Source organism: Rousettus aegyptiacus, unplaced genomic scaffold (assembly GCF_014176215.1).
Source record: "Rousettus aegyptiacus isolate mRouAeg1 unplaced genomic scaffold, mRouAeg1.p scaffold_m13_p_6, whole genome shotgun sequence".
In the NCBI taxonomy this organism is placed as follows: Eukaryota; Metazoa; Chordata; class Mammalia; order Chiroptera; family Pteropodidae; genus Rousettus; species Rousettus aegyptiacus.
In genome coordinates, this window is record NW_023416309.1 from 101,185,518 (window position 1) to 101,318,235 (window position 132,718).

At 49.5% G+C, this 132,718-nt stretch overlaps 6 protein-coding genes, 1 long non-coding RNA gene and 1 pseudogene across 22 annotated transcripts; 6 read left to right on the top strand and 2 right to left on the bottom strand.

The window, feature by feature from the left end:
• Positions 1-10,759: 10,759 nt before the first annotated feature.
• Positions 10,760-29,788, bottom strand: DCAKD (dephospho-CoA kinase domain containing). Of its 2 annotated transcripts, none has more exons than XM_016139800.2 (5): positions 29,678-29,788; positions 19,233-19,452; positions 18,616-18,819; positions 15,032-15,119; positions 10,760-11,969 (listed from the first exon to the last, which is right to left on the bottom strand). In XM_016139800.2, the coding sequence occupies exons 2-5, from the start codon at positions 19,342-19,344 to the stop codon at positions 11,678-11,680; spliced, it is 696 nt and encodes a 231-aa protein (XP_015995286.1). In that variant the 5' UTR covers positions 19,345-19,452; positions 29,678-29,788; the 3' UTR covers positions 10,760-11,677. The 2 variants fall into 2 exon arrangements, with proteins under 2 accessions (XP_015995286.1, XP_015995287.1); XM_016139801.2 differs by having other exon boundaries at positions 29,640-29,709.
• A 7,034-nt stretch (positions 29,789-36,822) lies between these two features.
• On the top strand, positions 36,823-63,839 carry NMT1 (N-myristoyltransferase 1). The gene is made up of 12 exons (XM_016139786.2): positions 36,823-36,984; positions 46,722-46,830; positions 49,268-49,412; positions 54,342-54,460; positions 55,054-55,145; positions 56,017-56,133; positions 56,924-57,094; positions 58,168-58,276; positions 60,618-60,788; positions 61,422-61,589; positions 62,605-62,742; positions 63,469-63,839. The coding sequence occupies exons 1-12, from the start codon at positions 36,854-36,856 to the stop codon at positions 63,487-63,489; spliced, it is 1,491 nt and encodes a 496-aa protein (XP_015995272.2). The 5' UTR covers positions 36,823-36,853; the 3' UTR covers positions 63,490-63,839.
• On the top strand, positions 57,737-57,855 carry LOC118604611 (annotated as a pseudogene).
• Positions 63,840-64,000: 161 nt separating the features above from the next.
• On the bottom strand, positions 64,001-93,484 carry PLCD3 (phospholipase C delta 3). 4 transcript variants are annotated; one of them, XM_036223617.1, is made up of 16 exons: positions 86,752-87,833; positions 76,258-76,419; positions 75,933-76,161; positions 75,477-75,606; positions 74,371-74,599; positions 73,846-74,047; positions 73,543-73,687; positions 72,791-72,943; positions 71,534-71,674; positions 71,267-71,417; positions 70,389-70,505; positions 69,594-69,760; positions 69,301-69,436; positions 69,043-69,192; positions 68,744-68,844; positions 64,001-66,861 (listed from the first exon to the last, which is right to left on the bottom strand). In XM_036223617.1, exons 1-15 carry the CDS (start codon positions 86,915-86,917, stop codon positions 68,756-68,758), a joined length of 2,367 nt encoding a protein of 788 aa, XP_036079510.1. In that variant the 5' UTR covers positions 86,918-87,833; the 3' UTR covers positions 64,001-66,861; positions 68,744-68,755. The 4 variants fall into 4 exon arrangements, with proteins under 4 accessions (XP_036079510.1, XP_036079509.1, XP_015995270.2 ...); XM_036223616.1 differs by lacking the exon at positions 64,001-66,861 and adding an exon at positions 68,182-68,366; XM_016139784.2 differs by lacking the exons at positions 64,001-66,861; positions 86,752-87,833 and adding an exon at positions 93,359-93,484 and having other exon boundaries at positions 68,373-68,844.
• On the top strand, positions 87,876-94,123 carry ACBD4 (acyl-CoA binding domain containing 4). 11 transcript variants are annotated; one of them, XM_016139795.2, is made up of 10 exons: positions 87,877-87,986; positions 88,337-88,459; positions 88,712-88,832; positions 88,903-88,987; positions 89,245-89,365; positions 89,608-89,694; positions 89,998-90,068; positions 90,157-90,235; positions 90,846-90,985; positions 93,376-94,123. In XM_016139795.2, exons 2-10 carry the CDS (start codon positions 88,372-88,374, stop codon positions 93,499-93,501), a joined length of 918 nt encoding a protein of 305 aa, XP_015995281.1. In that variant the 5' UTR covers positions 87,877-87,986; positions 88,337-88,371; the 3' UTR covers positions 93,502-94,123. The 11 variants fall into 11 exon arrangements, with proteins under 11 accessions (XP_015995274.1, XP_036079514.1, XP_015995285.2 ...); XM_036223623.1 differs by having other exon boundaries at positions 87,878-87,986; positions 88,337-88,465; positions 91,515-94,123; XM_016139793.2 differs by having other exon boundaries at positions 87,878-87,986; positions 88,337-88,465.
• Positions 94,124-97,988: 3,865 nt separating this feature from the next.
• HEXIM1 (HEXIM P-TEFb complex subunit 1) lies at positions 97,989-101,569 on the top strand. The gene has a single exon (XM_016139787.2). It carries the CDS (start codon positions 98,707-98,709, stop codon positions 99,778-99,780), a length of 1,074 nt encoding a protein of 357 aa, XP_015995273.1. The 5' UTR covers positions 97,989-98,706; the 3' UTR covers positions 99,781-101,569.
• A 5,575-nt stretch (positions 101,570-107,144) lies between these two features.
• Positions 107,145-111,608, top strand: HEXIM2 (HEXIM P-TEFb complex subunit 2). 2 transcript variants are annotated; one of them, XM_036223572.1, is made up of 3 exons: positions 107,145-107,310; positions 108,089-108,193; positions 110,603-111,608. In XM_036223572.1, the coding sequence occupies exon 3, from the start codon at positions 110,681-110,683 to the stop codon at positions 111,395-111,397; it is 717 nt and encodes a 238-aa protein (XP_036079465.1). In that variant the 5' UTR covers positions 107,145-107,310; positions 108,089-108,193; positions 110,603-110,680; the 3' UTR covers positions 111,398-111,608. The 2 variants fall into 2 exon arrangements, with proteins under 2 accessions (XP_036079465.1, XP_036079464.1); XM_036223571.1 differs by having other exon boundaries at positions 108,092-108,193.
• Positions 111,609-114,303: 2,695 nt separating this feature from the next.
• Positions 114,304-115,876, top strand: LOC118603985. Its single transcript, XR_004951566.1, has 2 exons — positions 114,304-114,568; positions 115,580-115,876. It is a non-coding gene; the product is annotated as an uncharacterized LOC118603985 (long non-coding RNA).
• Positions 115,877-132,718: the final 16,842 nt, after the last annotated feature.

Consider the following 132,718-nt stretch of genomic DNA (forward strand, 5'->3'; position numbering starts at 1 on the left):
TTTGGGAAGGGGGGCGGGGGGGGGGCAGCCAGGCAGGGGAAGCGCTTTGACCACAGGGCCCGGAGTTGCGGGGGTGGGAGAAACCACAGAGCAGGCAGCTGCTGGAGGAGCTAAGCCTGGCCGCTATGGTCAGTGTCCTGTTTCCACACGGCCAGTGCCTTCTCGGCCTTGGGCACTCTGGGCCCCGAGAATCAAGGTGAGACACTAAGGGGACCTAGTCCCCTCCCTGCACCTCTCAGGCAATCAGCACTTGCTCTGTGCTCCCTGCCTTCAGCTGGGCTGGTGCTAGATGCGCTGTTCTGAAACCGACTGGCTGGCCGAGAGTGACCCCTCTCTCAACCCCACAGAACCCCCTCCTCAAGGGAGAGCTCAGAAGGAGACTTGGCCATGGGCAAGCTTGTGCCTTCCTTACCAGTGGCACCAACTACTGGGCGTCCCGGCCCCGGGCCCTCCCAAACCCACCCCTGTGGCCCCAGCGCCCTTCCTGGCACAGCTGGCCTGGTCAGCAGCTGCAGGGGTGAGTCACAGCTCTCATTAGACCTTAATTAATCAATTGAGTTAATCAGACAGCTGGGATGTGCTGTGGTTGCAGATGGGGGCAGGAGAGAGAGAGAGCCAAACCACGAAGGGCCGGGTCAGATGAGCTGGGGCTGCCAGGGCCAAGGTTGGCGGCAGAGCTTGTCGGCGTGGCAAGCGGGGAGCGTGCTGGCCAAGTCCACACCTGGAAAGGAGCTCCCTGGAAAGGAGCATGAACGGGCTCAGCAAAGTCCCATGATGGGCCACTCTGACAGGTGCCCTTTGCTGAGTGCCAGAGACAGAGCCTGGGGAAGGAGAAATCAGGACCTCCTCCACCCCCTGCTTCCTCTCTCGTTTTTTATCTGGTCACATGTGTCTCTCAAAGCTGTTTGAAATCCCTACTTGAATGGAGTAAGGAAAGGAAAGAAAGAAAAAAAAAATCAGAAAAAGGTAGGTCCTCACATTCCCAGTGCTCCCAGCCTGATGAGGGATGTCTCCTGGGGATGCAGACAGAGCTCCAGGCTGAGAGAGAGAGACGCTCATCTCTCCAGTTGAGCCATGCAGGCTCTGGGCATCTGGACTCCGGGGGCGGGGCGGGGGGGGGAGAGGGAGGGGCCGGGGGACTAGAGCCAAGTTGGGCAGGAGTCCAGGAAGAATATTGGGAGGAAGGGAGCACTTGAGCGGAGTTTATATTGTGATTTGCAAAATGTCGTTTCATCTGTTTTTCTCTCACATCCAACTTTGGAATTACCTTGGGGAGAGGTGAACGGGACAGGAAGTGTGATGGTGGGAAATGGGTTTAGAGAGGACTCATGGAACCTCTCCCCTCGACCCCAGACCCTGCCTTCCAGGGGCTTACAGTTTCCATAGTGCAACAAGCTAAACACAGTCTCCAGTGACCCAAAGCCCGAGGCTGTGAGAGACGAGGGTCCAGGGCCTGTGACGTGCACGGAACTGTGGGAGATGGATTCGAGGACAGCAGGCCTTTCTGATAAGGCTGCGAAAGTGTTCACAGAAGAGATGGCATGTGAGCCAGGCCTTGCAGATGGGTGGGGTTTTGATAAGTAGAAGTGGGCATGGAGAAGAAGGATGATCAGGAGGAGAAAACTCTCTGGGCAAAGAAAGGCAGGGAGTGTGGACAGCATACGGCGCAGTTAGTCCCACAAGTTGGGCTGGAAGCAAGGTTTCTGTGTGTCAGCATGAGAGGGCTTTATGGCAGAGGGCTCTTTGGCATCACCAAGGAGTCTGAAACTGAATTTGGTAGGCACTGGGAGTCACTGCAAATCTCTAACTGGGAAGAATGGGCTTAAAGCAGTTTTAGAGACAGGATGTTTGTGAAGGTCATTCTATGTAGGATAGAACCAGGATGGAAAACACCTGAAACAGAGAGCGAGCAAGAGAGAGAGCGAGAGCGAGAGAGAGAGAGAGAGAGAGAGAGAGAGAGAGAGAGAGAGAAGGAATGTGCGTGTATGTGTGTATAGATGTGGGTATGCATATTTGTATTTGTGTATCTATATATGTGTGTATTTGTGAGTGTGTGTGTCTAGCACAGTGATTCTTACTCTTTTAGGAGTCACAGATGCCTCTAGGCCTTGACAAAACCTTAGATCCTTAGCTTAGAAAAACACAAATACCCCAGGTTTTGCCTTCAACAATGGGAGCCATGTTCACAGATCTCCCGAAGCCCATTTGCTGGACCTCCTAGGGTTTCAAGTAAAATCCCAGCTCTTCCCCTTGGTCTGTAAAAGCTACAACCGAGGTCTCACTGTGGCTCTCAGGACCCAAAAGGTGTGCTGAAGGTACCTGGTACTGGGCAGCCTGGCACCTCTCCCCACACCTGTCCCCTGGCAGGACAATTCTGCATCCAGGACAGGGAGGACCGGTATAATAGGATTTGGGGCCCCTTGTGCACAGGAGCAGCCGGCCCAGACTGGCGAGCTGCAGGCTGCTAGGCTCCCTTCCCCGGCGCTCCGCTCAGCATCAGCAGAAAATGTCAGGCGAGACCCGACACCCGGGAGGGCTGCCTCCGGGTCAGCACTGAGCACCTTTCACATCGCCCTGAAATAGCCCTGTTCACTCCTTCCCACAAACTCCAGTGTTGAGAGCAGCTGAGAAGCAAGACCCAGGTGTCCTGGCTCCACACCAGGCAGGTCCACTTAGGCTGTTCTGGCTTTGCTGTGTGGTTCCTAGGGAATCACATCCTGCCCGGGGCCTCAGCTCCCACCCTCTCCCACCAGCAGGACCCTGCGCCTCCCAGGAATAAGGTGGCCCCTGCGGACCGTGAGAACCAGCAGGCAGTAGCCACCGAGGAAAGGGCAGCCGTGGAGAAGGCTTGCCTGCCTTGCCTCCCCCCTCGCTTTGCCTTCTATACATGCGTGCTCACAGCTTCCAAAGCATGCGTTCTTTGTGTAAGAAACCTCCCACCCCAGCTGAAGTGGGGGTCATCATGACCATCTCTGTTTGATAGATGGTGGAACTCAGAGAGGGGCCTTGCCTCAGATCCCACAGCCAGAAGAAAGCAGAGGCACTGGGAATGAAAAGAATTTCCAAGTCCAGCTGACAGGCTCTTCCCTCCACTCATGGCTGCTGCAGATGCCGAGGGTACCAGAAAGGGGAGCGCAGTATCCACCCCAGCCCCAGTCCTGCCCCGGAGAAATAGGGACATACAGTGGTCTACTAAGAGAAGACCACCGCCATCAGTCTGTCTCCCTAGAGAGCCTCCTGGGGGCCATTGTAGGGCCCTCGAATCCATAAAATTCACCCTCCACACAAAGGGGTGCTCTGCCTTGCATTCCCCAGGGGCACAGTTTGCCCTCTGCTTCCAGAGGCCCCTCCCCACTGTCACAGAGGCAGAAGCACCTTACCCTGTGGGCTTCTTATTCTAGAAGGTCCAGTATGGTAGGCACTCACCACACATGGTATCTGAATACTTGGAATGTGGCCAGTGCCATATGTTGAAAGGATATTTCAGATATATTGATTAAATTTAAAACATGATTTAATTTCCCCTTTCTTTGTACTTTTTGAACATGGCTCCTAGAACATTTAAAAGCACATGTGTGGCTTGCACTGTATTTCTTCTGTCGAACAGTGCTGCTCTAGATAGCAACAGCCCCTCGCCCCTATACAGCGTTTGGTGTAATGTCATTAAAAACTCTGTGAGACGATATTGAATGTCAACTGTAATTGAATTTTTTTAATTAAAAAATAAAACTGTGAGATGAGAAAAGTGGGGGTTAACTGCCTCAATTTTACAGATAAGGAAGATGAGACTGGGGGCGGGGATCAAATGACATGGCCAAGGTCATATAGCCAGGAAGGGGTGGAGGCAAGGTACCAGGGGTGGAGGCCAGGTTTTCCTGACTGTAGAACTGAGACCACTTTACAAGACAATCCAGAGACACCCCTCTCTCCACACTGGTGCTGACCCTCCCTGAGCCACTCACTTCCCCTAGCCCCTGAGGAAGCCCCTCTCCCCATCACGGCACTCTGGGAACCTCCCGCCAGAAACATCCCCCTGACAACCCCATTAAGACTAATGCCTCTTGGCCCTCGACTGGAGCCAGAGTCTAATCAAAGCTGGTGCCTCGGCCCTGTCATTAAAAGCATGCTCCTGTGTATCTGCTGCCATTCACATAAGTGCCCCAGGGCTAAAGAAGCTTTGGCCTCTGCTCTCTGGGACACACCCGCTTCCCCTCTCACTCTGATCCTCAGCTGCCCCCCACCTGTGTTCCACCCCTTCCGCCTCCTCCTTGCAGAGAAGCATATTCAATGAGGCAAGGGGACTGTTTCTTTAATTTCCCCCCCCCTGTCGGTCCCTGGAACGTGATAAAAATACCCAGCATTGATCTTTTTTTCTTCCCCTTCTGCCCGGGTAATGTTTACCCAGGTGTCAATCAGGAGAAGAATTTGGCTTCCTAATTTCTCTTCTCTTCCCTGGGGGCTTCGTGTCTCCCCGCCTCACATGGACACTGAGCTAGAATCAAGGTTACTAATAATCCCCCAGCACACACAGACACTGAGAGCACATATATTAAAGTCACATATTGATTTATATTTTCGGGTCCCTCTGCCTTTCTGCCCAGTCTCAGCCTTTCTCTCTGCCAAGGAGAAAAAAGAATTACACAGCTATATTTATCATCAAGATGTTTAGTGTAAAGAGCATTGTATCCGAAGGTAATTCCCAGCCCCCACCCTCTTTGAGGGTATTTAAAAAAAAATACTGTGGCATTGCCTGTCCATAAGCATTTATCTTTTGTTGTCCATTCTTTAACTTTTCCCTGAGGGAAGTGGTGAGAGATTTAAGGTAGAATGTTGGAAGGACTTCCTGACTTAACAAATGGTGGCTGCCATTCCCAAGGAGGCTGGTAGGGTTGTCTTGCCAACAGATAATCCTGTTGCTGGTGAGAGTAAGGGTGGGTAGGAAACTGTGCAAAAGGTGGGGCAATGGATTCATTAACTTCTAGAGGTCACCCATTGGTCCGACTAACACCTCATAATTAGTGACTCGCTCATTATGGTCCCATTCCACAGATGGGAAAATCAGGAGACTGAGGAGTGAATTTACTTTTCGCTGGGGCTCTGGATTCTACCTTGCCGCCCCACTTGGACTCTGAGCTTGATGGGAAAATAGCTTTCCTCCAGGACTGGTGGCTCCAGCCCTGAGGAGTGGGGGTGAGGCATGGGTCTCTGGCTGTGAGGAGGTGACAGCGGTGGAAGCCAGGAGGAGGACAGAGTGTCTGCAGATTCTCATTCTTTAAGGCGAGATGGGGGAAGGAAGTGCTCCCAGAGCTCTAAGCTCAGAACACCTGTCACTCTGTCTGGTGGGGCTGCCATTTAAAAATGCCAAACTATTTGACTCTAGTTCCCTCAAGAGTCTCTTGGAATGTAAGCAATGCTGAGCATGGAAACTCACAGGCAAACTCACCACCATCTTCTTAATGTCCGTTGGCGAGTTTCCTTAGCGTTCACGTAGGTCATCTCATTTATTGTTCACAAATGCTCTGGCAGGTAAGAGGGTGTCAGTCCCATTTTTTTTTCAGTCCCATTTTATATGTGGGAAAACTGAGGTTCAGTAACTTGGCCAGCATCATAAGGCCAGGACAAGGCAAGCCTCAATGACAGTCCAGTTTCCTGATTCCTCTCTGCAGGGCTCACCTCCTCATCCCTGCCACAGGACCCTCCAGCCTCCTTCCCTGGCCCTGTCTGGGGTCATGGCTCTGCTCAGCTCCCGGCCCAGCTAACTCTCTCCGTCCTTGGTACCACAGTTCCTCTCCTGGTTGTGCTCAGATGTACACGGGCTGGGGGTCGAAACTTCCTTTGGTGGAGCCTGACCCCATCTCACTCCCCGCCCAGCCTCTGCCAGGGACTCTGGGGGGCCGGCCGTCCCCTGCTTTCTTTCCCTTTAGTATTTTCCGGTAGCTTGACTGAGCTGCTTCCATCCAGTGTCCCTCACTTCATTCTGGAACCTATTTTACCCTGTGGCAGGGGCTGAGAACTAAGCTCGATGGAGTGCCTCTGTGTGCCAGCCCAGTGCAGGGTGCTGTCCTTCTAGTTGTTGACCCCACAACAACCCTGCAAGGTCAAGGTTGAGTCCATGTTACAGAGGGACAAACCCAGACTCAGGGAGCACAAGTAATGTCTCCTAGGTCACCCAGAGGGTAAGAGGCATTGCTGGGAGTGGTTTAAGTCTGTGTTAACCCAAAATTCTGGCTTTGAAGTTCAATCTTGAGCTCACCGCTACTGTCAGGCTGTCCCCATGAGACAGGCCACGGGAGGGCGGGGGCCAGACAGTGCAGGGCGCAGCAGGAATCAGCAAAGAGTACCCTCCTGGGGAACTTTCCCCATTGAAAATCTGCTCCCCTCGCGGCCACGGGTGATGTATGGCTGGAGCTGATGAGAAACGTGCGGCGGGATGGAGGCGGGCGGCGCAGGCGGCGCGGGCTGCCGGGGCTGCGCGGGAGGCCAGGCGGGGGCAGCGCGGCATTGAGATTATGCAGGGCGGGGGCGGCGCAGGCCCTGACACGGGCCAGGTAATTGATCTGGAGGTGCCAATTTGCAGCAACTAAATATTTGGCTTCTGCCTCTGCCCGCTCCGCACTCTGCTCAAACAAACTTCAATTAAAAGCGAAACGCGAGGGGAACGGGTGGGGACGGCGCGCCCGGGTCCCCGCGGCCAGATCAATGGCGTGGAGCTAGCCGGCTGCGGAGCCTCGCGGACGCAGGCGGGAAGTGGGGGGCGGGGGGCGCGGTGCAGACTCTCTCTTCTGGATCACCAATCACCGGGAGAGGTAGCACAGTAGGGGGGACCCATGGAGGCAGGGCTTCGGGCTGGAGCGGTGGCCGAACCTGAGCTCGGCAGAGTGGAGGGCACCCACTATATGCCCTGTGGGGGACACAAACAGGGCGAGCCCGGCACCCTTCCTCTGGACCGCCAAGCATGTGTACTCCGGCTGGGAGCCGGGGGAAGGAGGAGCCCTCTCCCAATGCACCCACCACAAGAACTTTGACAATGGCCTTGCCGGTCAACAGCACCCACTGAGCGGTTTTCCTGAGCACCGCAGAGTGCTTGGGGCACTGGGCGCTGAGGTCCATCTCGTCCTCTCCCTCGTCAGCCTATCTGTTGGGTCGGTGAATCCAAATCAGACCCCACCACTAGAGGGCGCTTAAGGAGAGGGTTTGGGATTGGGGTAGGGGGAAGAGCAGTAAGATCCTGGGAACTGGGGAGAAGTCCTGGGGACAAGGCTGCAGCCTAGAGCAGGGGAAGGAATCATTGGGTCACAGTTGCCTCTTTTTGCGGTTCAAAACAAAGACAGCAAGAGTAGTCATTCACTGGGTGGAGTTAGTCCATAGAGAAGTTTCTGTCCCTGAAGGATCTTCTAGTACTTTGTGAGAGAGACCCCAGGGCTGGGAAGGGGAGCTAATCATTGGTGCTGGAAAGCTGGGGCATCTCAGGGTCTGCTGATGGGCAGCCTGGGGGGTAGTTAAGACAGTTATAGGAGAGATGTGATGAGGGATGGAGTGGGGATAGGGGTGGTAAAGAGGCATCCAGGTCCACTGGTATGGGTAGATGCAGACAGACAGAAAGTGAAGGGGAGTCGAGGTCCTTTCCTCTAAGTGAAAGTTTCCTGAGGGCCAGAGGAAAAAAGTAAGGATGAGGGCCTGGGAAGGTAAACGAACCGGTTATTGTCCCCTCCCACATTTCTGTGCCCTACCTTCTGGGGCAGAAGGATAGCTTCTAGATTTATCCTTTTACCAAGTGAGGCTGCTGCTGGTTCACTGAGCTGCAGGCTGAAGCCCCTTTCCTCCTCTCTTCCCCTTTAAACCCTCTCTCCCTGGGCCCCCAAGGAACCCCTCGGTCCAAGGCTGGGTGTGGAAACACAGGTCCTGGCCATGTAGACCAAGGCTTCTAGGTATTCACATGGCCCTGCAGGGCTCTGCTGGACCAAAGAGGCCTGGGTGCCATCCCCATTCCCAAACACAGAGCTCTGGGGAAAATTGGTCTCACCATCCTCGCTTGTCCCCCTTCTACTCCAAGCAGTTGTCTCTTCCCCCAGAACTTTCCTCATCAGCCCTCGGTTCTCTCTTTGTGGCTTCGGGCACCACTCCATCACCACAGGGGAGTTGGGTCCAGAAGCCTCTCCATCCACTGCTGCTCTCCTACCCAGGCCCTCCAAGGAGCTGCCGCATTCCCTGCCCCAAGCCCCTTCCCAGCCTGTGAGCTGGACACCTGCTCCTTCACATTCCCTCCCTCCCTTCTGCCCTCTCCGTGGGCGCTGAGCTGTGGAGCAGAATGATTTCCTGTAATTGGCCAGCAATCCGGCTGCCTGACTTGTTCTATCGACATGCTGGTTAGCTGGAAATTGCATTGGAATCTGAACGATGGGGAGGAGAGGGGAGGGGAGGGAAGGGAAGGGGATGAGAGGGTGAGGAGCAAAAAGAGAGAAGGTTCTTTGGGCCCCAGCTCGGTACAGCCTCAGCTCTGTGGGTGGGAGAGAGGAGCCAACAGCCACCTTCCTTTTTCTGGAAAGGAGCCGAAAGCAAGCCACAGGACCTCACCATCTCCTTTATTCTGCTCATCTTTCATCGTCTCCGGGGGTCTCCCCTGCCTACCCCTATGTGCCTCCATGGCCTCAGGTCATTACTGTCACCCCATTCCCTCTCCTGCTCCTAGGACTGGTTCCTCCTGACCTAAAGTGTCTTAGCAAGAACTAGGGGTGCTCGACAGACATGGCTATCCCTTTCATCCAACTTCTAGCCATGGAGTGTCCCAGACCTTTCCCTGTCCCTCCCTCCACCCTCCCCAAGGAAAGAGAGCATCAGAACATTGGAAGAAGTGTTCAGTTAACTCCTAAAGAGCCAAGGTGTAATTACCGGGACAGTGCAGACAGTGGGAGGAGCAGTGTACTGGAATTCCAGAAACTTGGCCATTGTGCCTGCAGGTTTTTGTGCCCATTGGGGTCAAACTCTGAACCTCTGTGAAATTCTAGCCCTGCCTCCTTCACTCCTCCACAGTTGGGAGATTTCAAGGAGATAACCGCAGGAACTGTTTTGTAAACTGTAAAGCCCTGCGAATTACCCTAAGGCTAGCAGGCCTGGAGAGGAGGTCTGCCTGTCCCCTTCAACCCCTGCCATGAGAAAGGCACCTCTACTACCCTTGCTGGTGTCTTCATTGCTCCACGCCAGGATGGTAAGGTCCCAAGACCAGGCAATGATGCGCAGGGCCCCACTGCAAGCCTGGAGGGTAGGAGTCTCGGGTTCTGTGCCTTCCGCCCTAGTGAGGGGTGGGATGGGGACACAATCCTACGCCCAGAGGCTCCAGCAAAGTGGGCTTGGGCGAGCAACACAACTTTTTATTTAGCGCCCAGGGCCAGGCAGCACGCCTCCGCCTCCGCCTCCGCCGCCTCTGGGCCTGCTCTCCTTCCACAGCTGTCTAGTCGGGAATCAGAGGCCTACAGCGGCCTAGAGGGAGGCAGGAACGCCACCGGGAGTTAGTAACCGTTCAGCAAACGTCCGCCAAGGAGGCCCTACCCCAACCCGGGCAGGTGCTGCCATCTGCTGGCCAGAGGGGAGGCCGCCTGCTCGCACGCGAAGGTCGGGCTTCCAGTGGCCTCCCACTGCTCCCAGGGCTTCAGAGCACCCCTCCGTAAAGTAGGCCTTTCAAGCCACCTCGGGTCACCAGGCCTGGAAAATGGAGGCGGTGAGGACCCAGGTTTGAGGAAGAGGAGTGGGAGCTGGAGCTGGACCAGGACCAGGGTGTGAGGAGAGGATCCCGTTTACGCTACACTTCCAGGCTGGCCATCCTCTGACATTCTTGCAACAAACTCTGCAGACTGAGTCAGGGAAGAAAATGATTCTTTAGAACTTTATAGTTTGCACCGTCATCATTTATTGGGTCCTTTGATGTAAGAATCATGACGCCTACCGGATAGAAGAAACTGGAGCCAGAGGCCAAGTAAGTAGGAAACAAGGCCAGGTAGAAATCCCAGGTCTGCTCCTCCCCAAGGCAGCTCAGGGGTACAGTGCGCAGAGTTCTGAAGCCTGGCTCCCTATTTCTGGGCCTGGAGTCAGACTCAGTGTTATAGGGAGTCATGCATCTAGCAGTGTCCAGCACTCGCGGGCATTCATGAAGTCATTTTTCTCAATGATTGGGTACTGTGAATGGTCCATACCTTTCTTCTTTTTGCTCCTCCTGCCAGATCCCACCAAACCCAGGAAGTAGCTGCCTTCTGCCTTTTCTCATCCTGCCCTAGCCCCTACCCCAAAGCTCACTACCTCCTGGTCCAGCCTTTGCCCCTGTGGGTTTGCAGTGAGTTAATGAGCTGGTCTCCGGGGAATGGAACAGCTCTGGGAAAGGGGGCACTAAATATGGCCACCCCAGCATTCACATTTGTCACACTCATTTCTGGCCTTAATAGGCTGCTGGGCGCAGGATCAGCACATCAGCAGGTCTGCCAGCCCTGGCAAGGGAAAGATGATGTCCACACTGGTCTAATTGGGTTAGGGAAGGAAGATGGAGTAAGTAGGTGCGATGCTGCCCTCTCGCTTCCACCCACTTCTCACGAGGGTGTACCTGGACCTAGCTGGACTCCTCCTGAGGCCCCAGGAGAAGTCAGAGGGCTACTGATCTTCTGGGGCCCAGACATCAGTGTGGGAGGAGGCCAAATGTAACCCAAATGGTATAAGCCAAGTCTAGGAACCTCCATCGGTCCATGTGCTAAGGGAACAATGGCAGTACAGGAAATTTCAGATCAACACACTTTATTAAGCACCATCACAAGGCAGGCTGTGCACCAGCCAACATGGAGATGAATAAGACAGTCCCTGCCCTCAAAGGACTTAGAGTCTAAGTAGGAGAAACCAACCAGCTTCGGGCTGATTACTGTGGATGCAGGTAAAGCATGGGGGTGGTGGCATCCGAGAGCACCTAACCCAGCCTGGGGCTTCGGACAGTACCTAAGCTGGGAGTCAGTCAGTCACAGAGGGGAAAAAAAAAGTATACTAGGTCGGGGAACAGCACGGTGAAGGCACAGAGGCGAGAAACAGGCTGGTGCACGTGCACTACCGAGAGTTCAGGACTAGGGGTACATAGAATGGAAAGGAGAGTGGTGGGATGTGGTGAGCAGGGCGGGGGGAGTACTGGAGAAATGCCAACGTGGGATGCTGAGTCATCCCAGAGAAGGCCCAGCCTCAGCCGGCTACTGCATTACCCACGGGTCCAAAGCCATTTGCCATGGTCCATGAAGGAGGTTTTGGCCATGATGGGGCATGTGCTCAGAGAGGGTCCAAGCCCAGGGAACCTCCCAGCTTTCAACACTGGTGAGGCCCACGGAACAGCGTTCCTCACCTCCACCCACGGTAATGTGTAACAGTCTCCTCCTGCCGTTTACATAGCCCATCATGGACATGGTCCTATAGGTAGTTCCAGAGAAAGGGGCCCTGAGGACAGTGGGAGGGAATATCTACTGACAGAAGACTACTTCTCTGCCTCAGGATGCACCCCAAAGAAGGGTTGGCCCAGTGCAGGGCTCTAGCCCAGACTGAGAGAGAGGGAGGGACAGAAAGAGGGGGAGGGACACGAGGGGGAGGAAACAATGTGTTCATTACCTAGCTTCAGCCTCTGAGGAGATAGAGGCCTGGGGCTTCCTGCCTTGGGTGCCCACTAGGGGGAAGGCAGGAGGTAGCGAGTGAGCAGGTAGAAGAGGCTGGCAATGCCAGCCAGACCTGTGAGGACCCCGAGCCTCAGCGGCAGGTACTCCAGGGAGCGCTCCAGCTCAGAGTGCAGGAGGATGACTTGACGTTTGGTGATGCTCCACTCCCCCGAGTTGTCTAGAACATGGCGGGCCATGCGGGCCTTGTCCTTCAAGGGCAGCTGGGCATTAATCCGGGCCTCCGCGTCCTCACGGTTCAGGTTGTTCCGCCGCATCAGCCGTGTCAGCTGTGTGTCTCGGTCACTAAGGACAGGGCAAAGGGCTACTCAGGAACTGTAGGCCCCTGCCTCCCTCCCACCAGCAAGTTATAGGGCGGGCAGCCCTCTCCTTTGACTCTATTTAGGGTCCCACAGCTGGGGAGGTGTCCTGGAAGTTCAATGGCTCCGCCCACCTCACCCCACTCTGTGAAGACCCTGGTGGCAAGATGGGCTACCTAAGCCCCTTGATATAAATAAACAATAGGGAAAGGCTGCATGAGCTTTTCTCCCATCTGGGGTATCTCTGCTTTGCCACTAGGCTGAGAGGGGAAGATATGATCACTTGGAATCAGCTACAGCCTGGATCCCTGGATGGGTGACCTTTACTGAAAGTCCTGTGCCTTCGAGCTAAATGCTTCCTGCGCTTACCCTGGGGGCCTGGGGGGCCTGAGTCTGCTGCATCAACAAGAGCTTCCTGGGCCACCTCACAGACCTCTTTCTTTGCCACTCCACCGCCACCCATGCACATTTAGAGCAAAAGGACCATGCTGAGATGGTGGCTACAATGTTTGATGCCATCATATGAGCAAGGACTTGAGAATCAGATCCCCTCAGTCCTCGAGGCACTGCGGATTATACCAAACAACCCCTCTTCTCCCAACTCCAAAGATAATTGAAAGGTTACCTCTCTGACCCATCTGATATTACCACCTGGGTCCTTCTTCAGGAAACCCCATCCTGCAGCTACTCACGAACTGCCCAGCTGTCCTTTGGAGTGAGGTCGCCTCTAATACCCCCCTAGCTCCATGCCCGCCTAAGCCCCTCAATGGGAACAAGGGAAAAGGGCTGCAGCAGCTGCTGTCTGTCACCTGGGGCCTCTCCGCTTTGCTGCCAGGCCTGAGGCTTCCCAGTTATAAGATGGGACGATTCGATCACTACCGCTTGGTCCTCTCTTAGGTGTGGCCTAGACTGGAGTGCCTCCTGGGATGTGAAGACAGATCTTCCAAGGACAGACATAACCTGAATGCTAGCCAGTTCAGTTCTAAATCCATTCATAAAAGAATGCTGCAGAAAATAATTAATGGCTGGATGATCAAGGGAGACCTCATAGGAGGGATAGCATTAGTAATGGCCTTGAAAAGTAAATAGGACTTCTGATTTTCTTTGTTATGGGGACAACATACTGTACTGTTAAGGTCATGGGGCCAATCCCTACCTGGCTGAGAACAAAAACTATATTCAATCTTAGGGATCTAGCAAGTCTGGGGCTAAGAAAATTGGGGTGAAGGAATGGAGATGGCTAGGGCCACCTGAATGCACATCCTTCCGAAGGTGTGGCCTGTTCCAGAGGACCTTCTGGAATGTGAAGGCAGAACTCTCTGCCAGTCCATCCTAGGGCTCAGAAATAGTCCCATGTAGTTAAAGATAGATGCTATTTGTGGCAATGGGGTTTTTACCAAACACTTATTTCACAACTGGCACATCCCTCAAAAATATGAATTACCATGTTCTGGTATAGGCGCGCTTTGGTTCATACCCCACAGCATTTCAAATACATGAGGGATAGTGTGACAAGTAAAGGAATCCATGAGGAAATCCTTATTTTTATAAAGTGTAGATCGCTTTTATAAAAAGCAAATCATCACTCATTCACACCTCTAGCATCTGAGTCACGCACTGCCCCCCCCCATGCGCTGAAAGTGGTGCATGAACAGCACTCGGGACTCTGGGAAAGGGTCCTCTGGCTGGTGAGTGGGGCTGGAGGAGCTCCTGAAGAACTGGCAGAACATACGAAGCCCCGCTTATTTGCCAGGGGCCATAGCTATCTCTCTCTGCTCTTAGCAAACAGACCAACCTCAAAGGAAAGTGCAGGAAGAGGAATGTGGCAAGGGAAGGTGTGGAGTTATCTGGTACCTGTAGATGCAACCAGGTCCTCTTCCGTTTTCTCACCTACGCTCAAGATAAATCCCCACTTTTTTTGGTGATCCCTTAGTACGAAGTTCCAACTGTATTAAGACTCCAAGGCAAAGAGAATTCCAAGTCTTCATGGAGTCTGCTTGGCCTCATTTGATAGTCTTTCACAAACAGGTAACAAAGAACCTGGAGAGGTTGCAGGTTTACACGGGGAGACATGGGCCCACGCTGGACCTATGAGGCCGCCTGAGTCCCTACGCCAGGCTCAGAGGACTCAGACTGAGTTTTAAGTGCCGGCCCACAGTGGGGAGCTGGTGGGGAGGGCAAGGAGATGCTTAGGGCACTGGGCGCTCCCAGCACCGCCTCCAGTGTGCCAGGAACCTCCCACGCGTTAGTCTCTTGAGAGCCGCCCTGTGCCCAAAATACCCACAGAGCCAAGTGCCCACCTGAGTCTGCTGTGCGTGTGGGCGGCTTCCAGGAAGTGTCTGGGGGGCAGACGCTCATCTATTCTCTCGCCCCACTAGGACTGTGACTCATTTTCTCTGACAGTTTGATCCTCCTCTGTTTGCCAAACCTACATTCTGCTATGTTTCACATCCTGAGGGAGCCTGAGAACAAAGAGCTCCTTCCTTAGCTGGGCTCTGACAGTTCCCTCCCTGCAACTTTTTGTCCACAGGTGTTGCCAACGGGAGACACTGGACAAATTCTGTAAACCACCCCCCGCCCTCCCATCAAGTTTCTTCTTCTCTATAACTCATTAGTATCAACTAATGCCCTAACGACCTCATGTTAAAAGATAAATTAAGTGAAGTAATAAGTATAGGAGCTGTTTGGAAAGTTGAGAAGTGCTGGGGGAAGGAAAAGAGAGCCAGTGAATAACAAACAAGGTAGCCTAGAGCAGCGCCTGGCATTGGGCTGAAGTGCCCCCAACAGCCAGCAGGGGGAGCCCTTCTCAAGCACTAGAGAAGCCTAGGGGCCCATCCCCTCTTGTACCTACCTGGGGCATATCTGGGTTAAACACAGAGGTTGGTTTCTATAGGCTCTGGGCACTGCTGCCCAATTCCCCTGTGCCTCCTAGCCACCCTGTGGGGAAACGGTACAGTGATATGGGCCATTCCTCAGGTACATGCCTGACTCCATGGGTCCTCCTTTCCAGCCTCAGTCGGGCCAGGCCGGGCCAGGCCACACACTCACCAGTATACCACCACTGTGTGCTTCATGTACTTGAGCAGTTTCTTGGTCTCAAACAGCAGGGGGATATCCAGAATCACATAGCGGTATCCTGGGGAAAAGCCGGGAAAGCCACAAGGTCAATTCTATAAGCACACGCCAAGGGTTAACTATGTGTTAGGCCGGGAGACAGAGCTGAAGCCACTGGCTCCTACCACTGAGAACTCCTCAGCAGAGGGGAAGACACTCCAAGGATGGGCATAACGTGAACACTAGCCAGTTCCAATGCCATTCAGAACAGGATGCTGCATAAAGTCATTTTTGAATGAATGAGCGGGTAAGACTTTGTAGAGGGATGGCATTTGGACTGGCCTTGCAAAGCGGGCAGGACTTCTGTTACTTGAAAATGAGTGGGTGGAAGTGAGGGTTGCATGACTGTGGAACAGCAAAGCACAAGGAGCTCTGAAGTCCCACTGATCTGGTTTAAGTGGAGGCCTTGAGCAACGTGAGGTGAAAATGATGAGATGGTCAGCGCAAGCACAAAGCCTTCAGTTCACCTTGAACCCAAAAGAGTTATTTCGGAGCAGGGAAATGAAACAGCCCGGATTGTAGAAGACTGGGAAGAGTTTCCAGGGTAACTGGGCTCTCACTGCCCTACTTCATCCACCTTTGTTCTAAAACAAAACAAACACACAAAACAAAACAAAACAAAAACTCTTGCCTAAGAGCCGGGTCCAAGCCTAGCTCCCTGCCAAAGCGGAGTTTTGCATCGCTTTCTCCACCAACTCTCCGTGAGACTTATGTGGGGGCGGCAGCAGCAGCCCCAACAGGAAAGAGGCTGCCCCTCAGGACCAGAGGCAGACCCCCTAGAGCCTGAAACTGCAGGGACAGGTCTGGAGAAGCTGGGGTGTTTATGACTAATACTAAATTACTAAATAACATTGGCTGGCCCTTCCACTACAAGCCAAGGCCACTAAAGGGTGGCACCTTCACCCACTGTGAGCTAGCACATCCCCGGGCTGCCTGTCCAGAAACACTGTGGGTACCACACTCCAAGTTCTCTTTATGCCAGTGACCCCTGTCTAGGTACAATGAAGCTAGCAGGGGTCCAGGAGCAGGGAGAAGGGATGGGCACTGCTTCTGCCCAGAGACCTCCGTCTGGCTTACATGGCGTCCCGCAGCAAACGCTTCCAACCACCGAACAGACACACGTCATACCAATTCCAAGGGTGTCATGGGGAAACTGGTGTTCCAGGTGATACAGGGAGCAAGCGGCTGAGTTTTCCTGTACCCCAAGATCTGCTGCTCAGGAAGCCTTCAGTTGAATGAGGGGTTAAGAAATTGGGTTCTGATGACATGCCTGGGTTTGTAGTCCCCCACCTGCCTACCACGTGACTTCGGGCCCCTTAATAAATCTCATCTGTGTGAACGAGTGAAAAGACTACCTACTTCACAGGGAGATGAGATGGGGAGGATTAAATGAGCGAAGTCATGCAGGCGCCCCCTCACCCAGACCCTCACCAAGTGCCCTCCATAAATGACGCTTGTTATTGTTATTAGTGTTCCCTGAGGAGGGAGGCGGGCAGTGGTGGCTCCTTCGCTCCCCTCCCAACTCAGAACAGGAGCCAAGACCAGATCCTCTCTGGACCCCTTATCACTCTTTCCTGCTCCGCTCCCATCCTTTCTTCTCCGCTCACTGTCCTTTCTCCTCAGCCCCTCTCGGGAGCTTGTGGCCAGCTCTTTGGTTCACCAGCAAAGGGCTATTCAGCTGTCACATCCCTCCTGCTTGATAAGCTCTGCAAACTATCCTGACTCTATTAAGACATCCGTCTGCCTACACAGAGACCTCCCCAACAGCTGGTGATCTTATCTGACGTTTGATTATACCAACTCTGACAGTTGTATTTGTTACAGTCATCAGGGAAAAACTGGGACTGTGGAAGCCACAGCTGTTGTCCTCATTTTTCACCTTATCGAGCTGAAAAGAGCTTTCTGGCTTTTATTTAAGTGGTGGTGGTTGGGGAGAGGGGAGGCTGGGTGGATGACACCGCGGGAGAACTTTGGAGTGAGTGACATTATCCAACGCTTAATTTCAGAAGGGGAAAGCCAATGTTGCCTCAAAGCCCTGCAGATGTACTTGCAACTGGCCTGGGAGCACATGCAAAAGGGCAGAAATGAAAGGCAGAAGGCTTTGCTCCTCGATGGGGGAGTAGGAAGGGGTCCTGGCAGAGACACGAGAGTCAGCGCAAAGGCAGAAAAAGTCCACAGATACTCTTTGAGGGAGGAGGAAGAGAGGGAGGCCTGTGGCAAGGTCCTGAGATCCAAAGCAAAAGCTGGTCCAGCAAGGATACGTGGATCCAGCTCCCCACCCTGGCCAGAGCTGGGAGGAGGGGAAGGAGGGGTTAACATCATGGTCATCTCTTTCTTTCTGAAGGAAGGTACTGGCCAGAGTGGGATGGGGGTAGGGAGAGGTCCCCCTTTGTACATGAGAACTTGACACCTCAGAGAATATGGAGTTTGGTCAAGATCACAGTGCAAAAGCCAGAAGAAAACCTAGAATGCTCCCCCATACCCTCCAGGAAGCAAAGTCTCAGCATCGCGACTGACAGTGGGGAGACAAGCAGCCAGGCCTTCAGCTCTGAGGCCCAGGCTGGAGGCCACATATACCAAGGGCTGCAGGGGCCCTAGGCCAGCCTCTCGTCTGATCCCAAGCCACTGTTCTCTCCTCTCCCACTTCTCCTGGTGAGTGACCCCCATCGTGGACAGTAAGTATTAGGTCACTCCTGCCTGACACTGTCCTGAAGAGCAGGGCTTGAACTGTGGCCTATGGCTTGGGAAAGATTGCTGTCAGCTGCAACAGAAGGTTCTGGCCAACTGACCAGAGACCTCAGCTTTCCAAACACTCTCCCTCCTTTCAGTCCTGGCATAGCACCTGGCTGTCCCTGCGCATGCCAGGGTCTCTCCACTGAGCCCTAGACCCGAAGGATTATCCTTCACTTAGAACCCTTCTGTCACCTGCCCTGGCCATCCTTGACCCTCCACAACTTCCTGTCTGCAAACTTACTTTCCCAGGCAGCTTGACCAGCACCAAATCTGACTCTGATCGCATCTTTCTTTGTGTGGTGGTGGACAGTTACTGACGTGGACTCTTAGTCCCCACCGAAAGCTCTGCAAGGCTGGCATTACCATCCTCACTATGCAGATGAGGAAACAGGCGGAGGGGTTGGCTCACTTGACAAAGTCTTACAGCTGGAAACTGTGAGGGCCAGGACTTAAACTTAGGTCTTATGACCCCATTATTCATCAGCTATTATTACTCCCATCCCTACTAGAGAAATCAACTTACTTCCTGGGGATCATGGCTCAAAAGCCTCAAGTATCTCTTCTCATTAAACTGTCAATCTCCTTAAGAGTTGAGGGACATGTGCTTCTTTCCTCTGGGGCTGGTACAGGGCTCTGCATGGGGGAGGGGTTGCCAATAAACAGTGTGAACTCAACAGCCTGGGTATCCAGCTCCCCGCCACCCTGGCCAACCTTTCTGCAGTGAAGGCCCCTGGCCCTATAGGAAGGGGGCTTCGCCCACCCCTGTCCCAAGCCCTGGGCCTCACCCCGGAGGAAGTACTTGAAAGTCTCCTTCATCATTTCCTTGCGGATCTCAGGGTGGGTGATGGTGTTGAGCAGATGCCGCCGATCAGGCTGATTAAAGATCAGGTCTCCCAGGACCTTGCGATTGATGTCGCCATTCTCCAGCAAGACCTCAGTGCCAAAGGCCTCCACGATGCGCTGGTGGGCAGGGTATCCTGGCTGGACGACTGTGGAATGAGGAAGAGGCTGGGTTACTCTCCGGGGCCTCCAGACCAGCCAGACGACCCCAAGTGACTTGAGGCAACATGATGGGGGAATCCACGGCTGCTTCTTCCAGCCGAAGCACAAAGGATACAAGGGGAAGGCAGGCAGTTAGGAGAGCAGAGTGCGCCAAATGCCTCGTGTTGGTCATGGGTGAGGTGAGGGTGAGGGGAGACTTCAAATGAGAGGAAGGAGTAAAGAGGGGAGGAGAGGACAAGCATGGGGCACAGAGCAGGACATCAGACAGGGCAGACAGGATAGGATAGCCTTCCCCTCCTCTGAGGCCTTGAAAGGCCATATCAAAAGGTGGGGCAACGTGACAAAAGGAAGCCCAGGGGAGCTGCCCCGTACAATCCCACGACCCGCGCCCCCAACGCACCGTGCCGGGCAATGACGTCGACATCGATCACGGCGCAGCCCAGCTGCTGGAACACCTGGATCACTGAGCTCTTGCCCGAGGCGATCCCTCCTGTCAGGCCCACCAGGAACATCTTCCCAGGAGAAGGGCGGTGAGTATGACTAGACCCAGAAGTCGTGAACCCCGGAGCAGGGCGAGCTCAGCGGACTGCGATGGGCCACCACAGGAACGCCGGAGGAACCTGCGTGTCAGACGAGAGCAGGCCTGGTCAGTGCTGGGAGAGGGAGACGCAGCCTGGCCCGGCCAGCCGAGTCCTGAGCCTGGGGAGTTCTGGGTCCATCCTGAAACAGAAAATCCTTTCGGGAAAGGCCTCCAGTATTCTTCTAAAAACACTCATAAAGAAGGCAAATGAACACAGTTTAAATTTAGCCGAGTGTTGAGCAGGCAGAACGAGGTCAGGGGCTAGTAAGGAAAGAGTGCTTTCTGGAGGTGGCAGTCCTCGAGGCTGGCACACTTCCAGGAGGAAGGGGACACATGTCCCTCTGTGGTTAACCTTCCAGATGCCCACGGAAGCACCCCCCACCCACTGCCTCCACTTTCTAGTCTGGGACACTGAGGCTCATGGGAAGCAATGGTCTGCCTGCCCCGCTCCCGACACCAGCCCAAGGGCCGCCTGGGTGGTTATTCTAGACCAAAGCGAGTAATCCCTCCTCATCAACCAAGTGGCTCAGACAGGAACCTCAGTGGCAAGCGGTGGCTCAGGGGCCACTAAGCCTGAGGTGTAGAGTATGGATCTTGCCAAGAATGAGGAACCTTACGTACGACAAGCTTGCAGGGGAGGTGACTTTGAGTTTGGTGTTGATTTGTGGCTCAGACTGAGCAGCAGCTGTACAGCAGTACAGACCTCTTCAAATCCAGTTCCCTACATGCTGTGCAACCATGGGCAAGTCACTTGCCTCTCTGAACCTCAGCTTTCTCATCCATAAACTGGGAACGACAGAACTTGCCTCAAAAGGCTGGTATGCAGACTGAATGGGGAAATGCACATAAAGCCCTTGGTGCACTGCCTGAAATGTGGTTAATGGTCAGTAAAGGAAGTGAAGATGGTGATGTGGGGCGGAAGGTAGGGATTACAGTCGGATTATAAGGCACAGGAAGAAAAAAACACCTTCATGAAGTCACATCCCCGTTCCCGCCACCTCAGACTATCTCACAATGGTTTTCAAGTCATGTTGCATTATCTGGAGTAAATGGGGTTACCATGTCCTGAACTTTGTTCGCAGACTGGAGGAAATTAAGGCAAAGGTCAGGTCTCTCCATCCTTCCTGCCTTCAGCGTCAAATCACATCTCCAGGACCTTGGAATCTATCAAGGGACTTTTTGTTGTTGTTAAACAGCAGATGTACTGTCCCAATTACACTTTGCTTGAACCTATACTGAAGAGTTTGCTCCCCTGAGGACACACCAAATGACGGGGAGGCATCTGCTCTGATGTGGGCTGAGTGGATGGGTGGCTCAGAGCAGCAAGGAGACCAACTCAGGGGACCAACTCAGAAGTTTCAATTTGCCCAGGCTCATTCTCACCCACGGAAGCTAGGGGTGGAGAGAGGAAACGAGCCACCAGCGCTGTCATCCAAATGGAGAGACCTAACTAAATTATCAACCATTTACACAGCATTTCTTCTCCAGCTCTCTGACACTGGAGTCATCCCTAGGTGGTCTCCCTCCAACTTACAGCATTTTTATCCCAACTTTGTCCTTTGTCCCTGAAGCAATGAGTCTGCTTCTCTTCTGCTGAAGACCCATCTGGAACGATGGGAGTAGGACTTGAGAATAGGCCACGACCAAGAGAAGAGCAAGGGCTTGCTCTCCACAGAGCCCCGACCTCCCCACGTTAAAATCAAGCCATCGTCACCTATCACCCAACTTGGCCAGAGTTGGTTGAAAGGGCCTGGAAGCTCATGTAGCTAAGATGATCTCATTCCCTGTCCAACTACAGGGCCTCCTAAGACCTACTGAGTCAGAATCCTGGAGATGGAGGTGCCTAGGCAGTTCAGCTGTGCAACAGGGCTCAGAATCAACACCAACTCTTCGTTTACAGTAGAAGAAATGGAAGATCAGAGAGAGGAAGAGCTATTGGTGGAGCCTGGATGAAATATAGGGCTCCTAACTCTGAGTCTATACCCCTGCTTCATTGTACTCAGGTAATGAAAATTAATTTACCTTTAGGCTAAGACAAAGGACGATAAATCCGCCTGCAGGCAAATCAATTCAGAGCTAAAGAAAAATGATATTTTGATGCTCATACTGGCGTTTTCCCTTGGCAGAATAAGGGTGAGGTCTTATAGATAGCAACCAGGGCACAGATGTAAATTCCAGGCTCAGCTCTGTCCCAGGCTCCCAAGGTAACCTAATGAATCTCTTTCCTTCTCTGTGCCTTGGATGACCATCTGCGGAAACAAACCAACAGCTGCTTGGCCACCATCAGGAAGGCCAAGGGGATGAAGGAACACAGGTCCAGGGAGGCCCCAGGCCCCCGGCTTAAAGGGGATGGACAAATAACAGCTGTTCCCATCCAGCAAGCCCCTCCATAACTCATTCTTTTACTAACCGCTGACTGAGCTCCTCTGGGCTTTGCAGCATGATTCTGGGGACTTTTGGGGCAACCAAAGAAAAACAGGTCTTGCCTCTCAGGAAAACTGGAGACAGACAGCAAATGAAACCTGCTGACGGGTGTGCGAGAGTAGTCACATGGTACTCGCCCTGGGCGTGTGTGTGTGTGTGTGTGTGTGTACCCACTCACAGGTCTGCTCACAAATATACCCAGGGAGGGAGGTGCAGCAAGCAAGAGGCCACTGTCCCCTTAAGGCTTAGCAAGAAGGAAACAAAGGCTTAGATTCCAAGCTGCCTCTAAGTCCCACCCAAGCCTGTCCCACAGCTCCTCCCCTAGGCACCTAGGGAGAAGTGACCACCTTTGATAACCTGTGTTCATGACCTTCTTCCTGCTATGGCTCAAAAATCATCATTCTCCAGAACCTGCTCCAGTTTCCCCTCATTCCACTGCCATTTACACAGAGGCAGTGGGACCCTCACAGCAACTCTTAAATCTGGCTCTGATCTGAATTCCCTGCTAAACTCTTGGAAAGGTACAGGAACCAAAGCTCCACCCCAGGGCACTGAAACTGAATCTAGAATGGGACCTAGCGCCCCAGGTAGCCGGGCACCAGACCACTGCTAACACGGAAGGTTGTAGGCTGGAAGCAGCGAGGCCTGGGTCCCAGTCTCTGAACTCTGCCACAAGATAATCTATGTGACTGCGGGAAGCCTTCTCACCATCCCGGCCCAGGATGGTGAGTTTGGGGTGAGCTGAGCCTGCCCCTCTGAGCCTTGGTCTCCACGCCTGCGAGTGCGTGGGCTGGACCTCCAGTGCTAACACCAACATCGGATCCCCGGGGAGGCTCTGAGTCACACTGATGCTTTCTCCCTCCGAAAACGCTCTTTCCAGAGCTGTCAGCCAATAAATGCTAACCGGGGTAATCAAAGAATGACATGACCTTTGGTGGCCTGGGAATCTTTCTGCTCGACACCCAAAGCTGTTTGGAGCTGGCCTTGCTGGGAGCGGAAGGACAACACTGAATCTCATAGTGACAGAGAAAAGCTTATGCCCAGTGTAAGAGGAATGAAAGCTGGACCGAGGAAGTCATCCCGGGCCTGGAATTCATCGGCCAAGGTGGGCCTCCAATCCCGGGGGAGCCACATCCAATCTTTTCCCTCGTTCTCCATGTCTATGGAGGCAGCAGGGTATAAAAAAAAAAAAAAAAAAAAGAGGTAAGGATTAGTCAGAGAGGTGGTGTCTGCAGCCTGTGAAGTGAGGATCCAGTCCTACTGTGCTCCATACATGGTGGGCCCTCTCACTGAGCCTCTCCAAACTGCCTTTCAGTTTTTACCTCTGGGGCCCCAATACCCTGGAGACAAAGAAAATCTTTTCAGGGAAGAAGTCTTAGAATCTCCTCTGGCAGTGTTTCTCAGGGAAAAATAAGAGTGAGCTGCTACATGAGCCTCCAGACAAAAAGCCCCACTGCCCCAGGCTGTCTGTGAAGTTCTAACTCCACTAGGCCCACCCTGCTCATCTAAACCACTGGCACCCTGTGCCCAGACCACTGCAGTAGCCTTGTGACCTGATCCTCCAGTCTCTGCCTTGCTTCTCCCCAAGAAGCCAGGGTCATGGCTTAAAGGACATCTGATCATGTCACTCACCTCCTGAAAACCTGCCCATTGTCGACCCCTCCACCCCCTCACCCACTCCTTGTCCAAGCCTTGCTCATCACACATCTGCCTTCTGACCCTGAACATGCAGGCTCCTTCCTCCCTGAGAGCCTCCATGTATGCTATTCCCTCGGTCCACCACACGCACCATCTGGCTAACTTCTCTTCATTTATTCCACATTCATTCCTTCGACTAGTCAAGCACCAGGCACTGTTCAAAACAAGAGTGCCTGCCCCTCCTGAAGCCTATACTCTACCAAAGGAGGGGGGGTGTGGGTAGGGATGTTACCAACAAGCTCTCAGTAAGTGTGGTGGTGCTGAGTGGGGGTGGGTATCAAGAGCCACGCGGGTCGTTTTAAAGAAGAAACCAGGTAGGTCTCTGAGCGAGGGACCTGCGAGCAGCAAGGGAGCAAGTGACAGCTCCTCTCGGAGCAGCCTCTTCTACCCCTCAACTCAAATCAGGCCCCCAGCATCTCTCACTCTGCTTCCTAGCCTTCCCCTGTATCCGTCATACTTCGTACTTTTATATTTGTGATTATTTTCAATGTTAGATAAAATAAGCCCCATGAGTCCAGGAACCACGTCCAGGTTGCACCCCTCTGTCTCCAGCATCTAGCACAGTGTCCAATGTCTGTCACTTACCAGGTGAGTGATACTGGTCAAATTACTTAACCTTTCTTTAATCCAGTTTCTTCATCTGTAAAATGGAGCTTATGGTACCTACTCGGTTGCTGTGCAGAGTAAATCAGTTAATACGTGTAAAGTATTTAGCACAGTGCCTGGTACAACTAAGCATTCAACCAATGTTCCCTCTTATTCATCAGAAAGTGTGTGACAACTATTTATAGAATGAATGACTGAATGACTCTAGGATCAGGGAAGGGCAGGGGAGGGAAAATACTTGGGGTCACATCCCTTTTTTTTGGTTAGTGGCAAGCAGTAGGCTGGAACCAATCTCCCGGTCTATTCCTTTTTCTATTAGAATATGCTGCTTGCTGCTGGTAAACCCCTCCTGGGAAAAAATGGAAACAAACAAAACACCCTATGGGTTAAACGGAGTAAGAAACTGATATTTGAATGGACCTCCCTTGAGAGCGCTCAGGACTATAGTTAGAAGTGAGTCCTATTGCCTTGCATCACCCAATCAACAGCGCCAAACCTACTTTTCCCAGGGCAGGACCTGGCTCCCTCAATAGCTCGCAGCTTTCTTTCCTCCTCCTTTTGCAGACTCTCACGATTTCATACTGGGTATGCCTGACCGGTCAGGCGCTTCTCCTTTGAATTGCTCTCCAAAGGGGATGTATCCATTTTGTGCCAATGATCAATATAATCGTTCACGAATACGAGTCATTCCCTGTCTTGGGATCCAATTATTTTCTTGTAGAAGCAGTGGCTGCAAAAATATATTGCTTTACAGTTAACTAGCAAGTGCTATTTTTACCTATGGTTTCACCACTTCTAATCTTTCATTATTGGCGAGAGGTTGCTGTTTAAACCTGCATCCAAGTTCCCTCGTCTGCTGGTTCTATTAAATCACCACCTCCTCCAGGCTGCCAATTACCTGAAGAAAGCCACAAGAAGGTGTTGGTGGTCAGTCTTCCTTTCCCTTCTCTTTGCCAACACCAAGAAAAGGGAGGAAACAGGTCTCTCGAGCACTCTCCAAGCACAAACCATCACTCCAGGATGCTTATATGGGTGGGGCAAGGAGGTTGTTTGGACTGGACTACTATGCTGGCATTTATGCAGAAAATGGATCACAGGGAATGTCCACTCTTGGGGGCTTTGAAGTCATAGGGGCCTTGGCTGAGATCTCAGCTCTGTCCCTGGGCAATATGCCAGCATCGTGGGCTTGTTTTCTTGTGTACAGAATGGGATTAATAATGACTATTAACATGGGGTTTGTAAGGATGAAAGGAGGTAACATATGTGAGGGTCACCTCATCTTGCCCAACTTGGTGTGTGACTTGTCAATCGCTGCATTCTATTTCACTTCCCTAAGGGCTTCTCCATCCTTTCGGTTGCTCAGGCCAAAAACCTGGGTGTCCTCCTGGCTCCTCTTTCACAACGTTCATCCAATCCGGCAGCGCCCCCTGCCAGCTCTGCCCCTCACCTTTACAACCAGGCCAGACATGCCCGCGTCATTCACCACTGTCCTCTCATTCCTGGATTACTGCAGCAGCCTGAGTGATTTCCTTGCCGCCACCTTTCCGCCTCAACAGTCAGTTCGTAACACAGCAGCTAAGCTAGTGTGACCGTTTAAAAATGCAAGTCCGATCATGTCACCACTCTGCCCAACACCCTCCAATGGCTCCCACCTCCGAGTACAAGCCAAGTCCTTATAGAGTCCTGCATGGGCTTCGTGGCAGATGTGGGCATTTCCTGCCACTCGCCCCTTTCATGGTACCCTCTCTGACACACTGGCCACCTTCCTACCCTTTGCCCATGCTAAGCACTAACTTGGGTCTGTGGACATGCTATTCCTTCCACATGGAAATCTCTTTCCCCCAGAGGGCTGCATGGCTCACTCCCTTCTCTCCCCCATGGTCACCCTATCAGAGACTGTCCTGAACATATAAAATAGCACCTCCATTTCACTATTTTTTGTTCCACTTTTCTTCACAGCACTTATCAATTTATCACCATCCAACCTATTGAATTTTTACATTTATGGTAATCTGCCTCTCTCTCTAGAATCTGGGCACAGCTGCATCCAAGGTGCTTACAATTGGGCCTGAAAGTCGAAGGCTCTCAAAAGATATACTTGTTGAACGAATATATAAACCAAGCAGCAAAATGTCCAGCTCACGGGTAAGCAGGAACTCAACATTAACTATTTTAAAATAAGAACATATCTGTTCCAGAAAACCTACTACGAGAATTGCAAAACCTTTCCACATTACTTCCCACTCCCAGTTTCCTGGGCTGACAATATATCGGGCTCACAGATGAGGAAGGAAACTGAGGCAGAGTGCCTAGCAAGGTCAATTTCCCAGCAGGCAAGAACTAGAGTATAAGCGCAGCTACCCACCATCTGAATGCTCCCCATGTGTCAGGGACATTCTTGATCCTAACGTGATCAGCACAACCCAATAAAGTCCGTTCTTTGATTTATTCCCACTCTAAAGGTGAGGAAATGGAAGTTAAAAAAAAAAGTTAGGTATTTGCCCACAGTAGTTTCACATGGTCTTTACACTGGAGAATGAAAAGTCCTATGTGAAGGAGGCATAAAGATTTTCCAAGGAGCACAAAGTCACAGTTTAAGAAGGAATAAATTTTTAACTCAATTCTCTGGCTTCTTCCTATGGGAACGGATTGGCCATGGAATTTTGCTGTAGGTTCTCCTTTCCCAGGTTCCCTTCACACTTACCCACCTCCCACATTTCAAAGAAAGGCATAACTACCCACCCATGCCAAATTTTACTAAGATGCATTGTCCCACAGTGCAAAATACTCCACAAGCCACCACAATGGGGCAATTCAAAGTATCAGTATTCATGCTTAGAATGTGACTGCCTATAGTGGACAGTCTATAACAAATCCTCCTGCTGAGTGCAGTGGTTTCCAAACTTTTGCTTTAAATAAAGTTAAAGGAGGTCCTAGAAGAACTATCACTTGACAGGTTATTAATAATTGATTTTAATGATATATCATTGTGAGTTTTGGGCCTATAACTCAGAAGGTATTCATACTGACACAAAAAAATGCATTCAATTCTTGTGTATTTATTTACACAAACCAACTTTTTCAATGTTTACAGCCATGACGGAAAAAAGTTCTGCTCATTCTAGCAAACATACATGGATACATACAGGAATTAAAAGAAAAAGTTTCACTCAGCTTATTAAGAGAAGCACTTCAAATAAAACTTTTCAGGTTTAACAATGATTAAAATTAGTAATATGTTTTGATCAGTTGTGTATTTTACAATTGTAAAAATTCAATCCAAAAGAAAATGTTTACTATTATGACCACAACGCAACTTTAGAAAATGTTTTAATTTTAAATTTTGTAGGTATTTTTGTTGCAGAAGATGACAAACCAAAGGCTTTCAAGCATAAAACCTATTATATTAGAAAAAAAATCTGTGGAGGAAATAAAGTGGAAATATGAGTTCAAGAAGGAAAAAGGAATGATGTAAACTTCAACTGCTAAAACCTGATTTTTTTTCCAAAAGATGAGAGAAATCAAATCCATGGTATTTACTCCATTGTCTATTTAAATTCTTGATTATTTTTTAAATGTCAATATTTACAATAAACTAGAAATCATACCTTTTACAACTATAAAGCTTTCGGAGAAAAATTTTAGCTACTTCAGTGTGAGTTTTCAAACCAAAGCTAAGCTCACTGCCTGCCTGCCTTCAGCTAGCATCCCTAACCTTTTCTCCTTAAGGCACAAATAGATATGTGGGACCCTTTAAACATATTTTCCAGGTCAGACTCAGACTGCTTGAGCTAGATAGAAGAGGCTTGTTGGGAATTTAGGGCCCTGCTAAGAAAAAACCACCCCAACTGGCCTGTTCACTTTCTATTCATCAGCCAGCTCTCTAGCATTTTATCGCTTCCCCAAAGGCCAAGGAATTAATCTTATTTATTCGAGTAAAATTGGCTTCCCCACTCCATATTCAAAGCCTTCCATTTCCTCAACTTTAAAATTAGGACTTAATGTCAAAGTTATTTCGGGTGATAATTTCCCCCTAATAATGTAGGAAGGAAGCAAGAGAACTAAAGGAGGCAAGCTATACTCAGAGACTGCAATATGCTGAGCGAGCCTGCAGCCTGGCCACGAGGACACCTGTAGAACAAAGGAAGCTTTCCGCCGGGATTACGAACGACCCATTTCCCACACCTGTAAAGAGGAAACAGGAAAACAGAGCCTTTAAGTGGCTGCCCTACACAAAATAGAATCTTTCATTCCCTATGCCTAAAACCGTAAGAACCTATGGACTAAAGGCTGAGAACCGCCAGCAGGCCTTTCCGGCTAAATACTCTTCCTTCTTCACAGCATGCCCATATCAAAGGAAATGGGTAAACAAAGGCTTTAAATGGTAACTCCCGGGAACTAAAGAATGATATAGAAATTGAATTTTCTGAAAACTCAGGGTCTTTCACAATACCCTTACTCCTTCTCTCAGTCCTCTTTACTGTCTTATTGTCCCCATCTCTCTTAGGCTCTCTCTGCCTCTGAGAGGAGATCGCACTGTCTGCGGAGTGTTACCCCTTTTCTGATAAACTTTCCTTTTGACTCTAACTTTGGTGTATGTGTTGAATCCTACACTGTCCGCCAAAGGACCGACCCTCTTCTCTCAAAGCAGGGCTTGGTCTCCCCTAACTTGGGGAAATTTGCCCTGTCTTGCATCAGTTAAGAGAGTGAGAAAAATCTCTGAAAACATTCATAAACAAACCCAACGCCAAAGGTGCTAATGCCTCCACCTGGGAAGCTGGGAAAAGAGAAGGGGTCTCTCCGCCCTCTTCACTAGCCGCCATGGCCTGGAGGCGCGGAGGGGGTGGGGGTGGGGGTGGGGATGGTTCTTCACTAAAACTTTACAACCGGTCTAGCCTCCTGGGGCAGAGAAAAGCCGAGGGGAGCCTGTGTGAAAAGTGAAGATGATCACTCAGCGAAACAACTGCCCAGCACTTTCCATCCACCCCGTGAAATAAATATCATTCCTATTTTTCCTAAGAGCAAACTTGAGAGTCGGAATGGTACCAAAGTCATACAACTGGAAATGGCAGAGGTGGATTCAAAAACCAAACTTAGGTCTGACCACAAATTTCTAAAGTGTAGTGGCTTTGTACTGAACCTGGGTTTGAATGCACAATGTCCGCCGCTTTCCAGCTGTAACCCTTTCTCCACAGCTGTAAAACAAGGAAAACACCACCTGACTTAGGAGGGTTGTCCTCAAGACCAATCCTATAACAGCGTTTGATCCAGGAGCTGAAACATAGTGTGTGCTCAATAAATTGTAACCAACGCTTGGAAAAAAGGCGCGTACTCCACGCCCCACCACGCAGCACGACTGGTGCCCCAGGCGGTGGTTCTGTGCGCCCTGAGCCCAGCCCAGCGCAGGGACACAGAACCGTGAGGATGCACCTAGTTCTCTAGGCCTGGTGGCCCCAAAACTGCAAAAAACAAAGCAGCCCTCCGGGGACCGCCGCCTACCTCCTCCCCGGGGCCCGGCCGCGCGGCGCGATACCTACCCGGGCCTCTGACCCGGCCTCGGCCGCGCTGCTCGCCCAATCTCAGAGGCGCTTACTGGACGGCTGCGGCGGGCAGGCGGGGCTTCAGGAGCGCGCGCAGGCGAACCGGACGTCCCGTCAGAGGAAGGGGCGGGCCCGGGGGCGGGGAAAGAGCGCTGGCCGGGGTGGGGACCGCAGGCAGTTTCTGTGCTCGGAGCCAGCGACTTCCCACGCTGGGGGTGAAAACTTGGAAAGTTTTAGGTCCAAATTCAGGCCTGGCCATCACTAGCGATGCAGCCTCTGGCAATGGTAAGTAGCTACGGGGTTAACTGAGCACCCTCTACCGCGCAGGTCCTAAGAGCATTCTGTAGGAACTGTCTCACTGAATCTTCACAGCCCTTGAGTTGGATACTGTCACCATCCCCAGTTTACACAGAGGAAACCGATATTTAGAGATTAATCAGTTCACCCTCTCTTACAAAGGCAGTGGCTGAAGAGCTCATATTCTGTTTATACAAGCTTAGCAAGTCATTCAGCCTCTCAGCCTGTCTCTTCTACTGAAGTGCAAATAATCGCTACTCTTGGCTCTTGTTGAAATAATTGGAAATACAGTAGTCCCCATTTATCCACAGTTTCACTTTCATGGTTTCAGTTACCCATGGTTAACCTCAGTCTGAAAAAATTTAATGGAAAATTCCAGAAACAAAGTTTTAAACTGCATGCCTTTCTGAATAGCATGACAAAATCTCGCTGCCATATTGCTCCCTCCCACCCAAGTTGTGAATCATCCTTTTGTACAATGTATCCACAATACCCACCCGTAAGTCACTTAGTAGCTTAGCAGCTGTCCCAGTTATCATATCAGCTGTCACAATACCATGATGCTTGCGTTTAAGTAACCTTATTTTATTTAATAATGGCCCCAAAGCACAAGAGTAGTGATGCTGGCAATTCAGATATGCCAAAGATAAGCCATAAAATGCTTCTTTTAAGTGAAAAGTTATGTATGTATAGGAAAAAACAATACATGTAGGGTTTGGTGCTATCTGAGGTTTCAGGCATCCACTGGGGAATCTTGGGAAGTATTCCCTGTGGATAAGGGGAGAGTATTGTACATAAGCATCTAATGCTGCCTCACATACAGTCAGTGGTTCTTAATTAACTCCTGCTCTGACTCTCTTCCCTCTTCTACTCTGCTTTAAGGTAAGAATCCAATCTATCCTCACCACTAGTATTCCCATTGGCATAGTAGGGATCCAATACATTGAGGAATGAAGTAATTCAACACCTTTCTCTGATCACTCCAGAACCTTTCTCCTTTACATCAACAGCACTGACAGCCATCACCCAATAAATAGGATTGTATCTCACGATCAAAAGGGCCATTTGGTCCAAACACCCTTCCAGCATTTGAATCTCCTCCACATTGTCTCTCCTGTCTATACTTAGAAATGTCTGGTGTCAGGGAACTCACTGTCTTTTGAGACAGCTTCATGCTGTCTTTGAAGTCCAGTCCTGGCAGAAAGTTCTTTCTTAGATAATCTCTCTCCAAGTTCTAATCCATGAAGTCACACACAACTATCTTGATATCTGTTCCACAGAGCCAGATCTAATAGCCCAGTCCCCTTCTTGGATTAACTGGCAGATAACCTAGGTTTGTGGTTCCCAATCTTTTCCCTACACCTGACACATCAGAGGGATACCCAGATTCCCATCAGTAACCATGGCTGGCCATGGCAGTGATGCCTGCCCCACCCCCCCAAATGAGCAGGTATTTCCTGGGGCATATTGTTAGGAAACTCCTGAAGATGATCCTGCTTTTCCCAGATACTGCATCACAGTATTGTGAGCTATTGGTGTACAATGAGGGCCTAGTCTTCTAAGTAGGTGTCCTAGTGGTCCAATCTGCCAACAGCAGCGGCATCTCCTTTCTGGGACAGTCCCAGAGGGAAGGCTGAAGGGCTGCTGCAGGGGCTTCGACCCAGGCACCTCTTTAGAACTGAAGTTCCACCTTTGCAGCTGTGAGGTGATGCCATCAAGGGCTTTCTCAGTTCGCACGCATATCCTCCATTATTCAAGATGGCAATAATTAACTTGGAGCTAGCTCTAGCTGCTTATATAATCTCACTTCATCTTGACAATGACCTGCATCTCAGCTACCTCTGTGTCCTTAAAATCTAGAATGATGCCTAGAATACAGTGCTACTCCAAGTTGTGTAATGAACAACCCTTTGAGTCTGGTAGAGATGACTTTTTTGACTCCTCGGTCTTAAAATTAAACTTACTTTCTGTATGTTTATTTTAAATAAATATTAATGTGCAATTAAATTTATACCATACCTCACAAATACCATTAATATTTATCCTCTATTAAACAGCTTCTTAAAAAAACACAAAAATTCCCATAGGTTGTCACCAGCTAGAAGATAAAGTCTAAACTCCTTAGCCTGAAACTTAAGGCCTTCTGTGACCGAGCATCTGATCAACCCTCCAGATATGTCTCACCGTATATTTCACCATATGTTCCTCTTTGGGAAAAGCAAAAAAGGATGGCAATTTAGTTACTGCACCAGACTTGTGTTAAAACACCAAGTTCGAGTCTGAACTCATATTAAGTAGCGGTGAAACTTTGGGAAAATCATTTAACTTCCTGTTTTCTCGTAAAACAGGAATAACCCTCTGTGCTCATTGCACAGGGTTAAACGACACAGTTGATGGCAGGGATCAAACATCATGTTTGCATATTTTGTGGGCAATAAAGCATTGTACAAAACAGGGGTCTCTACACTGTGTTCCTGCCTCCACCCCTTGCTTGTTAATGTCTACACCCTGAAAGCCTTATCCCTTCTTTCTCACCATTCACTTGTTTACTCACTCATACATTAAATAATCAAAAAAAAAAAATATATATATATATATATATATTGAGGGCCTACTGTGTACCGGCTCAAGGGATACAGAGGGGAAGAAAATCTAATCTGTTCTTCGCCCTCCTAGAACACAGGGTCTTGTGGGGGGAAATGGTTGCAAATCATAACACAAACAAAAGTAAAACTGTGGCTGTGACTCAAGCTTAGGAGTGGGTCAATAGGGCCCTCAGAAACTATAATGGCGGCGAGGGAGGTCCAAGATTTAAGCTGCCTCTGAGGCCAAGTTCAAAGTATGCTTTCTCCAGGAAGCCTTTTCTAACAATGCTGCCCCAGAGAGCTGCACATGCCCCTCACCGTGCCCTCAACTTCTGTTAACTTAGCTAGCTCATTTCATGATGCCAAGTCAGGCGCTGTTATTTTGTTTCCAAGTGAGTCTAGTTTTCCTGATTTCACTGTAAGTGCCTTCTGGGCAGGAAATACCTGGTATACCCTTTCTTAAATCCCACAGTGCCAAGCAGAAGACTGAGTCCACTGTGCTTCAGGCTCATGTGTTAGGGGATGTCATAGGAAGGAAGGAAAGCGAACTCAAGGGGAGACAAGAAGCTGCCAAAGACCAGTTCCCTGTCCTTGCTTTCACAATCGAGCCCTCCAGCCCCATTCTTCCCAGGAGAAAAACTCTCTTCCCTTGGACAACCAGTCTGCTCCCTAGAGTATGATCTTTCTCCAACAAAAATTTGATCCTCTCTCTCCCTAGCTAACAATCCTTTAGTGGCTCCTGAGTCTTCCAGATAAACCCCAAACTCCTCAGCATGGCCTCCACATCCCTTCATGATCTGACTCATGAATGCCTCTCCAGCCTTAACTTCCAAAATGCTCCTCACATTCTAAGCTCCAGTCACATCATTCTCACTGTAGTACCTCAAAAGTGCCCTATTCTCAGGTAGCTGGACTTTCATACCTTCAACCTACAATGTCCACCCCAGTTTGTCTGCTTTCCCTATGAAAACTCAGCTCAACTGTCTATTCCTTTAGGACCCCTTTCTCTAGGTTAAGAGTCCCCCCCTCTAGGCTTCTGGTACATCTTGTGTTCCCCACTCTCTTATGCATTGTTCTGTAACTGTCAGTCTGTGTACCTACCAACTCAAGTAATAAGCCCAGGTGGGGACTGTGCTGTTCTATCCCTGATTCTCTAGTTCCTGCCATAGAGCCTGACATTTCATGAATGCCGCAAGGTATTGAATATGTGAACCTGACTTTTGCCTTCTTAAACCCATTAGAGAAAAGGGTATCTCTAATACGCTGGGAGTACAGCAAGGGCTTTGATCTGTGAGACATTATGAGAGCTTTTCTTTGATTATCACAGTAGTAATGCTGACTTCCTGGGAAGGGAAATAATAATTTATTAGGTATTGACTGTCCCAGACACTTCAGTTTCACATACATTGTCTCATTCACAGATGAGGACATTGAGGCTCAGAGAGGTTAAATGACTTGCCTAAGGTCATTCATTTAGCAAGGGCAGAGCCAGGATTTAGAACCCAGGGAGTCAGACCCTGAAGCCTGTTCTCTTAACCACTATATTCTACTGTCCCCAGTAACAACTGCGAAGGCACAATGGAGGTACCTATCCTAGGAGCAAATTCCAGAATCTACAAAACTTCACAAGTACATCCCTCAGTCACTTTACGGGCTCTGCTGTATCTGACTACCTTCATATAATACTCCTGCCATAATGGGTAGCCAGCAGAGCTCAATGGGAGAATCCTGCTATTCGGTGTGATGAGGTGCTCAGAAAGCTGGGAATGTTTACATTGGGGAAAAAATAAAAGAAGTTTAGGGAACTATATATTAATTGTAGAATATGTAACAACTATTTAGAAAGACACAGGATTACATGTTTCTTCATAACCCCATTACGCAGGACTTGGCCAACTTTCCAATGGCACTTGTCTGAAAGTGGAAAGCTATATCTCTTATGGTAGAGGAGGAAATAATAAATACAAGAATTCTTAGAACTCCAAGAAAGCATCCATAGACCCAATTTAGGAAACTCTAATATTGCAGTTCTTTGGGTGATCATTCTGTACCAATGTGACTGTAAACTTAAAAGTAAACTCAAGCACCAAAATCACATGTGGCGATATTCAGTTATCAAGGGGTCATTTTTAAAAAGTGTCACATAATCACTTCTCAGACTTTTGGCTAAGATCAAGTATAAAAAGTGTCACATAAACTCAATTTCTTTGTAAAAACATAAAATTTAAATTTTATTATAGAGAAATCATGGATCTTACAAAATCTAAGTGAGAATTCTGACTTGAAAAATCCTAAGACAGAAGAGCCTTTCAGTTCCTAACTTTGAAATTCTCAGAGTTGCTAGATTCCAGAACTTTGGATTTGTACTTGCATCCTGAATTTGGTCATGACAGTCATATTGCCTGCCTATTTCCCTGAAAAGGGTCTAAACAAAAGCTGCCCAGTTTGAAGTAAAATGCAAGGCAGAATGTCTTACTTAAGCTTTGAACTGCAAAAAAGTGGGGTCCACAGAAACCAGTACCTTCGTTCCCTAAAGCATGTCTCATTAGCCTTCATTAAACCTCTGTGTATCTGTGAGAAAAGAAAGTACAGGTTAGAAATTAGAATATCAGATGTGGGTTCTGGTTCTGCAACTAGGTATCATTGTGATTTTTTTTCCAAGCACAATTTTCTTCAAGTCCCCTTCCCAATCTACTTCACAAGGTGACACGAACTACAACAGATAAAACACTTAGAAGAGTTAAATTCATGTAACACATGTAAAGCTTTATTATTATTTCGGACCTCCTTTCACCAGCAGCTGCATATAAGGCATTCTGCTGACTGCAGTCTGGTCCTGGAGAGGAGTAAAGGTGATGGCTCTCAGTCTGAGCTGGTGTCTTTGACTAGTTTCCAAAGTCAAATATGAATGATTGGGGAGTATTTGCTGATTTGGACAAATCTTGGATTTTCTATCAAGAAAACTAAGAGTTGACTACAGTTAACTCTGTTTTACTTGGCTTGTTTCCCTAAGTCAGAGGGGAACTGTTTTTTCCCCTGTCGAGAGTCTCCCAAAGGCTAAGATCATTTCCCTTTTTGGCCAACTGGCTCTCTGATGTAAGAAGCTTGTTCTTCCCTCACCACCCACCACCACCCAACCTGAATGGGAAATCTTTCCAAATGGGAACCATGTTTTTGGATTCTCTCCTCAAAACTCAGGTGTGATTATTCAGTCACAGGGGTGAGACCCAAGGTATTGAAGCATTTAGTCAAGGCAAAAATAGATTAAGATGTTAAAATTACCTTCAATAACTGATTTCCTTGGGTAGATGTATCAGACAATGGGACTTTCGCAGTGGTAAAGGATTCAGAGGCCCTAAGGATTCAGACTTGTATATTGATTTTGCCACTTATTAGCTATGTGACAGTGCAATTTACCAACCAATCTGGCCCACATTTCTTCGTCCATAAAAAACGGGAATAGCACCCACATTCTAGGCTTGTTGAGAGGATTAAATGAGATGCTCGAAAAGCCTTACCACAGACTCTGGTATATAAGTGCTCAATAAAGAGTAATTGCTTGGGCTGCTGTGGAGAATGAAAGCCGTACTGGGTGCGGAAGAGCTTCGTGGAGGCGGGTACCTGCCAGCCCATAAGCCGAAAGGCCTAACGGAGCAGTCAGATCTTCTGGCTCAGAACCGGTGCTCCTCACAGCACAATCCCGACCACAGGGGCCGCCGAGTACGGAGTGATGAAAGGTGGCCAGGCGTCAACCTGGCTTCTTAAAGGAATGCCCCTCTAAGAAGGTCCGACGTATTCGGGCTCCCGGTGGCTCACACCCGCGGGCCTCAGGCTCTACTTACCCAGGAATGGTAACGGTCCTTAACGGCAGCCAATAACGGCTCACCTGTGGCCCAAGCACTAGCAAGGGCAGGCTGAGGTCAAATCTTGGATTTTGTAGCCTCCACACCCAAAACCCTAAACTTACATCGAACTACAATTCCCAGCATGCTACCCGGTCCGCCGGCTCGAGAAGCGTCAGCCCCGCCAACTTTGAGCCCGTTTTCGCTCAAAACGCTGCCGAACGCTCGGGGCTTGGGAGTAGTGGCGGCCCCCAACCTAAGACAGCCTCCCCTCATGATTTCTGGGTATTGTAGTCCACCTTGTTCCGGTTTCCCAGGAACGAGCCACGCCTAGTGACGGCTCCCTTCGCCACAAAAACTACAAAACCCAGAATATAGCGCAAGTTCTCCTCGTCCAATAGGAACCCCCCCATGTAGCGAGGCGCGGAGGCCGGCTCTCGTAACTCAAGATGGCGGATGAGAGTGAGACAGCAGTGAAGTCGCCGGCACCTCCGCGGCCGCACATGATGGAAGGGAACGGAAACGGCCATGAGCACTGCAGCGATTGCGAGAACGAGGAGGACAACAGCTACAACCGGGGGTAACAAGATCCTCGGAGTCCAATTCCCATCCAGTCTCCTACAACCTGGGTCTCTGGGGTGCGGGGAAGTCACCGGGAGCTTAGTGTAACCCCACCCCCAAATTCTTATTGGCTGAGACATTGGAGTCCTGCCTGGCGATTGGTTGCTTTCTTTGTCATTTACCGGGGTGGGTGCTCAGTATATTAAGGGCCGGAGACATTCAGTACTTTTATTATAAAGTTCTTCTGTGTAACGTTCCACACTCGTGTGCTTCAGCCGCTTCCGGGGAAATAGCCTGTTGGACAGTGGTTTTCGATGGCACAACACGGCCAATATGACACTAAAGTTCAAAGGGGACGTCGTTAGTGGTGGTGTATGAACAACGTGATTAGCAATAAACGAATGATAAAACATTTCGCGGCAGTTCACCTTCAATGAGGAAATTCACCAGGCTATACGAACCATAATTATGTTGTAAAATGTCACTACCAGACAATCTCAAAATATAAACACCTTATAAACCCTATGTAATTACTGCATAATGTTTTGATGTATATGGTGTCTATTGCTCCAAATAATCCATACGTTTCCTGAACAATATATAATTAGGTCTTCCAGCATCTTTGCTCTTTTAACTTTGCAAAGTAGTCTCAAGCTTCCAAGATGTTGAGTGATGGTTCTTCTTGGACAGTGTTTGGAAGTGGGTTTAATATTGCATGTCCTGTACTTTTGGATCTTGCCTACTAGTAAGTATTGTTCCTCAGGCAAAGGAAATGCATCAGGCATTTGAATGTTGAGTTCTATTTCCAAATCAGTTTTCATTCTTGTAAGCCTATCATTCCTCTTTCTTCACAGTGTTACAGTGGCTGACACTCTCCCTATCTGTATCTGTAAAGGAAAGTCATGAGAGTCTGTTTTGGATATATAACTTTGGCTGAGCCTGTGATCTGATATTTTATAGTCATCTTGATCTTGTCATTTGCAGTATTGATGATAATCCTGGAGATAAAGGTAAAAGGTTGAAGTCTTTGGATAAACTTTAAAATAAATTCTGCTACCTCGTAGAGATGGGAGAGTATAAGAGCATTTAAATGGTTTGTAATCTGCCTGTGATGAATCTTTAGGTTAAAAGATTTAGCTTTTATGTTCTTCGATCAGCATTGAAAATGACAAATATAAAGGAAAAGGAAGCTTGTCAGATTGGGGTGTATAAAATTGTATTCTTTTGCCATCACTCACAACAGATCTAATGTAATGAAAGCCGCATTTTGAAGTTTCAGATTCCAAAAAATGAAAGTGCTAAGAGGAAACAGGAGAAACAGGAAGAAGGAAAAGTGCAGACCTACTGAGTAGAGATCCCAATCATAGATGAGAGTTGTTGAATTAGAAGTCATTTCAGAAGTGAAAGTATAGCTGCTTCTTTGCTCTCTGTGTAGTTACTTTTCTTTTTCTCTGCTAAAATGTTGCCCTGACCTGAGTCTATAGAGGTCTTTAATTGGTTTTGTTCCCTATAATCTGTGAATCATGTTGCAAAACTGCTTGGCAGAAAGTTCTATGTTTTATTTATAGTACAACAAAATGGTAACTTTACAAAAAACTTTGATTTCTTTTGGTGGTTGTTTTTGTTCATGGTTATGGTCCAGGTGAACAAATTAAGTTTATTCGCATCCTGAATCTAGAGATCTTTATAATAAATAAATTAGTAGGTGGCTGGTGAAAAACGGAGAACCCAGTCTGGGGGGCTGAGTCTAGTTCTGGTATTTTGATTCTGAGGTAGAGTCAACATTTTAGCATTAATTGTCAGAGGAAGTGGATTTGGGCAGAATCTGTATGGCACAGTGGGGAAAGCATAGACTGGAATTATTCAAGCCTGAGTTTAAAGCCTGATTCTGATGCTTAATATTGTCTTGTGACACTGGGATAGTTACTTTATCTCCAGTTGTAGGGATTGAATAAGATGACATCTGGAGTTCTGTCTTCTTTCTCTCTCCTTCAAATCTTCTATGTCCTCCTTACCCCAGCTTGCTTCCCTGCCCTTATCATATACCATGTTTTTTGTAGCTTTTATCATAACAGTCAAATGACATGTGTCCAGTCCCTGCCTCACTTGACTGTAAGGTAAGGTGCCCGAGAAAGGGTTCATGTCTTTTGAGATGCCTTGCACTTAGCATTAATGAATATTTGCTGTATGAGTGAATGGTTAAAGGTCTTAGCCCAATGTTAGTGGAGTTTCATTTCTCTTCACTGAGGGGAAGGATGTCAGGTTTTTCTTAAATATATATTTTCTTTCCCCCAAATAAATCACAATGTAAGCTTTGCTATAGTTTTTGTGAAATACATACATAAATCAAGGATCCTCCAATTTTCTATGGAAGCTTTCCACTGCTTTTTGGCTTCTTGAAAATTTTCTTGTCTTTACTTATATTTAGAATGTTTTTGAAGTGATGTAAGGAGAATGGTTCCTTTTAATGATAATGATTCTAAAGTATAATATGCAATTAGTTTATGATAGTTCAAACTAACCCTTCTGTCAGACCTTTCAAGATGGGCTCACAGTGCTTTACACTAATGAAATGAGCTACATTCATGCGCTGGAATCATAGGAAGTACAGTTCTGCTAGTTTCTTATGTTTCTTTGTATATAAGTTTAGTTCTTGACTTGTTATATGTTTCTTCCATAATTAAACATTTGGTGAGTATAAATTTTACATGTGCATATAAACACATGCGTAGATGCATACGTTCATAGTATATGTATATGTGTGTGTATATATGTGTGTGTGTGTTCCTATCAGCTATTTTTTAAAATAATAGCTACTTAACAGAGGAAAGGAAGGCAACATTTTTACCCCAGTTAATTGCATGACATAAGTTACCCTGAGGAATTGAGAGGAGAGTCACACTAAGATATCTTTGTGCTGCATCTCCCTGCAGTTCATGATTCATCAATATGGTTTAATTTGCTTGTTTTTAGTGAAAGGCTTTCCCCAGAAATATCACTACAGAATAAATCTTATTAGCTGGCTGATTTTAATTTTGGGATACCAAGCAAGTAAAGTAGAGGGAAAAAATTTAGACTTTTGTTCCTAGGATTCTTTCGGAATTTATTTTGCAATGTCATCGATACCACTGAGATGCTGGTAAGCCCTTGGTCAAGACCCTTTTGATAAGGAATGTCTCTTTTCTGTCCTGTTTTCTTACTCTGTGGGGACAGGTTAAGATGGGTTTCTATAAGTTTTCCCCTCTTATTAATAATGAGATATTATCCATTATGAAAAATCTTTTTGAAAGGAACTCCATAGGCTATCCTTACTTGCTTTTGTATTCTTCACATTCTCCAAGAATGGTTCTTTCCATATTTACTTGGTGGTTTATAGCTGCATCTAGCTCTTGGAAAGAAGAAATCTTTTTAGTTCTTAATTTCTCCCTCCAGCTTTTGGTTTTACAAAACTAGATCAAAGCAGAAATGAAAAGAGAAACCTCATCACTGATATCAAATAAGTGTTCTAATTTTATTTCCCAATTAAATGGCAATTAAAAAGAAACTAATCAAGAGCTGCTTCAAAGAGAAGAGACTGGAAAGCAGAAGAAACGAAAAGTAAATGAGAGCCTATTTCAGGGAGACTGCTGCTCATGGCAAACCAGTTTTGCTGATTTTTCACATTGTTTAATGTGCTCACTCAAAGATTTCCTGGGTTTAAGTCTGCAGTTAACTCTTTCGCTGTAGAGTTTGTAGATTTGGGGACCATAGATTTTGTAGATTTCATAACTTTAGGATGATGCTTCTTGAATGCTTCCTCTTTAACCTTGTATTTGAAATCTCTACCCTGCAAACCTCTCTTCGAGTTCCTCAAGGAAGGTACTCTTTGGATTGTTGCAGTTCAGGCACACAAAACATGGTGTTTTCTATTGAGAGCACCAAAAAAAAAAGGGAGGGGGGAAGAAAGGAAGGAAAAAACAAATTCTTTGACAGAATCAGTCCTTGCTTCAAAATTTTTTCTACCCCTGTTAACTTTGAGAGGCAGCTGAGGAGGATTCACTGTTAAGTGTTCAATAAATGTTATCTCTGGCTATTACCATGTGTTGGGCACGGTGCTAAGCCCTTTTGCATGGATTATCTCAGCTTGACTTCACTTGTAACTGATTTAGCTTTTGTAATGAGGCTTGGGATTTGCATCTCCACCTCTCTTTTTGACACCCTGAAGGACACATTCTAAACTTACTGGATTTTTCTTTTCCCTACTGCATTGACTTCTACATCCTGACTCTGTGAGAGTGTGAGTCCAGTTTTTGGATTCATTTAGTAACCCATGGCCTTTCCCTAACTAGGAATCCAGTTGGTGATGGAGGTGACTGGCCTTTTTAAACTCTCCTTGATAGACCAGTATCTTTCTAGAGGTCATTCTAGTGTGTGAAATTGCTGCTAGCATTGAGTCATTGCTCAGAAAATTGCCGAAAAAGGTCTCTGAACAGCATTTGATTTGACTTTGGGGTAGCCCACCAAACCAACGTATAGGATGTGGAATTTACATCTCTGTCTCATTACCATTTCAAACTATTGAGTATATCAGAGCTTTTATGACCCCTAAAAAACGAGTTTTCCTTCATGACAGAAATTGGCTTGTTCACTCTCAAAACTGGCTGACTATCTCAGGGAGGGCAGAGGGGGAACGTAAAAGCAGTCTTTTGTAATTCCTTCCCACAACCTGCTGTCCTTTTCACAGGCCTCCTAGGGTATCTTTTTGTCTGTACTAAAGTGTTTTCATTTTTTCTGTCATTTAGGATTTGCAAGCAGTTTTTTATGTAAATAACTGATTGGTGGAAATTTGCAGTTTGGGGTATTGCATTAAGTGATCCTGCAGGTACAGCAGTACAGAGGATTGGCAGCTAATACTGATTCATGCCATGTGGTTTCTACCTGGGCACCCTTGTAAATGCCATGTCATTCACCCCTCTTTGGGCCTTCCGAGTACTAATAGGATTGCTGGTGAATGTTTCATAAATCATGAATAAATTGATCTGCACAAGGATATTAGAGACTAGGATTGATTTACTAAGTTTCTCTGGAAATTTTGAATTTTAGCCCAAATAGTTAACTTTCAGTTTTTAGAGGTGGAAAACAGTGACCAAAAGTGGTAAATTTTATTTTCTGAACTCTTTTTTTCCGTTGATCTTATAATTAAAACTAAACCTGTAGTCTGTGTTTAAGACATGGGAATCATTTGTAGTTACACTGGAGCTTTTTGTTGTTGTCACTCTTAAAGGAATACGTCCTAAGGAGGGAGAAGACAACAAATAATAAAGTTGGTAATTTAAAATCTTAACCAGTGGCCTTACGGAGCACAGCATGCGCTCTGCATGCATAGACTATTAGCACAGCTGTCCTATGGAAATATTGCTGAAGATATTTTCTGACCCTCTGCGGGCTCTAGCTTTTCGGAGTTTTATTTTAGTCTATTATGCCCGGGAAGCATCAGTCAAGCACATATTCGTTGAACTCTTCACTGTGTGCTCAGCACAACTGTGTGCTGTGGGAAACAGCTGTTTAAGATGTGGTCCCTATACTTAGGAAATTCTTAATGTCATTGGGAAGCCAGGAAGCAGCACATTATTATATATAAAGCATTACATTGTTTGGGAGATCATAATTTTAGACATCAGGAGAGCCAAAATGGGCAGAGGAGGGAGGCTTTCTGGATAGAACATGGCTAACTCTCAACATTGCCTTTAACACCTGCTCCTCTGATACAGAAAAATTTATTTTAAGGCCCAGTGTGCTGAAACCGTTCTTTTGGCTTTAGAGATTCTCGGGTAATTCTCAACAGGGAATGAGACTCTAGTGTCGGGGGAGGAATGGGCCAAGTCTTTGGAGATTGGTGGCTCGTCGCAGGGTACTCGTTGGTTAGTTGATCCACTCTGCCTTATGTCTGGGCCTTGGTTTCTGCTTCTGGGAACAACCGGTTAAGCTTTAGCCTGCTAGCCCAGAGATTCCGTCCAGCTCTGGTCATTTAGCGCGCACAATAACAGCTTTCTGTTCCTCAGCCACACACCTTTGAGTGAATTTTGTCATCCAGTGGAACTGAGAGGAGGCCCCCACCTAGACCCTCCTCAGCGGTGGCTCACGTCATTTGGAAGTTTGCTGCTCCCGTCGCTCATCTCTCAGCTCGCCCTTTCCTCCCGCCCACCCATGTTCTCTGACTCTGCATTCTGTTTCTAGATATAAGTCCTGGGGTTCATTTTGCATTTCCTCCCCTTGCCCTGACTTTCTACCAGAGCATCCATAAGATTTCTTGCATGTTTGGAATTAGAATATTTTGGCCTTTGTTTAAAAAATGACATTTCTTGATTGCTTTTCTTTCCTGTTTCTGGGTCTGTCATTCCGCTAATTCATCCCATGTTTGCTAGGTTGTTCATTAATGACGTGGGTTGATCAACTTTACTTTAGAATATAAAATTCAATTTTTTTTAATGTGAACTCCCATTCCATTGCAGGCCCACACCGCAGTCCCCTCCCAAGAAAGAAGGCAAATTTCACTAATTCTCTGCTCATTATTTTGGCATGAAATGAACCAGATTTGGATTTTGGCTTGCTGTATTCCAAGGTTCTGATCAGTCTCTTTGGAGTATATTATGGTGACTGGCAGGCTTAGAGAACTCGAGAGATTTCTCTTTCAATTTGCAGAATCCCAGCACTATCCGGGACACCTACCCAGTGGGTGTGGACTTCAGGTTCCTTTTAAAACAGTGCTAAAGTCTTAGAGAAAGACTAGCCCTGGCTTCTCTGGGGTCCTCTGGTTTGGTTCTCCCCGCATCTAAATGGAAGTCATTCTTCTGTGAAATAGTATTGGCTTCCTAGGGTGCTTCTTGGAGACCTGCTCTCAAGGCCTCTGAACTTGCTTCTCATGAACAGTTGTAATCACTTGGAAAGCTGATCCTAATGGGTGGGCTCCTTGGAAGTCTCTTCTCTGAGTCAGTTGTCTTCCTGTTTGGGGTGTTGACTTGTAAGAAAGACCATGTCTTCTCTTGGATGTGGCTCAATACCTGGTGGCTCAGTAAAAATGACTTTTTTTTAAGCTCCCCTTTGTTCTTCAGCTGTCTCTGTGTGCTCGATGTACAAGTTGAAACAGGATTGTTGCTCAGTAGCTACATGTGCAAATTCAAGCCGATACGAGGAAAATGAAATTAGCTCTGCGGTTTTAGTTTGCGTCTTGGAGTTTGCCAGGCACTTGCATTAATCATAAAACAGAACAGAAGTTCAGCCCAAGGTCCTTCTACAAAAATGGAGTCCTTGAAGAGAAGACTACACAGAAGTGTCTCCACTGAGTAGTAAGAGCAAAGACAGGAGGTAGTTTTTTAGTGATTTTGCATACTTATAAAGATGTCTAAAGTTGGAGGAAGTAATTTCTTCTGTTAGGTAAAATTATATTTAGTAAGTAACCAATTGGTTAATATGTAACAATTCTTTACCATGGCTTAAAAATTTTTTTTTTTCCTGTAGAATTGTATAAACAATTCTTTTGGTAATTCTTATACAGGGACCAGAGAATTCATTCCATAAGCTGAAATGAATAAGGATTTATGAATTGTATCAACAGCGGAGCACTGGTCGTCTCCTAATATCAGCTAGTTTTTAAACCTTATGATGCTGCGTATAATCCTCAGACTGGAGTGAGACTATCTGGAATAAGAAACCCACATAGAGTTGTCATAGGCTGCAAATGGGCCTGCACGTGGTAACAAAATTGAGTTATTAAGAGAAAAAAATTATCTTCTAGCCATAAATGACTTTATGGTTCCGGTTCTTTACCATGGCTTTGGTGATTTTGCTGAGCATCAGTTTTAAGGCGTTTACCTTATTCCCCCTCTGAATGTTACTGGTCATCTTTCCATATTACGCCTTCTGTGTCTCATTAATATGATACCTAGGGGTTGTACTTGCATCTGGACTTCATGACCTTACGTTTGGACTAAAGTGACCTCCAGCCTTGACTGGACCTCCCTGACTTCACAGTCTCTGCGTGAGGAGCCTGATGAGAGAACTAGCCAGATGGATGCAGGCATAGCTGGATGGATGAGCTAGATGGGAACTGAGTGTCATGGGCCTAGGGAAAAGTCAGGCTTAATCCCTTCCAGGCTAAGAAGCTGTTGTCACTTTCAAGCATGGGAGGGACATGAAGAAAGTCATTTTCACAGAGGTGAGTTCCATAGCTGTATAGAGTTCAAGATGTTGCAGAATGATTGTGAAGTCAGGAAGATCCAGTACAGGCTAGAGGTAACTTTAGTCCATGTGCAAGGTCACAAAGTCTGGATGTGAATGCCCCTACCAGGACCAGGAGGAGATTAGTCTGAAGATATTCTATAGCAGAAAATGGCAGCACGTGGTTACAGATTGCCTCCTCCCGACACATACCACTTGCTATGAAAGAATTGATATTCATAATAACCCCAGCACATTTAAGACCTTGAAGGCTTTCTGAATTATAAAATAAAGTTTAAGTGATATTTGCCATAACGGTATGGAAAATGTATTTGACTGTTTTATTTTTTGAAAATTGGTTATCTCGAATATACAACTAAAACAATACCCTGAGTTTAGCCAATCCTGCAGATTAGGGTTTACTGTACTCTCAGATTGGACTCCTAATTTTGACTTTTTAATGGAAGAATTCCAGGGAGTATAGCAGAGTGATATCAGGCATTGCTCCCAGGCCGACAATGCCAGTATCAATTTAGACATGGCAGAAACCAGCAACAATTACAAAAGCAGGCTGCAAGGTGAAATTCATCATTAAAATGAAGGAAACCCGGAATCAGACTGTTATCCTAAAATCAACAATTGGGAGGAAACATTTGTGAGCTAATGAATGGAAAATGTCAAACCCAGTATGATATATGATTTGTGTCTCAATAAAGATATTGAGAGACAATACAGAAAATGATGAGAGATTGTAGAAATGTGGCTAAGAAACTTTTTGCTGCATTCATTGGGTGTGTCATGCAGAGGGAAAGCGGCTCGTGGAAGTCCCTGTTACCACGTTCACACTCACACACACACACACATTTCGTGTAATCTCTTAGTTTCAGGAGTGCCTGGATGTTTCACCTTTGTACTGGGTGTTGCCTGTGGTGAGCACCCAGTCTGAGCCTATGACAGCAGTCCTCGATCCTGCAGGACCGATTTTGGCATTTCCCATGATTGACTATTTTGGATATAGAGCACAGCAACGTTAAACTGCCTTTTTTCATCCTTCCTTCTTCCCTTTCCAATACTGCCTTGTGTTTTAGAGTCAGCTGGAGAAATTCATTAAAACCTAATAATGCATTGGGAGGGTGGGAGTGGGGGTGAGGAAGGGTTGCCATAAAGACCATTTTGGGTTGTCCTTTTAAATTCAGGGTGCTAAGCATGTATTGGTGGTATGAATGCCCTGTTATTAATTATCGTTTGCCTTTGGTGCCAGCAACCTGGCAATCTAAAGAAAATAATGTAAAATAAAAGCAAGAATAGAAAAGTTCCTTTCAAACAAGTAGGGCATTCCTTGCCCAGCACTCCCTCCCTGGGAGCTGGTGGGAGTTGGGAGAGCTGTGTTTTCTGGTGTCTTCTAAATGCCCCTTCTGGGAACCTGGATTCTCTAGTCTGCTTCTGAAGCCAGCAGGCTTGATTAAGGGAAGGTCTGGCTCCACAGAAGGCCCTTTGTCCGTGTAGCCCAAAACAGATGATATTTTAAAAACCCTGCATCAGTATTTGCTTGTCTTACAGTGGTTTGAGTCCAGCCAATGACACTGGAGCCAAAAAGAAGAAAAAGAAACAAAAAAAGAAGAAAGAGAAAGGCAGCGAGACAGATTCAGCCCAGGATCAGCCTGTGAAGGTAACAATGAGGCTCTGTTTTCTTGTGACCAAGAGTCACTTTTTCAGATGAGAGAGTTTTGGGATCCATGTATAGCAACAATTTAGATCAACAGTCTCCACTGCTGTTACTTCAAGATGGAGGAGTTGGATCCCTGGGCTGCCCTCTGCTGCCCTAGAGTGGATGAATCTGCTATCAAGCTGTAAAAGACACAGCTGGTTAGGCACTGGTGTCCCCTCAGAGTGCACAGGTACCTAACTAAGTGCGATGCTGTGCGCGGTGCCAGATACTTTGTTGTGCCAGCCGCCGTTGCCTAGAGCAGCAGTTCTCAGCCTTTTCCATCTTAAGTCTCCACCACTGTGGGAATATAAGCCCCGTTCTTTTTAAGGCAGACCTTTATATATCGCAAACATTCTCTTAATGCTGCAGTCATTGAAATGAAAACTCTTTGAGTCCCAGAGTCAGTTTCTGAGTTCCACTAGTTGAGAACAACTGGCCTAAAGCTTAGGACCTGGGACTGACACACTGACCTGAAACCCAGAGTGTGGGTAAGGTTGGTTTTGTTTCGTACATAAAACAACATTTAAAAAAAGAAAAACCTTTTATCTCAGTAATGTGCTATCCTCTTTAAAGTAGGCCCTGGGGAAGCTCAAAACATATCCATAATTCCTTTTTTAGAATTGCCTCCAAAACAGCTTATAAGCCTCGCAGAAATCCGGTGTCAGTCTACCCATACTTTGCTGTATGCTTCAAATGGTATGCTCCAACTTGAATCTTCTGTCTTATTGAGAAATGACTTCAAGTAATGTTTTACTATTTTCAATATCAAGCTCACTATAAAAAAAAAACAAACACATCATTAGTGACCACCATGTTGGCTAGGTTCTTGCCAGGCACTTCATTTAAATTAACCCCAAACCCTTTACATCCTTACAGGGTAGGTAGGGGTCTTCCCATTTTAAAGATGAGAGAGTTGGCTTACTTTAGTCTTTCAATCAGGAATTTTAGCCCAAGCTCATGCTTTGGCTTTGAGGATTTTTGTTTGTTTCATTGTCTGTCTGGGGGTGAGTATTTGCGCTCAAGCCTATATCAAAATGGTTCTCTCTGAAATTAGAAAATTTTAACGAAAAACCATTTACATAGCCCTTCCGTTTTCCTCAATGAGAGTGATGCTGTTTATTGAAGAGAATTTAGAAAAAACCAGCAAGAGGAAGAAAACTAATACTAGAATCACTTACAGTCCTACCTCCCAGGAATAAGCAATGTGAACATATTGATTTATAGTCTTCCTTTCCTTTACAATTTAAATAAAGAAAAAAAGTAGTAAAGTAGAAGAAATGACGGTTATTTTTATAATCATAAGCCTGACATAAGACCCAGAAGCCATAAAGAAAAATTGACAAATTTGAATTTCTCTGTAAAAGTCCAAAGATAAATAATAAACTGGGAAAATATTTATAATATGTGAATCAGTTCATTTAAAATAATGAGATGGCTAGGCAGTTTACAAAGAAAAAATATAAATTTAATCCGTGTATGAAAAGATGGTTAAAGCTCAATGAAATGAAAATGAGAGCAACATATTTTTTTTCTTTTAGATTGGCAGATATTAAGATTTGGTAAATCGAATGATGAGAGTGGAGAAACGCATGCTCTCATACATTCTTCACTGGGTTATTAACTGATACTCTTTAGAGAGCAAGTTGACAATATACATTATAATTTCAAATGTGCATATCCTTTGACTCAGGAAGCCTCCTTTCTCAGACTTCATCCTGCAGAAATACATATCCCAGTAAACAAAAATAGATGTATAAAAAAATTCATTACAGTATTGTTCGTAACACTGAAGAACAAAACCACCAAAATGCACATTGGTAGGGGGTCGTCTAAATTCACTGTGGTTCATACACACAGTGAACTCAGTTGTTAGAATGGGCAAGTCTCTTCAGCCACATAGAAAGATCTCTAAGACATAGTGTTTAAAGAAGAGCAGTTTGTGGAATAACACTATACGATCCAATTTTAGTTTTTGAAATTGTGTGTGTTTGGAACTTGCATGTAAAGAAGTCTGAAATTATATTTGCCTCTTCTCACTCTACCTCCCAAATTATGATTGTTGATGACAAGGCTTATATTTGAAGGATGGGATTGTTGGATTTTTACTTCCTATACATATTATACATTTCTGCACTGTTTGGAATTTTACACTGAGCGTATATTACTTTTACCATCAAACGTCACAAGACAGGGAGAAATCCTGTAGGTAGTACCCACCCACCAGATTGCTCATCATCAATAACTTTTTCCAGTTGTCATATGATATATAACCTCTGGGATTAGGGTAGGAACCACACCCCTTCTTTGAGTTGTACCCTTTAACTCTTGAACCTGCAATTAATCAAAAGTGCTTATTAACATAATGGGCCTTTTCTCTCCCCTACTTTGTCTCATTCAGATGAACTCTTTGCCAGCAGAGAGGATCCAGGAAATACAGAAGGCCATTGAACTATTTTCAGTGGGTCAGGGACCTGCCAAAACAATGGAGGAGGCTAGCAAGCGAAGCTACCAGTTCTGGGACACACAGCCCGTCCCCAAACTGGGTATGTATATGCTTTCTTCCCCAGACAAGGGCAGGGAAGGTAAGGGACGTATGTGCCTTAGCCATGGTAAGGGTTCCGCACTGAATTTGTGAGCGAGAACAGTAGAGTCCTGGAGTTCCTCGGTGGTTATTTTGAGAGGGTAGTCTTTAAAATGCAGCACAGAAAAGATTATTCTTCAGGGACTTTATCGTTGCACAATAACACACACTGAGAATAAATAATGGTTCTTTAGAGTCCATCATCATCCAATATAAATCTACAAAGAAAAACAGTGCACTGGCACGTGATGAGTGGAGATGTCTGCCCATGGGTCTGGCTTCCCACATAGATTTTTATAGACAGACTGTCTTGTTTATCTGGGCAAATGCATAATCCTGGAATGGGCCAAGTCCCCAGCCTCTTCCCCTTGTCTCTTGCCAGCGCACGCTTACTAAATGCGAAATAATTTGACATTTCGCTTAACAGTGACGGTTCAGCAGCTGGAATACCATATGCAGCTTTGGCTGGCACCCCTTAAAAAAACTACAATGAACTCTTAAAGGGTGGGACAGGCAGAAAATCTGAAAGGATTCCAGAAGAGACTAGATATAGCAGAGTTAGAGATTCCTGCTGAGAACAAGCCACAGCTAACCTTGATGGCTAACTTAAGAGAGGGTTGCTGTTGACAAAAAGTTTCTGGAGCAGTTGCATCATGATTCTAGGCTCATTGATAGCCCAACTCCTATTTTCTTTGTGACTGGGAAAGTGAGTATATTGGAAAACATGTGTTCCAACACCAAACGTCAGTGACCTTCAAGTTGTTCGCGTTAGTGCTCCCCTCCAGAACACGCTTCGGCTTGACAGTGTGTTTGGTGCAGAGGAGGAGGGCGGGGCAGGGCCAAGGACTGGTGAGGGGAGAGGGAAAGCTGTGCCCAAGGAGATTCGTCTGCTCCAGGGGTAGGGAGTACGTAGTACAGAGCCATACACCGCTTGAAGTGGTGTTCTCCCACCAGCAGAATGGGCCTCGCTTAGGAGCTTGTAGAATTGCAGCATCTCAGGCCCCACTCCAGACCTGCGGAATCAGAACTTTCAGGGGATTCGTGTCCACTTCGAAAGTTTCAGAATCTCTGCTCTGGAGCAGATGTAGTTCCTGGATAGCTTAGGCACAATCCAGAGGTAAGCTGAGGTGCGCCCCTATGGTGGGTGGAAAGCAAAGCACTGCCTAGACAGTTGTGAGTCATGAAATAGCAGGCCGGCACTATTCCAGAACCCTGTCCCAACCCATCCACCTTGTCTGTCAGGTTGTCTGCGTCACCCAGCTCCCAGGCCCACATGGCTAAACCCTCCAGGGAGGCTTTGGGTCACATCCTGTTCCAAGGGCATTCCTAGTAGCCGGTCCCAGTGACCACTCCCCCAACCAACCCCCCAGCCCCCCACAGCCACACACAACTCCAGGAACAGGGAGAACTCAGCCACATATTCCGCCTCTGAATGAAATGCCCAGAGAGGCATTTTGCGGTGACTGTCAGACGTCTTGGTCCAGATGTCAGATGAGTTTTTGAGGTTTTGGTTTGATTTTATTTTTTTATTAGGGATTTGCAAATGGGTAACTTAGCTCCATTCTTCATAGACAGTGGGAACCTGGGGATGAGGTGAATTAGGTAATGGGCTTCTATTTCCTCTTCAGTCCAATTATTCTTTGTTGTTTGCCTCAGTTTCTCTACCCGTAAGTATAGAAAGCGCTGCAGTTTAATTTTCAGAAGCTCCTGAGAAAGTCACACAGGTGCTCACAGGAGCCCTGATGCTCTCGGAAGGCACAGCAAGGCTCAGTGCTGTTTCTTCTGGACGTGGCTTCTATGCAGTGTATGGTGTGAGGCTCTCTGGGAGAGTGGTCCCTGAGCATCTGACCAGTCTGCCTTTCAGGTCCATGGCCAGTCAAGTCCAAGTGAAGGATACTTTTGCTTCTGTGAGTCAGCCCATAGAAAGTACCGCATTACAGGCCTGAGCTCGTCCACGTGCCTGAGGCGCCACCCTTGTTCTACATCGAGTATCCTTATAGTCTTGTGCCTTCTAGCTTCTTGCCTTCATTTTTTCCACTTAAATGGAGCTAATGATTGTAAAACTCAAGCATATCAAGTGTACTGTGTTTACAGCACTCCCCACCTTGTCTGGAGAGTCATTATTAGATTGTATTCCACCAAAGAGACCTAGAATTCTTTAGAAGTTTAAAATCATCCACCATTGAAAGGCCTGCTAAACAGCATATGTTTTAGGCTGTATAACAATTCTGTGTGCTCTCAAACATTTGATCTCCCTTTTCAGATCATGTCATTTTACTTTTTAAAAGGTACCTATTCTTTCATTCACCAACTCTTGCCACAGAATTGGTGCATTCTAAGATTCCATGAACAAGTGGCGAAGAAATGCTTGTCGGCCGCAGGATCTAGTAACTAGCCTAAACGAAAGATTTGGCCTTGAGATTATTGTGTTACAGTATCTGCCACATACTATTTCAATCAATGACACCACATATAACAGTGGTGGTCTCATAAGACATAATGGAGCTGAAAAATTCCTGTCGCCTGCCTAGCAGCATTGATGCTGGTATTAGCAAACCTGCACTGCTAGTTTGCACATACAGTTACATACAGTACATAATATTTGATAATGACAATAAATGACTGTTACTGATTTATGTATTTACTATGTGTCATTATTTTAGAGTGTACTCTTTCTACTTATGGAAACAAAGTTTGCTACAAAACAGCATGTCGTTACACTGGCAGCCTCATACATCTTGTGTTTACTTCATCTCTTGGTCGCATCATTTTCTTTCGTGCTTGATTTCATCTGATGGTGTTTTGTACAGTCACATGCTATACGGGTTGTAGACTTGGAACAGGAGGCTCGACCACAGAGCCTGGGCGTGGAGTAGGCTAGACCACGAGGTCGTGTGAGTGCGCTCTGTGTTCACTTGATGATGAAGTCGCCCGTCAGTGCGTTCTTCAGAACACATCCCTGCCGTTATGTGGCGCGTGACTGTACAGTGGGGGGAGACGACCAGTATCTTGTCCATGGAACTCATTTAGGAAAATAAATAAATAAAAAGGTTCCGAGGCTAAAAGTACTTTGGGAAAGGTATAAATTCAATATAAGAGAAAATCGACTACCACCTAGACAAGACAAGCATAGAACTCTTTGGTATTTTCCAAGGGTCTGGCCCTTGGCTGTGTAGGCTCAAAAAATTGTACGTGGCAGTGACTTAGAAGCAGATTGACTTATATTAAACTAATTCACAAGGGCTACTTTATGAATAAATCAAAATGCCAGTTTCTAAACTAGGGAAGAAAAATACCACCTGTCTCCCAAGCAAACCCGTTGGGGAGTCAGATTGTGAGTAGGAGGCAGTCAGGTACTTCCATGCCGTGTGTCCCTGTTGTCGCCTGCACTTTCCAGTTTGTGACCCTTGGCATGTTGGTAATGTCTCATTTCTTGAATATTTTTGCAGAAAATGGTGCATCTTGTGGGGACAGGGACCTTGTCTTTTCCTGGCTATAACCTAGTGCAGCGGCCCCAACCTTTTTGGCACCAGGGACCGGTGCTCCTATGAGAATTTAATGCCTGCTCATCTGAAGTGGAGCTGAGGCGGTGATGCTAGTGCTGGGGAGCGGCTGCAAACACAGATGAAGCTTCGTTCACTTGCCCGCTGCTCACCTCCTGCTCTGTGGCCTGGTTCCTAACAGGCCAAGGACTGATACAGACTGGTATTGGTCCTTGGTCTGAGGGTTGGGGACCCCTGTCCTAGTGTACAATGTCTGATGCACTGTTGTTCAGTAAATGCGTTGTGTGAAAGAGTTAGGTGGTCAGTCCTGATGGCATCGTCCACAGCTCATAGCCAGATGTTGCTGTTTCTGCTACACCTGCCGCACAGATCTTTTACTGGGAGGGTTTAGAGCTGCTGGTTGTACATTAGAATAATCTATTTAGGCCAGGAGTCTGAAAGTCAGTAAAAGCATGAATTGAGTGCCTAGTGTGTACAGAGCCTTATGCTAGGAGCAAACATTGTACTGAGTGAGTCTCTTTTGGAGACTCGTTTTTAAAATGTATTAAATGTTACATTCTTCCAAGCGTGAATGTGAACAAGCTCTGAATTATAGAAACTAAAGAACTCCCGCAGTCAAAATTAAGTGGTTGATTTGTCTATAGTTATCAAATGAGCCTGGTTTGGCTGTGGGTGGGAATCAGGACTGTGTCTTCTGAGTACCCCAAGCACTCCCCGCACACTCCATAGAGGAGGGGTGTCTGTCCAGGGTGGGATGTTGTGTCAGAGCCTAACTTCCCGCAGCATTGACACAGCAGACTCAGTGATTCAGCCTCAAAGCGCTCACTGGATTCTGTAAACACCAAAGGCCCGAGTTGGCAGCAGCAGTTAACTGGCCTGCATTGCTGAGAGCTGAGGCTGGCGGGGCCAAGATCCAGCCTGGCGCCTAGATGCCATCATCTGGTTCAGGAATGGGCCCAGTGCATTGTTGTTGCTGTTGACACAAAAGCAGCCTTGTCGCTACTCCTCATGGATCCTCCAGGTCGATGGGCCTGGGCCAGGGCCGTGACAGCACTCTTTACACCAGCCAGGAGGCGGAAAGCCAAATTAGTCAAGATAAATGTTTGTCATTCAGTGACCAGAGGGAGATGTAAAATGATTTTCAAAAAACCAGCCACCTTGGCTCCCAGTGATTGTTCTGAAGATTTGCCATGAATTGGCCCTCAGTTAGGGGCCAAGTAGTAGCTAGAGAGATGATCTGCATTTGCCAAGCACAGAGTGTTCTACAGATGGGGGGCTCCTGGGGACAGGAGGAATTTGCTCTGGTCGATTTTTGAGCCGAGTGCTGCCTTTTCCTGCCCTTCAGGAAGAGGCAGGGGGTGAGGCTCACGGTTGTGCTCTTCTTCTAGGAGAAGTGGTGAACACCCACGGGCCCGTGGAGCCTGACAAGGACAACATCCGCCAGGAGCCCTACACCCTGCCCCAGGGCTTCACTTGGGATGCCTTGGACTTGGGGGATCGTGGTGTGGTGAGTAGGCCCAGGCAGGCCACAGGTGTGGATTGGGCATCACTGTCACAGGGAGCCCTGCAGCCACACGGAGACAGCTTCTATGCAAGCCTTCTTCAAGGACTTTCTTAAGAGCTGGGCCTAATGGGTCTGAGCTTACCCCTCATCTGTCGCCTTTGGGGCCTGCCCAAGACTCCACAAAAATAGCACTTGGCTTCTCTGGCAGGTTGAGAGTTAACCTCAGAGGCTTCCCAAGGTGGATATCCGTTTTTGCATGCTTTTATTTTTCTTGTTTATCCATTCATTCATTCCCTTGTCTCAGCAATGGAGTGGTCGATTAGTTGGATGACAATCTTGGTCTTCTACCACATTATATACTTGAAGTCTGCCACTCTACCCCTTGGTGGCTCAGTTTCCTATTACAACTAGGGTGCTCGTTGTTCCCAAAGAGATCCCTGCCATGCCTGGGATAGAAAGAATTTGTGAGATTAAAGTGAGTTTAAACTACGTTTCTGGCAATTTGCCTTGTCCTTCTGAAAAGCTTGGAGCCCCAGGTATTGGAGTTGCGCCCTATCTGGCAGAAAGCTCTAAGGCAGCTCCATATTTCTCCACAGCTGAAAGAATTATACACCCTCCTGAATGAGAATTATGTGGAAGATGATGACAACATGTTCCGATTTGATTATTCCCCAGAATTTCTTTTATGGTGAGTCGTAAGGGCTTTCTTACGGTTCTGGGGCAAGGCAGAGAGCAGAACCACCACAGGGCATCAGATTTTTCATCCCCGCTGAGCCACCTTTTGAAAGGCAAGTTCATGTGTGATTTCTCAGTTCCTGCATCTGAAGGAGACTTGCTTCCGGTGGAGCTTAGAATTGAAACCTAATTTAAGATAAAATGACTGGGCGAGGGAGACACTGTACTCAGAGGAAAGACTCGTCTATTGTATGGTGACTTTATGTAAGAAGGGAAGGGGGGATGAGAGCTTCTAAGATTTAAAAGAAAAGAAGGGTCATTTTTCTATCTAGTTCCTGAGCACGCTCAGTGTATGAAAATGGCCTTGCCTGGCTGAGCCGTCTACCATGCTGGGCCACATTTAATATCCGGGAAGGTGGAGGCATGAGGCTGAATTTAGAGGGGCTGCCTGATGGAGGAGGGAAAGGAAGAATGGGCAAGCAGAGAGGGCAGCGACGGGACCCGGAGGGCAGATGGATTCCAGAGCTCTAGGGGCTCCACAGTCAGCTTCCAACCACGGGACCCACTGGACTCGGAGCCAAGGAGGCCAGTCCTCTGACATGAGCTGTCGAAATGAGCGAGCACCAAGAAATTGGATCGGGTATAAAATCCTCAGTATGACAGCCTTGGATTGGGTGGGTAAGTAGGCCAAGTGGGCTGAGCAGCAAGAAGTGGCTATGGCTCAATTCCATTTGTATCCATGAGGATTTGGCCCTAAAGAAAATTTAGCTGTGAACCCCTAGGGAGGTGGTAGCATGAGGTTAGACCCAAACTCTGTTCTGGAGCCCAAGCAGCCTGTCCACCCACTGGCAAGGCACCGCAGCCACAGCCTCTGTCTCTTCCAGGGCTCTCCGGCCGCCTGGCTGGCTCCCCCAATGGCACTGTGGGGTTCGAGTGGTCTCAAGTCGGAAACTGGTTGGGTTCATCAGCGCCATCCCTGCAAACATCCACATCTATGACACGTAAGCACCAGCGCCACCCGCCGCATCCCCATCATGCTACTTGGTCTGGGAGGGAGGGGAAGGTAACAAGGTACACACACCTTCTACAGAAGAAAGGGAAGTGCCCATGAAGGGAGGGAACTCGAGCCCCGGGAATAGAAATTCATAATAAGAGCTGTCCGTTTTGCTGTAAATTGTTGCTGGTTCTCGTGGCCGGGACCTGGGCCCGTGCACTCCCTGCAGGAGCTCAGCATTTGCACTTGCACATGTTGGTGCACTTGAGCAGTTTCCGAAATGGGCCCGAGCCAGGGTGACTCACATCCAGATAGTCACAAGGCCTTCGAGCTCTGTTGTTCATTCTCACTGGAAATGTCAGAACCATCTGCCACAGTCTTCTGGACTTACAGCTCGGGGATTCTTGTTGGAGTCGAAACCCTTGCAATCCTAGAATAACCCTTGACTTACTCTGTGAGGTTCCCTGTCTGCTAAAGGCAGGACTCCCCCAGCCTGCCATTGCAGATTCATCAGAGAGGCACTGGCAGTGCCTTCAAATAAGGCAGTTTGCTGGAGTCCCGCTCACCTTTGGAAGTAGAGTCTGTGTTGAGAGGAGAGCGGCTCCCTGCCTGGTGGAGCGGAGCAGTGGGAAGGAGTCTAAGCGCCGACTGCCGAGCGCAGGTGGTGGCAGAACACACGCTTGTGCTGAGGGCCCCGGTCCCTAAGGGGTGGCGGCCCATGCTCGCAGGGATTACCTTCCGGTTAAAAGCCTCATCACTGGGTTTTTTGGTTTTTTTTTTTTTTTTTTCCTTTTCAGAGAGAAGAAGATGGTAGAGATCAACTTCTTGTGTGTTCACAAAAAGCTGCGCTCCAAGAGGGTGGCTCCAGTCCTGATCCGTGAGATAACCCGGAGGGTTCACCTAGAGGGCATTTTCCAAGCCGTTTACACCGCCGGGGTGGTGTTACCAAAGCCTGTGGGCACCTGCAGGTAACAGCTCTTCCTGCGGGGCCCCAGGACAGTTGTGCCCGTTCTCATGGAGGAGCTGTGCGTGTCACTGGGCCACAGCTCCGCCTCAGCCCCGTGCGTGCCCGAGAGCATCTTGCGTCTCTAGTGTCTGATAGGGTGGGTGGCAGGCACCCACGGGTGCCAGGTAGGGAGCATGGACAAGCGAAGGGGGAGGTTATGGAAACGGCAGATTGGACGGATCGTGCGTGCCCCGTCCGAGGGGCTAGCCATTCTCAGCTCCCGTTCATTCCTGCCATTTGGAAACAAGGGATTTTGTTTTAGTTTTTAAGGACAAGCTTAAGTCTGGGTTTTTATGGCAAATATCTGAAAGTTTTAAATGGTTGGCTTAATTTTGTTGTGAATATTGTGTGGGCCAAAAAGGGCATATCTGATCCTTGGGTGACCCCAGGACAACCTCTGCCTCAGAAAGTTGTTTGAAATAATCACAGCCTGTGCCTCAAGAACGTCAAAAGAAAAACACCAGGCAAATGTGGTAGAGGAGAGGAGGGAGGAGGTTAAAAACACAGAGACCTTTAAGTCTTTTTCATTGACTTGATACCAGGAGTGGGGAGTGCTCTTCCCAGGCAACTGCTTGACAGGAGTTGCTTTTGAAATTGAGAAAGAATCCACGGCCATGCCACCCTGAACCAGCCCGATCCCGGCTGATCTCGGAAGCAAAGCAGGGTCAGGCCTGGTTAGTACTTGGATGGGAGACCACCTAGGAAGACCAGGTGCTGTAGGCGTAAAAAATAAGGGATCGTAAGCTGACAAGATCCTTGCAATCTGTAAGGTCAACCAAGGGTTGCCTTGCCTAAAAAAAAAAAAAAAAGAAAAAGAAAGAAAGAAATTGAGAAAGAAAAAAAGGAAATCCAGGAAGAGCACTGGCAACTCTGAATTCTTGGGGGGGGGGGGGAGGTTGGAGAGCAGGGCAGTGCCACAGGCTTGGGAGGGGCCTGACGTGTCTCTCACGCCACCTGCTGGCCATCTCCCTGTTATTGCCCTCTTAATGGGACTTGTCAGACTCCTCTGAGGACAGGACATTTGTGCCCCTACAGGTATTGGCATCGGTCCCTAAACCCACGGAAGCTGATTGAAGTGAAGTTCTCCCACCTGAGCAGAAATATGACCATGCAGCGTACCATGAAGCTCTACCGACTGCCAGAGGCCAGTGGTGCTCCGGGGTGATGGGCAGGGGGCGAGAGAGAGGCTGAGGAGAGCCTGGCCCTCAGGAAAGGAACAAGGCTTTGGGTAGGGGGAAGGGGTCAGAAAAGGGATTCAACCTATAGTTTTCTGATTCTTAGACTTTCCATTTCTGTTGTTTCTGTTGTCTGTAGTAAGAGTTTTATTTTAGTTTGACTTTCTCAGTTCTCCTCTGCCTGCGTCTGGGCTGGCTTCTCTGTCATCTGTTGCTAGGCTCAGAAAACACCTCTGTAATTTTAGCATAGTGAGTCTAAATAGAAAGACGAATCCACTCACTGAGCTGCAACACATCCCAGAGCCCAGTATAAATAAGCCAATGGGTGTCTGCTGTTCCTTCTGCCAAGTCAGGTAAACAGGGCCACCCAACCCCCAGGCCATGGACTCGTACCTGGGCCGCACAGCAGGAGGTGAGCAGCGGACAAGTGAAGCTTCATCTGTATTTGTAGTCACTCCCAGTGCTAGCATCACTGCCTCAGGTCATCAGTCATTAGATTCTCTGGAGCCACCAGTCCCTGGTGCCAAAAAGGTTGGGGACTGCTGATAAAGGGTGAATGTGCTGGACTTATGAGGAAATCCCAGATTTCTAATCCCAGTCCAGAGTTTGCCAGTGAAGAACTGGGTAGCCTGGAATGAGCTGGTTTTCTGTTCCGGGCCACAGTCTACCAAGTTTCCCAACAAAATGAACGTTCTGTGTTCTTTACTTGGTCTCAGGATCCTAATGGATCTGAAAGTTGCTTCTCTTTCCTTAGAGCTCTTCCAGGCATTGTCACAGTCAGTGGATACCCTCTCATCAGAGGCTGCCCACCTGGACTCATCAGCCACCTAACTGGATTAATCACCCTTGGATCAGGCTAATCCACCACTGGATTGGGGTCATTAGTGCCCTGTTTTGAGAGACTGCTGCAGCACAGTTAGACACTGCCCCAGAAGACAACTTTTTGTTATTACGAACACTTGCCCTGGATTCTAGGCAGGCAGAGAGTGTTCTTCATGTGGTGTAGCAGCCAGAAGAATGTCTCTGCGCTTCTGGCCCATGGGTGAGAGCACCAGCATGGCTGCTTTTTCAGACTTGGATTTGAGGTGTCATTGTGGGAGCTGCCATGTAGAAAACTCCGAGATCAGAAAGCGTTCCCTAGAGATATCAGGATTAGTGAGGAATTTTGGCTGTGAGAGGTCCTGGAACTGCAGTTTTAAAAGCAGTTCCTGCCCTGGGCAGCAGCCGCATCCAGGAGTGACTGAGGTATATAAACTGTTCGCTCCGCCCTGCTTTCGGGTTTGGCTGACCCCGCCTTTGCAGAATGAGTCTTTGAGGATACTCTCTCAGCCCCAGTATTTATAGTGGACCACCACATGGCTTCATTTCACTGAAGCTTTTTTTTTTTTCTTTTCCAAAGAGTAGCTGTAGGGTGGGATTCTGGTTTGCAATTAAATCTCAAGAGTTTGTTGGTTTTCTTCTGAATTTAACCTGCACGAGCATTCTGCTGGGGGCGTTACGGGTGCAGCGGTGTCTGAGTGGATAGATAACGCAGGCGCCCAGCGCAGCTGTGCTGGGTGGGCTTGGGGGTCCACAGTGCCCAGGCCGGAGCCTGTCTGTGGGGGCCCTGAGTCTGCAGAGAGAGGCCAGTGTAGGAAGAGATCCCAGTTCGGTGGGAGAAGGTGGTGAGGCCTCGGGGAAGGTGTGCCACTGAGGCCCAGGAGCCGCACTGGGCTGGGCCGACCCCAGCACGTCCTGGGGTGGTCTGGGCTTCTCTCTGTCTTGGCACTGTTCACATTTCTCCCTGGGTGATTTTTTGTCGTGGGGACTGTCCTGAGCATTATAGGACGTTTTAGCAGCACCCCTGGCTTCTACCCCTCTTCCTAGTAGTGACAACCAAAAATGCCTTCTGGTATTGTCAAATGTCCTCTGGGGGACAGTTGCCCCTGTTGAGAACAACTGGGCTTAGAAGAACAGAGGCACAGTCAGAAGGTCTTGTGCTCTGTGTTGGGGAGTTTGGAACAAGATGGGGCGTGGTGGGTTGTGTTTCTTAGGAAGATGTCCTGGGCCATGTGAATGAGAGATTGAAGCAACAGCCTTAACCAGGAGGGAAAGGGCCAAAAGATCCCAGAGAGGCAGGACTTGTGCCTGGGTGGGTATGAGCCGTGGGAGAGAGGGGTTGCCAAGGGTGCCCGAGGATTCTGTCTTGAGGGTCTGGGTGGACAGATGGAGGATCGGGTAAGAAGTGGGACAGTGTGAAGTGTCGGGGGCCTGAGAGGGAGCCGAGGCATTCCCAGTCAGCACGTCTGATGTTGTCTGTTTTCCTTCCAGTGTCCCAAGACAGCTGGATTGCGACCAATGGAAAAAAAGGACATTCCAGTAGTGCATCAGCTCCTCACCAGGTACCTGAAGCAGTTCCACCTCACGCCAGTCATGAGCCAAGAGGAGGTGGAGCACTGGTTCTACCCCCAGGAGAATATCATTGATACTTTTGTGGTGGAGGTGAGTGGGACGGGGCGTTCCGTGCCCCTGACCGTTCAGAGAGGCATTCGTTCCCCTTAAGTGGCTAGGGTTTCTGGGCTCGGTGACCAAAGAGCCGATTAACAGGACTGTTGCTACCCTAGACTTCCTTGGCTGTACAAGCTTGGTCCTCCCTAAGGACAGGACACTCTAGCTTGCACTTGCTGAAATGATACTCTGGACTTGGCATGAACCTTTCTCCCTCTCCCCACCCCAGTCACCACTGGTGACACAGAGAAAGAACTAAGCCCTCCCTAATCATGTAAGCCTGCAAGTCCCTGCCTGTCCTAGCTTGAAGTAGTACTGGCCCGGCACTGGGGACACAATCTAGGGGAATGCGAGCCTCAAGCAGTCCCGGTGATGCACAAGCCAGGAAAGAGCCGTCAGGTTCAGCCCCGCAGTCCAGCCTGGATTTTCCTCCTGGCTCTGTCCTCGAGTGCCCCTGGCCAGTGTATTTTCTCCTCCCTGCATATCCTGTTTCAGCTGTTTCACCCATTTGTCTAGCACAACAGAGTTGCCTTTGGGTGGTGTGAGTGCAAGTGGTACATTTTGTTCCCAGATGACAGGATTCCTGTGCTTGCGTGACATTGCTTCCTTTTATTGTCTTCTCTTCAGAATTCAAATGGTGAGGTGACAGACTTCCTGAGCTTTTATACGCTTCCCTCCACCATCATGAACCATCCAACCCACAAGAGTCTAAAGGCTGCTTATTCTTTCTACAACGTTCACACCCAGACCCCTCTTCTAGACCTCATGAGCGACGCCCTTGTTCTCGCCAAAATGGTGAGCAGACCAGAGGGTTCGGAGATCTGTGGGGCAGGGGCCGTGCAGCGGTGGTGAGCGTAGCTCGGGAGGTAGCTGCCCACGGGCCGGGGGCTTGGAGTCCTCCATGGCCTCCTGCTCCGCTTAGGGAGGGGCCCCGCAGCTCAAAACTAGGAGGGAGCAAGGAGCATCCACATGAAGTGAAGGCATTGAACTCCTCCTGATTTATTTCAGTGAGTTTCGTTCTCACGGGAGGCGCTGCCAAGGAGCCTGAATAGCCAGGCCTGCTCGGGGAGGAAAGGGGTTCTCCTTACGACTTCCCCAGCATGGGAATGGGGAGATTGGTCTCTGTCGTGGTGAGTCATTGGAGCTGCTGACTATAGAGCATGGGGGGAGGGGCCCAGGCATCTTTTACACCTGAGATGTCATTCTCAGTCAGTCTTCAACATGGGTTTTGCCTCTAGTGAGCCCAGCCCACTGTGGGCTGGCCAGACAGTGGACGGTCCAGTCCCTGCCCGTGAGAGCTTCTAACTGAGGTGGTGAGATGTAGGAAGTCTCCCCGCCACAGTCTCAAAGCACCATATCACGAAATCACAGGGTGCGCGCTGAAGGCCTGAGAGTTGGGGTGTCCCGGGAGTGGGAGAGCCAGGCAAGTGCTGACAGGAGCCAGCTTCTCAGAGGAAGGGGTTCAGGGCTTGCTCTCCAGAGAGGGCTGTGGAAGTTACTAGAGTGTTCCAGGGAGGCTTAGCAGGGAACAATAGGAGCAGTGGCCTGGGCGCCGAGTCTGTAAGTGTGCTCGGAGGGACAGCGAGGCGAGGCCAGGGAGGGTGGCGCTCAGAGTGTATCGAAGGCTGTCACTGGGGAGCAGGGTGCTGGCCGGACTTTGGATTCATTTAACACAGAAGCTGCCAGAACTTGGGAAGGAAGATCTCTGTCGTGGCCACCCGTGGGACGGTTCTGATAGGAGAGAAGGGCCGGAGGGTAAGGCAGCTTCCATTTCTCTCACTCGTTCCCGTTTCTCCCTGCCGCCCTGCAGAAGGGGTTTGACGTGTTCAATGCACTGGATCTCATGGAAAACAAAACCTTCCTGGAGAAGCTCAAGTTTGGCATAGGAGATGGCAACCTGCAGTATTATCTTTACAATTGGAAGTGCCCCAGCATGGGGGCAGAGAAGGTGTGTACCCAGCTGGGCCCGCCAGCTCGGGGAGTTGGTGGAGCAGAGACGGGGTCATAGGTCAGGGATCCAGCATCAGTCTGGGGCCTCGTGCACTGGTGCTTGGCCCCCTGAAAGGTCCCGTCCTCCAGTGGCCAGAATAGCAGGGTCAGCGTTCCCCTTCCAGCAGCTGGTGTGAGGGTGGCAGAAGGGACGGGCTTCAGAGCCACATAGAAGCAGGAAGGTTGTCTCCAGCTTCTCTTCCCACCAGGTGAGTCGCTGCAGCAGGCTGCGGGCAGGGCGTTTGGGAGCATCTCAGGGAGCCGTGCGAGTCTAGTTGCCCACAGCCACGAAGCTTAGAGTCTGAGTATTGAGGATCATTTTCCTCTGCTGGGCTGCTGCCCACATCCCAGCATGACCCTTCCTCAGCCCTTCCTCCGCCAGCTCCAGAGGGCAGCCCAGGGCCATGGGTGTGGTCAGCAGTTACAAAATAACTGGCTGCTGGAGGGAGGCCTAGTGGCCAGTGTTCCTTAAGATGCTGGACTTGCATTCCCTGCAGGATCCGATAAACGTATAAAGCCTTGTGCAGAGGGCGAGGGCAAGCCCCGGCGCACTCCTAGTGTGCTTACACAGCCGGTGGCATTCCGGGGGCTCAGCCATTCGGTACTTCAGGTCTGGGGTGGTGACGTGGGAGAGGCTTTGGACAACTATCAACTCAATTCTGCCCCTCCCCGTTGGCTCTCTTAGGTTGGGCTGGTGTTACAGTAACCAGTTGCCAATGAGATTCTGGATTAAGCCACTGAGAATTCAAACCAGGAAATGGAACCCCACCACTTGTTGGTCTAATTTTCACAAACGTGAGAATCCCTGGCAAAGGGAAGGAACAGAAGCGAACCGGCTTTACCAAACCGCCACTGAACTTGACAATTGTATTGCGATGGCGTAGGCTGCGTGATGTCACCTCTGGCCGTGTCTCTGGTCTCCCTGTTTTCCAATTAATCACATCCTTATGCAGCCGTGATCAAGGGAATGTAACTGCTGAAACCTAGCTCGTGATTGGCTTATTATGGAGTTAACGGGTGAATAATAAAAGTATATATATATATTATATATATAAATATTTTAAATATCTTTCATGTTCCACATGTACAAGGATGTTTGGTCTCTAAAGAAAAGCTGAATCCAGATCATTCCTCAGAATTAGAACCACGGACGGTGCCAGACAGACATACTGGTACAGTGAATTGTTTCCTTCTGAAAGCAGGAATTGACTTTTCTTGGGGGAGCAGAAGAAGGACAATGTGGGGAATCCTATCCCATTCCCCTTCTGAATCAGCTGGAAAGATTGGCTTCGGGAAGGCAGGGGAAGGTGGAGAGACTATGCCCTGCTTTGGGAAGGGCTCAGATCTCACAGGTGGCAGGTGGAGTCCTAGCTGGGGCCGACCCTACTCAGAGGCTTTCTTGCAGGTGCTGGGCCTTTTCTGCATTCTGAACTGGGCATCGGCGATGATCTGTGGAAGCAGGTTTCCTTGAGTCCCTTCTTCCATCCTCTTGGCCTGCTCCCTGTAGGAAGTCATCCAGCCAACTCTTTAGCCAGCTGTTGTCAACCTTATAGGCATGAGTACCCTGTGAGACTGTTTTTCCACTCCCTGGGGTAACTGGCAGTTCGAAGGGGACTTTTGACCTCCTCGTAGCGCCTGGGACCCTGTGGAGGCCATGTCAGTGCAAGCCCTACTTAGCTCATCTTAGAGCAAAGAGCCAGCACCTTGATGCCCCAGGGTAGCTGGGCAAGGATGGTACGGGGCCGGTTCCCAGACCCCTTCAGCCACGGGACCTTGGCCTGTGCCTTCCAACCCATTGGCCATCTCTTGTGCTCTTTTCCGCACAGCCTGCGAGGAGTGGCAGGGAGTGGTGGTTAGGTGCCAGTGTAGACTTGGCAGTAGAAATGATTTCATGTTGCCATTGTCTGAGGCCGATTTTCACTGATGATGTTTGGTGGGTTTTTGTGGTGGGGGTGCTGGTTATTGATGCTGCCAGTTTCTCCAAAAGTAATGGAGCCTCTACTCGTGTGGCTCTTCATATAGACGATCTTCACTTGTGCTTAGCCAAGTGGCTTGGGAGGGTTGGGCCGTGGAATTGTCAGCAGCCCCCATCCAGGCTTGTATGTAACTTTTGCTCTAGGAGAAAGTAAATGGGTGGATAGCGGGATGTGTGGGACATTTCCTGGCTTTCACCTCAGCTACTTGTAGGGGGAATGAAGTCTTAGCCAGGAGGCCAGCCTCAGCCTAGTCCTACTAACTGAAGCCATGCTCTGCAGGCCAGCAGAGCTATGTTTCAGGCTGTGGGTTTTGGTGAAGTTTGTCAGAGGCTAATTCTGCAGAGTACCCAAAGCTGGAGGAAATTGTGCTTGGTATGGGAGCTGTGCCACTTGCCGGAATGTTGCCCGCTCTTTGCAGACTGGATTGGATTTTCATCAGAGGCCTCTAGGGGCCTCACTTCTATTGTCCCTGTGCTGCAAACTGCAGACACCAGCGATCGTGGCTGACCTTTGACTCCTTGACTCCAAGATACCCAGACCAAAGAAGCTGCTGTTCTTAGCAAGATGCGCACTGCATTCTGCACAGAAGGAATTGGAGAGGCAGGGGCTTGCCGTACAGCCTCCCAGACATCAGACATGTGACGCCCCCAGTCCTAGAGCTGCTTACCCTGTGCAGGCTCCCAAGGATATCAAAGAACAAAGTGCCCAGCTCTTTCCTACTTTGGGCAGGACCCGGAACTTGGAAACGCTCCCCGTTGGAGGCTTGGTCAGCTCTGGGCCAAGTCCCAGCCTGAAATGCTTCTGAAATTTGGGGTGTAAAACAGCCCCTGGAGCGAGCCTCGCCTGGTTAAACCAGGTCATGGAATGGAAACTGTGAGGCCCGCACCTGCTCCAGAAGGAACATCTCCTGGAAAGGCCTTGTCTCCCTCTAAAACTATGTGGCCTGCTCCTTGGACTCTGCCGCTCATGGTGGGGACCCTGCCCCTCTCTCGGCATCACCACCCAGGGCTGCGGGAGTCTGCTTGCTGGCTGCTGTTAGTCTCCTTTTCGTCCAAACAGTCACTGGCTTCTTCACTCAACCCCTTCCCGGACTTCAGGTCAGAGAGCTCAGAAAGAACTATTGCTTGGGATTCAGGGCCTCCCCACAAAGAGCCTTGCAGGATGGCAGAGCCATCGCTGGCTGGAACCAAACAAGGAAGAGGCCCAGGGCCTCATCACCTGGTACCTGCCTCAGGTAACTGCTGTTGGGGAGCATCCCAAGGTGTGGCCCTCACTCTGCCACCAGTACTCCTTGCTGGCACTGGGCTTTTGAATTCCCGTGTTTCTAGATGTTTACCTCCTGCCTTTGGATTGATTCTGCATTTGACTCCTGACCCTGCGGCAAGTTCTCACGGCCTCCGGTCTCTATGTGGGGAGTGACCTGGGTAGAAGGGAGGTCTCAGCTCTGGATTGAGGTCTGTCTAGGGTTGTTACCCCACATATGCCTACTTCCGAAGACGCTGGCGTCTGGTCTGAAGGCCGGCCCACACCAAGCCACTTCGACTCCTAGGTTTATAGATTTCAGGCCTTGCCTATACCTGCCTTCTAACTGCCATCGCCCCTACCCTTGCTGGCTCACTGAAGCCCAGAGTTGGTGTCCCTGTAGTCTTTAATTCTTTACCTAAAGACGACCAGCATTTTACCAACCCAGGGGATGCCCCGAGGGCCTGGAGCTGCGGTCTAGGAGAGGGGGAGGGGCAGTTGGGCAGAGCAGGGGGGCAGAGCGAATCTGGCCAAAACCTGCTGGGCCAGGAAGAAACCTTGTGGTCTGGCCCACCTGCCCCAGAACCAAGGGAGACCCAAGGCTTCGGTTCTGCCCTACTCCAGAGTGAAGGCAGGCTTGCACACAGACTGTCCCAAGAGAGGCTGTGCGGGACGACTTCATTGATTTAAATTAAAAAATACTGACTATAGGCGAGGTGCCGCACCTGGGAACAGGGGAGGGGGTAGCTTCACCTTTTCGTCTTGGCTTTTCTCTGGGCCGTGGGAGGGGCATCCATTTCCAGGGTTGGGGTCGAAATACCAAATGCATTGTTGTTCCGCTTGATACATCTCACTTGTTTCTAATAAAGGAAGCAGCTGAATAAAACCCTTCTGCCCTCCTGGTTTTCCTCTGGACTGCAGGTGTCAGTGGGACAGACGAGCCCCCGTAGCCTGGGCTAGAGCGCCCTTTCTTCCTGAGGGTGACAGTGCCCTGCGGGAAAGGCCCTCGTGACCACAGCGCTGGGACAGCTTTTGAAGATGCCTTTGGCAACGCTGTCCTTTCAAGGCAAACTTGGCTCTTTTCTTCAGACTTCTCCCACCCACCAGCGCGGAGCCGGTACCGGCCCAGCGGCACTCTGTGTAAGAGCAGTGGCCGGGCTCTGGGCCAGGCTTCCACGGCTGGGGATAGTAGCCCTCCTCGGCAGGGCCAGGGGTGGCTCCTCTGATGGAGGGCCCTGGCACCGCCCCTTCCTGCTTGCCCAGATGCCACATTGTCCCTCTGGGCCAGGGGCTGGGTGGTTCTGTCGAGCCACCCAGGGTGTGTTTAACACTGCAGGTCACTAGGCCCCACTGCACATCTGCTGAGCCAGCTCTCTGAGGAGGAGCCCGAGTAACCACCTAGACTTCCCTCCAGCTCTTCTCTCCCTTTGGAACTTTTCACCCGTTCCCTGGCTCCATGTTCCTTTCAGGCCCCCATGGCCAGTGCCTCTGAGCCCCTTTCCAGGGAACCTGGGCCCTGAGCTGCAGCCTGAGAGGACATGGCCCGCCTTCAGGAACCGCTGGCAAACTCTGCCTGTGTTGTGTTGCTTCTGTTACTTGGTGGAACCCAGAATGCCAGGGTCCACATTGAACCCCAGAAAGTCACTTTTCTGACAGGCTTTCTCTAGTTTCTGTCATCTGGCGACTCAGCACAATCTCCCGTCTCCAGAGACAGCCTGGAGCAGCCACTGCCTTCCAGGCCTTTGTCTAAAAGATTGGTTGGCTGGTGGAAGGTAAGCCCCAAGTCTGGGATTTGTCTACTGAGTAGACAGGGACCTTAAACCCCACTAAGTCTGAAAGGTGGGGGTCTGTCTAAGGCCCCGCAGAGTTGTCTCCATCTCCTTAAGGGCCGTAACAGTTCTTTTCTGGCAGAAGCCCATCTAGCTGCCGCCTCCCTATTCAAGGCCCCTCATAGGGTTGGTGGGGCAGCTTGTTATTGGTGTCCTCAGAGTCTTGTGATGCTGGCAGCAGCTTTAAGCTAAGAGCAGGGGTCAGGGCTATTTTGAGCTATGGCATCTCTAGAACCCCCTGGCATCTAGACAAACCCAAATGCTTCTGGAGGAAGAGGCCCAGGGGACTCCCTCAGCCCCCGTCCCTTCTCATAGGCCTGGGTGTAGCATCAGAGGTAGGTAGGCAGCGGGTGGCAGTGATAAACTTCTTTATTTTTAAAAATAGTCTTGTTCTAGTGTCCTCTCCAGGGCTCGTCTGTGACACAAGCTAAAAACCTACTTCTGGTGTCCCCAGGGCTCCCAGCCTCAGCTCTTCTTTCTTTAGCAGGGGAAGGGAGCTCAGGTTCAAGAGCTGGAGGGAGGAGCCCAGGGAGAACCTAAGGGGGTAGCCAATGCCTGGGGGGGGGGGATGGGGAGATAAGGGGTATGGCTGGACTTCTTTCAGGGGGCAGAGGAGAGGGGCTGAGGGCTCATGGGAACTGCTTCCCAGTTCTGGCAGCAGCCGCCCTGGCTCTTTGTAAGCCATGACGAGGGCGAGCAGAGGACTCGAGGAGCTGGTGCCACCTCAAGGTCTCAGGGTTGCAGGGAAAAGATTGACTACCTGTTCTTCAGAAGGGGCCAAGGCAACCCTCCGCACCCAGTTGAGACCAGAGCCTGAGCCTGAAATGTGGACAGGCTAGATGGGCTGGTACTCACGCCGCCCCTCCACCCCAAAGGCGGAGAGAGTCTCTGCCACGGGATGATGCAGACGCACCTGCAGAGGCCCTCAGGAGCTCTGGATGCGGATATGGACAAAGAGCGTGGCTGGTGACAGTGAGGCCCCATCCTTGGAAAGCAGGTGGATGTGACGGTACCCTGTGGGGAGGGTAGCCAGGCCTCAGGTTCACTGCCTGCCACCTGCAGGCCCAGGGCTGGCCACATCCCACGCCTGGGGCTGGGGCCCAGCTTGGTTTTGGCTCAGGGGAGGCTCCCACAGGAAATTTGTGGCCCTGGTGAACAGGGTAGGTTCTAGGGCCCCAGACCCCTGTCTCTTCCCTCACCAACCCCACCAACCTTGCTTCAGGCTGTTGAGAGGCAGTGTAAACTGGCCCACAAAGTCATTGGGGGAGGTGGTGTCATAATCTTCTACCACAAACCGGACCAGCACCAGCTCTGGAGCCCGCAACTGGAACTGCAGGGTCTGCCCCCAGCGGGGGTTGAAGCCTAGGGCACAGGCAAGGCAGTCAGAGCCAGCCGGCCCTGGGCAGCCCCGCCCCTCCCTGCATCCTCTGCTGTCTGCCCCACCCCACTTCCACCAGAAGGCCCACCCACCATTGTTAAGCACGTAGTTGGTCTCCTTTCGAGCACAGTCTGCGGGCACCCCGTGGATCTCAACACGCACCAGGGGGTCCACAATGGAGTTTGGCTTCTCAGCGTTCAGCTTGGGCAGCTGCTGTGCAGTCAGCACCTGCAGGGGATGAAGAGGAGCCTCAGCCTGGCCCCTCTGCAGGACTCACACTCAGATGCCCTCCCACCAAGCCATCCTCTGCTGCCTCTCTCCACTTCAGCCTGGCTCCCTGTGGACTAGGACCTCCAGAGCCAGCTCTGCCCCCAGGGCTGCTGACCTGGATGGTGAGAGTAGTTTTGGGGGGTCCAGGGCACTCAGGGTCAAAGTGTGTGTCGGGCTGCCGCAGGCAGGCAGGTTTCAGGACGTAGCCACATTGCCCGTTGATGAGGAAGCGCCCCGCATTGAGATCCATCTCGTAGCCCGGCGTCTGGAAGTTCAGGGCCACTGTGGACATAACAGGGTCAGGACAGTTGTCCTCCCCTCCCTGTCCTTTCCCCCAGACAGGCCCTGTGGGCAGAGGACTCAGTTCCTCTCTACAGAGGGCCCAGGGTCCTACTGTGTGGGTAGTGCAGCCCCACCCCCACCATGGCTTCGGGGTGCGTCATAGCAGCCAGGGGATCAAGAGCCCACTGTCACCTGAAATCCCTTGAGGCCCGAGTGTGGGCCTGAGTGGGGCATGCCAGAGAAGCCCCCGCCCTCACGGCTGGGGCTGGGCCAGAGCCCGGGCCTGAGGAGGCCTGAAATCTCCATACCTACTCCCAAGGGGACCGCACTCCCCTCCCTTGGCAGGCTCGGCCTGGGGCTGCCAGGGGTTCATGTGCATCTGTGTGTTGGGTGGGGTTTTTATTTTTTTTTTTAACTTTTACCTTCATAAAAAATGTGAGACTTTTACACTGTCAAGAACAAGCATATCTTGCTAACAAGTCTTTGAATTGTTATGATCAACAACACATTTTTTTCCACCTTCTGGAAAGCAGTGTGGCCGCATCACTCCTGGGGCCTCCCATGGCACCCCAGGAGCCACCCCACAAAGCAGTACCCTGCCCACTACCCGCTCAGCTGTCCCACTCACCCAGCTGACAGCCTGAATTCCACATCTCCTGGGGGCTGTAGTTAGCCGAGGTCATCCGCAGCCCCAGTGGGTAAACGCGGGTCAGCTGATGAGCATTGTGCCTGATGAAGCTGTTCCCTGGGGGAGAGTTGGGGCTGGACTGTGACGGGCCCCTAGGGTGTCCCTCCCTCAACTCCGGGGACTAGCTGAGAACAAAGTCTGAATTCCCATCCCCACCTACTCTTCTCTGACTCAGTGGGCACGGGAACCTCATGAGGAAGGTTACTGAAGTCCGGGGAGAGGCAGGGACCCCCTCCCACAGCCCTGCACTGCATCCCAGCTCCAAGTCCCCACTTCCTCGGCTGAGTGTGCAAAACACCTGGCCCTCGGCTGACATCCCTGTCTCTCGTCACTCATCCCACATGTGCCCTCCAGCCACACCCGGTTCCCGGAACCCTTCCTGTGTGTCATGCCTCCAGGCCTTTCTGCAAGCTGCTCTTCCTGTCTGGAAATCTCTTCTATCACCTGGCTGCTTCTTCCTCATACTTCTGTCAGGTGTCTTCTCAGGCATCACAGACTCAGAAATCCCCGCCCTGATCTCACTCCCTTCTGCTGGCTCCCCCAGCTGCTGTCATGTCCTCCCTGCCTGATCACCGCACATCATAATTACCCAGCCATGTCTGGCCCCGACAATAGGTTGTGTTCCAGGTGAAGGCAGACAGCAGCCTCCCCTCCCTGAGCCCTCTCCCCTCCACGTAGCCCCGGCCCGGTGCTCGGCATGTGCTGGGTACTCATTCCCTGAGCCCCTCATGACCTCTTTGTGCCGCCCCCCACAAAGCCCTCTCAAACTCCTGCAGGCCGCCCTCCGCCCCCCAGAACCCTGATGTGCCAGCTCCTACCTGCCTCTCGGATGAACTTCTTGGCCTTGCGCTCGCTGAGGGAGCTGACCTGGCAGGGCTGGGGCGGGACGGGGACAGGGCGCAGGGTCCGCAGGCGGGTGGCACAGCAGTACACGACCAGGGCCGACAGTTCTGGGGAGATCTGCTTGGCCTGGGAAGACGAGCCTTGGGGGTGCCGCCAGTTCCAGTCCCTAGTCCTCTTCCCTCCCCGTCCCTTCCCCAAGCTCCACAGTTGCACCAAGCCCCTGCCCAGCCCAGCGCACTCACCCGCCGCCTCTGCTCTGCAGCCTCTGCTCCCTCTTCTTCCTCTTCCTCCTCCTCCTCCTCCCGGTCCGAGAGAATGCGACCGTCTTCGCTCCGAGCGGCTGGCAGCTTCTTCCCCTTCACCAGCACCCTGCCCTTCAGCCGCTGTAGAGGCCGACATGGAAGGATTAAGCCCTCTCCCCTATGTCGACCGGCTGGTCAGTCATTCAGCCACCACTGTGTGAGGGGCTGGCTGGGGGTGAGAAGCAGGAAAGGGGACACAGAGATAAGTGGTTTCTAATAGGAAAAACCAGGAAACGACCTGTGAGGCCATCAACAGGGAACCGGCTAGTGAGGTCCCTCCAAACATCACGGCAGCTGTTAAAATGAAGGAGGCAGCTCAGGACTGAAAGAGAAGGCGTCCTCTTCAAAAACGATCTCATGTGAAAGATGAACGTAGAACACGGAATCGCATGATCTTTTTTGTGTAACATTTGAAAGAGAACAAAGCTATGGACAAAGGTATATATGCATGGGAAAATTCTGGAAGGACACACAAGAAACGGTTGAAGATGGTCACTTCTTGTGAAATAGTACAAGGGTGAGCCTGAGTGGAAGAAAACCGATTTTCCATCGTATTCACTTAGATATAGCTCAATTTTTTACCCATATGCATTTTTTTTATGCTAATAAAAAAAATAACATTACACACACAAAGGTGAATCACATTCCTTGCATATTTGGGGTTGGGAGTAGGAGGAGAGTTTTCTCAAGCAGATGTCCTGAGAAAGCAGATAAAATGCTCTGAGGTTTTGGAGGAAAGGCAGGCAGCCAGACCACCTCTGGCTAGAATGCTGGGGAAGTTTCTGAGGCCACAGGAAGAGGCGGTTTAGGCCCTGCTAGGATTCTAAGCAGGTGGGGCTTGGCAAGCCAGATGGCTGGAAAGGGAGCTCCAAGTGGGGTAAGAGTCAACCATACCCTTCGAGGAGGGAATGGCTGAGCTTTCAGGGACAATGTGGGCAGCAAGACGGAACAGGGAGGTCAGAGCCAGGTCATGGATGGTCGATGCCAGGCGAGAGGCTGGGGTGGGTTTAGTCAAGAATGAAGGGCAGGAGAGTGACGAGCCCACAGTGTGGAGATGCAGGATGAAGGGAGGAGCAGGGGCAGGTTAAGGCGGAGAGAGGTGAGGGGTCCCGAACCAGGGAAGTGACAGGAGCAGGGGTGGATGTTGGACTGCAGACAGACCCCTCCCCACCCAGGCGAGGGGTCTGGGAGCCTCACCTCTGGGGATGGCAGCTCTTCAGGGTTCGGGGAGTCCAGTGCCTGTGTTACCAGCATGTCCCCCAGGATGGTGCGAAGGTGGTGGGCCATGGCAGCCTGCTGCTCCAGCCCACAGTGGTTCTCGAGGGATAGGATGACAGGGTATGGGGACAGCTGTGGAGAGGAGGGGTAGCAACTCAGAGTCACTCGCCCCTTCTCTCTCCCTTTTATCTCAACCGGGACCCTTGCTACACCCAGGCCCCAGCCCCCCTCAGGACAGGCAGCCAAAATGGGGCTCTGGAGAACCCACTCTGGGACGGGAAACACAGAGCTGGCAGATGTCAGATATGGGGCCTCAGGGAAGGGGTGGGCTATCTGGGAGGCTGAGGGCAGCCGCAGGAATGGTTTTCTTTTATAAATGCTCTTTATATGTTAATGACATTGACCAAGTCATTAGGTTGCAACCTTTTCCCCCAGCTCATCATTTTTTGACAGTAAGATTTGTACAGCTTGACTGAAATTGCAATTTTATGTAGACGCCACGTTAAGCTTCTCTTTTACGGCTTACTTTCTGGGAGTCATGATTAAAATGTCCTTCTGTACGCCAAGGTTTTCTTCTCGAAATTTTGTGATTTTAATGCATTGACTGAATATGAGAGTGAGAGACAGGAGCCTCTCACTCAGCTCTATCCTACCCCGCTGGCCAGTTGTCCCAGTAGCAGCTGGTGAATAAGCGATTCTCTGGGCAGGACAGGGGGGTCCCAGGTGCTCACCGTGAAGGCATGGTCGCGCACAGCCTGGATCACGTCTCGAAAGAGGATCTTGGAGGTGAGCGTGTGGCCGTGGTAAATGACGGGTTCCCCTCCTGGCCCCTCCCAGCAGTCCAGCTCCACGCAGCGGCATCCCTGGGCAAAGGCCCTGCGGACAGACAAACAGATAGGCAAGGTGTCATATGGGTGGCACAGAGCAGGGAAATGGACAGGCCGAGCCAGGTGGCCTCTTAGAAGCTCACGGTGGGAATTGAGGCCCCCAAGCTGGGCTCCCAGGAGTGTTCACCGCCACCGTCCCTCTGGTACCTTACATAGGCCTCGGTGCTGCTGGGGCCCCCGATCTGAGAGTCGGTCAGATAGGTGTTGTGGGAGGAGGAGATGAAGTAGTGGGCAAGGGGCTGGTCCATGTCCTGGAACACACACGTGTGGGCCGGGTCCAGGGCAGCCCCATCGGGCGACAACAAGTACATCATGAAGCCATCCAGTGTCATCAGCTCATGCTGCTTGGCTACAGGGATGGGCGGGAGAGAACATCAGGCCACATGGGGGACCCCCATGTCTGGCCCCAAATGCCCCCAAAGCTCCACTTAGTAATAATGAGCACCTGTCTACTGACTGAATTCTACAAAGTTATGCCATTTAATCTTCAGCCAAACTCTGTGACGAAGGTACATTACTATGGCATTTTACAGATGTGGCTAGAGGCAAGATAATCTGCCCAAGATGGTGCCCACAGCCAGTAATAGCACAGCCCGCTTAGCTGGGAACCCAGACCTGTCAAACACCAAGACTAGGGCTGTGTTGACCCCAACCCATCTGTCAGACCCCCACCTGTCTCGTTGAGCTCATAGTTCTGGATGAGCTGCTGCGCACGGGCCAGAGTGGCTCCGTCCTCGCCCTGGTCCTCCAGGAACTCCAGCAGCTCAGGGGCGCTCAGCACGCGGTCCTCGCCTGAGTACCGATGAAAGATCTCCTCCAACTCGGGGCGTTTGAGCAGCCGCCGCAGAAACTCCTCGATCTCAGTCCCTTCCAGCCGCTCATTGTTGGAGTGATCACACTCCTAGAAAGTAGGGGAAGAGAGGTAGAGGAGGCAACACCCTGGGAAAGCTGGCCTGTACTGATGCACCTGTCATCTACCACAGCCAGGAAGGCAGATGTCCCCCATTTCACCCGTAGAGAAACTGAGAGCTAGTGAGGCTCCTATCTGGCTCAAGTTCACGTAGAGGGTAACTCGCAGGACCAAGATGCTAAGGAAAGTCTCTCGGGTTTAGTGCCTGTCCCTCTGTACCATCACCTACCTCACGAAACAAGATGTGGGAGGAAAAAATGGTGACCCTGGGGCAGAACTGAGCTCCCGTGCCACAACTTCCTCTCCCATGTGTACACATTCCAATTCTCACATTCCTACGTTCACACCCAGGGTCAATGAGCAACAGAGAACTGAGGATCCAGGTGGAGCTGCTGGCCCAGGGGTACAGGTGCCATGGCTCTCCTATCTTTCAATGTCACAGGCTGGTCACATAGTCAACATCCACACATGCTCTGACTGGGCCGTGGATGCAGAACCCAGCCCTGTGGGCCCCTCTCTGTGCTCCTATGTGTAAGCCGTGCACGGTCACCTGTGCAAAGAGTGCCCTGTGGACTTAGAGAAATGAAAACTACAGTTGTGTGGCTCACCTGGGAGGGGCAGGGAGGCCTGTGATGCTCCTACCCTTGGGCCCTGCCCGAGAGTGAGGAAAGAAGCTCTGGGCTGCACTCCCATCCTGGCCCAGTGGCCTTAGGGGAGGATTAAGGATAAGTAGCCCCAGATGTGGCCTTTCTGCTGGGAGAGGCCACTTTTTCCACAAAACCTGTGTGGGGAGGGAAGCTGATGACTCAGTTGTCTGGGGGAGGGCAGAGAGCAGCGGTCAGAGGTCAGAGTGGTAGCACATGCCCACCTTGAAGAGGCGGTAGGCATACATGTCATTCATGTCCACGTTGACCATTCTGAGCAGGCTCTTGATCTCCTTGAAGCTCATCTTACTGTCCTGGTTGGAGTCTGCCCGGTGCAAGTAGCAGTGGATCCAGGTGTGAGTGCTCAGGAAATACCAAGCACAGGCTGGGCACCGCTCCCAGATGACCACTAACTGACAGCCATGTTACCACCACCAGGGGACTCCCATGTGTAGGAGCCTGTGGGCTCCTCGAGTACAGCGGTGGGGTGTCCTCTATGGGACTGGGGTTCCCTGGAGCCGCGAGGCCGCGTACCCCTCCTCAGTTCTAAAGACTAGGGGCTCTGGCTCAGACCGTGGACTCCCTAAGGATCGGGCTACATCCCCACTCGCTTGGGGTCCTCCAGGCACAGTGCTGGCCTCCCTTCACCCCCAGGCCTGCCACCCTCGCCGGCAGGATATTGGTCGAGGCGCTCGCGCTGGCTCATGGCATCGAGGCGCGTGCGCAGCTTGGCCAGGCCGCGAACCCACTGCTGAGCTTCCTCGGCGGTGGGCGCCACCAGGTCCAGGTTCTTGCGGCGGCCCTTGAAGGCGATGGTGAGGCAGCGCGCAGGCGCGAAGGCGCCCCCGAAGCGCCGCAGGCCCTCGGACTGGTGGCCCTCGCGGACGGCCTCGATGTGCTGCACGAAGACTGCGGGGAGGGACAGCCACACGCAGCAGATCAGAGGCGGCAGGCCGGCCAGGCACGGTCCCTAGCCCGCCCGGCGCCCCACCCGCCTCGGCTCACAGATGTGCTGCGACAGTGCGCGCGGGATTTTCCGCTGGAACCACACGCTCAGGCCGTCCTCTTGCAGCCGGTACAGTCGCTCCTTCTGCCATGTCCTCGAGCGGATCTTGCAGAGCCGGGAGCCCCTCAGCATGGCTTGAACGTCCTCATCCTCAGTCAGGCCTGCGGGGTGCAAATGCCAGGAGTGTGGGTGGGTGGATCTCCTTCGTGGAACATGCTCCCATCACTGGGGTTTGACTCGAAGCTTGATGTGCCGCCCCGCCCCCGTGCCCTTTCTCCCTGCCAAGCAGCAGCAACCTGTGCCCTGGAGCAGAGCAACCCCTCAGGCACACGTGGGACTCAGGCCTCACCAAAGGTCGCCCTTTCTGCCACACCCCTCCATTACAGCCTCTAGCCTTCAAGCCCAGAATGTCATCAATTTTTTTCCCTTGATGTGAAAACCTGACCATCAGGAAAGTAGTCTCATGATCTAACTAAATCTCTCCTGCTGCAACCCAAGCTCCTTACCTCTGCTTTCCCAGGATCCCAGGTCAAGACCATTAGGACCTGCCTTAGCTTTCCTGACACACAAAGGTGTCCTTTTTGTGCCCTGGTGGTACCCACTGAAAGTATGGTCTCCTGTGACATTTGGCACTTCCACTTGCCCACAACCTCATGCAACCCCCCGCAGCCCACATGTGCTCTCTGGTCACAGTGTCCACCTTCCTTAAAAAGACAGAATGCTCACAAAATACCTACTGCACACACCGCAGCCCCTGCTCATTATTAACACACGAGGAACCAAATACACAGAAGATGCAGCCGTTGGCCAGAATTCGACGGCTTTCCAGGACGTGGTAGAAGCAGGTTTCAAACCCTGGAGGTCAGGCTCTGGTACCTTTGCCCTTGGCCATGACACTGAACCCTTCTGTTCCTGCTCCCATCTTCCTGACCCCACTCACCTCCGCTACCACCCTGGACAAGGGTAGATAGGAAAGAGTAGAATTCATTTATTTATTTCATATTTAATTTAAATTAAAAAAATGTTCACCAGTTTCTCCTACACCTCACTCCCAACCCCTGCCCCGCCTCTGGCAACCGCCAATCTGTTCTCTGTATCCATGAGCTTGTTTTTTGATTAATTTATTTATTTTGAATTCCACATGAGAGATACTACAGTATATGACTTCTTTCTCTTTTTGATTATTTTCCTTAGCATAATGCTCTCGAGGTCTATCATGTTATTGCAGATGGCAAGATTTCATTCTTTTTTATTCCATTGTGTTTGTCCGTAATTATACACAAACACACACATATATATGTGTGTGTGTTTATGTGTGTGTGTGTGTATATATATGATGTGTATACACACACACACACATCACATTTTTTTATCCATTCATCCATTGACGAACACTTTGTTTCATATCTTGTCTGTTGTAAATAAGGCTGCAACAAACATGAAGGTGTATATGTCTTTTCAAATTAATATTTTCATTTTCTTCAGATAAATGCCCTAAAGTGGAATTGCTGAGTCATATGATAGTTCTAGTTTTAATTTTTTGAGGAACCTCCATACTGTTTTCCATAGTGGCTGCACCAATTTATATTCCCACCAACAGTGCACATGGGTTTCATTTTCTCTGCATCCTTGCCAATACCTGTTATTTCTAGTCTTTTTTATAATAGCCATTCTAATATATGAGGTGATATCTCATTGTGGTTTTGATTTGCATTTCCCTGATAATTAATGATGTAAAGCATCTTTTCATGTACCTGTTGGCCATCTTTGGAAAAATGTCTATTCAGATCTGCCCATTTTTTAATAGGATTGTTCGGGTTTTTGCTATTGCGTTGTACGAATTTTTTTTAATATATATATATTTTGGATATTAGCCCCTTATCAGATATATGATTTGCAAATATTTCTGGAAAGAGAATTTAAACACGGGATTCCAGGGAGTCAGGTCCCAACTCTGTCGCTTCGCAGTTACGCAGCTTTGGTGGCACTAACCTGGGGCTGCTCTAAGCCTCAAGTTCTCCATTCATAAAATGGAGACCACAGTAGAACCTGCTACAAAATCCAAAATTCAGCCAAGATGCTGCTCATCCCGCTGGTGCCACACCCTGCTTAGATTGGTCACAGCGGGGGTCAAAAGCAAAGGTTTCAGAGCCAGGGGACAATAGAAGGGGTGGGAAATGGGCAAACTGTAGTGCCCGTGCCCTTTGGAAGGAGGGGGCCGCCAGGGCTAGATGAGGGCTCAGAATTTCCAGAGAACCAGGGTCTGGATTTGTATGAGAAGCCTCTAGATTTTTCAATGTTGGCAACTAAATGGAATTGAAACAGACAAACAAACAAACCCAAAACACCACTGGGTGGGACAAAGGAAACAGGACTGTGGGCTTCTCTTCCTCCCTTTATTTTAACAAACCCCCAAAACTGGATTTGGCTTTAGGCTATGTGCTGGGGTTGAGAAACCCAGATCCCAAGGACCCTGCTTGCCCAATTGCAAACTCTGACCTAAGAAATCAAGTCAAACCTCTGGGCTTTTCCTCTTTTACTCTCTACTGGAGCCTTTGTAGGATCCTTCTCCCTTCTCTTCATACTGGCATCCTTGAAAGTCCAGCTCAGATATCACCTCCTCTAGAAAGCCTTTCTTGATTTATCCTCAAATGGGAGTTCTCCATCCCAGACCACCAACAGCACTTTTTACTTTAAAACAAACAAACAAACATCCCACCTAAATTGTAATTTCAGTGGACTTTAATAAATCCTAGGGCAGGGATGAACACCTCAGTGTTCATCCCAGAGCTAGGCTTGCAGCCAGTGTTTTCTGAAAGGGGAGGAAGATGGACAGACGGCTGGAGGACTAAGTGCACTCTATCCCCAGCCCTGTCCCTGACCCCTCAGAGCAGAGGCCCTGTGAGTCTGGGTTTCTCAACCCTGGCTGTGCATCGGTATCACCTGCGGGAGGTTGCAAAACCCATAATCTAGAGATTCTCATCGAATAGGTGTAGCCTGGGGCCTGGGCATCTGTGTGTTTAAAAACCCACCCTGTGACTTGGAGGGTGACTGCGATTGAGACTCAGGATCTCAGGGGAAGGAGGAGAAACCTGCCATCCTTAGGAGGCTAGGTCCCCCTTGGGGCCAGCCTGTGACTCTAATGGCTCCAAGGGGTTTCTCAGGGTTTATTTTAGACTGTGGCCCTCTGGGAGGGTCAGTGGAACCCTCCTCTTTCCAGACACAGAGCTGAAACATTATATGCACCAGGCCAAGAGACTCACCAGAATCCCATACCTCTAGCCACATATCTGGGCAATCTCTGAATTCTCTCATCCTGGGAAACAATGAGGTAGATGGCAAGACAGGGAAACCTGCGGGGCCACCACAACTGAGCCCACCCCTTCTCGCCTCTTGGCTGTGAGAAAGGGGACCCTTCGTTCCCACAATAACCAGGCTCTGAAGCTGGGGCCACCTCCCCTGACCTGGCTAGCCCTCTGCTGCCAAGCCCATAGTTGGGAGGGATGGAAAAGAGGGGGACTAGCAGATGACTAAGGCCGGAAATAGAGGTGAGTCACTGAGGGCCTGCTTTTTCCAGAGCATTCTGCAAACAGGACATAGAGACAGGCAGCTTGAACTCTTCACCAGCCTCCCACTGGGACAGGTTCCCTGCTCCTGGCCCTCACCCTTAGTCCCCCAGGAACTTGTTGGGTGAAGGGGTGACATCCTAGTCTGTCCACCAAACTGGCACTGGCTCCTGGATCACACTGTTCCTTGGTTCACACTGTCCCCCAACAACACGCCCAATGAAAAAAGGCAAACAGATTGAGGGTGAAGAGCCAGGCTGGGCCGAGTGCTGAGTCCCTGAGTGGGTGCTTCCATTTCCCCATTGCTTGAACTTCTGGGGTAAAGGGGAGACTGGATGTCAGACAGGAGGGGCGGGACCCACAGAGGTAAGGGGGTGAGGTCAGGAGGAGGGCCCAGGCCCTGGGCAGTGATGTGGGAGGGATCTGGCTCTCGGCCCAGCCACCCAGTAAATATTTATAGGCCCTGCCAAGCCCAAACCCACAGACATTTCCTTGACCTCATTCCTACCTACTTGGAGCAGGTGCACAAGCTTTCTGTCTCCTGTGATTTCTATGGGTTCTCTATCCACCTCTGCCTTGAACCTGGAGCCGGGCTGGGCCAGTTCCACGGCTACCTTGACTGGCAGGTAGAGGAACAATCATGAAATTATACCAGTAAAAATGAGGACAAACAATAGCCAAAAGGTGGAAGCAACTCAAGTGTCCATCGACGGATGAATAAGCAAAATGGGGTATATCTCTACAGAGGAATATTGTGCAGCCATAAAAAGGAGTGAAATCTGACATATGCTACAGCATGAATGAATCTTGGAAACATTATGTTAAGTGAAATAAGCCAGACCTAAAATGACATCGTATGTTTGATTGTATGATTCCATTTATATGAGTTGCCTAGAGGCATCGAATTCATAGACAGATTCTATGTCACTTATACTTCAATTAAAAAAAAAAAATTCAGAGACAAAGTAGATTAGCGGTTACCAAAGGCTGAGAGAGGGGAGGAAAAGGAATTACTGCCTAATGGTTACAGAGTTTCTGTTTAGGGTGATGAAAAAGTTTTGGACATAGTGTGACATTGTGAATGTAATAACTGCCATGAAGTAGCTACTTAAAAATGGTTAAAATGGCCAATTTTATGTTATGTATATTTTAACACAATTTAAAAAATTGTTAATGCCAGAAACCACTGTACACTTTACATGGGCAAATTGTATGGCATGCGAACTCTCAATAAAGCTGTAAAGAGGCACAGAATGGCGCTCTAACTTGCCCAGGGCCCCCGGGTCGATGCGTGGAGGAGCTGGAATGCATGAGAGATGGGGAGGCCTAACTCCAGGACTATGTGTGGTTCTGAGAGCTAAAGCACATGGAGCACCTTCATTTAGGGCCTGGTCCACAGTGGGCACTCAATAACGATAATAAAGGAGGAAACTGAGGCAGTGCCCTGGGAGGGATGAGGGACCCAGGTGTTCCACTACATCTGTCCTTCTCGGTCCCATGGCCCCCAGCTCCAGTTCCATGTTGTCAGCTGGGGCTCAGACACCTTCTCTGAGCCTATTGCTTATTTTCAGGAGGTGATGAGGAGTGGGCAGGCCCACAGTTTCCCAACTACCACTGGGCTGTCTGGGCTGTGTGGGGTCTGGGGCCTGAGCAGTTCTATCCCAGTGGCCAAAGGCAGGGGCAGAAAACTGCCTCAACGGCAGAGCTGGAAGGAGTCGTGGGGAAGGCCAAACTCATCTCTGAACTCCAAGTCTCACTCTCTTCGTTGATGGTCTGCTGAAGCTCAGATAAGGCAAGCCGTGTCAGCTGAAAGCAGTGTGGGCTGCCCAAGAAAGGGAGGGTTGCAGGGGCTGTGTTGGGGACGGGCGGGGGCCAGAGCATGCTGGCGGTGGCTGTGGGAAAGTGGGGCAAGCTGCCGTGAGGTCATGGGGCACGTAGATAGAGGGGTAAGATGCAGAGAGCAGAGTGCGAAAGGAGTGGTAGGTCTTGAGTGAGGGTGTGTGTAGGGTGGTGTGTATGTAGAGGGTGTGGGCATTAGCGTGGGGTGGGGTTGGTGGGAGGGAGAAAGGTGGGTTAGCTTGGGGAGGAAAATAGGCAGTGTGTGTGTGTGTGTGTGTGTGTGCGCGCGCGCCACCGCACACTCAGGAAGGACACATGGGGCTCCAGCAGGAATGTGAGACATGCAGGGAACAGTGACAGCCGACAGCTTCATGCCAATGGGGGAGGGGGAGAAAGAGCAGCTTTGCCTAGTGGCTGGGACCATGAGGCTCTGGGAGGGGACACGCAATGGTGAAGGGTCCCAAAACACCTTCCTGCCCAAATCCTCTAGCCAGGAGGCAGCCCTAGCACCTCAGGAACCAAGCATGCCCTCCTTGCCCTGGCTGGCTGGCTGTCACATAGGGCTAGAGCCCAGCGGAGCTTGGTGCCAGAGTCCATAACATTCCTTGGAGAATCAGCAAAGTTGGGAAAGGCAGGCGGTGCTTCTCCTGCCCCTGGGCTGGATACAGTGAGATGAAGATGGCAGCACCCTTCCTGGCAGGGCCGGAGAAGGCGTGAAGCCTGTCTGGGGGCCAAAGTTGTGGGAGGGGGCTCCCCAGAACTTAAGATGGAGGATAGGCAGGGGTAGGGTGGCACAAGGCATGACAGAGCCAGCTCCCCTACCCTCAGCCCCCAATCCTGCCCCTCCTTAGCCAGGAGGTCTACCCAGCCCTCCCCACCATTGGGGCAGGCACCTGCCAGCACTGGGGGCCGCTCTGGAGACCTACAGCTGCCAACCCCACCTACAGCAGCCCCACTCACCCTGAAGAAGACGTCCTTGGCAGGCCATGAGGACAGCCCTCTTGCCTTACGGCACTTGGTGGCGTCCGTAGGCCAGGGAAGCCAGGGAGCAGGAATCTGCCCACTCAGTGTTCTATCACTGGGTGGATTAGGGACAGGGTGGAGCATCAGGGGCACAGAGGCAAATAGGGGCTCTGGGGAGACAGAGTTGTCAGGTAAAATTCAGAATGCCCAGTTAAATTAGAATTTCAGAGAAACAACGAATGATGTTTTAGTATGTCTCAAAATATTCATTATTTAACTGAGAATCCTATATTTTATTTGGCAAGGCTGTAGGGATACCCCTGGAGGCTGGTAGGGCCACCGTTGGGGAGAGTAGTAGCAGGGTCTCCGCAGGTAAAAATCACTCATTCATTCATTCGTTTATTGTAGTCTGAGTTTGGACTCTGAGCCAGACTGCCTGGGTTCACATCCTCTCTTAGCTACATCCTAGCTTCCAATCTCTCTGAATCTGTTTTTTTCATTTGTAAAATAAGACTTATGGTTCCACCTACCTCATGATTGTGAGCGTTAAATGAGCTAATATGTGAAAAGTCTTGGCGTAGTGTTTCAAAGGTGTTAATTAGTATTCATTCATTCTTGCAATAAAGAGCCATCATTGAAAATTAGGCCTAGCAGCAGGCAGGCAAACTCTATGTGGCCTTGGGCCTGTGACTTCACCTCCTTCACCTTGAGTTTCTCATCTGTAATGTGAGGACAGCAGTAGCACCTTCCCCTCGGGGGCATCAGGGATTACATAGGATCAGGGCTAATGCAGGCTCAGCACTACACCTGGCCCAACACAGATGCTCACTGGGCCCCTCTTCTCACTCTTCAACTATTCCTTGGCTTCCTGGGGCCAGGCCAAGCCCACAGCCAGTCCAGGGCAGGGACAGGAGAGAGATCTCAGGCTCTACAAATGACTCCCACTCAGCGTGGGGCGCCGTTCCTCCCTCCTCCTCCTCCTTCCTCCTCCTCCTCATTCCGTTCCATCTTCCACCCCATGGCCCGAAAGGCCCCTTTGACCTCTGAGCCACTCTCCACCCTAGTCTCTCCTTTGACCTGATCTACAATAAAATCTGTTCTGTTAGCCTAAGGGGTGTGGCCATGGCCATGACAGGGCTGGATGGCTACGAAGGTTGGCACAGGAGGAGCTGTGACCACAGTGGTGCTGGAAGCTACTCTGGTGGTGGGCCTAGGCCTTGCTGTTGATGGCCTGAGTGGCTGGGCCCTAGGCCACCTGGGTTTCATCTCCGTCCTCCCTGGACTCAGTGAGGCCTGGGGAACGGGCATTCCCCACACACTGGACATTCCTCTCTTGGCAGTTACACAGCATGATGGGACAGTGGCGGGGGAGAGGGTGACATTCTGACACCCACATAGCTCCTGACTTTGTCACTGTGACAGAGTGCCTGGAGCTCCTGGGTAGCCTTACTCAGCTTGGGCTCAGCTGTAATTATTTGTCTACAAATGTCTCCGGCCACCTCACTGTGCTCCTTCCCCGAAGGCAAGGTGCTGTGTTATTCATCTCTGTAGCCCCGGACCCTGGCACAGTGCCCTAGCACATTGATGGGGCTGAGCCAACGTGTGTGGAATGAAGAAACAGACAGGCGTGTAGGGCATCACCTCTGCCCTCCCACGCCATCCAGAACCCATGTCAGCGGCTGACTCCCAAGGCTGCTTCTCTGGCCCAATACTAGCCATTAGGTCTCAGTGGCATCTCAACATCCCATGGCCCTCCTCTTCTCCGCAAACCACCACTACTTCTTAACCCAGAGAATGATACTGCTGCCCACCAGAGACACCTTTCTGATGCTGCTGACTGCAGTATCCAGCCTGGTCTACATCGTAGGTGGTTCTGGAATCCGACTTGGCTATACCAGCCCAAGTCTGTCTGAGACCCATCATAGTTTGCCCAACAGACCTCTCAGCCTCCCTCCTATGGTCTTCCTGTTTCACCCCTGCCTTTGTCCAACCCACCCCTACTCGGCACAACTCCTGCCAACATCTTCCTGCCCTTCAGGGAAAGTCCTTAACTCTAGGGAGAGGCCTTGATCTCCCTAGACCCCTTTGCCTCATTCTGGTCTCTGGCTCTAGGGTGTAGCCAGGCTCCTCACTGGCTCCCCAGAATCTCACTTGCTCCTTCCCTTCCTAGTCTTGTTTCTTTGCTTCATTGTCTGACCTCCTTCCTGATTCTCAGCTCCCTAAGGACCAGGACTGTGTCTGTCTATTCATTAGTGAATCCCCAGGGCAAAGCATACTATCGACACTCAGTGAATGTTTGTTATATGCATACATGACTGATGGAGGGTAGGGCAGAGATCATGTCATGTCTCCATCAAGAGAGTGCCAGGCACGGTGCTGAGAACATAGTCAGTGTTCAATAAATTCAGGTTAAATGCGTGAGAGGTGGAAGTAAGAACAAGGAGGGGGACAGTGGTAAAGAAAAGACAAGACTGGCATTTGGTACCCCTGAATGCTGCTCCAAGATTCACATAGGTCTCCTGGGCCACCCTGGCCGTCTGTTCCCTCAGCCCCACACTGACCTCTCCATCGTTAACTATTCTACCAACAGCAGCTTCATGGTATTTACACATATACGACTCTTCTCTTTCAAGCCACTCAACCACCCAGTCAGTCTCATTTTGCCCAGACTCTGAGGGTCCCAGCAGCAGTGTTATGGCGCACAGCCTGCATGCCAACCTTTGCCTTTTACTAGCTGTGTGGTCATAAGTAAATTCCGTGACTTCTCTGAGTCAGTTTCCTCATCTGTGAAATGGGGATTGTATCATCCACCTGAATGATACCCCATATGTAACTACCCAGTGCCACCTGTCCAGAGAGATGCTTAATAAGCCACAGTTACTACCCTCCCTGCCCCAGGGACTTACCCCCAATCCGTGATGGTTTTCTGATACCAAGGACAGTATTCTCACCAGTTAGACTAGTCCTATCAGTGCCCTGTTGCTGCAGCAACCCCTCGGGGGCTGCTGGGTCGGAGGGCTGGTTTAAGAGGGCTAGCCTCTTCTTCAGCTCTCCTGCCCTCTTAAGGACAGCCAAGAACCAGGGATGCCCTGTGGCGCTTGCAGACCCTAGAAGGCCCAGGGTGATGGGAAGGCGGAGGATGCCCCAAGCTTGTCTCCCACTTCACTCTCCCAGGCCCTCAGGGACCCCAATCCGCATCCCTCGCCCTGTGGGCGCCTCCTGGTGGGAAACAAAGGCTATCCTGGGCGCCTGGCTCGAGCCGGGGACCTCGGGTGACCGCAGGTGCGACCCCCATTTGGAATGGTGCTGACATTCCGTACCTCGCCATACTCCCCACAACTCCACGAAGCCTGGGAAACGCAAGAACGGCTCACCGGAACACCCCGGCCCTCCCAAGTTGCGCGGTGGGGACAGTCGGCGCCCACCCGAACCGCCACCGCTGGTCACTGACCCATCTTCTTCAGCGCCCGCAACCCGGGCCTCTTGCTGCCGCCGTCCTGGGGTGCGGGCTGCGGCGGGAGCGCGACGGCAGCTGCGACCTGGGCCGGCATCGGAGGCTCCTCACGCCGGCGGCGGCGGCGACACGTCCAGCGGCCGCACAGCATGGTTCCGCAGGGCTGGGGCCGGGCCTGGGGTCTGTGCGCTGGGACAGGGCAGCGGGGGTGCCGCTCCGGCCCGGCCCCAGCTCAGCGCGCGGTCGTAAGCGAAGAAACTTAGCGGCGCCAGGAGGGAGTCGGGAGGAGGAGGTGTCGGGAGGAGGGCGAGAGGGAGGGACGAGGTAAAGGAAAGGAGGGACAGGGAGGAGAGGCGGGGCTGAGGATAGCGCGGGGCAGGCGTGAGGCGGCAGCCGAGAGGGGACTGTGGCTCCAGACGGGGAGTTGGGCCTTCCCCGAGGTATGGAGAGGAGTCGGCTCCACGCCGTCCTCCCCCACCAAGTCTCGGCGTCGCCCCCTGCTCATGAGTCCCCATTCATCCAGCAGTCCTCGGATCCCGGCCTCATTCGCGACCTGAACCTCTACTGGGGGCACCGGAGGGGGCAAGGGCTGCCCTCGGCACGCACACCTTTCCCCTGGACCCTGACTCAAATGTGAACTCAGGACCCGCCCTCCCCTTCTCCGGTCCCACCTTGAGGCCTCAGAAGGGAGCCAGACAGGGAACCGGGCGTGCAGGGCAGCTCATCCTGGGTCAAGGACCCTGGGAGCTGAGCCAGGTGGCAGAGTAGCCCGAACCGGAGGGGTGGGGAGCGGGAAGTGGTGGGTGGGGGTAAGAAAGGCTCCGGCTGTGACATCATAGGATTAACCCTCTCGGCGCTTGGCTGGTTGCCGACCCCTCAGTGGTAAAAGTCTCTGGAGAAGATGGGGTGGCGCTCAGTCTAGAGTCGCTGACAGAATTGGATTCTGGGGTTCGAGGCTTGGACGAGTTGGCACCCTAGCCAGGCGCTTGTGCAATCTGGGACGGCTGCCGCAAGCTGCATAGATGCCAGTGACATCAACCCGTGGGGCGAGTGCGGGTTCTGGTGTCATGTGCACACTTACTACATGTGAAGCCACCTGCGTATTTGTGCATGAAGGGCGGGATGGACAAGTGACTGCGTGTGCACGCACATTTGCATTGTCTGCGGTTAAGTACCCTAGGTGGAGGCTCCGAGAGCTGGGCGCACACAGCCACTTGGCGGCGGCCAAGAGCGTGACATTTCAAAGAGAAAGCTCAGTTTCTTAGGACCTAGATTTGCCATATACTTGCTCCAGACTCTATCCCATTCTCCAATACCCCCGACCCAGAGGTTCTGTATGCTGGTTTGTGTTCCCACACCTCTCTGAATGTTCTTTCTGAATATCAAGTAAGTCTTTGCACTTTTGATACCCCAATTTCTTCCTCCAGGAATGACTTTCCTCATTTCCCCCCTGGCTTATTCTTAAGGCTTCTAAAACTCAGCTCCGTTGCCCCTCCTCCAGAACTCCTGACCCCAGGGTATGACTCCCTTTTTTATCTACAATGGCTGGTAAGAGGACTTGGGTTCAGCTGACAGATGCGGATTTCCACCAGGAGGCGCGAGGACTTCGTGTCATTTCACCGTGTCCACCAGGAGGCGCTTCCGCCCGCCTCTAGCAGTCCGGGACTGGGGAGGCGACCCGCGGATTGGCCCTGCTTGATTGGGAGAGGCACAGCCAAACTATTTGCATAATCATGAAAGAGCCGCGTTGAGTGGCTGGAAATAGAAGCCGAATCTGAAACGGGATTTCTCATTGGTTTGAAATTTCCCCCTCACTCCGCGTCCCTATTCGGCCGGGAGGTCAGTAGGAAGCCTCCAGCTGATGGCGAGAGAGGACCCTGGTGTCCCGGGGAGTAGGCTCTGCGGGGTGAGTGACGGGAAGCTGGGCCGCGCCGGGGTGCGGGGACCAGGGTGTGAGACTGTTCGCCCACTCGCCTTTTTAGAAGTTGGAGATGTGTATCTGGAGGGGCATTGCGACCCCTTGCCACTTGCCTCTCCACTCACCCATGGAGGTCCTCTCCACGCACCCCGGACTCGCCTACGCTGCCTTTGGGTAGGAAAAAGAGTCTTCTCAGCCACAGCTTCTGGCCTTCCCAGGCATCTCATTCAGGCGTCTGAAAAGCTTAGTTTGCCTCTCTGGGAAGTGGATCAGTAACTTAGGAGGTGTGTGCCAGGGTCATGCTGAAGGCCTGCTCACACGGAGGCTTGTTCTTGCAGAGTCGTTCTAAAGTAGGGCCTTGAAGCAGCTGGGGATGGGTACCAAGAATGAAAGCCCAGAACCGAACTGCCAGGAACAGTTCCAGGCCGCAGTCAGAGTCATTCAAAACCTGCCTAAGAACAGTAAGGGTGAGGGCATGGGGACCTGCATTTGGGGGTCAAGATGACTGGGGTCTATATCCTAGGAGGCCCTGATCCAGTGAGTTTTTGCAGACAAGTCCCTGCCTGGGCTGTCCTGGGGGTCCCCTTTGCCTCCTGCCCCTGGGTAGACCCCTCACCATCTCTGCCCTCTCCACGGGGTGGTTCTCCCCCTACTTCTATCCTCTTGGCCCTGGGAGTGATGCTCTGCCCTCCACTTCCCAACTTCCTGCGCAGGCTATTACCGCCCCTCCTATGAAGAGATGCTGCGATTCTACAGCTACTACAAGCAGGCTACCATGGGGCCTTGCCTGGCCCCCCGGCCTGGGTTCTGGGACCCCATTGGACGATATAAGTGGTGAGCTCCCCACAGATGGGCAAACAAGCCTCAGCTATCAATCAGCCTCTCACAGCCCTCTGTCCCCCAGGGATGCCTGGAACAGCCTGGGCAAGATGAGCAGGGAGGAGGCCATGTCCGCCTACATCACTGAGATGAAGGTGGTGGCACAGAAGGTAGGGAGAGGCTGTTGGCTCCTCTGTCCCCAGGCTTCCAGCCAGGTGGCCTGCTTCCCACCGTTCTAGTGCTGTCCCCCATTATGCTTCTTGCATATTGATACCCCATGAGAATTACCACCTCATGCTGTACCCCCCACCCCCGTCTCTGGTCTCTGATTGGGTACAAGGTGGAGGGTGTGAGCAGAAACAGCTCAAAGGGATAGGAGGGCAGGGGAGGGAGGGACCAGCTGGTCAATAAACCTTATCTCCTACAGGTGATTGACACAGTGCCACTGGGTGAAGTGGCAGATGACATATTTGGTTACTTTGAGCCCCTGTACCGGCTGATCCCTGACATGCCAAGGCCTCCAGAAACCTTCCTGAGAAGGGTCACAGGTCAGGCCCCCACGGCAAAGCTCTGCAAGTGCTGAGTGAACTGTCTTAGGTCCAGGCTGAGGGGGTTGCTCAGTTAGAGGGGGGCATAAGGCTCTAGATGATGTCCCTGTAAGGACACCAACCAGCGCCCCTGTTGGAGTGGGTCTCAGGTAGAGTCTGTGGTTAATGGGAGCAGAGGCCTGATCTCACTGTGGGGCACCAGCCTTTCCCTAGCCCCACCCTTGGGCACCATGTCTCTGCAGACTGGAACGAACAGGTACTGAATGGAGATGCTGGGGCTGCCCCAGAGCCTCCCTGCCTCCCCAAGGAACCAGCACCCCCAAGCCCAGGTCAGTGCCTGGGCAGGAGGGACAGAGGGCCAAACCCAGGGGCAGAGGGACCTCCAGGTGGGAGGTGAGAAGCCTAGATGCATGCTGTGCCTTTCACACCTCATGCCCACAGAGAACTCCTGGGCTCCAGGGGAAGCCAGGAGGAAAGTTCTGGGATTCCTGTTCCAGGGCCTCACTTCTGGGACCCAACTGTGTCTCTAATGGCAGTATCTATACTGTCCCCTGAACAGGTGCCTCTGCCCAGTTGCACACCCCTTGCTCCATAGCCTTCGTCTTGTCATTAACCTACCTACTTGTCCCCAGAGTCCCAGCCACTCAGGGACCTGGACTCTGAAGTTTTCTGTGATTCCCTGGAGCAGCTGGAGCCTGAGCTGGTGAGACAACCCTTTATACCTTCCCTTCCCTACCCCACTGTGTCCTGGCTGCTCCCACTGTCCCCCTTGACTTTGCAACTCATTTCAGCAGGTTTGGGGAAAGCAGACAGGTGCCTCTGGAGGAGAGCAGGATACAAGAAACAACCCTGTGTCCCTCACAGGGAAAGGTGAGTCACTGCCTGACCCTTCTCCCCCTTCTGCCCTTCTCTATGGTTCTGGTGCCCCGGGCTTTCCCCTGAAGTCCTTGCTCGGCCTCCTCTCCCTGAGAGCCATGAGGAGCCACCAGGTGCTGAAGAAGGGCATCTGGGGTGGGAGTGCTAGCCCTCCATGTGGCTACAGCTGTATGGCCTTGGGAGTCATCCTCTCTCTCTGGGCTTCCCATTTAGGACTCGAAAAGGACAACAATGAGTTCTGCCCTATCCTCTTCTAGAACTTCCAGTGTTCCATGTCCTATAGCGGTACTTACAAAAAAATATTATCTCCTTCATGCCTTTGAGCACTCAGCCCTGTGAGGGAGAGAATATCTTCCTCTAGTTTTCAGATGATGAAATGAGGCTCAGAGAAATTACTGACGTGCTCAAAGTCAACAGCTAGTGGCAGCACTGGGATTCAAACTCCCGGTAGCCTGTTTCTCAGTCACGTGGATATACAAGAGTCGGAGTTGGTACAGGGATTGTGCCCTACTCTTATTCTTCCCTGGATCTGTCTCAGCCTGCCACCACCCTGCCCCTAGCTAAGCTGCCTCGAGTCCACCTCCCTGTATGTTGTTCTCTGCAGAGGGGTTGAAGGGCAGCCTGCTGGCATCCCAGGAATTGGACATGTGGCTGGTGGGGACAATTCAAGCACTGCAAGAGAATATGAGAGATGTTCAGGGGAGACTGAAAAGCCTGGAGAGCATGCCTGGCCCCCCCAAGCAGGTGAGCCCCTCCAAGAACCAGAGCAAGATTGGGGCAGAACTCTTGAGGATCTCTATTCTGAGCTCTTCCTCTATCCACATCTGTCTTTGTCCCCATGTCTCTACTTGCCTATACCCTTGCCTCCTCAAGGGAATGGTGTGACTCACAACGGAAGCAGGGAAGTCAGGGGATCTGAAGTACTTCTACCCTGGAAGGGAGAGTGGGAAGGGCCCTCTTTTCCTGCTCTTTGCCTGAAGACACTGGGCGGGAAAATTAATTCCAACAGTTGGAAGGGCCAGGATGTGTCTGTTCTTAGCATTAGGGCTGGGTGTTCCTGTTGTCCCTCAGTTAGGACTTCTGTTCCCAGATTTAGAGTTTCCCCCCAAACAATTCAGCCCTCACTCCCCTCGATTCCTAGATCTGCTTGCACCTTACACCTCAGCTTCTGCCATTTCTAGAGCCTCAGCTGTGTGCATGACATGTTAGTCGCATTATCTCATTTAATCCACACAACCACCCTATGAAATAGGTTTTCCTTTCCCCTTTACAGATAAAGAAACTAAGGCTCTGAGAGGTTGAGTAACTTACCTGAGGGCATACAGCCTGGAAGAACCTCAGAGCTGCTGTGAGGATTAGATGAGACAGATACTGCATGTAGGTACCTCCCCGGTGCCCAACACACACGAAGGTCTGCAATGGAGTTCACTGTTCTTAGAGCTGGGAGTGGCCCTAGGTCTATCTCCCCGCAAAGCTGGCACCTACCATTAACTCTTGAGAGGATCTGTTGAGAGGCCTGGGGTTGTGGAGGCAGGCGAGGGCTGAGTTGCTGGATGTGGGGGAGTCACTTAGGTGACCCCTAACCCCGTTGGCATAGTGTCAATCAGTAGCAGGAATTTCTTCACATCCACAGTGGCTAACATGTCAAACCCCCACCCCCCAGGCTTTATTTGTTTACTTTTTACTAATTTTATATGCTTAGGATTTCAAAGATTTCTACCCTGAGATACTTAGATTTGCATCTCTAAAAATTAGAACATTCTACTACCTAATTTTATCACATATATTAATTCCTTCATATCATCAAATAGCCAATACAAATTCAAATCTCTCCAGTTGTCCCTAAATTGCCTTTTCCAGAGGCTGTCTGTCCATCTCAGGAGCACATGCTGCATCTGGTTTCTCTCTCCTTTTAAGACTTTTAATTCAGCCCTGCTGCTTTTCCTTGCTACAGAGGTGGGCCAGTGGTCCTGTAGAAATGTTCCACTTTTTGGGTGTATCTATATCATGGTGGCTAGTTTTACATGACCAGATTTCATCAGAGGTGATGTCCTTCACATAATGGGGCACATATCTGGATGTCCCACCATTATTCTTACATGGACCACTAGCATAGATAAAGGGGTGACAGTCAGGTCTCACTATCATAAAGTCATGTTTTCCTCCTGCAGCCAGGGAATGCCTCGTACCCTGTCTAGACCATTTCCTGAATGGATTTTGATAACAATTGATAATCCTTGCCTGGATCAATAATTTAGTGATTACAAAAATTTGACTTTTAAATTCTATTATTCCTTTAGCATTTATTAGCTGTTATTTTTCTGTAGTTTCCTTGACCATCTAGGATTTCTCTGAAATACAATGCCTTATGAAAAGGCAGAATAACTGCTTAATTCTCTTTAATTTTCTTTTTAAAATAAGTTGATTTGACAGCCACTTCAACAGTGACAAATTTCCAACTTTCTCTTTTTTTGAGCATCATTACGGACTCATGGATTTTAGAGATTATTTCAATCAACTACAGTCATTCTCTTTGATGCTGAGATTATCACAACTTTTATCATGGAGACCCCTTCAAGCTGGGTCCTATGTTCTTATAACAGACCTCATTAATCTTTAAAAGCCTTCTTGCTTTCTGGCACAAGATGTCCCACGTTCATGTCTACCTTCCCTGCTCCAGACCTGGGATCACTCACTTTTTCAAGGAGCCCTGGCTCCTTTTAGCAGAAAATATTTAGAAATTAATATCTGAACAACCTGGGCCCTGTAAAATATGTGGCACATCCTTTATAATATGGGGTGTCTTCAGGCCACACCAACAGGGTTATTGCTTTGTGGCCCAGAAGAGACAGCCTGTGGTCTCTCCAGCTTCCAGCTCTCTTGGCACCTTGAATGGCCCTGTGAGGAGGATGTGAGAGGGAGCTGGAGCTCACCCATCTGCCAGGGACACACTAGGGACCCCAGGTGCCCTTCCCCTTCTAGTGGTGCAGATATGGGAGTAGGCCATTCTCTGCCCCAGACCCCCAAATCTCTGAGAAGAAGCTCCCACTGAGTTCTGGGGCAGCTTCCTAAGGAGGGTGCTATTTGTGCTGAGGCCTCGGCGGGCCCCTGACTCACTCCCTCCTTCTTGGCAGCAGAGGCCTCAGGCCAGTGCTCGGCCTTGGCCCTTCAGGTTCTCAGGTCCCACGCTGCTCTTCTTCCTCCTGTGGCCCTTCATTGTCCAGTGGCTCTTCAGACAGTTTCGGACCCAGAAGAGGTGACTCTCAAGGGAGGAGTCTCTGCGGAGAACAGAAGAGGCGATGAGCCCCTGTCTTGCTGTGCCCTGAGCCTTCCTAGGGTTTAGGAGAACGGCATTAATTCAACTCCACCCCCACCCCTAGTGTTTGCCTTGGCACCCCTCCCCTAATGGGGCCGGATAAGACCCCACCCTTCCCTACAGCTTCACAGGGACGCTTCTCCCCACCCCCACACAGGCTTCCTTGGGAGGCAGCTTTTGTGGTGCAAGTCCCGGGTTCTGGGTTGGTCAGTGACTGGGGGCGGGGCTGTCGGGTCTCAGCCTCTGCCCTCCCCACCCCTCTGGGTCACCTGATTCCTCTCCCACTCCAGCCTCTCCCCTTCGAGGCTTAGCTCTGGGGCAAGTTGGGACTTGGCTGGGGCCTGGGATTGGTTGGCTGCGAGGGAGGTAGGCCAGGAGACTAGCCGAGTTGGGGGAAGGCTGAGAGTACAGGCCCCGCGGGAGGGGCGTGAGCTCCGTTTGCTGGCATTCCTCCCTCAACACACACTCAGGATGTCTTCACTGAAGATTCACTGACAAGTGACTGTTTCACTAAATAAAATAAAACTTTAATCTTTTGCCGTCTACAAAGTGAGGCGGAAAGCTGATCTGGGGTGCGCAAGGCAAGTACCTTTCCGGCACCCCACCCCCACCCCTGCACGTTCCTGTGGACGGCCCAGCGAGGCCCGCGGGTGGTTTCTGAGGATGTTGTCTCTTTCGGGGGGCAAGTGAATGAACACAGAGGCCGGGGTCTTCAGAGAAGCGGAGGGCGGGGGCGCCCAGGAGATGGGTTTGCCGGCCACGCCTGCTGCCTGGGGACCATGGCCAAGGGCTTGGCCCTGCCTGGTTCCCCCGGTAGGAGGGCCCAGAGGGGCTTGGACCTAGCTCGAAGATTAGTGCTGCTGCTTCCTGCTCCACTCGCTGGCCGTAGGCTCGGGGTCCTGACACACCAGACTCGGAAGTGCCCATTACCCCCTTTTCCTTCAACTGCTCGCACACGGCGCCCCCTCCCCATGACTTTCTAGAAACTTTCTGGAAAGCCGAGACCATTTGAGAGCCTTGTCCTCGCCCTGCCCTTAGGAGTAGGGACGGGACCCTGCACAAGAAGGCCCCTTCGGGGTGGACAGAACACCCTCGTGGGCACTGCCCTCAGGGTGCCACTAGTTGCTGTTGGCTTCTCAGGCTCTGAACTTATTTTTCTCACCTCCTGGCAGCTTTTGCCCCATTGTCCTGGCCGCCTTGGCTCTAGCCAAGATCCTGTATTCTGTGGGGAACCCACCACTCTGAGCACCTCAGAGGCCACCAGTCAGAGTCCCCACCTTGGAGTCTTGCAGCAGCCTCGAGGCCCTCACAGCTGCCACCACTTGGGTCCCAGGCCCTTTATGCCCCTGGGTAAGATAGAGGCAGTTCTGAAGGCCCCTCCTTGGAAACCCTTAAACTCCTGAGTTACCTTGGTCAACTCCTGGTGTTGACCACTTTCCCAGGCTTGGCCATCACTCACTCCACTGGAAGCCATGGTCATTCTTTCACTGTCAGTCCTTTTCTCAAGGTGGTGTCCGTCAAGACCGACACACGGGCCTTGCTGTTCCACAGTCCAGCCCAGGATTACAGAGGTGCTGAATAAACCCCTGAATTAAAGATGGACAATAGTGGGACAGTGGGAGCGGGTCAAAATCGGTGCTGGGATGCAGGTGTGGGACAGAAGCCAGCTCCACCGCTTGTACACACTAGCTATGTGACTTGGGCAAGATTTATAACTGCTCTCAGTCTGGGTTGCCTTGTTTACCAAATAAGGATGATGATCTTTTCGTCATAAGGCAGTCCAGGGGTTTAAAAGACCACAAATGCAAAATGCCTGACAAAGGGTTAAAACTCGGCTAATAGTAAGGTCCCTGGCCTCCTGTTTGATAGAATTCTAGGATTCCACAACCTATTAGTCTGGCCACCCCTCCCCCAATATGACAAATCAGCCCATACAGCTGAGCCCTGTCCAGTAAACTGAGGCTGGGCTCAGCTATACCTTCTAATTCCCAGTTGAGGGTACCCAAGAGTCCTCTAGAGTCTGAAAATGTGGTAACAAATTGGAGGTCTCTGACTCCCAGGGTGAGGGGGCAGCTCTAGCTCCCAGGGAGCCTCTTGCATGACTGATAAAGCAGCTAGAGGGCAGGTTTTTCAGATGCACCTGAGTTCTTGGAAGCCTAGGGGAAACAGGCTGCAATGGCCAATTTCAAAACATCTGGCTGTGTGCCCCAGAGGCACTCACTCTTGCTTGCCTCTCTCTTTGGGCATGCCGTCACCATTTCCCCACAGAACCACTTGAGTTCCCTGACAAGTGATGCTTGCTCTTCATAGAATGGCCTTCTTCATGCCATTCTGCCTGAAAAAGCTTCATCCTTCAGAGGCAGCCAAGAAGTCACCTCCCCATGAAATCCATCCGCAATTCCTAACTCCTAAGCAGCTTGACTCACAAGCTCCTGTGTTTTTGTCACTTGCCACTTTGGCTCACTGTGGTTTCATGGCCTCTCCACACAGTCCATGAGCAGCAAGGATGACACTGTACTGGTCACTGGGCCCCCTAAAGAAATCTTTGCTGAATTAAGAAATAAGGCCTAAATTAGGCAGACGCTGTTGGGAATGAAAAGTAACTAAATCCAGAATTTTTGAGAAAAAAAAGAATTTTGTGTTTGTGACAAAAAGAAAAATGGCACTGGGATTTCTCACTAACCGGAATTGCCTTAGTTGTCATGTGACCTCAGATAAGTCAATTTCTGAGTCTCAAGAGATTTTTTATGTCTAAAATGGAGACAGTAATTTGTACCCTAAGTCTCTGGGCTGTGATGGGGTCAAATGGTTGTGTGTAAAAGTATGCTACATGGTGGAAACCAGTTGGAATGTCAGCCATCGATATTAACAAAGAAATAGTAAGAATGGGTCACTGGGTGTGTTGCCTGAGAGACGTTGAGTTTACAAGGGATTTTAGGCCTAAATTACTAGGGCAGAGGATTTGGACTACACCCGGGCCAAGGGCAGGAGCTTGGAATCTGTGGAGAATTTGTTCAATACGTGTCGTTCTGTGGTCACCCGCTCTGGGAATCTACCCAACAGACCTAGGCCAATATCCTCCTGAGCAAGGCTCCTCCTTGGAGAAGCCTCTGGTTCTGCTTCCCAGTGTTGCCCAGAGCCCACTGATGAGGAAGAGCCCCTGTGGATGATACCCTTTCTTTCTGGGGTAACCAAGGTTGATTTTTAAAACTCGTTATTAATTTGACTCCCTTCCCCAACAAAGAGGCCCATCAGCAGCTGGGACTCCTCTGTTCGTCTCAAGAAATACTCTCGGTCGCCTTGGAAGGAGAGAGACAGAGACGGAGAGACAGAGAGAGAGAGAGAGAGGGAGAGAGAGGGAGAGAGAGAGAGAGAGAGAGAGAGAGAGAGAGAGAGAGAGAGAGAGAGAGAGAGAGAGAGAGAGAGAGAGACACACCAAGCAGGTCCCAAGAGGCCATTTTCTTCGACAGAAGCTGAGGCCCAGGTGTGGGGGAGGGGGCCGAGGCCTTCCAGCCCGGGGTTTCTAGGGAGCCCCCGGCATACACCCCGCGCTTCCAAGGTCCATGTCCAGACGGGAGGCTCGATTACGGCCCACCATTTTGAACCAATCCCTGGGGCGGCAGCCCTGGAAGACTAGACTAGGGCTGGAGCTCGGCCACTTTCGCCCATGGGTCCCGAGGCCAGTCCCATCACTCGGGACTCGAACCTGCCTTCTCATCTTGAGGCCTAGTCCGAGGTTGCTGCGCTAACGCGGTCACACTGTCCCTTTAAGGCGGCACTTTTTATCGTTCATTTGTTTACTTCTGTATGCGCTTTCGTTTTTTTACAGAATATGTTCACAATATCCATCCGTAAATGTCACTCCCAGGCACTTACCACACACACCTTGAAATCATTTCCGTAATCTTAAGAATCGAGAGTTATAAACCGTGTGCCAACATCTCTCTTTAAAAATTTAAACCTCTTCTACACTTTAGGGACTACTTTTTAGGAATAAACCATTTTTGCTTTAGTTAACAAATGTTTCTGACCTTCAGAATACTTCCGCTGAGGATAGAATACGATAACAAGCTTTAAGACGCACCTTTTCACAAAAATATTCTGTGTGGGCCCTCACAAAACCATCGAATCTTCTCGTATTCTTGAAGCAGAATGGTATGGTCCAGAACCGCCCATGTTTTCTGTGATTGGTCTCCCTTCCTCGGCGAGACGTGTGACTCTTGACCAATGGTCTTCACGTTTCTCCAGTGAGGGCTAAACGATAGAGGGAGGTGGCCTGGAAGACGCCCCCTACGCGTTTTGGGATTGGCCACGTCGCACGGCGCGTGAAGACGGCGGGCCCGAAAGATGGGAACTACGACTCCCAGCTTCCTGCAATGGCGACTCCATCACGCATGCGCATAGGCGGGGCGGACTGGCTTCTATATAAAAGCGGCGCAGAGGGCTGGGAGGCAGCAGTTGGAAGTTGGCAGGTGGAGAGGCAGGTTGGGAAGGGAAGTTGGGGGAGGAGGCGGAAGAGGAGCTGGTAGGGGGAGGAGGGAGGAAAAGAGGAGGAGGCGGAGAACTGAGCTGAGCAGAGCATCGAGCCAAAGGGGAGATGAGTTTGTCTGTCCTCGGATGAGGCTCCGGCCGGGCCTAGGGACCTGGGAGCTCGGGTTGAAGCGACACCCGTGAAAGTGGGAGGAGGTGGCTCTGGGACCTTAACCCCTTGTGGGCTCTGCGGCAGGGGATTTAACCCTTTGTGGATCCAGCCCCCTTGGAGGCAGCGTCATCGGGTAGTTTTAACCCCTTCGGGGCTGGGTTTAACCCTTTGGACTTAATCGCATCTCTTTGCCCACCTACTCCTGCATCGTGGGGGCGCTCCGCTGGGAGGCTTGAGGCCCACCCCCTTCGCACATTACGTTTTGTTCCTGCTGCTGCACCCCCTTGGACCCGCTATTTGGCCGCGCTGTGGGTCTTTAACCCTTTACTGACTTGAGCTCCCCCAAGTTGCAACTGGAGTTGGCTGACAGGACTGGCTAAAGGCGTCACTGCAGGAATTACTGACCGAAGTGGACTCTGTTGGACATTTTTAAAAAGAAAAACCTTTTTTTCTTTAAGGACTTACAGCCAAAAATTTTCAAACTTCGAGAAGAGTACTTTCTTAGCCATGGCCGAGCCACTCTTGGAATATCAGCACCAGCCTCAAACTAGCAACTGTACAGGTGCTACTGCCGTCCATGAAGAGCGGAACCCTGATCGCCCCCCAGGCGCGGAGGAGCGGGTGCCGGAGGACAGTAGGTGGCAATCGAGAGCGTCCCCCCCGTCGGGTGGCCGTCCAGGGCAGGAGGGGGAAGGGAGCCTGGGGCCCCAGCCGCCTCCTCTGCAGACCCAAGACTGTCCAGAACTTAGCTGCCCGGAAGCCAGCGAGAAGGGCCAGAATGGGGACGACTTGTCCGCTGGTAGAGTATCCCCGCCAGCGGCGGGAGGGGAACCGAGGCCCGAAGCCGAACCGCTCGCCAAGCCATGTCATGATGCCGAGGCCAACAAGTTGGGGGCGCCTGCCGCAGGAGGCGAGGAATCATGGGGACAGCAGCTGAGACAGCTGGGCAAGAAAAAACATAGGAGACGCCCCTCCAAGAAGAAGCGGCATTGGAAACCGTACTACAAGCTGACCTGGGAGGAGAAGAAAAAGTTCGACGAGAAACAGAGCCTGCGAGCTTCGAGGATTCGAGCTGAGATGTTCGCCAAGGGCCAGCCGGTCGCACCCTATAACACCACGCAGTTCCTCATGGATGATCACGACCAGGAGGAGCCAGATCTCAAAACCGGCTTCTACCCCAAGAGGGCTGCCGCCAAATCCGACGACACCAGCGATGAGGACTTTATGGAAGAAGCGGGCGAGGAGGATGGGGGCAGCGATGGGATGGGAGGAGACGGCAGCGAGTTTCTGCAGCGGGACTTCTCGGAGACATACGAGCGGTACCACGCGGAGAGCCTGCAGAACATGAGCAAGCAGGAGCTCATCAAGGAGTACCTGGAGCTGGAGAAGTGCCTCTCGCGCATGGAGGACGAGAATAACCGGCTGCGGATGGAAAGCAAGCGGCTGGGCAGCGACGACGCGCGTGTGCGGGAGCTGGAGCTGGAGCTGGAGCGGCTGCGCGCCGAAAACCTCCAGCTGCTGACGGAGAACGAACTGCACCGACAGCAGGAGCGAGCGCCGCTGTCCAAGTTTGGAGACTAGACTGAAACTTTGGGGTGGGGGGGCGGGGGTAAAGGGGACTTTTTACAGTGATGGAATGTAACATTATATACATGTGTATATAAGACAGTGGACCTTTTTATGACACATAATCAGAAGAGAAAATCCCCCCGGCTTTGGTTGGTTTGGTAAATTTAGCTATGATGTAGCTTGCGTGCTTTCTCCTTTTCTTTAATAATGTGAAACTGAGGGTTGCTTTTCTTGTTTCTTTTTGGAAGTGTTTTTTTTTTTATGTGCAAGTAATTCGACCAAATTATAATGCATTTTTTTCCTGTTAAAAATCCCTTAAAGCTATAAGGTGGCCAAATCTGAGAACAATTAAATTCTAGATATAATAAATTTAATACTTGTAAATGTAACATAGTTGTGTGATTTCTAGAGCTAATTCAAAATAGCACTGATTTTATGCAACTGCATTTTTTGGGGGTAAAGAAATTAAATAGGTCAGTTTGAAAAATATCTTTAATGGGAGAATTTTCAATTTGCCAGGTTTTCCCTTGAATGGGTTTTAGTGTACTATAACATACAGTTCAGGCAAAGTATAAAGATTTAAATAGCTTCGAACTTAAGTGTGTTTGCTTTCTAGTGCCTTGGATTTTTCTTGATTTTGGAGAAACAAAACCAGTGTTGGATGTTTGGGGAGTAGAAGGTGGCTACAATCAGCAGCTTAAACTTTAATTCTGCTTATTAGCTATTCAGAAGTCTATTAACAAAAATGTAAACCTAATTTGGCAGATAACTGACAGGCTATTTCATTCTTACAAGTAGGTTTTTAATAATCCCTCGCCGCCGCCGCCCCATCAATGAGGCTGGAAGGAGTTCCTGGACACCTGCAAGAGGCTCTTGGTAAAGCTCTCACATAGGGAAAAGCAATGGTTGGATAAAACTCGTGGGGCACCTCTTTAGGTTGTTTACAGGTAGGAAATACCAGATTTATGGAGGAAATGGCTGTTGGGGGCATTCCAAGGACTTACCCTAATTATTCAATACTTAGATGCTCCCTATACCAAAAAAAAAATAGAAGCTGTCCATCTTTCTATGAGGGTCTAATTAAAATTAGAAATGTCCCTCACTGTATATCAAATACAAAGCTTCTGGTTAGGGAGCTAATTTAACTCAGGGGCTGAGTGAGAACCCTGCACATTCCCCATTTATCTGTTCTGTCTCCCTAAACTGTGCTGATAGCTGCAGTTCTTGAGTAGTTCTGCTCTTGAAAATGCAGGGAGACCCTGGGAATTTCTGCCCCCAAATCAAAAGAGTAAGAAATGATGACTTTCCTGCTATCCATCCCCATAGTTCACCCAGCCCGTCTTCACTGCCCTGTGTGTGTCCTTAGGGCAATTGCACTACTTTAATCATTAGCACAGGGGTTCCTTAACTTGGAGCCTTAGAAACTACAGCGGGACTTTGGGGTCCACAAACCCTATGAAAGTATATGTTGACTTGTGTTATATGTATATTTTTCTGGGGCAAATAAAGAGAATCATGAGATTGTCAAACCTCTTGAAGGTTAAAAAAATATCCTATTGGAAAGATTGCTTTCACAGTTAAATGAATGATGGAAGTGGTGGGAACTTCAAGAGTGAAATGCACCTTATGATGCATAAAAAACATACACAAATCAATGAATCAAAAATTATGCCAGTCAAGACTGACTTGGGGCCTTCAAAGCTGGTCTGAGCTGGCTTTATTATGGTATGTGGTCCACTGGAGACAATATCTGATCAGTTTTTCCTTTGGCCTAAAACTACATTAAATGTCTATTTTGAAATAGTTTTCTTCGTGTTTTTAATTTTCCTTCTGCTATGATGTCATGCAGCAGTCCCAGAAACCTGGATGTTTAGTTGAAGGGCAGCAACACTGCCCTCTGGCTTTACAGTGCAGAGCAGAAACCTCTGCACTAGGATGCAGCACTGATAATCCCAGATTTTAGAATCTCCTTAGTAAGATGTATTTATGTATAATGATTGTGTTTCCCCTACTATGCCTTGGAAAAACTTTCTAAGTGTACCTATCAGAAAAAAATAGTAATGTTTTTACTCTTAGGAGGCAAATGCAGTCCAGTCTTAGAAAATATATACAAATATTTAGTTTTAAGTAACTCAAATTACTTTGATTTACCTTGAGGTATGTAACTTTCTTTTGCTTTCAAAGGCACTAGCATTTTACTATATTTATTGCATTTATGTTCCTAGAATGATGAGGTTTGTGTGAAATTTCAGTTTCTATCAACACTTTCTGCATTGAAACACTTGACTAGCATATTGATCACAGGGCAGAGAGAAGACTGAATTACCTATATTAACGGGGTTGTGATTACGAATGATCCTCAAGTCCATTCTAGCTTTTTACTAATTAATGTCTCTCTGCCAAAGATTTCAAATGAGCTGCACAAAAGACAGTTTTACATTGGCAATTTCAGTTTGTTTCCTTTCTAATATTGGGGTCTGAGTATTCACCCAGGGCAAAGTGATTCCCAAACCTTGAGAGAGCTAGCGGGGCAGTTTAATCAGACTTTGAGTAAGTAAAACTTTTCTTGGTCTATCCAATAACATAAAAAGGCCCTCAGGAGACTGGGGCCTTTAAATTTCAGTTTGCAGAGAAAACGCCAGGGAGTTTCAGATTGGTTTAGTTCTGAAAAACAGACTAGGTATCTCTAAAGAGAGGAAATATGATAAAAATCGGACTAGGCTAGAAGTCAAAATACCAGGGTCCCAGTCATAACTTTAATGTATCCAGCAGTGCAACCCTGGACACATGGCTCAGACTCTCAGCCTCACTATTCATAAGGAAAATGGGGTTGTGCCTACCTTATAACTGCTATAAAAATTAAATGAGATGTGTTAAAATGTGCTACACGTCATCCAGCAGTTGCCCGTTTGACTAGTATTTTAATTTTTACTTTATCCAGGATTCATAAGTATAAATGCAAAAATTTATATAAATTTTAGATAAAAATCCTTTGCTGGGGGAAATGTAAATATATTTACCCTAACGACTTCAAGTTATAAACCAAAACCAACTTTGAAGATACAAAAGTTAACTGCAAGAAAAATTGTGAATGAAGAAAAAAGAGGAAACCAGAGTGAATTCAAGAAATAATTACCTTCAGAAAATCAGGGGCTGACTAAATTTAGTCAAACATTAGTTAAAAGACTACAACTGTCCCCCTGGTCACTTACACCAAGAACAGCTGGCAACAAATATTCCTAACAGTGTGATAGAAAAGTCTGCTAGAGAAAAGATAGTATTTGTACTTAAGTACATATGGTGTATGAGTTGTTTAAAAAATTTTCCACATTTGACTAGATCAAATAAAATTCCACTTTACTATTCTCACGTAAAGTGTAAATGGTTGATGCTAGAATGAAAAGCAATTTTTAAAAGAAGATGTCAAATGCAGGCCCTCAGCACAATAGGATCTGCTGACCAAAGATTCAATCTTTGGCCAATTTTCCAATAGTTTTTGAATACTGGAAAGCTTACGACCTCATCCCATTTCTTGTCGAAAAAACAATGGCTGGGTTTTAAACAGATCAATAATGTAGCTCTCATAAATCCTCCCAAATAAACTTTTTCTTGGGTTTTACTTAGAGGCAGTTCAATTACAACAAATGTAACCACATGGTCAACAGCAGGAATAATCTTAGTACTTTACTAATAAAATCTTTCAAATGGTTGACTACTAGAGCGAACTGTTGGTCTTTTGAAATAGTGGGATCTTTCAATACAGCACACCAAGAGCAGTTACACTGGCTTATATTTTTTTCCCAAAAAGAGCAAACATTCAGAAGGAAATTGTAAACTCATCTTAAGTCACATTCTACTTGACACATTTAGCGACTTTGTATGAAGTGTTAAAAAGCCCTGGGTCTGTGGTGAACAAAAAGGATATTCCTGAAGGAAAACATGGAAGCTTTAGAGTGCTCCATGCACAAGAATTTGAGAAAATGATAGCATCAATGCTTTTATGAGCTATTCAGCAGAACCTGTCCTTATCTCCAGAGAGTTGGTGGAGGAGGTTAATTTGAAGTTCTGAAGCCTGACCTAAACATGTAATTCTGCATACCTGTGTAACTCCAGTACAACTTTAGGACAAAGGTATAAGGCCAAAATTGGAGGATGCAAGGGAATGTCGAAGAGGTTAGTTCTACCTTTTCCTCTAGTTATTACTGAAAGTGTACTTAATAAAACAGCAAACACTGAACAACTTAGACAAAAGGCAGAGAATGATGAGAGATAAACGGATTGTAAAAATCTGTGGAAATCAAATAGTTCAGACGCAAGCATCTTCATCCTGAAGAGGACTGCCACAAATAAATGAATCCTGCTTACAGTCATTAGTCTCTGGAAGTTGGCCATTAGGCAAATTAAAATGTCCAAGACTTCACAATAACTGCTTGGTACCCTGAGACTGACCCTCTTTGGATGGGCTCCCTTTGTGCTGCCTTAGGCACACTTTGGAAAAGCAGCCCTCCCAACTGTCCCCAAACCTTTGACAGCAGAAGTTCTAAAGTTCCCAAATAACAAAGTTAGTAAATGTTTAGAAAGCCACTTTACTCCTTAAGGTATTTATGATGCAGCATTGATACCATTTTCAAGTTAAGAAATTGAGGCATATAGGGTTTGTAGAATTTGTCATAAACCACAAAGCAACTCATCTGAAAGGGGAGAGCTAAGGAGGAAGTTGAAGGTCTGGTTGAACATTAGATGACAACAGTCTTAGCAACAACAGTCTGGCCTAATCTTCAAGATCTGGCCTCTAACCAAGTCGGTGGAAGCACACTCAGAAACAGAACTTGGAGTTCCTAACTTCCAGTCCTGTTTTCCTCAGTGGATAACCAAGGGACCATGAACAAACTGGTTTTATTCCCAACTTTTCTTATCAGAAAATGGTAATGTATATGGGTCAACCTTAAAGAGGTAAGCTTTCATCTTTATAAGTAACAAATTTCTGCACCTGGTACAATATTCTTTTTAGTAACATCAAAAGGTTTAACTAGATTACTTCATAATGAAGGATGACTCATAAGAGTCTGTGATCCTCCTCCATTAAATTCTTGACAGAAGAACCATAATCTTTAGAGGCCCTTTCAGCTTCTATAACTATTTAACTTAACTCCTACCAAATTAGTGTCAGCTTTTCCTAACTTGAATCTTCTCTTGATCTGAAGAGTGTAAAATGAACACGACACAAGCCAAAAGTCAATCTACAGTATGAATCAAGTGTACTGAAGCTTCACTTAGTATTAAGTGGTTCAAATTTTGAATTAAGAACTGGTGTCAATGGTGATCATCTCTTCACAATCCAGTTCTAAGACTTTATGAGAACCTCTGGGGGACAGGAGAAAATAAAGCTATGTAACTTATACAGCTTAAAAAAATTTTTTTTTAACAGGAGGAACAGGAATTCAGTTCTGAAGAACTTTTCAAGGTTTTTGCTATTCTCAAAGGCTTAGGAATGCTTTGACCATCTGTAATTGACAATGAGTTTCATCACAAGGTACCCTCAAAGATAAAGGTCACTGCCCAGTCACTCACCTACTTCAGAGACTACGTAGGCAAATTTTAACTGACATTTTGGCAACAAAAATTTAGATATCCTTGAGCTATAACTCTCTCCGAATTTAGATTTCGAGCAGTAGGAAACAAGATAGTTTAATCTGCGATTCAAAAGAATTTCATACTTTAAGAAGCTGTTACAGCTGTAATGTAAGGTTGAGCATTTATTTTTTTCAAAGCGTATCTCCCCTACCCCCCAAACTCCATGCATGTGGAGTAGCTCCAACCTACAACTTCTATTTTGGTAGCATCCAGGATCTACAGAAGAGATTTTCAATTACTTGGAATTTCAAAATTGAGGTTCCCTAGCAACAATGCACCAGTGGCAAAATTTTCTATATACTTTGTGGAGAAAAGCTCTTTAAAGTGGAAAAAATTTGTAGTCTGATAAAGATTACATTGGAATCGGTTCGTTTTTTCCTCTAGGAGGGCAGACATTTCCCCAAGTTTTGGTAAAAGTTATGGCTCAGATTTCAAAATGCAAACAGATGTTCCTAAAGCATCCGAAATGGGCCACTCTATTTTTATTCCCAGAGCCGTGACGACTCTTAAGTTATTTTGTGTCCCAACTCTGTGAAGGGCAACAACTCTTCATCCCCCTTTGGTGTAAACTTTCAAGAGAGGTGGAACAGCACACTTTCGGCGTTTCCCAAAGTGGCTGGCAACGTGCGAGGTCCAGGGGCTGGATAGGATAAACCTTGAGGCCAGAGCACTCAGATATTTCCAAGTACTGAACTAGTGAAGGTGTCTACATGCCCCTATTTAGCTGGCCCCAGGGGAAATTAGTGGTTGTTTTACAGTAGGAAGACTTTCTTTTTGCAACCCGGGCCATCAAATGGCCTTGATGTATGGGGGTAAATTATGGGTGCACTGAGCTCTCCGACTTCGGAGGCTCCAGCTCACTGCCATGTCAGAAGGATGTGCAGCAAGTCCCAGTGCTGCGACCTCCACCCTCCCCCGTGGCGCCAGTCTTTGGAATCTGGCGTCGCTCCCACCTCGCCCGTCGAAGTGGGGGTCCCGCTACGCTGGGCCTCGCCGCCATACCCAGGCCGATCGGAGCTAGGGAAAGAACTTGGCAGAGCTCCGCCACAAGATCTGCACCCCCGAAAAAGGAAAGCAGAGGAGAGTAGTTTCACCCGGTCTCTCCCCAGCTAGGGTCTCGGGAAACACGCGGTAATTACCCAAGAACCCCGCCCTTTTTGAGAGGCGAGGCTGCGGGGCTGCCGGGACGGTTTGAGGACCAGGCCCGGCCGGGGAGACTCCAACCTTCACCCCTCCGGTCCCCGGTCCCACTTCCCGCCGTCTCCCGGCGCCGCCACTTCAGGCAGCCCACTTGGCCCGGCCTCTCCCCGCGCCCGGACCACCCCCCACAGGGGTGCTCTCACTGCGCAGCGAGTCCCTCCGCTGCCTCCTCCCAGCCCAAAATGGCGGCGGCGGCCACCGATTCTTCCCGTCGCCTTCCTCTAAGGCCGAGGATCCCTCCGCCCCCAATCCCCGCCCCTATCAGCCAGATCTATTTTCTGCCTGGCAAAGATTAACGCCATCAATGAACTCTTTAATTGAACTTGAAAGGCGATTTCCGGTGTGCTTCCGCACAGCCAATCGTTGACGAAAGTGGGAATATTGGCAGGCAAGTTGACCAATCAAAAAATTCATGGGTGAGCGCGCTACGACACCCGCGCAAGGGTAGGTGGGATTTGGAGTTCTTGGTGTGGCTGTTGACGTGACAGGATCTTGGTCAGTCTTTCCAGGCCAGAAGAACTACCATCCCCAGCAGGCCCCGCGCTGTCAAGCTGTCCCCTCCCCCAACCTTAGTGCCTTGGCGGCTTGACCAGAGCTGCTGCAACTGCAGCAAGAGGTAGTGTTGAAGCTTTGGCAATTGCACAGGCAGGCGATCGCACAGAAAGACACACAGATGTAATCGTGTGCATAGCCCTTGACAACAAATAGGTCAGTTTTCCGCCTTTGTAAAACCTCCTTCCCGGATCATTTTCCCTCTCCCAAGGAATCCATCCTTATCTCAGTTGGGTTTCCCTTTCAGCTGCGTGTAATGCGAAGACTTCCTACCCTTTCCTCTGTTTCCCCATCCTGAGAGGAAAGAGGGAGGTGGGCCAGGCTCTGTAGATGAAAGGCCCAGGCCCAGCCCAGGCTCAGCCCAGGCCCAGCCTACTTTCTTGAAGCATTGACTTCTGGAGCCCAGCCTAGGGAGGAGGTAGGGGGGAGTAGGTAGGGAGCTGCAGTTAAGATTGAGACCCTCTGGAAAGGACCCCTTTTAAACTTGCTACATATTTTCTTGTTGGAGCCACTGAACCAGTGCACGCCTTTGCACGCCTAGCCTCTCCAGGCCATTGCTGTAGGTATATTGTCCTCCCCAGGTAGTCTTTCCTCCTTTGGTTATTGGGGTAACAAAGCTTAGGTCTAACTTCCTAGACTTGCCGGCCTGGGCCTCGGTGACTTCCAGTAGAACAGTATAGGACGTAAGCCCTGGCCTGGGACCTGAGAAACAGGATTGGGAAAATGACTTCTTAATCCCCATTTGGCCCCTTGCTGGCCGGAGGTGTGAAAACCAGGGTGTGGAGGCAGCCTGTGGGGCCTTCATTTGAAAATAGGGGTGTGTAGGCCTGGTGCTACAAAATGGCTGCTGCTGCTGCCTTGGTAAAATAATTCCTGGGCAGCCAGAGTCTTCCTGAAAATTCTTCAGGTCTTAGGTTTCTGTTGTTATTTAAAGCAGGTGTCACTAGGCATCTGCTGGGAGATTTGGAACAGAAGAAGGTGGCCACTCTGAACCAGACCAACTAATACAGAATCACCAGCAACCCTGGAGGAGGCCAAGGTAAGGCTCACCCTCCCAACCACCTGAGTGCCCTGAACGTGGATCCTGCCATCTGGATTCCTGGCTTCTTGTCTCAGATGTGTTGGCAGATTTGGAAAAGCAGTATATTTAAATGAGTCCCTACTATGCATTGGGCAATACGCCAGACACTAAATCTGTGCTATCTCATGACCAATCTGAGTAGCCCTTCAAGGTAGGATTTATTGTTTTCATTTCAAAGAAGTTAAGGTTCTCAGAGCTGAAATACTTTTTCTAAAATCATGCAGCCAGCAAGCAACAGACCCAGCTTTTAAACTTAGGGCCTTCTGACAATACAACCCTATCTTGCATTTTGTCCGGGCTGAGGACCAAGTGTGAAACATGGAAAATAGTTTGAGCAATTGGTTCATAATTTGAGATGAGTAGGGGGTAGGATGTCACCCAGGGAGACGGAGAGACAGATTTTATCAGGCCCTCAGAACGTCACCTCTGATCTGACAACAGAAGCCCAAATCCTCCCGTCCCCATGCTTTCTCTCACTGCCTCCACCTTGTCCATTCTTCTTCCCTAATCCCCTACTCTCTGCAGTTGAGGAGGGAACTCAGCTCCTCTGACTCACCCTATCTAGCCACTTCCAGTGTTTTCTGGATTTATTAATTTGGGTTTCATTATATGTCTGTACTAGAAGGTTCAGAGAGGGCAAATGACTCACTCAGGTCACACAGCTTGCCTGCAATAATGGTAACAGTGGTAGAAGGACAAGCCTGTGGGGGAGGCGGGGCAGGGGAAGTATGTGGGGCTTAGGGGCAGGGTTGGCCTGGGTGAGGGGAAAGACTATTAGGGGACATTTGCTGAGGATTGGGGGCAGGTGAATGACTGTACACACACAAACAAGCTACCCCCCCTCATAGCTCCCAGTGGCCTTGTGTCTTCAGGTGGGGCAGATCTCTGTTTCATTTGGCTGAAGACACTGATGGAGACAAGGGCTATCACTCTTGATTGATGATCTCCCTGCAGGTGAAGTAACAATACAACACAACAAACCTCACTCCCTCCCTCCCTCCAACATTCCTCCTTTTCCCTGACATTCTTTTCAGTCTTCAAAAGACACTTAAAACACCTCCAGCTTTTATAGGGCTGCATCCCCCAATACATACCCTTTGCTTGTATGGACTCACACTCACATGTCCCTGAAACATATTGTCCATTATAAAACAACGTACCAGTGGTAGTAGTTATTATTAGAATTCCTCAAACCACAAACTTAGAGCTACTCATTCCCCATCCCCCACACATAGTACTCTCACCCTCACCACGACAGATAACCAGATGGCGGAGACACATACTGTCTTGATAGAGTCCTTTCTACCTCTTAGATAAGTTCTAGAACTCTCTCAGCTGCAGGCTGGGGGTTGGTCCTTCCTCTCCCTAGTGAGAACCTCTTTTCTGCCTTTCATAAGAAAGAGTGATACCAATTTCTGCCTAGAGTAAATGTACTCCATCTCTTCACCCCAGAATGACAGAAAGGAGAGTCTTGTGTTCCAATATCTTCTGGATCCCTCTCTCACATATTTGTTAAGCATTCACCTTGGGTCATCCACAGGGACACAGTGGTGAACTGAACACACAGGGCATGTTCTTAGAGGAGGAAGACAGATGGTGAATGTGCTAAATTCAACATGGGGTGTTAACTGTGTCATGTGATACGGAGTCGGTGGGAAGGGGAGATGGAGGCTACTTTAGAGAGGTCAGTGAGGGCCTCTCTGAAGGGATGACATTGGAACGAAGCCCTAAAGTGTAAAAAAGAGTCAGCTATCCAAATAGCTGGAAGCAGGATAAGCTACATAATTTACGGGGCTCAGTGCAAAGGGCTCTTTATTAAAAACATTATTAAGAAGTTCAAGATAGTGACAGCAGAGCATGAAGCAACGTGTGGGACCTTTATGAAGGGGAGGGGGGCTCTGTGTGACTGCCTGGGTCACTTGCCCATGAAGCAAGCCAGCTTCGTCTGAAAGACAAGTTTTCTAGGAATAGGGAAGAACAAGTGCCATTTGGGCTTTTGATCAAGCAAATGCATCAGGAGCCACTTTCCATCCTGCTTTTCTGTTTCTTCCTACTTCATTCATTCAGATAGTATTTACTTAGTGCCTACTTTGTGCCAGGTACTGTTCTATGCATTGAAATTACAGTGTGAAAAACACAGGTGAAATTCCTGCTCTCGCTGTGAGTTTGCTTGGGGTGGGTTGGGGGGACAGATGGTAGACAGGTAAGCCATTAAACAAACAGATGTTTGCAGAAGGATGAGAGCTAGAGAGGGACCAAGTTAGCTGGGTGTGGAAAGGTTGGATTTAGGCAGTGGGGGACAGGGAAGCATTTCACCACCAGGGACAGCTTGGCTGTGATCCATCCTTCCGCATGCTCTCTCTTTAGACCCCTGGTGCTCCTGGGAGCCGAGCAATATCCGCTGAGCCTCACGACCCTGGCGGTTCCCTGCCCCTGACACCCCACATGGAGAGCCACTCAGAGGAGGAAGATCCTATGAGGGCTGGCAGTGGCCTCGGCTGGAAAAGTAGGGGTCTCCAAACCCAGAGCCCAAGGGGCTGCCCAGTGGAGTCTGTGCTGGGCCGGAAGAAGCACCGCAGGCGGCCTTCAAAGCGCAAGCGGCACTGGCGGCCCTACCTGGAACTGAGCTGGGCCGAGAAGCAACAGCGGGATGAGAGGCAGAGCCAGAGGGCCTCCCGGGTCCGCGAGGAGATGTTTGCTAAGGGCCAGCCCGTGGCGCCCTACAACACCACCCAGTTCCTGATGAATGACCGAGACCCTGAGGAGCCCGACCTGGATGTGCCTCATGGGGCCTCCCACCCAGGCTCCAGTGGGGAAAGCGAGGGAGGGGACAGCGACGGGCTGGGCGACGCTCACGGTGAGTTCCAGCAGAGGGATTTCTCAGAGGCCTACGAACGCTACCACACTGAGAGGCTGCAGGGCCGCAGCAAGCAAGAGCTGGTGCAAGACTACCTGGATCTGGAGCGCAGGCTGTCGCAGGCCGAGGAGGAGACAAGGAGGCTGCAGCAGCTGCAGAGATGCACCAGCCAGCAGTCCTGTCATCAGGTGGAGGAGCTGGCTGCAGAGGTAGAGAGGCTCCGGACAGAGAACCAGCGGCTTCGGCAGGAGAATGAGATGTGGAACCGAGAGGGCAGCTCAGGTGGTGGGGAGCCAGGCACCTAGGGGTGGCCCCACCCCACCCCCAGCCACGTTGACCTAAGGACACAGTTCCATTTCATACACACTCAGGCCAGCTGGGTCTCAAAGAGGCAGGTGTCAGATGAAAACCACGCTCAGCAACCCTGTGCCCCACGAGAACAGCTAAAACAGGTTCAGACTTCCTCCACCTGTCATTTCCACAGTTTGTTCTTTGGTGTCACCTTATTTTTCACAAAGAAATTAAATGGTTTTGGTGAAATCAAATGTGAGTGGCTTGGACTGATTTCACTAGGATGCTGAGAATCAAAGCACATTTGTCTCAGGGAGGTTTGGATCTTGGGGTTCCAGTCCCCCGCTTGTCCCATGCCTGGGAGGACAGCAGACCTCTACACTGGGGACCTAGCAGGATCTCCAGGATGCCTGAATTCTTCTCTATGTGTTGTGTGTCAGCAATAATCAGAGTGCTTCGAAGGGTTTAAAGAGGAGGATGCTGAAGTGGGAGGGGCTCAGTCAGGAAACCCTGGGTTCAGCCGAAACTCGACTTAAGATATTAGACTGATGGGAAGAGCTGGGAGCTTCCTCAGATGAGAGAGAGCGGGGGCTTTTGGAGAAGGCCCAAGTTGAGAGGTTCTTTCAGGGTTTGTTCCCAGGATCCCTGTATTCCCCCCATCTTTCCCATAGTGTAGAAGGCTGGGCTAGAGGAAGTCTGAGTGTTTCCTTGTCCTTGACAGTCCCCCACCCCTTACATGTCCCAGCCAGGGGTTGGGCAGGAGGTTAATCGTCAGTTTACCTCCTGACAGGAGGCTTACAACTAAACACTGAAGGGCAGTTTTCTCCTGATGAAAAAGCAGCCCAAGAGGCAGAGAAGGGCAGTGAATCGATCCTTAGCAGAGCTGGCGGCCTGGCTTTCCTGGTGCGAGCTGTGCATCTGTGCATCCTGCTTCTCCAGAGTGAGCCCCTCACCTGTCTGCATATAGTAGAGAGCTGAGTCAGCCTAATGCAGGTAACCACCAACATGCCAGCGCTATTGGGCTCTGAAAGGAGCTCACACACCCCTCACATTCGGACCCACCCTTCCCCAGATACTGTCTCTCCTTGCCATCACTCTCCAACGTCTTTGTTGGACCTGCAGAGTGTCAGTCTGAAGTGGCGGAGGGGGAAGTTAGCCAACTCACCAGTGCGCCTGTGTTGGCTCTGCCACCTTGCACAGGGAAGGGCGGAGGCCGGGCCCGCCTGACCTAGCTTCCATTCCAGGAAGGCTCATTTTGACAGGCCACATTGGGCAAGAGAAGAGCTCAGGCCTGGGACCTACTAAATGGAAATGTTGATGAACCCTGCGTGTTGCCAGGATGACTTTCATTTCTGCTCTGCCACACCCAGGCCTCACCAGTGCCTTCTACAACGAAGAAAGGCAAGAATAGATTCTAGGAAGGGATGGATTTCAAGAGAGCAAAATCTCCTGTCCCTGTGGAGTCTGCGCCTAAAACCCTGGCCAAGGGTTTTAGCCCCCTTCCCTTTGATCTGGGGCAGCTCTGTCAGGAAGGACCAGAGGAATGATTGTTCCCATTTTGCAGATGGGAAACCCAAGGCTCAGAAAGGATGTAGCTTTCCAGCTTCCAGGAACACTGGCTTGAGGCTTGTCTTCCCCTGTGGGGTACTTGCCAGGGACCTAAAGGCCCCTGGGCAGGCTTGGGCAACCTTCCAGCTGCTGCATTCCTCAGCAAGGGGCCCCAAGGGAGAAGGGTGGAGGAAGGCAAGGACAAAGGTTGTTTACCCAGAGGGGTGTGTGTGTGTGTGTGTGTGTGTGTTAGTAATTGGGAGAGAGAGAAGATTCCAGAGGGCTGCTGGAGTGGGGGGGATGGATGTGGGTGCTGGGGGATGGGTGTGCTTGTTGTGTTGAGGAAGTGGTGCTGGGGGTGTGTCCAGGTGCTGGAGGCGTGACCAGGAGGTGGCTTGAGCCATCATTTCCCTGAGTAGGCAAGAGTTGCAGATAGGGGAGGGGACAGGTGAGGAGTTCTGTTCCGCCCAGAGACTGAGGAGCCTGGAGACTGGAAAGCTGCCAGCTGGCTCTCCCCACCTCCAGTACACACACACACACACACACACACACACACACACACACACACACACACATACAATGGCTGAAGGGCTCTTGGTTAGGGCTGCGCCAGGTGGGTTAATTTTCCCAAGGCTGGTGAGAGACAGGATGGGGCAAGAAGAAAACAAAGAAGTGTGTGAGCTGAGAAAGTGTCAGGAGGGGCTGGAAGGATTAGTGAGGAAGAGTCAGTGTCACCCCTGGAACCATCTGGTTCCCTGACCTCAGCGACCCCCCACCCCACCCCAGGGTGTAGCTGGGGGGCCTCTAGGCTCAGTATTGGGGAAGGGCAGCTTAGCTGCAGGTGGGGACCAGGCGTAGGCTCCCCCTTTCCCTCTCTGACTGCCTGGTCTTGAGGCCTGGGCTTCAGTGATATCATCTCCGCCCCGCCCCCCCCCGCCCCCCTCCCCCCCCCACACACAGCCCCTTCAACTGGGGAAGGCGGGCTTGGACACACTCCCCTCTCCTCCCCAGGCCTTTCTAGAGCAAATGGTCAGTGCCTTACTTCTCTCATGTCCATCTGCTTTCCAGGACCTTCTTGGTCACCTGGGCCAGGGGAGGCCCAGAGAGGAAGGTATTTCACAGGATAGCAGAAGCTTCCCATGACCCCTGGGTACGGTGGCCTGGGATCCTCCTCTTTTCCCCATCCAGGACTCCTCCACCCCAGGTGGAAACTCCTGTGTCCAGTGGACAGACCCTGCTTGCAGTAGGGTCAGGGAATGAGAGGTAATGGGACTGACAGAGGAGCTGAGGGGGCAGGAACAAGCTGCCAGGAAGTGGGGAAGGGGGTCTGAGGTGAAGTAATTCAGTATGAGGAAAGAGGGTGACCAGCTCCCATTGCCCTTGTTGGGCGCAGGCAAAGATGACACTGGCCCTTTAAGTGGGGGTGCCAGTCAGTGCCCTCCCCCAGCCAACCCAATTTGTGGGCATACCGAGCATGTGCAGGAGCTGAGCAAGCAGAGGGGAGGGAAGTGGCAGGGAGATAGATTCCGGAGGGAACTCCTCACTCCCCTACTTCCTGTAGCTGCCCCACTCTCCTTCCTGGGTCTGACAAAGGAGCCATGGTGCTCACCCAATCCCTTCCCCCGTCCCAGAGCCAGGTGGGTGCTGCCCTCTGGGGGCTCTGGGGCCTACAAGGGGTGATGGACAGGCCCTCTCTGCTCTGGGAAATCTTGGGCAGCACCCCTGCTGCCTGGAGGTGGCACACACACAGCTCAGTGCCATCCTGGCTTCCTGGTGTGGGTGGTGGTAATCTTCCCACTGCTTAACATGTTCGATTTCATTCCATTGGTGTCGGAGGTTTTAAAAGATCCATATACCTGTGATGACACTCTGCTCTGAAAATAGCTACAAAAATGAGGTCCCCGCCCCCACCCCAAGGAGCTTCCAGTCTAAAGTCTGAGGGGAAGCAAACAGCTCAGAGGCTGGAAGCACAGCTGCCGGGTCCTCCTCCCTGCCTCCCGCCTCAGCCCTGCCTTCACCTTCCCGCCCCCACCTGGCACTTGCCTGCCCTTCTTACGCCTTTAATCTCTTAGCCACAGGTGCCCTTATTTTTAATTGAGGTGAAATTCACCTAACATGAAATTAACCATTTTAAGTGAACAATTCGGTGGCATTTAGTAAATCCACAGCGTATGCAACTGCCACCTCAATCTAGTTCTAGCAGCAGCATCACCCCAAAAGGAAAACCTGTACCCGTTAAGGTGTTAACTCTTTCTGCCTTTCTCTAGCCCAGGCAACCACCAATCTTCCGTCTCTATGGACTTTTTTCTTCAGGATATTCTGGTAGAGCTAAGAGGGAAGGACTAGTCTCTTGGGGTTTGTATTGGAAAAGCACAGATCCCCTGAGGGCCTGTTGTGGAGGGAGCACCAGGCCAGGAGTCACAGAGACCTGGTATCTATCTATTCCAGTTCTGCTTCTAACTCAAGGGCCTCCTCACCTCCTTTATTCAAGGGAGTGGGGGGCTTCAGGCCAGTCCAGGATTCTGGGCCCTCCAGGACCTATCCCTGGCCAGGGGGGGGTGGGGGGGGGTGGGGCTTCTGTCTGGGATTGTTCTGCTTGGCCTGAAAAATACAATACCTCCTCCATCCTTTTGGCTCCTCTTTGCCAGGTTCAGGCAGTGAAGGTGGCCCCAAGGGACATACCATGGAGTTTGGGGTCAGAGGAATGCGATGAAGAAATTTGGTTCAGACAGAAGTTGAGAAACTTGCCCAAGGCCACGTGCCCGCCACACTGGAGCTGCAGCCGGTTCTGTCTGCTTTTATTTGAGCGCTTGGCCATTGTGCTGTCCTGTCTTCAAAGAGATGAAGTGAATTAAGGACTTAGAAAGTTGTCAGCTGGGTGGGAGGTGGGAGGTGTTCTCAAATGGAAGCGGCCATAAATTTTACTACTTGCGGGGCATTGCATAATCCCGAAGTGACTAGCTCTATTTCAAGGTGGTTCGTGGGAATTCCTTTCAGTCCCCTTTTCTTTATCTTTTGCAAAGAGTTTCCTCTTTGCCCTCTCTACTGGCCTCCCTAAAATGGCAGCTTCTGTGGGGGCTAACGTGGCTGCCTGGGCCCTGACCCCTAAGGGCAGGTGGGAGTGGGGAGGCGGCTCCTCCTTCCCCAAAGAAGATGTTTTGTTGCCTTCGTCTGGGGCTCAGTTAGCCCATTTCTCCATGCCGAATGTTCACCTCTGCCCCCAAACAGAAAGGCCTTTGTGGACCCAGAAACAGGCCTTGCCTGGCAGGGGAACAGGCTGAGCAGCTGGCTCCCAGTTGGCTACTGTGTCCCGGCTGCGTGTAGGCATGGACATTCCAGAGACCACCTGTCCCAGAGATCCTCCCTGGACCCCATCCAAAATGGGATGTCCAGAACTTCCCTCAAGGCACCTGCCATCTCCTGCTTCAGGACCTCTGCCACAGGCCATCGTTCCACAGAGAAGAAAGGGACAGGGGTCTCCTTGGGCCCACCCTTAGCTCTAACTCCCTCCAGTTCCCTCTCTGGGGTTCTCCTCAGGCCCCACAAACCCAGTCATTCAGACTCCTTTACCACAATGTGAGGACCTCCACGGGGGAAGCTGCAGGCTCCCTCTCTTCCCATTGGGTCCTCAGGCCCCACTGTCCTTTCTGGCTTGGCCTGCCTTCCTTCGCTTCTCAGTCCCAGCCTCAGCCATTTCCCTCCTGGGCCTTTGGACAAGAGGATGTTTTTTTCTCTGGGTCCCTAATCCAACTGTCCTCACCGGTAATTCACCATGTCAGCTGTGTTTGTAGCTCCAGGCACCACTCCTCCCTGGACTCACCCCACTCCCAGGATCCCTCCTGAACCTCTCCTGCTCCCCTGGCCTTAGGGCAGGGCTCCTCCGCTGCTTCTCCCTCTGCCGCTGAGCTCCAGATGCTTGACCACTTTTATTTTAATCCCCTAAATGGCTACACAAGTGTGATCTTGATACTATTGCAAAATTCTTTTTACTATGATTTGAAATCCCATGTTTATCATAAATTACCTTTATGCACTCTTTCGTGAGTTTTCTATTCCACCAGTTCTCTATCTCATTTAGTGAGAAACCAATCACACAGTTTCTGTTTACCGTAACTGCATAATGTGCCTTACTATCTGATAGCTCTATTTTCTCTCATCAGCCTTCTTTTACTGCAGATTCTTGGATATTCTTAAATTTTTAATTTTTCTAGAATATATATATATAAGCAGCTTGCGCCCGTCCCCTCCCCAAAGCCTATCTTTATATCTTTACATGTGAGTTAAGTACTGGTTTGTTGGCTCCGACTTCTGGAGACCCTATGAATGAATGAGCATCCTCAACATCCCTGCTCGGCTCCTGTAGACTCATGCCTGTGGCTTCTTTGATGGAGTGAGTCCATCTCCTATTCGGTCTTCCTCTTTTTCAGTCACCTTCTATTTTTCCTAGTCTTATTGTCTTTTCCAAAGAACTCTCTCTGCCTTCTCACGGTGCGCCCGAAGTAGGACAGCTTCTGTTTTGTCATTTTTGCCTCCCGTGATGTCTCAGGCTTAGTTTGCTCTAGGACTCACTGTATGTCTTTCTGATAGGTCAGGGTAATGTAGAGCGCTCCTCCATTACCATATTTCAAATGAATAATTTTTTTTTTCAATAATTTCCTTCACTGTTCAACTTTCACATCTGAACACAGTAATTGGAAATAAGAGGGTGTGGATAATCTTAGCCTTGGTCTTTAATGCCACATCTTTGTTCTTTATTTTCATATAAAGAGAATTAGATATGCACATATAGACATAGGTATAGGTATCTTGAAAGTAAGCACGTGAGAGATTTCTAGATGTTACCTAATTCGCTATCCTATCTTTAGGTGAGATTAAATATCTTTCTAAATCTCACATTCTTTAGCCATATTTTAAGTGTATAGTTCTGTGGCATTAAGTACTTTCACATTGCTGTGCAACCATCACCACCATCCATTTCCAGAACTTATTTCTTTCCATCTTCTCAAACTGAGACTCTGTACCCACTGAGTAATAATTCCCCTTCCCCCTTCCCCTCAGCCCCTGGCAACTACCATTCTTCTTTTCTAGAAGCCTTTGATATGATCGCTTCTCTGCTGCTTTCCATCCAGCTGGAATCTAGGTTCCCCCTCCTTGCAGAAATCCTTCGTCCAACAAATGATTGTGTCTCAACTTAACTGCCCATCAGAATCACCTAGGAAACATTTTTAAAGTTCCTATGTCTGGGCGAAACCCCCAGAAATTCTTTAAGGCTCCCCAGAGGGTACTCCTGTGCAGCCAGGGTTGAGAAACAGCATTCTAAGAACTCCAAATGTTCTCTCTGCCCAGTACGTGTGGCCTGGAGTTCCACATGTGAGGTACCTCTCAGCTGCCCACATCCCTAGGAGGATACCAAAATGGCATAACCTCCAGGGTGCAGATGCCAGACAAGGAGTCAGGCAGGGTGTCAGCGACCCTTGGAGGGCAGACCAAAAGATGGTCAAAGCTCAGGTTAAAGAAGAAGGAGGAATTTCTACCAATTAGCTGGAGGGTCAAACTGTCTCCAGAGATTTCTGACCTCCATCACCAGTGGTACCAGAGCTCATGAGGAAGGACAATGTGAGACCAGAAAACATGCTGAGGGCTCCTCCAGCAATCAGATTCTGAAATTCTGCCTAGAAAAGAGCTGTTGCTTCATTGCCACAGCAGTACAACCACCCACCCTGTGTATGTGTGTGATGATGACTTCTGTCCATCCGGGCCGGGGACCTCCAACTGGGGGTTTACCCAGGCCTCCTGCTACTGGCTTCCATCCATGAGCAGTGCTGTGTATGAGTCTGCTAGGAGTTCCAGAATCTTGCTTCCCTTTTTAGTGCCTTCTTGATTGTCCCCTACTTCATTTCTTCTCACTCACCCAGAGCCAAGATAGGGAGGAAGGAGGCCACTTGGAGGCTAGGAAAGAGTGGGTGCTCCAGAGCCTGCTGGGCTTCTCTAATGTAGAGATTAAGAGTACAGATTTTAGCATTGGATTACCCAGGTTCAAATCTTGCCTTGTTCCGCCCATTGCAGCTCCCCACCCACCACAGAACAGGACAGGCACCTTCCCCTGGATACACACATCCCCAGGCACCTTGCCTGCCTGGACACACACATCCTCCTCTCCTGGCCAAGATGCCATGTTTCACTAGGAGCACCAAAAACACTATTTGTTTATCCAACAGAGATTTACTGGGTGTATTAGTCTTCAAGAGCTGCCATAACAAGCTACCATAAATTGGGTGGCTTGGAACAACAAAAAAGTATTGTTTCACAATTCTGGAGGCTAGATGTCTGAAATCAAGGTGTGAGCAGGGTCATGCTCTCTCTGAAACCTGTAGGGGAAGGAGCCTTCCTTGCCTCTTTTTAGCTTCTGGTGGTTTGCAGATAATCTTTGGCATTCCTTGGCTTGAAGATGCAACCTCCAATTCTCTGTCTTACCTCTGTGTGTGTGTCTGAGTTCAAACTTTCCTTTTTTATAAGGACACTAGTCTTATTGGATTAGAACCCACCCTAATAACCTTCTTTTAACCTGATTACCTGTGTCATGACCCTATTTCCAAATGAGATTACTTTCTGAGGTATTGGAACTTCAACATATCTTTTTTGTTGAAGGAGACACAATTCAGTTCATAACTTTGGGTGTCCGTGCTGTGCCAGGCATTATGCCAGGCACTGGGGACAGCACAATGAACTTGATGGACATAGTCTCTGCTCTCATGGAGCTTACCCTCGTGTGTGTGTGTGTGTGTGTGTGTTATCTATAGTTTTTTTAAAAATCTATTACTACTAACTCTTGTTTATGAGTCACTCTGAGTTTATTTGGGTGATATGATGAGATCCCCATTTCACTATAGGGAGCCACAGCCTGGTGCCTTCTTCGCTGCTCTCTGCTCTGTGCCTGCAAGTCGAGGCTGATTACTCAATGGGCCCTTCATGCCTAGCAGAGAGCCACCTCTTTGTTCCACCTTGTCCAACTTCTCCAAAGCTCTTTCTCTCCTTCTTCCTTCCTGTCCCTCTCGCTCTGAACAGAGTTGTTTTTCAAATGTTTGATTCATTCTATAATATTTTAGACATAAACATCTATGTACCCGCCAGTAGTTTAAGAAACAGCAACATTGCTATTATTATTGAAGCCTCAGTATCATATCGTTCCCCAATTGCATTTCGCACCTTAGAGGGAACCAGGATGCCAAACAGGAGATGATCATTTTTCACGCATCTTTAGAAACACAAAGTTGCTTTTGACTGATGGGAATTTTTGAGCTTGATTCTTGACAAGAAAATGTAGCAAGAGGTGGGGATCAAGGTGGAGGTGTAACTTGAGCTGAATCTATTTGGAAAACATATTATGATGAAATATTTCAGACACAGAAAAGCATACAAAATAATGTAATAAACCTCCTGCTTAGGAAATAAACATTAAAAATAATCCCCAGGGGTTTCCTCCCTGATAGCATTCTTGAAGATGAACCACCTGCCTGAATCTGCAGTTTATCATTTTGAGCTGAATCTTGGAGAAGGAGCAGGGATTTGCAGTCAGGTGTGGTGGGGAAAGGTGTCACTAACAGAGAGAACAGCAGAGCAAAGAGTCAGAAGAATCCATTTGGGAAGCAGTGTTGGGCATGGCTGGAAAGCTGGGTGCCTGTGGAGGCAGTAGGAAGGAGGAGTTTGGAGAGGTAGATGAACAGCCAGCCTCATGCTCCTTGAGGGCTTACTTCTGTATTTCCCTCTGTCATCGTCCTAATCACATGGAATCATAATTATTAGCTCGCCTGAGAATCTAAAGATAGCGACCCTCTCAGTGATCTTCGTCACCCCAGCATCTGACACAGTGGCTGGCCCAAGTGGGCTTTTATTCAATCTTAAATAGGTAAATGAGTGAATGAATAACTGTTTGATTGCATTCAGCCTGCCTGGGGGAGGGAGGGTGCCGGTAGCAAGAGGACAGTCTGAATGAACAGTCCGAATTGGAGTGTTTTTGAAGGGAATTGTTATTTTAGTACCACAAAGTACAGTACACCACTACCTTCCCCGGTGTTGACAAGTAGAGACCTTGCTTTAATGTGTATCAGTAAGGGTGAGAAATCTGCTGTGCAGACGTGTGCGGAGTGATGGGACGGGTGGCCCAATGGGCTTCTCTAAGCTTCAGCCACCACCAGTGTCATTCACAACTCTTCACACTCTTGGCTTTGATTGAAAGTAAGTGAATAATCAGCCTCCCACAGAAACAGGACCTATTTATCTTCCTTAAAAGCAATCCTCAGAGCATCCCCTCCCGTGTGTTCATGATTCGGCGAACTCTGCTTATGGCCACAGAAGCAGCCCCTGGTTTGCACTCCTGGAAGCCCTTCTCAGGGATGGGCATGTTTTGGTGGGTTTTAAGGGATGAGAAGCGTTTCTCTCAGAAGCCGTATTCCACGTAGGGCCTAACAAACAGATAAAAGGGGCCTGCAATTAGTGGCATCTCTTTGCACACAAAGAATGTACTGAAGGCTGTGTGTTCTCTTGCACCAGTCAAATAGGGTCTGCAATCCTGTTTTGACTAGACCTAGGCTTTTTTGCTCCAGGAAGAGGACAAATGTACTCATAGAAGAAAAACAAATGAATCGAGCTCTCATACAGATAAATCTTTAAAAGGTTTTTGGATAAAGATCAAGTTATTAAAAGATTTTGGCAGGATGATTTGTAGAAATTTAGGCCACCACATTCTGAATTTGCAGACTTTTGATTAATGAAGTTGTTTTGTTCCCTCTCTGGGTTCCATAATTTAGTTCAGATTCAGAGAGCGCCGACTGAGGCTGACACCTCCGTTATTGCTGCCCCCCGCCACCCACAGTTGCCCTGGCTGTGGCAGGGTGGGAAGCAGGGTATCAGGAGTGCCTTGGACTTAGGATCTGGTATGGGAAGACCTGGCATTGAACCCTGGCTCTGCAGCTTTTACTAGCTGAATGATCTTTCATTTACCAAACATTTGTTGAGTACCAGGCACTTGGTTAGCGCTAGAAAGACAAAGAGAAAAGACCCGATTTCCCTCCTCTCCCATTTTTTTTTTAAATGTTGAGGAGTACTTTTAACTATGAGATATATCAGGCAATTAGAAAAGCATAAAGTATATAGAATAATAAATGGACGCCCATGATAAAAGTCTTGTGGTTTAAGGAACAAAGCTAGAAAAACATTCAAACTCTCCTATGCATGCCTCAGTTTCCTCTCTCCCACTGAAATGGAAATCTCTGTTCTGCATTTGGTGTTCATCATCCCCCTTCATGTCTGTTATTTGTAGTGCCTAGGTATATACACTTAAATGAATGTAGTGGTAGGTACTTTTAACGTGTCAATGAAATGTTATCATTTCATTGGGTCTTAAGAGACCCAAATCTTTTAATAATTTACTCTTTACTCAAAAACATTTCAGGATTGATTTGTGATACGAGTAGCTCAATTCATTTACTTTCTTTATATTAGTGTAAACTTTTAATTGAGGTATAACATGTATACAAAAAAATACATAAATCATTAATGCATTGCTTAATGAATTTTTACAGAACCAGCGCACCTATGTTACCACACCCAATAAAGAAACATAACACCTCCGGCACTCCAAAACTTCCAAGCCTCATGGCAGTAGTTCATTCTTTTTCATTGCAGTGTAGTATTCCATTGCATGAATATACTAAAATGTACTAATTCATTCTGTTGCTGCTGGACTTTGGGGAGGTTGTTATGATTGGTACTGCTATGGAAATTATTTTATGAGGCTTTAGGCGCACATATGTATACACTCCCCTTGGGTATATATATCTAGGCGTGAAATTGTTAGGTCATACTGTATGTGTTTATTCAGCTTTAACAGGAATTGCTCAATGGTTTTCCACCTCTACTGAGTATAAGAGTTCCTTTGCTCCATACTTGGTTTTGTATTTTTTTTTTTTTCATTTTAGTAATTCTGGTAGGGCTAGGTTTCCCTTTTTAAGTCAAATTTACTGTGCTAAGCACTTTATATGTATCTTCCTATTTTATCATTGTGTCATACCCATGAGGAGGGTACTACCGTTAACCCTGTTTTACAGATGAGAAAATTGAACTCGAAGAAGTTAAGGAACTTCCTCAAGGCCCCATGATAAGAGCTAGAGCACCCAAGCTTCATTGTCCCCAGTGGCTGTGGTCTGGGGCCCAGTCTGGTAGGGGACCCATGAAGACAAATCACTGGAAGACAGAGAGACAGTGGCCCCAAAGCTGAAAGAGACCAACATCAATCAACTGGGTGAGACAGGAGGAGACAGAGGAGCGCTAGCTTGAACTATATCTTCATGCAAGTCCACGTAAAATATTAGTGACCATCTTCACTGGTCCTAGGGAGGATTTAAGATGCTGGCATTAGGTTAAGTTCCTGGTACCTCACACAGAGCTGGCGCTCAGTGAAGGGTTGTTGAAGGGATTAGTGAATATATAAGACTAGGAGACCTTCATACAGTTATGGTCCTTCCTGGAGCCAGGAGGATGGATAAAGTGACCTCTCTAGGCCCTCTTCGCCCTGAGTTTGGGAAGGCCACGGGAGAGCTGGAGCAAAGGGCCAGCTCCACCATCCCAGGGAAGGAAGACCTCCCCCACCCTGCTCCCACCCCAGCCCACTTGACTTCAGAGTTGGCTGTGGGAGCAACTACTTCCTACACAGGAAGAAATAACATGACAGGGCATCTCCCCACCGCTCTCTGCACCGTCACCCCCTTCCTATCTCCATCCTGATCCGCAGACCCAGCAGAAGGAACTGGAATCTGGGAGCAACAACTCTTGGAGAAAGGCCCAGGCAGGCTGGGGATGGGCTGAGGAGGTGTGTGTTTGTTTTGAAAACCTGGTGCTGCTCAAGAGGAGAAAGAGGGGGAGGAGATGGAAGAGGTGGGGGAGGAGGAGTAAAAGGGAGGAGGAGTGAAAGGGGAGGGAAAGATGGGCCAGAGAAAACCGGAGGATTAATTTGCTACTCAGGCCAGGGGCTGAAGCCTCTTCCGGCTTATCCTGTCCCCTCCCCCACCAGACGACAAGCATGAGAGTTGCCTTGGGGTATCCAAGGTGGGGGAGGGGTGTGGGCAAGCTGAGGGCCTGAGAATGAGAAGCTAGATACCGGCAAGGATAAGCGAGGCTGCTTTCAGATCCCAGTGAGCCGGGTTCTGGAAGACACTCCACTGAGGAACCAGTTCCAGATCCCGGCTGAGCCTCGGCCAAGCGCTGCCAGAGCTGGCTCAACAGCGACACCTGCTGGTCGGGGTCCTCTCTGCGAGGCGGGGCTTCCCCTCCGCCCAGGGAGCCCAGCGAGTGTGAGTCACTCCCGCGGCCGCCCCAGCTGTCAGATCAGAAAATGTCGGGGGCTGAGGAATGTCCCTAAGCGGCGGGTTTCGTCCTTTCGGATAGCCACCTGTTCCCCAGGACACCGGCGGAGGGTCTGCCCTGGGCCAGCCCGGGGCCAATGTTGGGGGAAAAGACGAGATCGGGCGCGTTCAGGGTGGTATGGCCCTTGACAATGTTGGGGGTGGGGGGTGGGGGGCGGGGAAGAACAGGACCAAGGTCCCCAACTTCAGGAGACTTCAGATTTGAATGGAATTTGTGTTTTTTTGAATGGAGTTAGTTTGTTTTGAAGAGATTTTTTTTTAAAAAAAACTTTTTATCTGGAAAAAAATGGAAGAGTACAGAGAATTGAAAGAACAGTATAAAGATCCTCCATACACCTCGTACCCAGATTCACCAGTTGTTAAAATTTTGTTCCACTCGGTTTCTCTCTGCCTCTCTCCCTTCCCCCACCCCCTCTCTATTTTCCTCTCTGAACTGAAAGTGGCAACTATCATATCCATTTACTCATACATCTACTTCGGTGGGTATTTCCTAAGAACAAGAACATTCTCTTGCAAAATCATAGACTTTTCGACTCTAGGGACTTTAACGTTGATACAATACTTTTAAGTAATCTACTGTCCATATTCCAGCTTTATCAATTGATTCAAAAGGTTCCTTTAGAATATTTTTCCATCTAGTGTAGGATCCACACCAGTATCGCACGTGACATTTAATTGCCAGGTTTCTTTTTAGACTTCTTTAACCTGGAGCAATTCCTCATCTTTTTTCATCTTTCATGACATTTTTTCAGAGTAGAGCACACCCCTCCCCTTTTCCTTTTAACTGAGCGTTTCTCGTTTTGGGTTTGCCTGGTGTTTTCTTACACATAGGTTCAGGCTACGCATCCCTGGTGGGAATACTGCACAGCACTATAGTGTTCTTGGGGTGGCATTCCCTACCTTATGGGGATCACGGGACCCCTGAACCTCTAAGGATTACCCCCCGAGTTATCTGTAAAAACTTTAATCAGATTTTTAATACAGATTATGCATTGCACCATGAGTTTCATGTGTGTTTTCTCTCTGCTGATGGCCGGCTTAGGCTCTGCCTCAGTTTCTCTCTTTCACTCCCTCCTGCCACTGAACTTGCCCTTGAAATTCAGCAGCTCTTGTTGAAAGCATTATTCCTTTTCAAGGCCACTAGGGACACCCTAATTGCCCAACTCAATTATCTGTCTTTGGGGCCCTTACCCTCTTGGCCTCCTCCCAGGGCACGGGGGGATTGGGTCTCTTTCCTGAACAACCCCCCTATCCCCCCTCCACCCCTGTCCCAGCAAGCTCCTTCTCCAGGCTCCACCCATCCTCCATCACCAACAAATGATTAGATGTTTGCTGGTGCCTGCTGGCTGCTCTGGGAGTTGGCCCTGCAGAAGGTGGTTTATCTGGGGAAATCTGCAGGTCCTGGTTTTCCTTGTGGCCTCCTTGTACCCCAGTGGACACATCCTCCCAATTCCTGCTCTCGGATGGGTCTCTGGACTTGTTCAGCCTTCTGGTGGCTTCCGCATCCCATCTCTTCTTCACCAGCTTAGGAGGACACCCCTAAATCTCTACCCTCCTATCTGGGCGGGCCTAGTAGATGCCCCTCAGATTGAAGGAATCACAAATGGAACTGTTTACTTCTCTCTCAATCTGTAACTCCTCCTTCACCCTCGTCCCTGTTGAGACCCACTATCTCTCTTGTCACCTGTACTCCAGACATGTCTTCCCTCTGAAAGGCCTCATCTTTCCCTCCCCTCTGTTTCTCTTTCTTGGTCTGTTGTTTTGTTTTGAAAGCCCTAAATGGTCTTCAGTTCTTCCTTCTCTGTCTGATGCCTCTCTAGCTGATCATGTCTTTCCTGCACTCCTTGTCTTCATCAGCCACAGGCTCAAATCTCAAATCCTTAGTGTGCCCCCCAGTACCTTGAGGATTGGGCCTGCGGATTCTTCCAGACTCCCACCCTCCTCCTTTAGCCCCACACACCTCATTCCAGTCATACCAAATCTATCTTTGTTCCTCCCCACAGGCCATTGCCACTGGATCTTTGTACGGGCTATTCTCTGTCTGAATGGCTGTTTACCTTTCTTTTTCCACTCCTCCCACTAATTTAGTCAAATGCTCAAATGTCACCCTCTTTGTGAAGACTTCCTGACATCCTCAGGCAGCTCTACCTTTATATCTGGGCAAGAGGGGTCTGGCCCTGGCCTCCTCCAGCTGTATCCCTCCCCACAGGGCGGCGAGCCTACTAGGAGCCCTGCCTCATCTTCTAGACCAGTGCTGTCCAATATCCTGCGATAACAGAAATGTTCTCTGTTTGCACTGTCCAATATGGTAGCCACTAGCACAGGTGCCTCAGTGAGACTGGAACTGAATTTTTAATTTTATTTGACTTTAAATAGTTGAAGCAAAACTGAAATTGCCACATGTGGCTAGTGGCTACCATATTGGATAGCAAAGGACTTGACCATGTCTTAGGTACCTGGGATTTTGAGGTTCCCTGCCCAGAAGGCCCAAGCCTGCTTCTAGGGCCTGCACAGCCTACGTCCCAGGCTTATTCTTCTAGAGGCAGACTGTACAGCTGATGTGCACAGCCCCAGGTGTACAGGTGGGTAAAGGTGCTGCTTGTGTGGTGTGGATGGGGCTTGGATATGTGGCCTGGGGGGTGTGTGTGTGTGTGTGTGTGTGTGTGTGTGTGTGTGTGTAACTGCGGCCCCTGTTAGTGTAGAAGAGATGGGGGTGGGAAAAGAAGGGAACACCCTCCCTGAACTGTCATATTCCAGTGCAGAGTCCAAGAATTTTTTATTTGAACCTGGGTCCTCTCAAAGGTATATTTGCCAGAGTAAGAAGATAGAATTTATTTACCTTCGTTGGCATGATTTATAACTTTTAAATATTTAGATGAATTGTAAGTGGGCTCCAGTTGACTCCTGGCCTCAAACTCACCGATATCACAAGTGCGACTGGGGTTAGTTTCTTCTTCTGAGGCCCCTGGTGGCACATAGAACTTCTCCTCACGCCTCACCTCTCCACCATTCTAGCCTGTGAGCTCTTCCCAGGCAGGCCCCAGTCTGATTCTTCTCTGTTTCCCCAGAGCCTGGAACTTCATAAATCATTACTGAATAACGAAAGAGGTTCAGCTGCTTTCTCAAGGCCTTGTCCAGATGTTGGCTTTCATCGCCGTGGCCTCCAGGTTGGCTGGCTGGCCAGGAGGGATGCTTTTGAAAACTGACTATACCTTGTCCGGGAGAAACAGTAGGAAGAGCTGTGCCCCCAGCTCTAGGCCTTTGTCTCTGCTCTGCCATTTTCTTGACCCTGGACAAGTCACTTAACCTCTCTGTGCCCCAGTCTCTTTGTCTGTAAAAACTGGGGCTAATAACACCAACCTCAGTGTGTTACCATAAGGATCAAACTAAATCAGACCTTTTCATAGGCACAATGCCTGGTATTCAGCAGATCTTCCATAAATACTCCTTAAGTCAGCATTCATTAAATACTTACTGTTTGCCAGACACTAGGTTCTGTTCTTCATTGCAGGTGCCCCCTATTCTAGAGGATGGGCCTGGGTACTCTCAGAGGTTTCCTCAGCTTACCCTATCCTCTTAGCTCGGTAGCTCTGGGCACTTAGGAACCTTATTCCATTTAGCGGCAGATTGAACAAAGCCTCATCTGCCCTTGTTTGTGTGGGCTTTAGGGCCTTGAAAGGGAGTGACTACATTTTTTTCACTTCTGGCTGGGCTAGCAGGTCTGGTTGAGACAGAAGGACAGAGAGACAGACCAACGAAGGTGATAGTTGTGGTTTGTGGCCTCTCAGCTCAGCCAGACGCCCCAGAGTTTGAGAGGGGACCAAATACCTCCTTGGAAGATTGTTTCAGAGATTACGACAATCTGAGATTAAGATTTGTTGTTAACCAAAAAGGTTGTCCCCACCTCCTTTGGCTGTCCCCTCAGGGGCAGCACGAGTGACAAGAGAGTCAAGTTGGGTGTGAATCCTGGCTGGGCTATTTTCTAACTGAGTGACTTGAGTTACCTTATCATTAGCAGCCTCAGTGGCCTCATCAGGAAAATGGGACCAGAAGAATCCCCGACTCACATTGATGTTGTTTGTAACTCATCCTTCGGATGCCTTCTTCCCAGACTGTACCCCAAACTCTGTCCTTCAGTCTTTACCCCTTTGATCTGAGAACTCACTACTGTCAAGTTCGTCTTATAGACACCCCTCGCACACACCCATAAGCTCTCCTTCTGCTTCCTCATCGTTATCGTCATAATCCTCACATCCACTTTTAGGGCACTAGATGCTAAGGACTTTATACATAGTATTTTTGATATTCTATTCTAGATGTTTTCTCATTTCTATTATGAATTCTTCAACGGGTGAATTATTTGAAAGTGCATTTTGATATTTTCAAAGGCATGGCATCGTATTTTCTTTTTTATGTTGAGTATTGATTTCTAATTTAATTTCATTGCTGTCAGCTAATGAGGTCTGTGTTATTTTATTTGACTTGGTTGAGACTTGCCTTATGGTCTCATATGTGGTTGCTTTTGTAAATCTGTGCCTGACTTTGCCCGTTGTTGACTGGAGGCCTCAAAAATATTCCATTATATTAAGCTTGTCAGTTGTGTCGTTTAAACCTTTTACATCCTTACTGAATTTTTTGTCTGTTGAAACCACCAATTCCAGAGGAAGGTGATCTAAATCTTACTTTACATTGGTGGACCTGTTTTCCCCACTATTTCTGCTTCATGATTTCAAAACTATGTTATTAGGTGCATACAACTGCAGAATGGTTATATCTACCTGATAAATTGAGGCAAACAAGTATCTCATCATCTCTCTCTGCAGGTTTGATTTTTTTTTTTTTTTAAGTTTACCCAAGGCTACCACCTTCTGGGCACCCTTGGCTTTGCAAGGAGCAGATTCTGATTCAACCTCTCACCTTTTGAAACCCCAGGTTTTGCCGTGTTACTTTCTGGATTTGCGCCTTTGGGGATTTGTGTTTTCCCGCTAGCTCAGCTTTGTATTGAAAATAACATACACTCACATTTTATCTCTTATCTAGCATTTCTGTTTTGTATCAGAAGGGTTTCTCTGGAAATAGAGTCCACCTTATTGCTAGAAACAAGTCTTTGCTAAGCCGTTTACATCGAATGAATTTTTTTTACTATTCAAAACAGGTCTTTGAAATCTGATCACCACTTTTTTTTGGAATGAGAAAACTGAGGCTTAGGGGTTTATGACTGGGTTTGGACCTTGGTTCTGATATTTACCAGCTGTGCAGCCTTGGGTGAATCAGTCACTTGAGAGGACACTGAACTCAGAGAACACAGCAACAAGGGCTGCCTTGCAGGGCTATAGTCCAACTTCAAATGAAACATGGAAAGGGCCTGCCTTTGCCCCTGCTACAGTGTTGGTGCTCGGAAGATGTCAGTGATCATTGCTGTCTATAGGGAAGGGACATGGTACTAGAGGTTTGTCCTCTTCACCGGGAGATGTTGGCAGGATAGTTCAGTGTCTGCCTGAGAGTTACCTGGGGAACCAGAAAAGGCATACTTACTTCTCTGACCCCACATCTCACAAGATTCTGATTCTGATGCATGGCCAGCTTTGGGCACCTGTGTCACTTGAGGTGTGGTTCATGAAGCATTGTCCATCCCACTCCCTTGGGCTGTCCTCTGGTGAGTTTACAGAAAGGACAGTGTAGAGGGGGTACTTCCCTCATCTGCCACAAATTGCCGAGGGGAGGGATAGAGCGGCCCCCCTTGGTCGGATAGCAAATAACTTGCTTTTATTTTACTTTAACTTTTGAATAAGTAATAAATACATATGGTTCAAAAATCAAAATGGTTTAGAAAGAAGTATGTGGAGAAGTCTTGCTCCCACCTCTGCCTTGTCTACCCTGTTTCCCCAGCACCTTATAGGTTACTATTTTTATTATTTTCCCTGTGCAAATTCAAGAGAATACAAACATTCCTATCTCCACTTCTCTTTCTTACACAAAAGATAACATACTGCACAATATTTTTTTCTTCTTCAAAATATATCCTGGAGATCTCTCCATATTAGTACCTGGCATCCTCTTTTTGTGAATGTTTTATTTTTATTTTTATTATTTTTTACCGATGCATAGTTTTCCATTGTGAGGCTATAACATAGTTTATTTAACCCTTCGCTGCCCAATATAATAGCCGCATGTGTCTATTTACATCAAACTTAATTATAATCCATTAAAATTTAAAATTCATTTCCTCAGTTGGACTAGTCACATTTTGAATGCTTGGTAGCTACATGTGGCCAGCAGCTCCCATGTTGGACAGCACAGATAGAGAATATTTTCATCATCACAGAAAGTTCTGAGTGTGAGCTGTCCTGGGAATGCCAGGCCTTCAATCTCAGATCTCAAAATCTGGAAGGCTCCTGCAAGAGCAGAAATTTTGGATTTGGGAAGAGGATTGATCAGGGGCTGGAAACGAGAGTGGCCCTTAAGCACAGGCTTTCTGCTCAGCCCTAACCATCTACTCCTTCCCCCAGGCCCACCCAAATGGAATCCTGTTTTCTTTCACTTGGTATTTAAGCCCTGTGCTGGGGATGCAGGGAAGGAAAAGATGACACAGTCTCTACCTTGGAGAAAGAAAGAAACAGATCATCACCTGCCTTGTGACAAAGACTTTTAGAGAGGCCTCACCAAAGGTCAAAAGGCCTGATGATGCCCGATATTAGTGAGGATATGAGGAAACAGGCAATCTTACACATTGCCAGGGGTCGCGAACCAGTGCAGACTTTTTGGAGGACTATTTCATAACAATCTATGCAAAATTTAAAAGTGTATAACCTTTGACCCAGTAATGTCATATTTATAAGTTTGTCTTACATGTACACACGTAAGTGCAAACAAATATATGTACCAAGATATTTCCTGCAGGCGGCAGCCTGACACAACCTAAATATCCACCAGGAGAGGACTAGTGAAATAAGTTGTGACACACACTTCTGATGGGAGACTGTAGATTTTATAGAGGCAGACATATTATTAAGGGAAAATACCAAAGTGCTAAATGATGTGCTATCACTCGTGTCAACCAAGCTATGGACACGCACAAATATGCTTGTATATGCCCAAAACGTCTCTGGAAAGATGCATTAAAACTGTTTTTCTTTTTCACTGTGCATATGTATTGCCTTTTATTTTTATTTCTTTTAAGAGGCACCCAGCTGAGTAATGGCGAGGAGGGAGGGGGAGGAAGGAGATTCCTGGGGAAACCCGCTCAGTCACCTGAGCTCTGAGTGTCCCCAGTGACTGCATAATACCTCCATTGGAGGTGACAATGCGACAACAGTCCAGAAATGTCACCCACGCCGTGACTCCCATCTTCATCACCACTGGAGGCCTCGCCCTATCTCGGCTGTCATATCACCTGTGCCCAGCAGGGGGAAGCACAGACCCACTAAAGCATTGGTTCCAAACCACCGAGCATCCCTTCTAGGATTTCCTTTTTGGGGACCATGATTGGAATGATACTTTCTGCTAAGCCAACCAAATTTATTAGGTAATAATTGATGACATTTTCTCCCCCTGCCTTTTTTTTTGTTGTTCCTAACTGTTCTGATTAGCATGAGAGAGAGACAAGGTAGGCTTGCTGCGCTACATTCCACATAAGAGGTCCTACTTATCTCAGCCTGATTTCCACCAGGCTAGGGTGAGGGGTGCTTGGCAGTGGCCTGAGCACCCCCAGGGACTGAGGGTGCAGGCTGCCAACTACTGCATTACAGGCTTGCCATCCACTCAGATTTCCAGTTGTGGGGCACAACTCCTGCCCTTCTCCTACCCATAGTTCTGGACAAGAGGAAGGAAGCATGATCACTTGGCACCACAAGCTTGACTGGAAGCAGCCACTGCCCTAGATGTGCTTAGAGTCTGCCCCTTGCTAGCCTGTGAGCAGCCCGAAGACAGGGGCTCTTCTCATCTGCTACGGAATCTCTAGGAGTGAGCGTAGTGGAAGACACACAGCTGGGGCTCAGTAAAAGTTTGTTGTTAAATGGAAAGAAACAGCCATCGAAGAGACCACAGACTACATTCCTTAAAAAGAAAGAAAGAGGTCCTAGTTAATCTCAAGGGCAAGAACCTAAAGGAAAGACTCTGGTCTGTTCTGTGCTGTAGTTGAGGGCAGTGGGCACAGAATGTATCACCTTTGCATGCCCAGGGAAAATCCTGCTTTGTCTTACCTTGTGGGTCTCTGGCTGGGACAGGAAATGACCACATCTCTCACCCACATGAGGTGCTGATGATCTTGGAAGAAGAAAGACTTACATCAGGGCAACCGTAGGGAAGGGGCTGGCTCATTCCAGGGCCTTAAGATTACATAGTTAATTTCCAAGCTCCTGTTTTTAA

What these genes read in the sequence shown, in the direction of transcription:
- ACBD4 (XM_016139788.2), top strand. Translation starts at nt 88,372, where the DNA reads ATGGGTACCAAGAATGAAAGCCCAGAACCGAACTGCCAGGAACAGTTC. An exon ending in TGAAGGTGGTGGCACAGAAG is followed by an intron (nt 88,988 to 89,244) that starts GTAGGGAGAGGC and finishes TATCTCCTACAG; the next exon opens with GTGATTGACACAGTGCCACT. An exon ending in ACCAGCACCCCCAAGCCCAG is followed by an intron (nt 89,695 to 89,997) that starts GTCAGTGCCTGG and finishes ACTTGTCCCCAG; the next exon opens with AGTCCCAGCCACTCAGGGAC.
- PLCD3 (XM_036223617.1), bottom strand. Translation starts at nt 86,917, where the DNA reads ATGATGTCACAGCCGGAGCCTTTCTTACCCCCACCCACCACTTCCCGC. An exon ending in TGCGCGACCATGCCTTCACG is followed by an intron (nt 72,944 to 73,542) that starts GTGAGCACCTGG and finishes TCCTCTCCACAG; the next exon opens with CTGTCCCCATACCCTGTCAT. An exon ending in GAATTCAGGCTGTCAGCTGG is followed by an intron (nt 69,761 to 70,388) that starts GTGAGTGGGACA and finishes TTATGTCCACAG; the next exon opens with TGGCCCTGAACTTCCAGACG.
- HEXIM1 (XM_016139787.2), top strand. Translation starts at nt 98,707, where the DNA reads ATGGCCGAGCCACTCTTGGAATATCAGCACCAGCCTCAAACTAGCAAC.
- HEXIM2 (XM_036223572.1), top strand. Translation starts at nt 110,681, where the DNA reads ATGGAGAGCCACTCAGAGGAGGAAGATCCTATGAGGGCTGGCAGTGGC.
- NMT1 (XM_016139786.2), top strand. Translation starts at nt 36,854, where the DNA reads ATGGCGGATGAGAGTGAGACAGCAGTGAAGTCGCCGGCACCTCCGCGG. An exon ending in CCCAGGATCAGCCTGTGAAG is followed by an intron (nt 46,831 to 49,267) that starts GTAACAATGAGG and finishes TGTCTCATTCAG; the next exon opens with ATGAACTCTTTGCCAGCAGA. An exon ending in TCCCCAGAATTTCTTTTATG is followed by an intron (nt 55,146 to 56,016) that starts GTGAGTCGTAAG and finishes TGTCTCTTCCAG; the next exon opens with GGCTCTCCGGCCGCCTGGCT.
- DCAKD (XM_016139800.2), bottom strand. Translation starts at nt 19,344, where the DNA reads ATGTTCCTGGTGGGCCTGACAGGAGGGATCGCCTCGGGCAAGAGCTCA. An exon ending in CGACGTCATTGCCCGGCACG is followed by an intron (nt 18,820 to 19,232) that starts GTGCGTTGGGGG and finishes CTCATTCCACAG; the next exon opens with TCGTCCAGCCAGGATACCCT. An exon ending in CACACAGTGGTGGTATACTG is followed by an intron (nt 11,970 to 15,031) that starts GTGAGTGTGTGG and finishes CCCTGTCCTTAG; the next exon opens with TGACCGAGACACACAGCTGA.